Source organism: Calidris pugnax, unplaced genomic scaffold (genome assembly GCF_001431845.1).
Source record: "Calidris pugnax isolate Ruff unplaced genomic scaffold, ASM143184v1 scaffold20, whole genome shotgun sequence".
NCBI lineage: Eukaryota > Metazoa > Chordata > Aves > Charadriiformes > Scolopacidae > Calidris > Calidris pugnax.
This window is the reverse complement of record NW_015094510.1, coordinates 9,315,515-9,459,693: the sequence shown is the minus strand read 5'-3', so window position 1 is coordinate 9,459,693 and position 144,179 is coordinate 9,315,515. Positions and strand designations below refer to the sequence as shown.

At 37.2% G+C, this 144,179-nt stretch overlaps 1 protein-coding gene and 1 long non-coding RNA gene across 5 annotated transcripts in view; both read left to right on the top strand.

Moving 5' to 3' along the window:
* PCDH17 (protocadherin 17) overlaps window positions 1–308 on the top strand; it is a 117,651-nt gene extending 117,343 nt beyond the window's left edge. The window contains exon 5 of the mRNA XM_014966103.1: window positions 200–308. Coding sequence (XP_014821589.1) covers window positions 200–264 — 65 coding nt within the window. The 3' untranslated portion in view covers window positions 265–308. The remainder of the gene's footprint in view (window positions 1–199) is intronic.
* A 28,381-nt stretch (window positions 309–28,689) lies between these two features.
* LOC106902319 lies at window positions 28,690–133,500 on the top strand. 4 transcript variants are annotated; one of them, XR_001414481.1, is made up of 8 exons: window positions 28,690–28,826; window positions 39,514–39,573; window positions 77,539–77,647; window positions 90,868–90,942; window positions 113,437–113,515; window positions 114,770–114,837; window positions 116,687–116,873; window positions 133,449–133,500. It is a non-coding gene; the product is annotated as an uncharacterized LOC106902319 (long non-coding RNA). The 4 variants fall into 4 exon arrangements; XR_001414482.1 differs by lacking the exon at window positions 28,690–28,826 and adding an exon at window positions 34,185–34,298 and having other exon boundaries at window positions 114,774–114,837; XR_001414480.1 differs by lacking the exon at window positions 28,690–28,826 and adding an exon at window positions 34,185–34,298.
* The last annotated feature ends 10,679 nt before the right edge of the window (window positions 133,501–144,179 follow it).

The following is a 144,179-nucleotide window of genomic DNA, read 5'->3' as shown; positions in this document are numbered from 1 at the left end:
TTTGAGGGAATGTATTCTCCATCCCTACCTCATGGAAGTCTTTGATCTGTCTGCTAAAAGTGCTCATTAGTGATGATGGACATGGTTTCAGAAGAAACCTGACCATCATTGCTTTCCTTTGATGATGTAAGGATTATAGATGACTATTTTTGTGTTAAAAAGTTCATTTCTGTGAAACATTTATCTTTCTCTTTAACAGCTGCGAGCCTTCGAAGAGGTAAACTATATTCCTGGACACCCACAAGCCTCTGGAAAGAACTCTGAAACTGCAAATTCTGTGGGAGCTGCAAGTTCCAGCACAGCTGCATTACTGAGTCTCAGAAGAAAGTCTTAAAAAGATTATTGCAACCCTGATAGTATATATGGCGATCTGGAAAGAGACCTAATGCCCAAACTCTTCAGGATTATAAAAGTGATGGGAAATTGGTCCTCTGAGTTTGTCTAGTTGTTATGAATTGTTACGTTATGCTTTCTCAAGACAGCAAGCAGCTGTTGTGAGAGAGATAGTTCAGAGCAAAGTTCAGCCTGTGGAGATACCTGATGTAGAATATTGCACTCAGATTTTAGAAGTCAGGCTTTGTAAGTGCCACTCTAAAAGAACATAGGAAAATGTCATCCACAGTGTCCAGAGAAGGGTAACAAAGCTGGGGAGGGATCTAGAGAACAAGTCCAGTTGTTTCACCTGGAGAAAAGGAAGCTGAGGGGAGGCCTTATCACTCTCTACAACTACCTGAAAGGAGGATGTAGCAAGGTGAGGGTCAGTCTCTCCTCCCAAGTGACAAATGATAGGAAAAGAGGAAATGGCCTCAAGTTCTGCCAGAGGCAGTTTAGATTGGATATTCCGAAAAATTTCTTCACCAAAAGGCTTATCAAACATTGAAACAGGACGCCCAATGAAGTGGTTGAATCACCATCCCTGGAGGCATTTAAAAGATGGGTAGATGTGGTGGTTAGGAACATGTTTTAGTGGTGCTTTTGGCAGTGTTAGGTTAATGGTTGGGCTAGTTGATCTTAAAGGTCCCTTCCAGCCTATACGATTCTATGGTTCTATGATTCTATGACTAATTGTAAACTCATGGGTATCCACAAAAGCTGATTTAGAAAATTAAGACAATCAGTAAAAAAACCCAAAACACCTCCCCCCCCCACCAAAACAAAGAAAAAAAGGAGGACAAATACACTAAGGTCATAAACAATATAGAGTAAATGAATAGGGAACTTTTATTCACTATTTTTCATAACAAGATCTAAAGAGCACCTCAGGATATGAACAGGCAGCAGCTTTATAATGACCAAAAAAGAAGTACCTTTTTCAGACAGTGGGTAATTAAAAAGTGAATTTTATTTTCATAGGAAGTTGATAAATCTCAGAAATTCACAAAAAAATTTAAAAAGTTCAGAAAGCAAAGGTCCTTTTGTACTTATTAAAGACAGCGGCCTGGATGAAACTTCCAGTTCAGGAAGCCCCAAGCAGTTTATGCCTGGAACAGGAAAGCAAGACCAGAAAAAGAGCATCCTTGCCCTACTTGTCATCTTCCCCTAATCTTTCATTGTAGCCTCCAGGATGTTGGTCTAAATGAGTCCCCTGTTGTTTCCTGCTATGGACACTCTAATGTTTTTAGGAGAACTGTAGGATTTTCTGTAGGAAAAAAACCCCAACTGTAGGACTGAATTTGGCACTGAACTAGAACTTGAGCTAGATTTATTTTGAACCTTTGAATTTTTTTAAAGAAATATAATCCAATAAACCGCATACTATCACAGTGTCCATGGAAATTGAATGAATGAAAACTACTTTGACTTTTGCAATGTTTTGTGTGAGGTACTGGTTTCATTCAAATAAATAAATAAATAAATACGTTTTTATGATCTATGCATCTGTCTATACAAAACTCAAACCTGTTCTGTCTGAAGTAAATACAATGAATGTTTGTGTCTTATTTTTTTTTTAATTTAGCGTAATGAACTAAATTGGACTTCAGGTAATTTCTCTTAGCCTAATGCAAACAGTTTGAAAATACATCAGTAACTACACACTGCAAGGGAGTGATCCCTGGTCTCCAGGACCAAGTACAGTGCCTTGTGTTCAAACTCTTCAGAGCTAGTCCCTTCTACATAAGATTTATGCATGCCTTATCCTTACAGCATAGCATTTGGCTCAGTGTCTTGTCTGAACTCCATGGCAAGTTATATTGGTTCACTTTTGCACATATATTTTTATTTTATTTTTAAGTTGAAAGTGTCTGAACTAACGTATTTCAGCTTTCTAGGCTGGCATTCCTATTGTCTGAATATGAAGATATGCCTCTGGTGGTCAGGATCATTTTGAGATTTTGGGATTTTGGGGATTTTGGAGGACTGGGACAGAAATGTAGACTATTTTGGAATCATCTACACTGCATTTTGGGAGTGGTCTTTTCCCAAACCACTTTTGAGGTTTTGGCCAAGGTAAATTAATTCACCCACTCAAAAAAGGCTGAAAATGAATGAGAGATCCTTGCAGGAATGAGAAAGAAAGTACTCAGTCTTTGACTATAAATTAAAATATCTCTTGGTTTGGTTTGGTTTGGTTAGGATTGGTGTTTGGTTTTTGTTGTTTGTTGTTTTTTTTTTTTTTTTTTTTTTTTTTGCGTAGCTGCAACATTTATAATGTCTTGTTGCTATTTTTCCCAGCTAATTTCAGTCAAAAGGTGAATGTAGTCAGCATAGCAAAGCTAAGGCATCTAGTTGAATCCTGCCAGTCTGGTGATGACTAGAATGATACCTAAAGAGATTCGTTGCCCACCCTGCACAGCAATGAGCACTCAAAGATGCAGCTTTCAACAGAAGCAACTTAACCTTAAAATCTGCAATTAAGAGTGTGGTTTCCATGGAGACAGCTGTGAAAGATGCAATGGAGTTGTAAAATAAACAAGTTGTAGAGTGTAAGACACATAAACTAGCCTGAAAATAAAAGAAAAAGCCAGGAGCAAACAAGGTACGAATTGTTTTCTGTACTGTAACTCCTCACATGACCTTAATGTTTTACTATAAATGTAAGCAATTCTGAAAAAAACAACCATGGAGAATCGTATTTACAAGAGCTGTTACATTTCATCAAGAGATAAGCTTATGAAGCTAGAAAAGATAAAAAATATTAATGCATTATGTGATGGATATTAGCAATGGCTGGGATTCTTGCTTACTGTACAATAATAGAAAGAAGAAATCTGTTTCGCTTTTTAGAATACAATTCAGGTTGTTAACAGATAGTGGTTCATCTGCATACAGAATATGTTGTAGCAAAAAAAAGTATCTGAAAGATAATCATTAAGAATTGAAAAATTAAACGATACAAAGTTATAAAATGCTAGTAATAAAGTTACTTTAATTCAGTTTTATATGCAGATTTCTAAATATAAGTGGAAAGAAAATTTTCCTGAATATTCTGAAGGATATTCAATTTATATATTTATAAAACGTTCATTTCAGGAGAATTGAATCACTAAACACTCAAAGCTGAGGCACAAGCTGTATCTGTTGTCTGCAGCAACTGGAACTCATCCTGTGACACTGTCTTCATTGACATAATTTACTGTGTCACTCAGTCCTCCCTAGTTGGGGTGGATGCTCATTTACTGTTCTCATTATTCAAAACATGTGATGTACACACTTTTCAGGCCCTGCTCTGGACACTGACTTACTAGTTTTATCAGGGACTGTTTCTTCTCTAGTGTCTCAAACACTAAACAACCAATGTCTTCACCCCTGCCAAGCTGTGTTAATGGGATACTATTTTACAGGTGAAGACCAGCAGAACAAGAATGTTCTAGTCAAATGCCCAATTTGAGACAGCTAGTATCGGATTATTCAAAGTACTTGGCATTAAACTTGTTTTATGCGTTCAGAGCACAGCTTCCAGCACTACTGCAAATCAGACACACAGATCTTGAATGAGATATGTATTAGAGAGGCAAGAGATGCTGCAGTCTAGGATGACTGAGTTTTCTCAGGATAATTTTAGGGGTTTATTCAGTGGCTGTAATGTAAGATGCAGAAGTAGGTTAATGTCACAATCTATGTCTCTTACTCAAAATGTTGCTTTAATGAGGAGTTAAATCTTTCCATTCATTGAGTACCACAGGGTCCACCTTCAACAGAAGTTCAAAAGCAACTTTTTCTTAAACTAGGTATTGTTCTAATTCTTCTCCCCTGTTTGAGATAGGGACCAAAACTTTGTGTCTTGCACAAGCAACAGCACACAATTAAGAAGGCGGCAGTAAATATCAGTTCCTTTTTAAGTGAAAATATCTGTATTTTGTACAGATACCATTACTATGCATGTTTGTTAGGTATTCTCAGGACATGTATGGAAGACCTATCTGTTCTTACTCTTCAAATCAAGTAGGTTTAGGTGACAGCTACCTAGATGCTCAGGTCAGCCAAGACAGTGGCAGTTCTAGGTGTTCTCCATAACAGGACTTCACATGAATAAGAGTATTTTGTAGAAGAAATGAGGGCTTTCAGGGTCCTTTTGCCAGTTTAAATTTAGACATCTAGAGATACCCTTTCCAGCTGAACAAAGAACTGCAGCAGCAGGTTGCTTCCTGAGGAGATACCAGCCAGGTCTGACCTCAAAGCAGATCAGTGCTCTCACTCATGCAATGCAGTCTGAAAGTGCCTGAACACAGTGGCCAGAGCTGGTGAGACTGGTAGCAAGGTCCATCAACAGCTCCTAACATGGCAAGCAATGGGTCAGGTCCAAAATATATTCAGGGGATCCTATCAGGGTCAGCAAGACACAGGGAGAGGGACAGAGGCATGCTACAGAGGACGTCCAAGGGATTGATCTACGAGGCAAGCTACCCACAGCATAGGGAAGAGATCTATCCAGGAGGGAGGGCTGGAGACAGGTACTCCTGGTAGCCCAGGTAGTGTCTGAAGGCCCAAAGCTGAGGTGGAATTTGGCTCCTGGGCATGTGGGCAGAGTGCCAGTGGAACAGTGAAGAAAGGCTAACCCAGGCCATTAAAACCTGTTAGTGCGTCTATGACACAAATTAAATATTTAAGATAATTCTGTGCCTGTTTTGGATCTTGTCGTCCCTTTAGCAAACATACTTTTTTTAGCTATGCTTTATGTGAGGTTTTTTTTTCTGAGTTCTGGTTATTATTGTCTTTCTTCTAAACTCATTCTGGAATAATCTTTCTGCAGGGTAGTAATTTGTACAGAACTGACTACGTTAAACCATACTACTGAAGGCTTCATAGCTTTTACCACATTATTAATTATTTCTTACGCTGTTCTTCCAAACACCTTGGTAACCTTTAGATCAAGTATTTCATTGACTTATTCACAGACGTACCCAGGTGCCAGGAGTTCCTGAATTGCAGCTGGGAGCCAAACAGATCTCAAACCACAGAATGTGCTGCAGCATATTCTTCTTATTTCCACCAGTATAGCCTTTGTCTTACCACCCCTTTCCATGATGTTATCTGAGACCTCTAGGATTGCATCCACTCTTAAACAACTTCACTACTGGTTTAAGTAGTTTTGAATCAATTATCATCTGTGAATCACAAAACTGTAAAAGTAGATACCAGGTAGTTTTTCTTTCCTAACGTTCTTCATAGTACCTTTTGGTCTTGATTGACAACTTTGTGTCATCTTTCCACCTCACTGCAAAATCCTCTCTTCCAGATAATTAATAAAATGTATTAAAAAGCATGGAGTTTAATATGAAACCTTGGATAACCTCTCTAGTAACATGCTAGCATTTTAAAAAATCTTCCCATTTTCTTTCTTAGCCAATTCTGCCAGTTTTCTCTTCTTTAGTTTATCTCTAATATTAAAAATAATTTGTGCTACACCTACCACCTATAATTTTCCAAGTTTTTCTTTTTTTCTGGTTAAAATATCTTTCACCTGGTTTAACAAAAACAGCTACAAGAGTCTAGATGCTGATATTGATCTAATCAATGAAAAGGTGCTAAGCAGCCTCATATTACTGATGCCTCGTGTTGGAGAAAATTGTATGAAGAGAGGTAGTCTAAGTGTAAGTGACATATAATAAATACTGTCTGTGCCAATGAATCTTGAATTTCTTCCTGATCAGTGTCAACAGTAAGAATGTCTGTACCAATATTTCAGATAGACTAGATTCCATTAGTTAAGGACTTTGAGGTGGATTATGACAGAATAGTGTTAGAAAGCTAACAGACTTGAAAGAATTTGAGCCCATGTCTTACTTGTTGGGGAAAGGAGAGGTCGTTATGCAGAGACTGGAGCTCTGACAGTACCTTTTGGGTACTGTCAGACAGTACCTTTTGGGACAAAACCAATCCTGATGGGATATGTCACATGTGCTCTGTAGAAAGCTTCTGAATTGAACCTTTTGTGGAACATAATAGGAAGGACATCTAACATCTGAATCCCAGCTCTAAGGCCTGATGATTTTTTCAGCCATGTTAAAACTGGTCTGTTTTAATGCAGACAACCTAAAGCTTAGGAGTCTTGTTTTCTGTTGGTATCTGTATGTCTTCAACTTATAAACAGGATATCTAAGGTGGGCAGGTACCTAATTTAGGTGTCTGGAAGTAGGTAGGATGAACCTGTCCCTAGATAAACAGGAAAGTTCTGCATCTAACAGTGGAGAATCTACAGATGTTGGATCACCCCTGAAATCAGATGTGAGCTGAACTCTGATTGCAGTCATAGTATCTAAAGTTTAATCTACATCTTGCTTTAAGCACTTAGGTTCTATTGTGGATTTGGCCAGTGGGGAAAATAGGAGAAAATGTAAACTGAAGTGAATTGGTGTAACTACCAAATAATGGAGATAATCCCAGTTCTTCTAGCAACTGAAAGCTCAATCTGTTGTTTGTGGATTTATTATTCTATTCCCTTCACAAGCAGCAGTGCACTAAAAACATCCTCAGATAGGCAAATATAGTTTTCATGTTATAGTAACAAGTTTTGACCTTGATGCTGTGACAGAGGTTTACAGAGGCTCTCACTGTTCTTCCATTTCTTTTCCCTTCGGTTTCTTCAATTATCCTGCAAGGTCTCCCTCCAATATTACTTTGTAAACTACCTCCCTTTCTGACATGGAAATTATAAATTTCAAGACATAACTGAATACATTTCTCACAGGTCTTAAAAGGCATTTTTGGGCAAGATTCTAAAGCCTTGGAATCCTTCCTCCTTGTCTGTGGTATGTCCCTTTTGATGTGACCTATGAGGAACTCCCAGACTGCTTGGTGCCTTGAAGACCATAAATTAGTTTTCTTTGATTATATCATTCTTCATTAACAAAGGTTCAGAAGTTCACTGGCACGTCAATTCTTTTGATATTTTGCAAAAGATCCTAAGGAGCTTATTAAAAAGCACAAGTAGAGGTAAATAATTATGAAATTGTGAAGGTAAACAACTATATTAAGAAGTTATAGAATTCAATAAATGTTATTATATGTCTAAATTCAAACCTGCAGTCTATATTTGTTAAAAGTTTTGACTGACTGCAGTGTGTGTCACTATTTGTTTTTCTTATCCCTGACAGCATGCATAGCCTTAAACACTTTTATATTATTTCTTGATGTCCTTAGGTTAATGCACACTTCTTTTTTAAACGTAAGAGCTACCTACTCAGCCTGGGCTCATGATGGCTATGTATAAGACTCTTCTGACTTGTATAGTAGCACACTCAAAACTTTTTAGCATTTTGTCACTGTAATAGCTAAAGGTAAAAATTCTGTAGGTAAAAATATATATCTAACATATCAGAAGTGCATGACACAACTGATCTGCCTGTGTATAATAGAATATTGAATGCCCTGTTGCTGGTTCTTGCTTTCGTAATTGTGTTATAAATATTTTGGCACTGAGATCGGTTTGTCTTCTACTTTGTAGAACAATTTCACATTCACTGGATCTGTAGCAGAGCACTCATTCCCCATCTTTCCACCTCACAAATAAAACCAGTCTAAATCCTGACAATTTTTTTTAAGCTATAAGACCTAGCAGCAGAAAAAATAGGATGTTGCTTAGTAATGTCATAATTTACATGTCTCATTGCAGCACAGGTTACTTAATTCAGAAGACAGAGAAAAAGATAATATATAGTTGTGTCCAATGAAGAACTATTTGCTGTGAAAGGTACATGTTCAAACCTAACCTCTTAGTTATGTTATCTTCTCAATGTAATGTTAGAGTGGAGAGACATGTCCTTTTACCTGTCTTAGTTCAGTATGATGATTTACCCTGACAGCTGTTTTACTGATATAATAACACTGCAGAATTAATTATTCATTTAATTTATTTTATTTTAGTCATGGAACTGGGTGAAAATCTATGACAGTTGTTTGGTCGAAGTCTAAACACTACCAAAAATATCTGCTCTGAATTAAGGACAGATTACAGCAAACAATCTGGTTGTATGTTTCCTTTTAGCTAAATCTAGATTTCAAAGCAAGCAAAGACATCATCCCAGCTCATAGTTCTTTTAAAGATGGTTCTGTGTTATGAGGGGATTTGAGATTCTGGTTTTGAAATATGAAGTTGGGAAAAAAAAAAAAAAGTCAAATGCTTGAAAGCTGTAGACTGTAAAGACAGAAGCTCATATCTAATTTAGGAGGTTTGGCAAGTGTTGTATTCATTGATTTTATGGTTATTTTCTGTCCCTTTTTTTTTAAAGTTAAAATGTCACATGGAGTGCTGTAAGCACAACACAAGTTCTTTCCATTCTCTGGTGTGGATATATTCTGCTTTTGGGCGTCCTTTCACTGTCAATACTTACATCTGTTGCTTAAAATGCTATTCCTGGTACAATTGTTTTTTAAATGCAAACCCATATGTGTGATCTCAAGAGAAACTGGTGAGTTTTACCAAATGGGCATCCCTAAATTGCATGCCATCTGCAGCTAGTGATGAGAGGACTAAACCCAGTCAGCTGTGATCTTCTACCACTGCATCTATCATTTTGATTGGCTCTAGGGAAATCAACAGCTTTTGGCTTGAACTTTTCCCACCCCAACAGGTTATTATGGACTGGTTAAGATGTACTGGCCAAAGAATGATCTCTTTTATCTGCAGCTAGGCCTTAAACTGTTTTCTTGTGGAAATCAGTCACAAAACTGCAAAATTCAGCAAAGCAAAAGCGGACATATATTCTAGCACTGATTCAGATTTTATTAGGTATAAGTGTGCAGCCTTATTAGCTCAGAAAGATTGTGAAATAAGTAAAATATGGAAGAAAAATTTAAGAAACATTATTAGTGCCTCTGGAATTGTAAATTAATATTACTAGAAAAAAAACAACAAACTTTTCAGAACAGCATGTTCACATTATAAGGGGATAAATGACAAAGTGGGGATTACTGTATTATAGCATGTGAGACTTTAGAATCATGTTAGAAAGAGAGAAAAAAAACTCCACAAAACACCAGGAAAATAATACATAGATGCTACCTCACTGAGAGAAAAGCCCTCTAAAAACCCATTTATACCACTGATTTTTCACTATTAAATGTGCCCCCCCCTTCACTCCTACCTTATGGCATATTGCTTTAAAGTAATAAAAGATATTGTGAGCTAATTAAAACCGCGGTTTAAAAATTTAACTGGTAATATACTGAGATACATCTTGCTCTCATTAACAAAAGGATTGGCAAATGTAAGTGCTTAAACCTCATGAGCCTAACTGAACACTTCATGATTTGTTTTTATTTATTTATAAAGTCAGAAAACAAGATCTGAGGGCCAGCTCTGAAAAAAAAACCCAAAATTGCAAAACCACCACCACCACCTCAGAGACAATCATATATTTGTTCATCATCTACAGAGCTCCAAATGCTAAGTATAGCATGAATTCATTTTCACCCATAAACTTGCTGTAGCATTTAAATGGTTAGGTTCATAGAATGAAAGGCCTAACATCCAGCATTCTGGGGAGCACAGTGAATGAAGTACACCCTGGGAGACACTGAAAGAAGGCAATGTCAGAGATCCCACCTCTCTTTTGATCTGAGAGATGTGTGGGTCACTGAGACTCAAGATTCAGATCCTATTTTGAAAAACAGTTGTAGGTATCTGTGTGCAGAAGAGCAACCTGGGCTAGGCATCCCTAGAACAGACAGACACCTCCTCAGAGCCATGCAAGTGATCAGGTGGTGCGGTAAATCCTCTTGTTTATTTGTTAGCTATGTTCATATGGCACCATATTAGACAAGCAAGATGCTGGAGAGATGACACTCCACATGACTGCAGTCACTTCTGTAGGGTTTGGATACCTCTGCGAAACAGGCATCAAAAATTTAAGGTGTCCAAATTCCCAGTGTCTAGATTAATCCTTTGGTCTTTCAGCTACATTTGTTTTTAAGTTCTGTCCTCTTTGCTAGAACTGTAACATGCACATTTGGCATGCTCTGAAAGTGTCTGTAAGATCAAATCCCCCAGGGAATTTAAGCAAAGGAATGGCTGGTGTCTCTAAATAGCTTTATGTAATGGCTAGGTGCCGAGTTGCTGAAACTTGTTAGAGTTTAGGTGCATAAAGCACATGTGCTACAATTCAGCTGCAGTTACCTAGGGAGATATATTTTAAGGCCACAAAACAAAGGATCATTGGAATTTGGGAATTGCTAAGATATACTTAAGGATAATGATTTGGGGATTTTGCTTTCTAAGTTGCATGTGTATTCCAAGCTAGATGCCTAAATTATCTTTTTGGTCTATTCATTAGCTTCTCATTGCTTTAGTTTTTCATGTGTGAAATGTAAAATATATCTTTCTTTCATAACAGAGTGCTGTGAAAGAAAATACTTTAAAGATTGTAAACCCTCATTTCTTACCCTCAATGTGGCCAGCAGTTCGAGGGAGTTGATTCTGCCACCTGGAATACAGCATCCAGCTTTGGAACCCCCAGCGTAAGAAGGACATAGACCTGTTAGAGCCAGTCTGGAGAAAGGCCACAAAAATGATTAGAGGGCTGGAGCATCTCTCACATGAAAACAGGATGAGACAGTTGGGGTTATTCAGTCTGGAGAAGAGAAGGCACCAGGGAGGCCTTATAGCAGCCTTCCAGTATCTAAAGGGAACCTAGAGGAAAGATGGAGAGGGACCCTTTATCAGGGACTGCATTGCTAGTATGAGGGGTAATGGTTTTAAACTGAAAGAAGGAAGATTTAGATTAGATATTAGGATGAAATTCTTTACTGTGAGGGTGGTGAGACACTGGAACAAGTTCCCCAGGGAAGCTGTGAATGCCCCATGCCGGGATGTGTTCAAGACCAGGCTGGATGGGGCTTTGAGTAATCTGGTTTAGTGGGAGGTGTCCCTGCCCATGGCAGGGGCGTTGGAATTAGTTGATTTTTAAGGTCCCTTCAAACCCAAACCATTTTGTGATTCTATGATCTCCTACAGGACCCTAATTGGTATGATCTCTGATAAATACAAGTTTGAGATAAGATAATGTTTAAGATTTTAAGATATATTATGAAAGAAGAGGAAAAAAAAAATGCAAGATGGAACTAACAAGATAAACGAACTGGGAGATAAGGCTTCATGAGAATATTTTCTGCTGGCTTTTTACAGTCCTTCTGTTCAGTGATTTTCTTAAAAGCTTCTGCACAAAGACTCAAAGGTAGTTCAGAACTAATAATCTCTACATTCCACTTGATATCTCAGGAAATTAGATGCCTAAATAACTTTGAAAATATTTTTTTTTCTCCCACAAGTGGCTAAAGATTCAAAATTGAGAGGTTCTGAACTTGCTTTTGTAAAATTCTTTGCATGATGTTTTCCTGCTGAAGCCAACACATACTGTGAGTTGTCTCACCCTACCTGATTGCTCAGTGGTGGAGCATCAGTCCCAATATCATTATAAGCATTACTGTTTTAATAAATGTGTAATTTAGGGGGAAAAAGAAAAATCAATTACAACCAAAATGATAAAAAAAACAAATAAGGAGATAAAATTGGTTATTATGTGAGGCTAACTTGCTGTATAAACTCCTTGATTTATTGTAACAATTAAAGATGGAACAAAGCCCCAAAATTAATATTGTGAGGCAAGAGAAAGCAGAGTCGCTAGCAGAGAGAAGCACTCTTGTTTGTAATAGTTTATGCACAGTTTGCTGTCTCCAGTGTACTTTACTAAAAATATATGAACTGATGGCAGACTCAGACTACAAAACCTGTCAAGCATTTGCTGTAAGTGCTTAAACATGTCTGTGCAAGCAACACAAAACAGGAAAAGGCCTTTGGATTTTGAAAAATCTGCTTCAAAATAAGGTATATTATTTTATTCCTCCATTTGAAAGAGCCACAGGACTGTCACAGTGACTTTTCCAAATTATGTACTTTCTCTCCAAAGTATTGCTCACTTAGATGTCTGAAGAAAGGTGAGACCTTTCTATTGATTTTTTTTTCAAGTGTTTTTTTGCTGGTGTACATTCCTTAAGACTAATGTTATGACCCTCTCACAGCTTTGCACCATTTCCTTTATTTATTACATTTACCAGAAACATTTCCTCTTTGATGTCCAGTACCCACGATTCTGAATAGCTGCAAGAGCTGGAAAAAGATCAACACTCTAGTGTTACCAACTAAAGCTTGCAATAGGCAACATGAAATCATTCTCTAAGTCAATGCTAAGAAATGTTTATTAGTACCTATTTTTATATAAAGAGAGATGAATGGTAGAAATGTCAAGTGATTTTCAGACAGGTTCATATTGTCAAAGGACAAAAATATGCCCCTGGGCAAGCACTTTTGTTATTGACTTTGATGAAGACAGAATTTCACTCAGAATATTTTTGCTTCATAAGGAGAGGTGGAGGGGAAAGAATTAGGTCCCAATTATATTTTATTTGAACTCTCTGCAGTTGTAAAACTTCCCTACACATGCAAAGGATGAAGTCTGGTTCCTATCTAAACAGGAAATTACATCCAATCTATTAGAGAAGATGAGTAGGATGGCAAATTTTAGCTAAATGAAAATTTCCTTCTTATGAAAAAACCTTTTTGTGTCCCCAGAGTTCATGCAGAGAAGTCAGGAGCTGTTAGGGTTTCACATCATAGTCCTATAACCCCATGCTATATGAAAACTCAGCTATACTTGAGACGGATGATGGATGAATTGACGCTGCAAGCACTTGAACAATGATCTTGAAGGAATCTGAGTTTTTTAAACTCTCATTTATTGCATCATTTTTCTGCCTTACAAGCCTGACTATACTTAGGATAAGTATTTACCTTTCAGCTTCTATTTGAAGGCAATTCAACAAACTTACTTTTTTGTAGGTAAACGCTAGCAACTAGAGGAAAATGGTGCTTTCAAGATTGTATGGAGATGCACTTCTTGGCCCTAGTACTCCTCCTATCAATATGAATATCCTGGTTATGAGCTTTTATAGTATTTTACTGTGACAGCATAAAGTGAAATCTTTCCTTTGTCTGTATTTTTTAAAAAAAGTACTGAGGAAGAACAATAGTTTTTTCTCTAGATCCATTCCCTATCTCTTCTAGTTGTGTATCTGAAAGAGAAAAAGCATAAAATATGGAAAATAAAACAGGAAGTTTCACAAAAATAAAAACTACAGTTGTGTTTTCTTAAAATTTTGAAACAACAGAGAATAGTAGTGTATGATTTTATGAAAAGTATCACTGCAACTTTTTTGTTTGTCTCTGAAGTTTTTCTCTTTCCTTTGGTGGCACATCAGGTAAAATCTAATTTGCATAGTTTATTGTGTGTGTACATAAAAAATACATACACAACCTGTAGTTGTTTCCATACTTGTGATGCACTGCATCCGGGCTGCTCCTCTGAGACAAGGAAAACTTGCCTTGTCTCCCTAACCTACTGTCAAAGAGGGCATCATTATGCAGATTCTGTAGTACACTGATCTTTGTTTGGGGCACAAACAGAAGGGTTGCAGTGTGACCTATGGACCGTGGAAATCCTTTTCCACTCACTTCCATACAGAAGGTGGACAATGGAGAGCCTTTTATAGAGTGGCTGAAGTGAAGAGCCAGCAGGGTGAATACATAACACAGAGAATATAAGAAAGAAAACTGCAGGGGGAAAAATAAAAGAGACACTGGCTGCCAACTCCCACTGCTTTGTTTTCACTCTCTCAACTTTGTCCACTATAATCTGGATTTTGCCTTTATTCTTGTCATCGAATATGCCCTTTGGAGTGACCCAATCACAGTGACCCTTTTGGAGTTTGCAAGCACAGCAGATGCCAGCTTGTGCTGCATAACAGAAGGGTGCATTCTCATTGTTGTCTTCCAAAGAGACTGCTTTTGCTGATTCAAATAAAATAAGAACCAAGCATAGTCTTCACCTATACATTCATCCAAATGAAATAATATTGTCATTGTTTATTTAAGCGTAATTTTCCACAATGTAACTTCATCTTTGATTTTTCAGTCTATCTGTACTCATAAAGTGAGTTCAGGTAGTTCTGTAGACATTGCAGGTAAATTAATTGAGAATTTTTCAGGAACAGTGCTAGATGGAGAAGACCAAACTCATCCCAGAGAATGTTCTAAAATTTAGTACCATAGATGATAATGAGCAGCATCCAGACATATTGCCAGACACAAAATGGCTGGGATAGATGTGGTCACTGTTCTCCTTGAAACAGTTCTGATCTGTAATGAGAAATAACTTCCCTGGGAAAATCTTTTCTTACATGTTAGTATCACTTCTAAGTATGAGATTTGTGATCTTTTTCCCAGAACAGATAGAATATGGCAAGGCACCATACCAGCAAGATCTAAGAATGAAAGAATAGCTTTTAGCTGCATTAACTTTTGGTCTTGAAGTACTTTATAGCTTCAAAATATTTGCAGTAGGAATCACTTTACCCACCTTCAGTTATCTACAATGTGAGTATGTGCACGTGAGCTACTATCTGAAAATTTCTTCAATGACAAAAGAGAAATAGGCGCAGTCTTAAGGTGTGCTTTAACTGCCCAGTTTTACCTATCTGCTTTGGGCTGAGCAGTTCAAGCCCTAAAAGTGCCTGCCTTTTTTCACTGACTATAAGAATAGACTATTTCAGACTCAGCAGCAAGCTAAAATGCTATTTACTGATTGAGGAGACATAAAACAGTCAGATTAACTCTCTCTTCCTTCAAGTTTGAACAAAGGGTTTACTGAGAAATAAGAAACTAGCCCAGGTGAATAAATCTACCCTTGGTCATATGACTTACTAGCTTGTAATGTGCGATTCCTCCTAAAAACAAAGACAAAAAAACATTAAATATTTTGAATGTTTTTTTGTACTCTGAGTAGGTAAATTCCCTTCCACAGTGGTTTCACAGAGTTTATGCTGTGGGATTGCCATGCTGATTCAGCTGTGATTGCACTTTCCACACTCAGTGGAGCAGAATGAAACAGGTTTTGTCCTTATTTAGTCCAAATTGTATTTGTTCATATAGTCTAGTCATGTTGTCCTTGTTTTCAAAAAGGTTTCAGCTCCATCTGGAAATGTTTCTCCCATCCCTTTTTGCAACTCTTTTTAGAAACCTCAAGGGATACTTTCAGGTCTTGGAGTTCTGTTAAGCTTCAGATGTTCTAATTCCTTGATCACCTGTTCTGGCTGAATTTTACCTCCTTCGATATTTTTTCTTGCTCTCCTGGGAAATTTATGTCTGTTTCTGACATCTGTCCCAAAACCTTCTGTGTGAACACAGAGGCAAAGAATTCATTTGATTGTGCTTTAGTTATGTCTCTCTCTTCAGTCAGTAAATTACCTAGGCCAGCTCTTAGAATTTCCACTGTCTCTTCCAGTGACCTCTTGTTCAATGTGTTCTTGAAAAAAAGAAAACTTTTTTATTTATCTTAACCTCTTCTACAATTTTCCTTTCATTTCACATCTTTACCATTCGTAGCAGATTGCTGTGCTTTCTACTGTGTTATGTCATCTCTTCAGTTATCCTTATTCTTTTAATACCTCACATCGTCCTCTTTGTGATCTTTGAATAACTTTTGTTCTACGTCCTTCAAGTTTTCCTTTTAGAGGCTGGCTTAATGGTTGGATAATTCTGAAAATGACAGAGCCCACAGTGTGAGTACTGTGTGCAGTTCTGGGCCCCACAGTTTAAGGAAGATGTGGAGGTCCTTGAATATGTCCAGAGAAGGGCAACAAAGCTGGTGAAAGGGCCAGAAGAAATGTCCTATGGGGATCAGCTAAGGACTTTGGGCTTGTCTAGTTTGGAGAAAAGGAGGCTAAGGGAGGGCAACAAAGCTGGTGAAAGGGCCAGAAGAAATGTCCTATGGGGATCAGCTAAGGACTTTGGGCTTGTCTAGTTTGGAGAAAAGGAGGCTAAGGGATGACCTCATTGTTCTCTACAGCTTCCTGAGGAGGAGAATTGGAGAGGGAGGTGCTGATCTCTTATCCCTGTGATCCAGTGATAGGACAGAAGGGAGTGGTTCAAAGCTGCACCAGGGGAGGGGGGTTCCGACTGGACATTAGGAAGCATTTCTTTACCAAGAGGATGGTCAAACACTGGAAGAGGCTTCCTAGGGAAGTGGTTGATGCTCCAAGCATCAGTGTTTAAAAGGCATTTGGACAATATATTTAATAACGTGCTTTAGCTTTTGGTCATTGAAAAGACCACCTTTGAGGGTGGCAGAGCACTGGAACAGACCGCCCAGAGAGGTGGTAGAGTCTCTGTCTCTGGAGACATTCAAAACCTGCCTGGACATGTTCTTGTGCAATCTACAACCTGCTCTAGATGGATCTGCTTTGGCAGGGGAGTTGGACTAGGTGATCTCCAAAGGTTCGTCTAACCCCATGTCATTCTGTGATTCTATGATTCTGTGATTCTGGTCAGCCCTGAATTGCTTGGCAGTTGGACTGCATGATCATTGTAGGTCTCTTCCAACTGAATCTATTCTATTCTATTCTATTCTATTCTATTCTATTCTATTCTATTCTATTCTGTATTGTTATTTTTGTATTGTCTTATTTCATTTCTTTGCACAGAACAAAATAGGAATCTCAAAACCTGCATGGTGGAAATAGCAAGATGTGCACATCTGATGTTTAAGCATATAGAAGGCTATTTCTAGCTTCACCACTGAATTGCTGTGATCTTGGAAAAAAAATCCTGTGGGCTAGACATAAGACAGACTGAGTGGCAAAATGGTGAAAGTGAGAGAGTAGGCTGGCAGACTTTGGTAAAATGGTAGTTTGTGGCAGTCATTGCCCCTCATTCTCTCAGTGATGGATGAGGTTCTGTAATGCTTAGCAGAGAAACATACATAACATCATTTATAAAACTAACTTTTCTGAAGAATGCTTCCCAGATGCTCTGGAATCATTCAGGGTGCGTCGCTATAATCGTGTTGACCACCGCCACCACTGTCCTCCAACTATAAAACTATAAGGAATTTTTCTAATAACTTAGATAACTATCTGGAAGTTGTGCTCATGAAAAAGTGAAAAATGGTTCTGAGTACAAAATAGCGGCTCTTCTATCACTTCGATTCATATGCAGCACAGTCAGAGATGCCCAAAAGCCTCTTAGAGCTTCATTCTGAGGAAGAGAGGAACTTGGAGCGCAACAGAACATACAGTTTAAACACCAAGCACAGTTCATACAAGAGAACTGGAGAATGAGGAATTACAGATATGACTCCTACCAAAACCTACAGCAGCATTTTTGAATGGAGACTTCTTGTTTCAAGTCAAAAGTTTTTGGATTGGAGTTTTTCTAGTTTTTAATTTTTCAGAGAGAATTCAACATTTTCCACAGGGAAATAAAAAAAATAACATAATCTTCCAACTAGTTTTGGTTGTAACAAATGTATGTTTTTGTAAAGTGCTTTTAGACCATCAGATAAAGGTCACTGGGGAAGTGGAAAATGTCATTAAGAGATTCACTGACTTGATTTTCCACAGGTTTAGGCTTCATTTGCTAGCTAAATACTACACTTCTTTGTCTACAGTGAAGTCTGCTACAAGATTCAAAATGAAATTAGATTGCATATTCTAGTTCTCTTTTGATATTAAGGTCATCCCAAACTACATCTATAAATTACCCAGCAACAGTCAGTTCTTAATGCAGCCCCTAAGGACACTCCAGTGCAGTGGCGTGAAGAGAGGATTTCTCTGGCTTAGCATTAGGCATAATCGTTCCAGGCCATGCTTTCCCCTGAGCAGTTTTACAATATCCCCAAAATTGAGGACAATTCACCTGATGCAATTCTTTCAAGATCCTGACTTGCCGCTTCAACTCTTGACGAACCCAGCCTCCTTTCTTGTCCTGTCTGTGACAGCTTTTAGGACATTTGTACCCCCTCAACCCTCTAAAACTCCTTTGAAACAGGCCCTTTCCATTGGTTCTTCTCTTTCCTGTGCTGGAGATAAACCCACCTGTGTGGGTAGGTTTATGTAGGAGAGTATGGGAGGTATAGTTCATTAGCACCTACTGAGTGAACAAGTTTAAAACATTTATTACTACAACATTTTTGAAGGTCCAGCAAGTATTGCAAATCCTTGTTAATGCTTTCTACAGCTACCTGAAAGGAGGTCGTAGCAAGGTGGGTGTAAGCCTCTTCTCCTAAGTAACAGGCAATAAGACAGGAGGAAATGGCCTCAAGTTGTGCCAGGGGAGGTTTAGATTGGATATTAGGAAAAATTTCTTCACTGAAAGGGTTATCAAGCATTGGAACAGGCTGCCCAGGGAAGTGATTGAGTTGCCATCCCTGGAGTTACTTAAAAGATGTGTAGATGTAGTGCTGAGGGACATGGATTAGTGGCAACTTGGCAGTGTTAGGTGAATGGTTGGACTTCATAATTTTAAAGGTCTCTTCCAACCAAATCAATTCTGTGATTCTAAATACAGATGAAGGGGAGTTACACTTAGGGGTAGCAGCTAAGTGAGACCTTGCCCAGGAAATTAACTAAACCCAGCCTGGAGCATGTTCTGGCACTGACAGTAAAAACATGAGGTTATTTTGGTCTTGAAGCTGACCTGAGAAGCTCTGAATAGTATAGTAAATGGATCTAGGAAGGTTGGATTTAGAAGTCAGGCACGTAAATACTTCTTAAGAGCTTTTCTGAGAAACTCACTGCTGATAATATATGAAGTAGAGTAGAAATCTAAATTCCAAGCTAGTTCTGTAAATGGTGAGGTATTCCACAAACAACTGATATATTCTTACGAGTAGTCCTTGATGCTGCAAGTCACATGTTCTTGTTTAATGCTCTGAAGAAAAATACACTAGGAGTTTCACAGTGAAAACAGTTCTCATTAGGAAATGTCAATTTGTGAATCTCCTCCAGTGCAGACTGGATTTTATGGTGAAATGGAGATTCACTGTAAAATACCCAATACTCAGTGTATCTGGGTATTTATCTGAAATTCGAGTTAAAGCCATTTTTTTCTGCAATTTTTTCCACAGCCCAGTGAACACTTTAGCCAGATTTTTATTAGCTATTTTGGGGTCACTGTCCTCTGTTCATTTATACTAGCTTGTTCCTTTCTGTATGGATAATTAAATAATCATTGGAATGGAACTACAGTTTTGGCAACACAGAGCTTTGTGAAAATTGACTGACAAATTCCACCCAGCTCTAATAAATAGTCCCAGTGTATTAAATTGGCCAGCTCTCACAGTTCAAGTGCAAATATGCACCAAGCTGGGACTTCTTTTGTGTTGGCCCCGGTGAATATTAGAGTAGATGGAAATCAATTTCTTATGTGCTATCATCTTTGTTTCAGCCCTGGGACTTTCCTGATTACTTGATTTATTTTATAGTACAAAAAGTCTTCTTATTCCTATACTGTTTTTTTTAATTCAGAGTCTGACATAATTCTTCATTGGGATAATCAATAGCAAGTTTTTTACACCAGTTTTCTCCCTTCATTATCTTCAAAATACTTCATTGTAGGCAGATCACATTTAACCTAGCTTCATCTCTCTTAAGGCCCTCTGTGTCTTTTTCTTTTTAGCTACAATTGGGGAAGATGCCAAGCACTCTTAACTACTGTGTTCACGTGGAAATTACTTCACTGGCACTTGTCTGGGATCACAGAAGAGACACAACCTAATTGATCCATAAAGGTGAAAATAAGAGCTCTGTAATGCAAAATATATTTTTATGGTAAAAGGAATTGGAAATGCAAAACACATTAAAATTGGAAGGAGGAAAAATACTTTTTTGCAAATCTAAGACTGATACTGAAAGTCTAGAGAATTAGTAAAATCAGAACAATAGGTGGCAGCCACTTTCCCACTGTCCCTTAGATAAAGTCCTCAACTTACCCCAGGTGATTTGAAGAGTTGCAATGTCTGGAGCTTAATAATGGAAAGAGGTTAAATGTATACTACTCTAAATAATTAAAACAAAACTTGTCTTACAAAGTCCAGAGGAACTTTCATAATCCTTATTCCTCTGGCCTTGTGATTGCATTAAAATAACTGTGCCTATTGCAATCAAGAGGCAGAATTTACTTACAAAAGTGAAATTTATTAATCTTGCTCTTGAGTTACTCATGACAGTTAGAGCACAGATCATGCAGTGGCTCTCTGAGACCCATACCCCTCAACTAACACAAGCCAGAATTACACAGGACAGGGACTACAATTGTGCTTAAAACCCATTAAAGCTTGTGATGAGGAAAGGAATCTTTTTAATGAGGAATTGGTGGTATGTTAGCACTGCACAAGAGACAAAATGGATGGCATTACTGAAAACATTGAGTGGGAAAAAATGCGTGTCAGGTTCTTACTTTTAGTTCACCATTTTAAGTATTTTTGACAGTCTAGTGCTGAGCATCAATTTGCAATAATGATGAAAATTTCCCCAAACCAATTTTTCTTCTATTTTTCCTGTTTTTTTTTTTCCCCATTAGCTTATGGATAGCTGTATTATGTGTTGGTGACAAAGTGCAGGCAGCAGTGGGGCTGCAGGGGCAGCCTCTGTGAGGAGAGGCCAGAGCTGCCTTGTGCCAAACACAATCAGTTCCCGTTAGCTCCAGTGAACCCACCGCCCAGTACCGCTGAGCCCCTCAACCAAGGTGGTGGAACCTCAGGGAAAACTTATTTCAGAAAGGGCAAAATGTTGCACAGTGATATGAAGAGTAAGGAAAAAGGTGTGAGAAAAAGCCTTGCAGTTACCAAGATCAGATGAGAAGGAGGAGGAGGTGCCCTGAGTGCTGGAGCAGAAATTCCCCTGAAGTCCATGAAGAAGATCATGGTGGAGCAGATTGTCCCCCTGCAGCCCATGAAGAGGACCACAATGAACTAGATATACACATTGCAGCCTGTAGAAGATCCCACACCAGAGCAGGCTGATATTCATGTAAGGATCTACAGCCTGTGGAAAGTCCATGCAGGAGCAGGGAAAAAGTACGAAGAGCAGCAGAGAGGAGTTATTAACGGACTGAGCCCATTTCTCATCCCCCTCTGCTGCTCCTGGAAGAAGAAGGTAGAGGAGTCAGGAAGGAAGGAGCAATGTTGAGCCTGGGAAAATCGGGAGGAAGAAGGGGAGAGGGGGAAGAGAGGTTTTTAAATTTTTGTCCTTTTTGCTCACCATCTAACTCTATTTTAGATTGGCAATACATTAAATTATTTTCCCCAAATCGAGTCTGTTTTGCCTGTGATGGTAATTGATGAGTAATCTTCCCGTCTTCTTCTCAACCCGCGAGCTCCCCCCATCCCGTTGAAGAAGGGAAGTGAGAGAGCAGCTGGGTGGGCATCTGGCAGCCAGCCAAGATCAACCCACCACAACAACATGTAATACAATTTGCAGTAATGTACTTTGTTCTTTTTGTACCTTCATCACTAAGTATTTCTCACAGGAAAATTTGAAATATTCACGTGGCAATGTGACCCTGGAATCTTCAATGCCACTGGAGCAGGGATCTATATCTTGGGGTGTCACCTAACATAATAATATTTTGGGAATTTAAATAAGTTTAAAAGAGATCTGTTTCCTTCCAATTACTCATTTTTATATCTATGCTAATCTCTTCTTTTTTGACCAAAGTTATTAAATTGACTCCAATTATATTTCAGTTCCACAAAAAGTGGTACTGATATCATGACTGAAAGAACGGTAAATGATGAGAAGGCAAGAACAAGCTGCTGGAATTGGGGATATCTTAAGCCCACCTTTACCACAACAGCAAATATATGTAGAACAGGATCTGGATCTCTGTGGCGGTCTCAAGCTCCCTCATATAATTATTGTGGGTTGACTCTCCGTAACAGCATTCTGTGTCATTTAAATTGCAAATGACTGTGAAATCTGTCTTCAACCCTTCAACCTAGAAGATCATCCTGGGTATGAAATACATGTATTACTAGTTGAAAAGCAGCAGCATCCTTCTTTATAAATTCCTACACAAGTAGAATATATAAAGTGTCAAGAGGTTCTTTAAACTAGTGGAGAAATTCTTAACAAGAACCAAAGCCTGAAGGTAACACTAGACAAATTAAGGGGAAAAAATGAAAATTTAAACATTTCAACAATTCTGCCAGGTGTTGCTCAATAGTAAATGGCCTGTTTCCAGGAGACTATAGTAGAAAAACTTCAGTAACCCAAATCCTCCCCAAGAACAGTAGGAAAATAGAGTAGCTTTATTTTTAATTTTTTCTTAAGAAGGAAACTTTCTTTATCCACAAGAAATGACAACATGTATTCTAAAAGCCAAACTTTCCTGAGAAGAAAAGGCATATAGTAAAATAAAGCAAATTTGGAAAAGATGAATAGAAGTTGACAGTAGGCAAAGATATCACCTGTGGTCTGTCTCAGCAACAATACATCTGTTGAGAATGAGGTACTCATCTGCTGATCCTTCCTGCTGGTGAGATCTCTGTTCAGTATCCACGTCACGAGGACACCGTTCAACTCTTGGGTGGGCTCATCTATTCTGTCTACAGAGCGCCTTCCAGAGGCTTGGCTCACTCTCCTAGAGAAGGACATGTCTGTGGACGTATGAAGATTGCTGATGTTCCATGTTGATGTAGGGCTCCATCTAGGCTCCTGGTTTTTGCTGTTTTCTCTCAAGTTTTCATTGTCATAACTGCCTCCATGCTGCATTCACTCTTTCTCAGATAACCAACCCATATTTTTCAAGGCTATTTCTTGTAACTGCTGCCCTGTAAATTATAGTGCTCCCTTTCCTGAAGGAAGTATTTTCCTGAAAGTATTTTTCTGAAAAATGTTTCTGAAAGACACCTGGGAGAGGAATCATGATATATGGGACCAGAACTGTCCTTCTCACTAGGGCCTTACCACCTGAATGGAGACATTTTTTCTTTCCTTTACCTTTCCTCATCTCAATGCCGTAGATTGCTGTAGTGACATGAGTCACAGTACTCTGGGAAGGAACACCACTCCAACATTTCATGATGTTTCGAACAAAACGTTCCAAACTACAAAACATCATACAACACTTCTGTAAATGACACCTAGCACAACTTCCCTTACTTGAAAAAAGGGAACACCTTTGTCTGCCTAGAGTTCTCAGAGAGCTCTGAGTTGCTCTCATTCCTGTAGATAGTTCTCCCAGGGCTTGTTAAGTGACAGCTTTTGAAGACACTCCCATGAGAATAAACTCCAAAGGTGTGACATCCAGCTCTTTTTAGTCCTAGATCAAAACCCCATTCCTTTATGGAGAAGACAGAGTAGACAAATGTAATTTATTGATATCTGTACAAGAATAAGTATATTAAATTCTGTCTGTTGCATAGGGATGAGAGGCTAATTATTTTTCTGGACAAAATTCTCCAAATTTATGAAAAAAATCTGCAAATTATACTTGCCACGCTTTCTCTTCTCTTTCCATAGGAAATTTTACAGGTTTCTGATATTACACAAAATTCCTTTAGAATGAAACTATAGATATGCTGGTTTCTCTCTTATATATCTGTGCATCAGGAGGTGTACATATAATGGGTTTTAAGTATGTAAGCCTTTCTAGATACAACAGCACATACTTGATGGACAAGTCTATAGATTCACACCTCTGTTGTATGTAACAGCAGTCCATGGAGCAATTTTCACAGCTGTCTCATAGGTGTTTACTTATATGCTCTAACCGTATCCTTGTCCTTGCCAACTGAATTTACTATTGGTTATAGAGGCATGAAAAACACATCAACCAGACCTCAAGGCAAGATGGCAAGAAGGAAACTATGAAAATTTTGTGACTACCATCCACAGGACTACCCAAAGGAAAAGCAAAAGAGTCTCTCAGAAAGCCTTTTAATGTAGAAGTGAAGTTAAATATAATGCTCTAGATATCCTTAATAATGATGTTGGTCACAACAGCAAACACACTAAATTAGATTCTTCTCTTATTTAACCAGTTGAAAATTCTTTGACTGAAGTGGCACAGATGTAACTGAGGAAAAATTTTTGTTGAATAACTGCTGAAGAATGCATGCTGCCATAAAATATAGTCATGTATAAATAATTCCTAGAACATGGTAACATACTGTGTTACAAATGAGTGGGAAATGACCTGGTGTACAGTGATTATGGAAAAACACTTGTCTTTGAATGAAAGTGATAACAATTTATTGTCCCCTGGGTACTCACATACAATTAAATTAGACAGAAAAGAGCAGCATTTTAAATTGAAATATAATATTTGAATAGAAGTTTCTTATGAACACATCTGTTGTCATAAATGCAGCCTTTCTAACTGTTCGATACAAGGATTCTGCAAATATTGATCTATGCCTAATAGCTGCTGTAATATATTTTTATTTTGTTTCTTTAATTGTCCATAAGATATATTTTATACTCTCTTCACTATTTTTTTAATCTTTGTGTTCACAGGAGGCGTGCTTCCTAAGGCCTGAACTCACAGGGACAGGTCCTGAGGCTAGAGTTTGCAGAGCCAGCACAAAGAAGGTGTAGGATGAAAATGCATCAGGCCTGTTCTATATGCACCACACAGCTGAGAAATTCTTCATCATTCTCATTGCAGTTGTTTCGATGCTCTATTTTTGCTTAGTAATGCCCTGCATTACTTGCATGCTTGCATGACATCTTTTCTGCTTGGTTTAAATTTCTTTTACCATGATCAACCTCTGACAAATCCATAGTGAAATCACTGGGGAGTTTTCCTCAGTACTGCTTTATGAAGTCCTTTGTGTTCTCCTCATTTTAATTGTCTCTGAGTTTAAATTATAGCCCCTTCCTTAGGATGGAAGGACATATCATGTGTCCCTCTGCTTTCATACTTCTGTTTTCATACACTGCACAACCTATAGCTCCAGGGCTTGATCCCATGAGCTCATTCATGCCTTGGGCAGAACCAGTTTCATTCTAACCAGCGTCTAGTTTAGTGAGCGAATCTGACAAGGCTCCCTACAGTACCAGTGAAGAGGGGTTATTTCCTCCAGAGCAACTGAGATAGACTACTGGTCTGATTTTTCTCAGGAGAAGCTCGTTTTCAACTGCAAGAGAATCCTTACTGTATTTTTCTTGAGTTGCTTTGTTATATACTTAGAGTTACCATAGTACTTACCCATAGTCTAAATATACTGAATCCCCAAAGATGTAAAATCACTGAGAGAGTAATGAAAATGCAGGTTTGATAGCTTCGTTTCCCTAATAACATGCTAAAATATCTTTAAATAAACACTCAGAGAAAATGTGCTCTAAAGCATATTTATCCAGAAGGCTGTATGGTCAGAAGGTCTCCTTTAAGCCTTTCCCATTTATTCAGGTGGTTTATTTCTTAGAAGCAGTGGGATAACACAGAAGAATTAATAGGAGGGGGGGAAAATGTGGTATTTTTATTCCACTGCTACAACCAAAGAGAAAAAAATAAAAGATGTTGAGAAAGTGACTGGGCAAACAGAGATTATATGGTGAAGATTCAGGATATAGGGAGCAAGGAAATAGAGCAGATGGGAGCAAGAGATTAAACAATGAACAGAATCAGAGAGTATGACTAACTTGTTTCATAACAACAAAACACTTATTATAGCTCAATTGCATATTAGTTTGGTTAACATGCCTTATCCTTGTTGGCGATTTCTGCATTTATCCTAAAGTTGTTATTGACCACAGCTAAGGAAAATATCACTTTCTGAAAATACAGTCCACATGTTGGGAAAACTTAACCCAAAATTTAAAATTTAAGACCCTTGCTATTGATAAAAAAATGGGCTCAGAAACTACACTACAGTGAGTGAAACAGAAATAGCTGTAAGTAAAAAAAAGCACAGATGGCTGTGCTGGAGATGGGGATGTCTGCAAGATTCCCCTCACAGGGTTTTCTCTGGATCAGTCTGTCACAAGGATGGGCAAGTTGTATTTTTTCTCTACCACGCTTTTCTCAGCATCTCCACCCTTTCCCAGGAATAAATGACCAAGCTTTTGATCAATAGATCTACAGGTTTAGCATGTCTGTCATCAATCACACACCTTTTGTACTCAGTTGGTTCATTGTGAATGTCCTTATCTCAATGGCAAGGAATTTGTTGGAGTTAGACAGTTAGGATGCGCCTTTGCTATAATCTTTTTTTGGAGTGGTAAGAAGGAACATTATCAGTACAAGTATGTACATGCAAAACTGCTGTGAGTTTAGGTTTAAGCCCAAATACAAGGAATGAAACATAAGAATTTCCAAATTGTTTAAAAGGCAATTTAAGATTGAAGAAAAAAGAAACAGTTTTTACAATGCTTGAGTTCTTATTAGAAATACAGATTCTCTGTATCCCTGTGATTCTTGTTATGCCAGAAAAAGAAACAGTCAGAATCACTTGGGGGTAACTGGGGAGTCTACCTTTGAGTGTGGGTGTCCCCTTTGACATCACAATTCAGCTCCTATGTCTCTTTCTACCCCATGACACTGAGAAAGAGCTCACACCAGGGCCATGGATTGCCAGGTAATAGATAGGACCAGAGAGAATAGCAGTCCTTTGGGACCCTTACATATGATTTGCTCAAAAGTCTGCCATCACAAACAAAGGTAAAGCTAATCAACTGTATTTGACCCTGGAACGGTCTAGTAGAGGACAAAGATAACCTGATTCCACATGTTGATTTTTTGCATTGTTTTTTATTTATTTCTGTGTAGACCTATTATTTTTCTCTTTGTCACAATTAATTATTCTTTGCTTTTCTATTGATTACTAGTGTGGCTAGATGAATGGACTTTCTTTTATTGAAAGTCAGATTACTAGTATGTTTAAATCTTCAATATGAAAATAGAGCTGATGGGATAAAATCTCTTCCCAGGAACTTTTAAACTGTTGAATACAAATAAAACTCTAGGCAAAGTATCTTTAAATGAGCAGTGGTGGCTTTTGTATCTTTAAGAAAAGCATTTTCAGTTCAATATCTTGCTTTATAGCTTTTTGGGAAGCTCTCCTGACAATTTTCCTATTTAAGGTAAGTACACACAGAGAAATTTGCTACAGGACACATTTCTGTGCTGTTATAAAGTGAATCCCTATTTGTAAAATAAGTATCTGTAAGTTCTAGCAGTGATCTTCTAAGTCATTGTGACTCTGAGTGCAGCATTCACTCTTCTAGACTGTTTCTTAACCTGCAAAAACCTAAGGTACAGAGAGATGTAAAAGTTAAACATAGATAAGTGCAAAAAGATAAGTGCGAAAGATAAGCATAGACCCAAATCCACAAAACTGATTTCTACTTGTCTAAGCATTTTTAACCAGGTGAGAGAAACCCCAGTTAATGACCATGAAGGGTCAGAATTAAAGCTTCTGCAGAAACTTCTGTTCTCAGTTTCCTTTGGGTTTAAGTTTTCCTCATCTGGTTGCAGTGAGGCTGGAAAGAACAGCAGGATATAAGGCTATTTTTGTCCCTATCAACGTGCACGGTGGTGATGTGCATATATGGAACAGAGAAGATTTGGGGTAATTTGAGGGGCAGAACTGAGAATAATAGCTTCAGACATTTCTAAAATCTGGAATCATTTATTGTTTTGTAAATGCTTGAACATTTAACTCAAAAAAATTTTCAAGCCTCTCTGCACACATAAAAGAATTGTCTCCTGCTCTGGTACATTTGACTCAACATGTATTCTCAATTTTGCTGCAGTTGTTATATAAACAACTTCCATTTTGTTTTGATCTCTCTATGGCTTTGCATAACACACTTACTTTAGCTTATGTTTTTATGGTTAGCTATTACAAAATGAACTAAGAAAAGTACATCACACTAAAATCTAAAGAAAGAAACCATTGTTTCTGTGAGGATGCGGCATTCACATTTCTGACCAATTGAAATATAGGTGTCTCAAGCTATTATTCACTCCTATTTTTATTACATTTTCAGTTTTGTCTTTCATTATGATAGCATTATACCATAGTGGCCATGGGAATATAATGGTGCAGTAGAGCCAAGCCAAAATGGAAAAAAAGCAGCTTGGTTATATCTGAATTATTTCAGTGGCTCAAGACTGGTTCAGTGTTAAAACACTTTTGAATGAAGTACTTCATCATGCCAAGGATTTTCATTTTTCAGGTAAAATATTTCTATTTTTTAATAATAAAAATTAAATTCCTCAGCCCGGATTTAATCTAACACATTTGTGGTGTTCTATCTGAGCTGAGGCCAGGCTAGTCACTGCAGGTACAGCCCTATTCTGCTTTGGGGACCCAATTTGGCATTGCTGTCTGCTTCAGCTCTGCACTATGTGGACTTTTGGACCCTCCAGAAGCTGTTTGGAATTAACTGCATTGCACTCAGTTGTTTGCTATAGCCAAGCTGTGGTGTTGTGTGCTAGATTTTGATACAAAAGTATTACATAGCTTTACTTCTAATGCAGATGGTGAATCTTAGAAATATACTGTCCTGCCTATTGCATTATGCTGTCAGCTCTTGGACGTCATTGTCTGGTAAGCATCAAGTTAAAATCTCTCTGAATTTTTAGTCTTTCAAATCCCTTTGGGAGGGTTTTTTATGTGCAGCATGTGCATGATTTGTTTTTTTCATTATTTTTTTCTTGTGTGTTCTTTGAGGTTGTCTGTGTCAAACCAGTAAAAACCTATCACTTCTTTTTATCCCTCTCGGTCCTCAGAAAAGGGCACAGCTCTCCATAGAGCTCCTATATAAAGGTGTCTAAAAGTGAGTTGATAAAAAAGAACAGGAGGCACAATCCCTGCTATCAGACATCAGACATAACTTTTTTTTTAAGGTGATAGTAGCAATGGTCAGTTTAAGCAGGAAGTTTTACTTTGTTCTTTCTGTTCAGTTTCCATTTTTTTGTTTATCTTTTTAACTATAATTTGTACATGTCCACATTAGAAAATCTATAGCATTTGATAATTAATGTCTAATACAGCCATCATCACAAAATCAGATGCATTGCATGGAAGAATTGATAGCAATATTATGGCAATCCAGTTTCTACTGGAAATATTATCACAATCCAGAAATATTATCACAAACCAGTTTCAACATATTTTTTCTTATGATACAATGAGTTCTTTTTAGGTTAATTTCTTCATGTGTATTATGGAAGAAATGCACTTAGACTTCTGTACTATATTCAGAAATAAAAAATAAAAAAAAAAAAAAAAGCAGCTTTATTACAAAGACATAAAAGGGGAAAAAGAATTGTACCAGGTATTAATCTCATTTCCAGTAACTAATTCTAAAAACCACTATGACTGATCTTTTACTTTTTTAATACAAAAGCAGTTTATTGCAACAAAAAAATCCATTTGTGAACAGTAAAAAAATGGAAAAACTAACTTCTGTTTCTGATTTCTGGTTTATTTTTTACATTAGGGCAAATTAATTAATCCATAACAATTATTCCTAGCTATTGAGCAGAAATTCAGAATTTTTCTTTCACAACTGTTTAAATAAATACACAGATGTACAGCTTTGTCTAGTTAGGAGTCTGAGATCAGTTTATGAGCTCACAGCTAATTTTAACTATGAAATGCTTAGGTATTTAATTAAAACTAGTCATCTACTACACACTCACCACATCTACTACAACTCACCACAGTCCATGAAGAGAGATAGGTGCTTTTCTAATCTCTTAGATGTCTCTCATATTGGGAAATGTTCTCTGCAGAAGCTGTGAGAAAAGGTTATGCATACACAGACATATACATGTATGTATTTAAACAGAGAAAGAGAGGGAGAGAGAGATATTTTTATACATACACTCATTCACATGCACTCACAGAGTAGACTACAAAGTGACATATACATCCTAACATTCTTTCCAACCTGACAGTGCCACCTTAAATGCCATGAATACTGGGAGACTTGCTGCTGTAGTGTATAAAGGGAAGTCTACTTTGATATTTCACATTGGTGTGATGCCTAGAATTGTGTGGACCAGACTCTCCCTCTGGGTGTCCTTGTTCTGCTATTTCTTTACCCTCAGCTGTCTTTCTTCCTCTTGTACATCTACCTGTCCCCTTCCTCCAGGTGACTTTTTCTTTTATCTTGAACTTTCTAAAGCACAAACAAGACAAACTGTGCTGTTACTCAGTTTGATATTGCTTGCTATATCATACACTCCTTTTCCACTGTTGAATCAAAAACACAATGTAAAACCTTTTGGGGGATGGAACTACAGGACTGAAGTTAGGAGAAGCTGAGCTGACAATGTATTACCCATTTGCAGGGCTAATGAACATGTCTAAAGGGGTTTCCTCCCCCATGAAAATCCATCTTTCATCCAACTCGAGCTGGGCAGGACAGCACCTATTCCCAGGATGCATAACTTACAGAGTGCTGTACAGCTCTACCAATGTAGATGGGAACTGTATCAGCCTGATGTTATCAGCTCCCATGGTTAATCAACCTCATCATACTATGAAATCTTCCAGAAATAAAAACACTACTGTATTTTAAAAAAAATAATGTAAGACTTGGCAAGGTTGCCAAAAACAGTGCGATGAGTATGAATGAGTGCTTGCATATGTGCTGCACTGACACAAGTGAAAATGTTATTTATTAGTCTGTAACAGCCTCAGAATGTCTTTGTGGTTAATACTGTAGTCTGTGGTAAGTAGATATACAAATATGCTTCAAGTGTCATTCACACGTTAAATTCAGTATTAGAAGCTTGACTAAAATAGTATACACTCTTAAAATAATTGTTAAACAGAGGTTTCTCAATTGAGAATGGAACACAACTGGAATACTGCATCCAGTTCTGGGCCCCCCAGTTCAAGGGGGACAGGGAACTATTGGAGAGAGTCCAGCATAGGGCAACTAAGATGATTAAGGGATTGGAGCATCTCCCTTACGAGGAAAGGCTCAAGGAGCTGGGACTCTTTAGCCTGGACAAGCGAAGACTGAGGGGAGACCTTATTTATGTTTATAAGCATCTAAAGGGTGAGTTGAAGGATGTTGGAGCCGGACTCTTTTCAGTGGTTTCCAGCGATAGGACAAGGGGCAACGGGCTCAAGCTGGAACATAGGAAGTTCCACTCAAATATGAGAAACAACTTCTTTACAGTGAGGGTGATGGAGCACTGGAACAGGCTGCCCAGGGAGGTCATGGACTCCCCTTCTCTGGAGATCTTCAAGACCCACCTGGATGCAGTCCTGAGTAATGTGCATTAGGCGTTCCTGCTTTAGCAGGGGAGTTGGACCAGATGAATTCTAGATGTCCCTTCCAACTCCAACCATTCCGTGATTCTGAGAATGGGTAGTATTTTGCATTGTCACACTGAAAACATACTGAACATACTTTTCCTTCCATGCAAATATACTATTAGGGTCAGAATTTTTTATGCCGGGAATTATATTCATAAGCTTTCATGTAGAGATTATAATAAATTTGTTAGTATAATGATATGATCTTAGTTCCACGTTGCCCTCTGCAATGTCTCTGCTCAAATTCCTCTCTCTTCTGTCTTATGATGCTTCTGAGATAACTATAAACTGTTGCATCTTTATCACAGTGAGTGTTTATGTCCTTGAAAACTTACCTTCTCATATAGCTTTAAGGGCAGACAAAGATTCCACCAGTTTATGTGAAATTAAAATGTTTTATGTCTAAGAAAGGTAATACTGTACTAGCTGATGAAATGCTATTTTTAGAACAAGTTTCCATGTAAGGCTGAAAATATTTGTGTCTCTGACCATAGCACTTGCTAGTATCCAAAAAAACCCCAACATCCCAATGACTTAGAAAAAAGAGGTTTCTCGAGTTTGCATCATTTCAGTAAAAGCACAGGCATACTTTTGCCTTGTTAAAAAAGATGCTCATATAACAATCAAAGCAAAAAGAAAATGCCCTTTGAATTCAGAATATGAACACTATCATTCAAAACACACTGAAACTAAACTTGTTAACCCCTGGGAAAAGTGGATGAATGGACAGAGACTACTTGGCATAGCTGTTGAATACGTGAGGCATGAAAACATGACATGGTATTAATTAGAGGGACAACACCAACTAGACAAAAACACAACAATGGTCTTGAATTGCTGATTTATTATCTTGTGTCTATTATTTTTAATTAGCATTACAGAATGTTCAGGATTTCTGGTTGTTTTGTTTCTCTTAATTATGTAAAAAAGAATGCAAGATATGCTTAAAAGCATTTGCTTTGCAGAATAGAAGACTGCTTGTGTTCTAGCTTTGACATTCATGCCCCGAGGAATACATTAGTGCTGGATTCAGGCACTATTTGTTGACACGGGTTGTAAACTACTATATTATTGTTGCAGACTATTTGATGTGTAACGCATTTTTCTTGGAGGTGGTGAGCCACATATCATGCAATATTCATATTTTCACATACAGGAAACCCATGTAAACTGGTTGAGGAATACCAAACACAGAAACACATAAGCCAGAACTTTTTTTAAGCTTATTTATATATATATATATATAAAATTCCTGTATATAGCAGAAAGTATCAGTGTCATTTGAATAATCATATGTAGCTAGTTATATGTATATAATAGTGATTATAATGTTAATAATTGTTAGCAGTACCAATAGCTTTCATAAAGCATGACCTTACCCCTGGTATTTCCTCATAAAGGAAATATAAAAGAAATTAAAAAAACCCAAACAAACAATGTAAAACTATTATAAAAACCACCCTTATAAAGCACCCTAAATGAATGGAGGAGATACATTAATAAAAGAAATGGGGTAGAATAAAAGCAGGAAGCATTTAGGCAAACAGAGGCTGTTATAAAAATATTTATTAGGAAAAGAGCAGAAAAGATGGGGTAAGTAAACGGAGATGAATGGCAGAGGGGAATGTGTCAATCACAAAAAGTATCCAATTGCCTTCTCAGCTGAAGTACTCCAATGAAGAAACAATTAGTAACTGCACAAAGATACTCATCAAGAGAAGGTTCAAAGTAGAGCATTCAGCAAGTATGAATCAGCAAAAAAATGTGTAAGATGCATCTTTGTTTTACAAGAGCAGGCAGAATTCTGACTAATTGTTTAGAAAAAAAAAAGTCATGCTGAATAATATTGAATGGTTGAAATAGTTGTATTTTGATAACTTTGCTTTCACTTACACACAGATAAAGCCATTAAATTCAGCTGGAATTTGTATGACAGGTCATGCCAGAAATGCCCAGTAACCTCATCATGATTTTCACCAGGAAGAGATGAAAGCCACACTATTCTCTTCTTGTAAAGTTAAAAGTTCTTGTTCAAACACTTTAGATGATTGGTATTCCCTTAATCTTAAATGCATTGCATAATCAAATATTTATTTTAATTTATTAAGTGAGGAACATTCTCTTTGCTATGTGCTGTTGCATTCAGAGATAGCAGAAGGCCTTCTAGAGAAAACTTACACAATTATCTGTCTTTCAAATACAACCTGACTTAGAACTTTTATTATAAACAATAGACTTCCATGTGATTTCACATGAGGATTTGATTGAAATCTGTACTAAGACTTTGAAAGTCCCCAGAAAGAAGCCAGATACAGATTTTGTATTTTAAGTTTTAATTTTCTTTGGTGTAGTAGAGAATGTCTGGCAATCTACATTGAGCAGAAGAGCTGGAATACAAAGACTTCTGCAAATCAAGAATAAGATATATAGGCAGGCTTGCTCTGGGAGCTTGTACAGTTCTCTTTTACATTATGTTTGTCTTCAACTTGTGCTGCTCTTTCTATGGAATTTTAAAGCAGGACTTTATCTGACATTCCATCCAAAGTCCAATGTCTGTCCTTGGAAGAGTGAGCTAACTGATCCCGGAAAGCAGCAGACCCCTGGGTTATTACAGCTTCTGAGTCACAGTTGTTGATCTAGAGGATCAGTTTCTAATGTTTCCTTCTCACTGCAAACAGAGAGTCAACCAGGTTTCACAGAATATTGTGTAGCAGCACAATACACCAGCATCCTTCTCTGAAGGTGAGAAATCAGTAACTGTGAATGGTTTCCTTGTTCCAATTCTATCTTTTTCTCTCCTTGCTTAACTGTACTGACCTACAGAAATTGTTAACTTAGCTTTCAACCATTTGTTGGATGACCTACAAAAATATTTTGAAAAATGGAAATTAGGTTATAAACTCTGGCTCTTATCACAGTGTGTCATGCTGGTAATTTATTACAGGATGGAACAAGCAGTATGCTGGAATTTCTCTTTGGAAATAGCTTCAGGGTTTTCAGTCCTGTGTCCAAACTGTACTTTTATCATATTGGCTCTCTGGAGAATTTTTCATTTATAATTGAGAAAACTTTCCTTTCCCTCTAACAACAACAATAACAACAATAATAATAATGCAAAATGTAATTTAATGGAAGGAAAGATGTGAGATTTATGGCTCAAAGTATTGAAATAGGACTCAGACTATAGGTCTGTATTGATTTGCTGCACTAATATGTCTGTGGCATTGAGCAAAGTAATTGTTATTTTTGTGCCTCAGTTTGCTCATTTGTAAAACAGGAATTCTAAAACTATTTACTTCATGGGAACTTTTTGGAATGTTTTATTATGAGTTTTAATGGCCCTTGGGTGCATTGGGTGGTAGATGTTGTGTAAATTGCAACACACTATTGTTCCCATTTGTCTTCTTTGTCATGGGAGTTTCTACAGAAAGAAAGTCTTTCTGTAGAAGTCTTGCAAATGTGAATTATCCTTAACAGTAACCAGACCCTTGCGTTGGACAGAGTCAGAGGAAATATTCTGTAACAGTTGTTTCCAAGAGCTATATTTTATGTCAGTGGATAGTTTTAGATCTACAAACCTGGAATAAACCCAAAAGTTTTCTTCGTAACAGAATAAGAATGGTGAATACTGTATTCTATTTCTGCAGGTGTGAGAAACCGGCTGTAATAATTTTGTATTCAGTGGTGTAGCCATATACTCATAGAAATGGAAGAATGTAATTTATGATATTCAGCTCAAGAAAAAGTATCATCTAGATATGTCATTGAGGCAATTTTTACAAAATGGTTTTATGTTAAATATTCTGAAGCCCAAAGCCATTAAAACTGCAACCTTAATTATCTTGTCCAGCACTGATGTAGATCTCTTCTGAGATCATTAAATAATGTTTATAATGCACTATTGAATATTATAAACAGTTTTCTTTTTCAAGGGATTGATCATTTTCCCTCCTTTTTCATGAATGAATCATCTTGCAGATCCTAGGTAGTTGTTCATCAGGAGACTCAGACTCAGTAAATGGGCATATGGGTGCAGTCAGTTGCCGCTATAACATTAGAAAAATCTAGCAATCCTAACAAATCATTCTCATGTGTTGCAGGTGCTGCCTATTAGAAGAAAATATGTACTTGGATATTCTTTAATTAAAGTTTTGATTTTTTTAATTATTATTCTGAAAAGAACTGAATTAGAAATTCTACACCTGAGTGTTCTGTGAAGTCAGAAAATATTAATGGCCAGTATGTCAATGCTACCAATATTTGTACATGCACATGTGTGATACACGGGTGTCGTGTGCTCTTGTAAGTCAAACTTCACCGTTTACAAGGCTCAAAGCTTCCACTTCATGACAGAACATCCTCTTTAAGTAATCCTTTTCTTCTCTTTCTGCTTAATCTTCTTTCTTTCCCCTCTTGAGTCTGTTTTGCTCTGCGCATTATGTGCTATTTCAATAGACTGAGATGACCCCAGTGAGAATAAGCTTAAATTGGATAAACACTTCAATACACAGCAACATACTCAATTTTGTGTCCACCTTCTGAAGATGAAATTGATATTGTTAGACCACCTTGATCATGAATAATGCAGGCACTTAAAATTTCAATGCCAAAAATAGGCAAGGAGAACACCTTCCTGGAAAATATGTAAATGCTTTGTATTACAAATTTAGTATTACATATAATACCTTTTTAGAAAAGGGCATTATATTGCTGGAAATTCACATTGAAAAGAAGCTAGGAGTAAATGGCTTATAAAAATTCCTGGTTAGCATGAAAATAATTTTTACATTAGGGGCTCATTAACATCTAAGTCTTGGTACATATATGTAGTTTCCGTATTGGTTTCTAATTCATAGAATCATAGTATATCTCAAGTTAAAAGGAACCCATAAGGATCATTGACTCCAACTCCCTGCTCCTCACAGTACTGCCTAAAACTTAATCATATGGCTAAGAGCGTCATCCAAACACTCCTTGAACACTGACAGGCTTGATGCCATGACCAGTTCCCTAGGGACCCTGTTGCAGTGACTCACCACCCTCTCAGTGAAGAACCTTTTCCTAATGTTCAGTCTGAACTTCCCCTGGTACAGCTCCATTCCATTTCCTCGTGTCCTGTTGCTGGTCACCAGAGAGAGGAGATCAGCATCTCCCCCTCTGCTGCCTCCCTTGAGGAAGTTGTAGACTGGGATGAGGTCACCCCTCAACCTTTTCTTCTCCAAGCTGAACAAAACAAGTGGCCTCAGTTGTTCCTCATAAGGAGATCTTGGCCTCGAGGCCTTTCACCACCTTGGTTTCCCTCCTCTGGACACACTGTAATAAGTTTATATCCTCCTAAGATTGAGATGCCTAAAACTGCACATGGAACTCGAGTTCCATGGGGCACACCAGTGCGGTGTAGAATGGGACAACCAACTCCCTTGACTGGCTTGCTATGCTGTGCTTGATGCAGCCCAGGATACTGTTGGCCCTTCTGGGTGCCAGGGCATGCTGTTGACTGATGGTCAACTTGCCTTCAACTCATCCCCCCCAGGTCTCTTTCTGTGGGGTTGCTCTCTGCCTCTTGTCTGCCAGTTTGTACATATAACCAGGATTACCCTGTCCCAGCTGCATAATACAGCACTTGCTTTTGTTAAATTTCATACAGCTGGTGATTGCCCAGCTGTCTAGTCTATTTAGATTTCTCTGTAAGGCCTCTCTGGCCTTGAGGGAGTCCACAGCTCCTCCTAATTTTGTATCAGGAGCAAACTTAATGTACATTTGATTCCTGCACCCGGATCATTTATAAAAGCATTAAAGAGCATTCGCCCTAAAATTGAGTCTGGGGGACTGATGACTGGCCACCAACCTGATGTAATCCCATTTACTGCAACTTTTTGAGCCCTACTGGATTTCCTTGGTCAACTAGGTGGGTGACCTTGCTATAAAATGAAATTAAGTTGGTTAAGTAGGACTTTTCACTTGTGAACCCATACTGGCTATGGCCAATGACTGCATTGGCTCTTAGATGTTTTTCAGTAACTCCCAGAAAAACTTTCTCCATGTTTTTACCAGGCAGTTGATACTGTCCCCTGTATTTTCACCAGGCTGGGGAATTAGAGAGGGTGAAGGGTTGCAGGTTGGTTGCATATGGTCAGCTTTTTAGAAAGCAACACTATAGTTATATGGATAATAGCATGAAAACTAGAGTTGTCCCATGCCAGTTGCCTCAGTGCTGAAGAACAAACTCAGAGACGTTTATCAGTGCAGATAAAGCACACCTGTGTTAGGACATATCTGAACTGGTGATAGCAGTGCTCTGTGCAGGCAATGGTGTTTCAGGTGTTGAAAGCAGTTTAGCTGAAACAGTGTGGAGCCACATAACTTTTAGCATGGATTTATCAGACTAAAGGGCTTTAATCTGTCTCCTTCCCTTCCCATTAAAACCATCCAGTGCAGAGTAAATACTTCCAATTTTGTGATGTTTCAGTGGTCTCACAACAACACTCTTTTCCCCACAGCTGGGCTGGATTGAACCTGCAGTGGAACCTACCATTTAAAAACACTGATACACTTGTAGTGTGGATGAGATTCATCTGGCTTGATGAATACGTCTCCATCCAGAGCAATCACCTTCAACTTCATTTGTAGTCACTAGAAGGAAATAGAAACTCTTGGATGCAATTCATTTCACAGTAAAGTAATTGTCTAAAATAAGTCAGGAGACTAGTGCTCAGTAAATTCCCTTTTTTTCCCAATTGATACATATAAAAGACTCAAGCGTGACTAGTTCAGAAGTAGATGTACAATGGAGCTATCTAAACTTTGGTTAGATGGCTTTCACATTTTTTTTCTGTTGGCTTATTCATAAGTCTTTATTTTTAAATGTAACTCATATTACCTAAGTTTCAAGGCAGATCTGCACTGGTGTAATAAATATAATTATTATTATAATTATTTGCACTCTCCACTAAAGTTAGAATGCTGCAGAGAGGAGGTGACCAGCTGTCTGTGCTTCTGAAAACAGGAAGAATTCACTCACTTCCATCGTAAAGGATCTTCCTGAGTGTTATGAAACTATAGCGGTAACTGAAATCTATTCTAGGCTGTTTCTCTGCACCAGGAGACCATTATCATGATAATTTAACACCTGTATCACTGATTTTTGGTAGTGCAACCTGTAATCAGAGTCTGAAGTGATCCCTGAAGCTGTTATAATTTAGATTACGGTTTAATATACAACAGTACTGGTTCTGAGCATTTGGATCACAGAATGTGGAACACCTCACTAAACAATGATTGCAATAAGTAGAATTTATCATAAAGGAGGGTAATATCATAATTCTATAGTCTTGAAATGTAGCCAGGCTTGACTGAGCTCATTTCTTGAGCAGGATAGCCCATTTTTGGCAGTGTGATAGCATACAGGATGCTTTCATGAAACATCTTTCTGGTAGTTTTGTTTAGAACAGGCCCAGTAGGCACTGCTAATTTACCTTCAGGCCATGGTTTTGAATGGCAGTCAGTATAACTCAGGAGACGGAGTAGTCCCACGAAAAGAAAGTTTTATCAATGAGACATCTCAGATATTACACATGGGGAAAAATAACACAGCCAAGCAGAGCTGTCAACACTCTGCTCTGTACCTTCCACCTCTACTATCTCACCAATACTGACAAAGTCTGGAGGACAGTAGGCACAGCATAGATGCTCATAAAGCTTTCTGTCACAAGAGATAAGGAATGAGAAAGTACCTATTCTCCCTGCTTATTCCTTTGGAGCTGGTTAGGAAAGGGACATTAAGTCATATCTCCTAAAATGATTGTTTCTGTGCTGACAACGTTACCAGCAATGTAGATTTTGTTTCTTCTATAATGTGATCTTGCTCTTGTTTTAGGAAAAACAATGCTTGGAGATTTTCATTCTTTTTTTAGCTGTCTCCTCCTTAGTGAAACTGCTGCCTATGCTAATTTTGCAGGTCCATAAAGCCCTGGGACCGCCTAGAAGAACTGGCAGCTGAACTATGAGTTATGTTCAGGTAAAAAAAAACTCTTGGTTGTTGCACTTATTCATTGTGATAGGTTCCAGGTCAACCATCACATAACATCTCTGCTACAGGATAATAAAAGAGGAAAGGTAAACAGCTCATTTGTTTTTTTGTTTTTTTGTTTTTTTTTTTCTGGACAGACTGAATGTTTGAAATGGAAACACTGTGAAATTTGGTTTCTTTTGACCTCCTGCTTGACTTCTGAACAGCTTAAGAAAAGATAAGGAGTATAGCCACATTTATGTTTCCCTGGGTGAACACTCAGATCCCCTGGGTGAAGGTTTCAAGCATCATTGTCATTGTTCAAAGGTGGTTCTGCCACACTGCAGATCCATCTGACACATGAATCCTGATGAGACCAGTGATATTCAGATGCCTAAGTAATCAAAAGTTTCTGGACCTTACTGACTTGTCCTAGCCCTCTTCCACTGCTCAGTGAAGTCAGAAGAAATTTGTCACTGAAATTTAATAATAGTTCAGATAGATAGATACATTCTCAAGGAGGAAGTTCTAAAGTTTCCTGGCTGGACAAAAGCCCAAGGCTTAGTATCGAAAGTTATGGCTAATGCATTTTACTGTCACCAGAATACTTAAAATCTCTTTCCACAACAATCTTGTTCATCTACACCTGTAAGTGAGCTGTCTTATTGACTAGCTTTCTAGTGATAACACTCACTGCACGCTCAAGTTTGTGCTAAAGCTGTGGGGAATCAACTAGTCACATCATGACATTACCAAGTCATTCTGAGCTGAAGTTCATGCTGAAGTTCATACTGCATTTCTTAAAAAAAAAGAAAAGCAGAATTTTTTTGTCAGTAAGCCTAGCAAGCTTCTCTGGACTGTGTCAGTCCAACTGTGGTCTAAACACTCAATGTTTTTCATTATATTAGAAGCCTGGCAATAGAAGTTCTTCCTTATCAAATTATCTCGACAGTTTAGGCACCTCCAAATTTAGGTGGTAGCTGTTAAGAGATTTGTAAATTATGAATAGTCTGAACTAAGGTCCTTAAAGTTCTACAGTTTGTGGATCTGGCAGCTTATGTGCCTGAGTCCGATTTTTTTGCGTTTAACACTTGTTGTGTCATTTCAGATGAGAACAATCAGAAGCAATGATGGCTTCATAAAGATTTTGCTATTTGTGCATTATAAAATATTAGTGTCCTGCCCAATTAGGAAAAGCATTCCTTTTGTAATTTCTATAGATAAGTTGCTTGAATCTGTCTCTGATGAATGCAGGAAAGAGCTGGCTTTTATATCACATTACCAGCAAAGTAGTAGCAAATAATCCAGTTTTATTTTATTGTTCAGACTTTTCCAAATCAATCCCAAAATAAATATTTTGGTGTTTGAAATGACTTCAGCAAAGCTTGACATGGTAATAATGACTCACACTTGTGTTAGTTATTCCCTAACCAGGCCCTTAGCCATATTATTTGCATTTTGTCTTTGCTCACAACTATCCTTCTTATGTTCTTGTCTACACTTGCTGTTGCAAAGAAAGGAGGCTATCTGTATTCCCAACATTCCGGGACAGAATAAAGGAGTAGACACTTCTGCACAAAGCTCCTTTGAGCTATTTAATATACTTTCTGACAAAAGGAAAGATGACATTGAACACTCAACAAAGAACAAAAATTATTTCTTAAAACATGAAATACAAATGATAATTCAATCATTCGGAAAAATTCTATTCATTTCAGTAAAAATTCCATCCTGCATTCTTCATTATAGTTTGTGAACTGACCACTGTTGTAGTGGGGTGCAACATTTATGTTCCATTTTGGTTTTGGTTTTGGTTTGTTTACAGGCAAAAAAATCTGCTTTAAATTGTAGATGAAAAGTTCCCTTCTTCCTTCGATTTTATTATTATTAATTAGAAAAAGTTCCTTGGCTCAGGAACAAATTGGAAATTTTCAGTGGGAACAAAACAGAATAAAACTGTTATTCCTACTCTACCAAAAACTTGTACCCTCCCTTTATTTTTATATTTTTTAATAATCCATTACTTCCTATTAATGAAGATAGCACCATATTGAAAGAAAGTAAGTTAAAACAATGAGTAACAACTAACAAAACCCTGGAGTGTCTGGCTTTTTATAACCTTCAAGTACTAATTCTTCTAAATGTAGCCACACTCGGTGCTATTTGTAACTTCAGGTTTTTGTCAACTGGAAGTTTGAATATGGACTATTTGGATTTACGAGAACTATAAAGAGACCAGGCAGATCACACAATGGCATATTCCAACAGGTAAGCTTAGATGTGGCCTTAACTTTTTCAGTTAGGTGTCATTTGAACAAGAGTTGTTAGACACAAAGCTGAAATACTTTACCAACATTTTTGTGTTGACCACATAGAGGTTCAAAGCAAGCCTTTGGAGAATCTGTTATCCATTACCTACCACATCACCTAACAGAATTAATAGGAAGCATTATTGGCATCTGTATTTAGAAAAAATAAAAAAGAGAAAGAAAAAAAAATCGGCTCTCAACATAAGTGCAACCTCAATGGTCACAAACTACACAGATTATCTTGCACATACATAGACTGAATTATGTGAAAGGTTCCTCTCCTGACAAATACTACTACATGAATAGGTGACTCGTGACCTTCATCTGCATTAATTTGAATCTATCCTTTCATAAAAACAGGAGAAAAGGAAAATTGGAGATTGAGGAACCCTATTGTGTGTTGTTGTACTTCAACATCTTATTGAGTGGAAATCTAATTGGGGAGACATATGACATAGTCTCAAAATGCTTTCATCCACATAAATTCTTGTTTGGGGGGGAGATTGTCACTAAAAATAAACCAGATACCACTTGTTGCAGAGTGGATGGAATAGAAGATTGCCTCTGCTAGCATTTCTTTTTTATTAGTTAGAAACAGAGACAGAATTCTCTGTAACGGACTTTTCCCTGCAACATTTAGATGCACATTAATATATCCTTATACTGAATTGCAGGAAAGATCACAAGTAAAAGTGATCACTTATGAGTCCTCACTCATAGGACAGGTGTGTCCTCTGTGTACTGGTGATTGTGGCACTCATGTGCCATTACATCTTCCTGCTGCAAAATTTCTAGGAAATGCTTCTGATCTTCCAGTCCAAAACAGTTCTACCTTGAGTTCATTTTGCAGACACAGCACTTGGCGTTTGACTATTATATACCAGCTAAAACATTCTTCTGATGAATTTCCTTAGCTTTGCAATAGTTGTGCAACCCACTCACCTAGCATAACATTTGTTTAACTAATGTATACAGTGACTCAGCAGTAAATATAGTAAGTTTAGAGTGGCTGACCAGGTCATGAGAATTTTCTTTATCAAGAGGGTTTAGAGTCAAAATTGCAAGTGAGATGGAGCTGAGACTATGGGACTAGAAGAAGGGAAAGTGTGACTCTGTGCAGGTAGCAAAACAGATGAAATGCTGAAGGGGAAGGCATCCGTAAGCTTCATCATCCCCTTTGTTTTGGGATTTCAGACCCTGTCTATCTTGGGAAATAGTTCCCTCCTCCCACTTTTCCATGCAAACTGATATTCAGGGAATTTGTTGCATTCTCCTTGTTTCATATGTCTCCAGGGTATCACACGTGTTTTCTGAGACGCTCAGTCCTCCTTACATAAATTGGAATACTTATGTCTCAGAAAGCAGGACTTGTAAGATGAGGGAGGTTGCCATTTCAGTCTACATTACAGATTCTCCCAGCTCAACTATGGAGACAGACATGGGTGAACAGTTTTCCTATGTTCTGTCTTCAGTATTGGGATGCTTCCAATCAGACTTCATTGCCTGCTTGGAAGGTCTTGATTTGGTGTTCTTCACAATGATTTGGGCCCATTCAGTGATCCATATCTGGCTTAATTTAAAGATTCTAGTTTTTTAAATATATAAATCCAGGCTGACTTTTCTTTGCATCGCTATTGAAATGATATAAAGTAAAATACATTGATTTAATTTGACAAACAGAAACTAATGTTCTAAGATTTTGAGATACAGAGTATCAGGAAAAGAAAAAAATGGTTATGCATGCATAAGTTCTGAAAACTTGCTAACTGGAGCATTTGTCATGTTCAGGGGAGAATCAAGAAACATTTTCTTCTTCTGTTGTTTGGGGTTTTATTTTCTGCCTGAATGTAGGCTCTGAGATAAATACATGCCTTGCTTGGTCCAGTGTTAACAGAAACCTTCACACCCCCTTCACCTTCTTCCCCATCCTACATGAACTAGAGCATTTCCTGTAGAAACCCTGTGTGTGGAATTCAGGCTAGATTAAGAGAGGTATGCTTAAGTGTAGAAATAGATGTTTAAACTAGCTGTCCAAGCTATCATTGTGGTGGATGAAGTCCTAGAATGGGACTTGCTTGTCCAAACATAGACACTTTGTTCTTCTGAGATGCACTAGGATTATTTGAGATATCCTGAATGGGGTAGTAGAGATGACCCATGAATTTAGGAAGACACATTCTTTGGTGCTCAGTTGGCAGTAGACACTGACGTTTCTGAATCTCATGCTTTTGACTGTTTATGTGACTCATTCTCTTGACTTCGTTAATTCTATTGAGCAAGAGAAAGTGTCTTAATCTTGAAAGGAATGTCACCTTCAAACTCTTGATTTAGTAGCCCAGACTACATAAAAGATATTAAGGACATATTGGACACTTATGACCTTCTGGAGAAACACTTGGAAGACATATATATATATGTATATATAGGCATATATATATATACACACCTTACATATTCATAAGTGGCATATGTCAGGATGATTAACTGGATATATTTTTTTGAAGTCAAGAGTTAAAGTTCCATGTAGTATCTTTTCACCTACCAGAACATTCCAAAATTATTTTGAAAAAATAGTGCTAAAAAATGGGGAAAAAAATAGCATAGATTTAGTTCTGCTTCCTTTAAATTATGTTCCAACATGCTACACGCAAGTTTATGTACACTCTGTTTTTGTACTGAACAAGGGTTACTAGTGCTTGTGAAGAATACACATCTGGCTAACAAAGTTAATGAAAAGATATATCTGATAAGGTTTGCAATCTCAGACTTGTTTTACAATCAGTTCATTCAGTTTCACGTGAATGCTGGCACCCATCACTAAGCCTACAGCCACATTTGTTTCAAAATTGTTACTCTTGTCCATACCAGCTCCCACCACCTAAACACACAACAACCTCCAACCAAAAAACCATCACCCACCCACACAGCACCCCACCACAAACCAGTAATCTTGGGCACTAGAGCATGCCCTGAAGAACCATGTCTACACGTTTCTTAAATACCTCCAGGGATGGTGACTCCACCACCTCCCTGGGCAGCCCATTCCAATGCTGGATAACCCTTTCAGTAAAGAAATGTTTCCTAATATCCAACCTGAACTTCCCCTGGCGCAACTTGAAGCCGTTACCCCTTGTCCTATCATCTGTAACTTGGGAGAAGAGACCGACCCCCGTCTCTCTACAGCCTCCTTTCAGGTACTTGTACAGAGCTATAAGGTCTCCCCTCAGTCTCCTCTTCCCCAGACTGAACAACCCCAGTTCCCTCAGCCTCTCCTCGTAAGACTTGTGCTCCAGACCCCTCACCAGCTTCGTTGCCCTTAAATCTAAGGGAGATCTACAATCTCCTTCCCTATTCTTTAGTAACTGAACTGCATATCATTCCAAGGACAAAGATTTCAAATGGAAATACAGAGGAAACACAAAAGATGTTTTTCCTGCTCTGGGACTCCATTACAGCTCTTCCAAAACACTCTAGTGAATCCAGAGTGTTTTAACTGCTTTTAACTGCTGACTGCAGTTAAGCTATTTACAGACAGTTTACTGCTCCAGGGGACAATCATCATAGAATCATAGAATGATTAGAGTTGAAAGGGACCTTAAAGATCATCTAGTTCCAACCCCCCTACCAGGGGCAGGGACACCTCCCACTAGACCAGGTTGCCCAAAACTCTATCCAGTCTGGCCTTGAACACCTCCAGGGATGGGGCATCCATGACCTCTCTGGGCAACCTGATCCAGTGCCTCACCATCCTCACTGTAAAGAATTTCTTTCTAGGATCTAATCTAAAACTCCCCTCGTCCAGTTTAAAACCATTACCCTTTGTCCTATCACTACACTTCATGACAAAGCGCCCCTCTCTGGCTCTCCCGTAGGCTCCCTTCAGATATTGAAAGGCCGCTATAAGGTCTCCCCGGAGCCTTCTCTTCTCCAGGCTGAACAACCCCAGCTCTCTCAGCCTGTCCTCATAGGAGAGGTGCTCCATCCCTCTGATCATCTTCATGGCCCTCCGTTGGCCCTGTTCCAGCCGGTCCATGTCCTTCTTGTGTTGAGGACCCTACTATTCTGTGATTAATATTTTAATTACCTTATGCAACAAAAATTACAAATTTATTTTGTCATTGTCTTTTTCAATGTGATGGCTAGGCTTTTGGTTTTTCTTTTCTTTTTCTTGTGCAGAATGAGTTGGCATTTCTGAAGTTGATGGCATTTTAGTTCTTGCAGCAGTGAGTCTCACAGCTGAAGCATAGTAATTGAGACAGTTAATTCTGTTGCACTCTTAAACCACGTCTTTTGGTTAACATAGGAAGCTAGCATTCCATTTTCCATAGGAATGCATCTGTCACAACAGTCCAAGTTGAAAGAACTAGTGTAATATTTGAAACAGTGATCCAAGAACAACTGAATGTGAGACAACATTTACTTACTGACCTGAAAATACTGTGATTTTAAACTTCATTACTGTAAAATTTTACTTAGAAGTCTTATACAAATTTCATTTGTTTTAAATATAAGGGCCAGGGCACAGATACCAAATGGCAGCATCATGGTACTGCAAACTTGGGAGTTACTCCATAACAAGTTACATTTTTAAAATAAGTGTTCTCTCCATGCTTGTAGTTAATACTGAAACAGAAAGCATAAAGTAAGTATTTTAAATAATCTCCCTATTGAAAATCAATAATTTGTTCACTTATTATGAGCACAGTATGTGACATAAAAATAGAATAAAATTTGCATTACATTTTTTTCAAGGACTCTTTAAGGAGTTCACAAACAGTGCAGAACCATTTTCTCCCCTACATCTTTTGTGAAAAACATGAAAGCTGTAAGTCTTTCAAAACCACGTCTGTACACCAACTGCATACATTTTGTATTTATTTTTACTGTGACAGTGTAAGAAACAGCGGTGTGGTGGGCAATAAGCGCAGTGTGTGGAAATAAGCAAGTAGAAGCTCTGTAACTGGGGAGATTAAACTGTAATTGCTACTTTTATCTTTTTCATTCTTTAATATAATATTTTGATCCTATTTAATGTTCTACAAAAGGGGTTATATAGGATTATTGACTTTGAAAAGTCCGTTTAGGGCCTATAATTAAGAAGATGAAGGGGAGGCCACCACTGAAAAAATGAATTTCTTTTTGTTTTAGATTTTGTATTGTATTTTCAAATGCTGGATGCTATTTTGACTAACACTATAAATTACATACAGCTTGATTTTGCTCAGAAGGAATGAATTAAAAAGTTTGGATTCTTTTGGTTTAGAAGTTTTGTAATCAAAACATATATTAATGAAAAAAACCCCAAATTATTTCTTTTATCCAATGACAGAAGTAGCTTCAATTCGTTTCGGGGAAAGTGTATTTTATAAAAGGACCTTTCAATACTTAAAACCTTTCAATACTTAAAGGGGGCTAAGAAAGATGGGGACAGACTTTTTAGTAGGGCCTGTAGTGATAGCACAACAAGTAGTGGTTTTAAACAGAAAGAGGGTAGATTCAGACTAGATATAAGGAAGAAATTTTTTACAATGGGGTTGATGAAACACTAGAACAGGTTGCCCACAGAGGTGGTAGATGCCCCATCCCTGGAAACATTCAAGGTGAGGTTGGACAGAGCTCTGAGCAACCTGATCTAGTTGAAAATGTCCCTGCTCATTGAGGGCAGTTGAACTAGATGACCTTTAAAGGTCCCTTCTAACCCAATCTATGCTATGATTCCATGACCATACACAGAAAGGTTCCTCCACTGCTTCTTTTCTACACTCCACTGTTAAAATGGGGCTGAACTTCTTCTACAAGCCTGGTTACAGGGAGCTATCAACTTCTGATTGGAAAACTATATCACTGGATTAACAAGGCACTGTCTTCTGGTTAATAAACAGAGGCTTTCAGCAATAGTTTCCATACAAGGGCCTTTTGTTGTATCAAAGAAAAATGTGACGTGTCAATTTGGGGAACAAATTTATTCCCAGATTAACGTTATTAACAAGAAAGGAGCAGTCAATTTTGCAAAATATTTTGTACACACTTCCCTGCTTCATAGCCATTTCCTGTTTTCTGATGTATAATTTATAATTTTAAAAAGTTAGTGAATTGTTCTTTTTGAAAATAAATTTTCACCCTGATTATCCATTGTCTTAGATTTTGGATGATCATGCACAGACTGCTCACAGTTTATAACCTACCAAACTATGAAAGTATTTTCCACCCACTTTGCAGATATGTAAATTACCTTAGACAGCAGAAGGCAAAGTAAAACTAGATCTCACTCTGAAATATCCTTTCCTTTGGAAAGAAAAAAAAAAAAAAAGAAATATATGAAGGCCATGCAAAAAAACCCAAGCAAAACCAACCACCCTAAACATAAATGAACCCCCCCAAAAAGGCAAAAAATAACTCTACCTCAATGTTTCATTTGAAGCCTTATATAAGTAGAAAGAAAATGCCAATTAGTGTTTACTGATTTTTTTCCATTCTCTGAAAGAAAACATTGACTTTGACAAAATCACAACATGACAAGACTTTATGTGCTGGTACTGTATACTCGTGGAACTTTAGGCTGTCAGAGAAGTTATTAATTTTCCTAAATTCATTCTAACTGAATAATAGTCTATATTAACAGAAACCCATGCAATTCAGCCTCTACAGCAGTCTTCTGTACGACTTGTTATAGGGAATAACATCTGTAACAGCTCTTGCTCTGGCTATGAGGAAGAACTATATAACCATTTTATGTTTGTTGACTTTTGCCTACAGCAGTATAGATTTCAGAAAGCTTCAGAGATGACTAGAGATTTAGGAACCCTGAGTAAAAACTAAAAAAAATAGGAACTCCACGTAAGACATTTATGGAGACACTGAACATTGAGACTTCAACAGTTCTTTTAAAACCCAGATTGTATTGAAGGAGTTTGTGTTGACAACCTGTGGTGAGTTTACACTTTGCTAATTAGCAATACAAAAACTGTGAGCATCTCCCCACGAAGGGAGGGAACAGGAGATGCATAGCAGCATCTTGAATCAGCTCAGTGTTTTACTAGTCAATCTGTCCAGAACGAATGAACATCAAATACAATCCCCAGACACGTGGATTGTATTGCGGATAGAATAAGAAGCCTTAACTCTGTAGTTCCTGGCTTTTGTTGGATTATTTTTACACAGCTTTTGTATTTAGGGAGGATTATGGCACATATGGTCAATAAGATCACACAGTCTTTTTAGACCCCTATAATACTTCAAGGTGCAATGAAATGAGTTAAATATGGAGAGAAAAGCCAGTCTGAGCCTTATGGCTTTTGGAGTTTTACATGAAAACTTGTTGCAAATTTTAACAAGGTTCTTTCCATAATTTTTAACATTAACAGGGAAAAAAAATGTAGAAGAGAACAAAGAAGACCGCAAAGTGAAAGGATCTGGTCTGATTATAGTGACAATTACTCTCCATTTCATCCATGGTGATCATAGGAGACCCTTTAAAGCTTTATGATTTTGGTTGAAGTGCATGGGACACTGCTACTTAATTTCCATGCTATCTTAATGTCACTGTTATGATTCCAACATCAAAAGCATAATCACACGTTCTACAGTTGTCATAGTGTATTGTGCCAATAAATACTACTAAGGAAATTCTTCATGCACAGCTCATTGACATAATAGACTATAATGTTTTTTTTAGTGCTGCTATGGTCTACTGTATCAATGCCTACTGAGGGAGACTTTAAAGCACTCATCCAAGCACAGAGGGTAACTATACATAATAAAAATCTTTATGAAGTTTTTGGAAATAAGCAATTATTCTGCACCGCACTGTTCATTTTATTTATAAGTGCCAAAATCATTAGCATACACAAGGGACAGATGTGTTATTCAAATTTTCCCTTAAAGATTGAACTAACTTCATTTTCACAGGCTTCAAGAACCTTCAAGAAAGTATTTTTTTGTGTGTTGTCTTTAATTTATCCTAATGTCAAAGTGCAAAAAAACCTACAAAGGTAAAACTTAACTCTCTCTCATTTAATGATCACATGCTTCTTTATAATTTTGTAAGAAAAGGTCATAATTGCTTCATCTTCCTGTCTGAAAGCTATGCCTCCAATCTGAAACTCTTGTTTAATTTTTTTTCTTTATGAAATGGACAGAAAAAAGTACCTCCAGAGAACAATTTGGAAGAACATTCATAGGCTAGGCACCTACAATGAGTGGGCTGAATGACTTGCTGAAGAATTTAGCCTACATTTCTAGTATATACATACCACACAAAATATATCTTAGCCTTTAGACGAAATACAGACTATATTTTCAGAATTTCAACTAAACCAGATGAAAAGCGATTAGTTTAGGACAACAGAAAGAACCTTGCACACTAAATAGGGTGCAGTGCTGAGTAACTATGGCTTTCTGATTAGAGTGCCAAAAGTGATTCAATAGGAAGTTCAAGAAATCATGCAGCTGTCACTAATATATTGACTTTGAGACAAGCCTGTGAGAAAAGTTTAACCAGTCTCCAAAGATGCACTACAGTATTCTGTAGATCCTCAGAAAATTCATTTTTCCTCTTTTTTATAGAATGTGGTGGTGGGTTGACTTTGGCTGGTTGCCAGGTGGCCACCAAGCCACTTTTTTCACTCCCTCTCCATCAACAGGATAGGGGAAGCAAGTACAATGGAAAGCTCATGAGTTGAGATGAGGACAGGAAGATCACTCAAAAATTACTGTCATGGGCAAAACAGACTCAGTTGGGGGAAATTACTTTAATTTATTACTAATTAAACATAGTAGGATAATAAGAAATAAGAAAAAATCTAAAAGCACTTTCCCCTCCCACCTCTCCCTCCTTTCCAGGTTCAGCTTCACTCCCAACTCTTAGAATCATAGAATCATAGAACGGTTACCTCAAAGATCATCGAGTTCCAACCCCCCTGCCATGGGCAGGGACACCTCCCACTAGACCAGGTTGCTCAAAGCCCCATCCAGCCTGGCCTTGAACACCTCCAGGGATGGGGCATCCACAACTTCCCTGGGCAACCTGTTCCAGTGTCTCACCACCCTCATAGTAAAAAATTTCTTCCTGAGAAGAAATCTCTTCTCAGAGAAGCAACTCTTCTACTTGATCCCCATGAGCAGCGCAGGTGGATGGTGAACGGGGACTGTGGTCAGTCCATAACGTTTTGTCTCCTCCACTCCTTCTTCCTCACACTCTTCCCCGGCTCCAGGGTTGGATGCTCCTGCAGGATACGATCTTTCATGAACTTGTCTAACATGGTTCCTTCACACAGGCTGCAGTTCTTTCAGAACTGCTCCAGCATAGGTCCTTTCCATTCTGGTGCTGTACTTCAGGAATGGACTGCTCTGGTGTGGATTCCCCACAGGCCACAGTTCCTGCTAGGAGCCTGTTCCAGTGTGGGTTCTCCATAGGCTGCAGCTTCTTTCTAGACACATCTACCTGCTCTGGTGTGGGATCCTCCACGGGCTGCAGTATGGATATCTGCTCCGATGTGGTCCCAATGTGGGCTGCAGAGGGACAACCTGCTTCACCATGGGCTTCTCCAGGGGCTGCAGGGGAATCTCTGCTCTGGCACCTGGAGCACCTCCTCACTCTCCTTCATCACTGACTTTGGTGTCTGCAGAGTTGTTTCTCTCTCATTGTCTCACTCCTTTCCTAACTGCTGTTGCACAGCATTTTTTTCCCTTTCTTAAATATGTTATCACAGAGGTGCTACCAACATTGCTAGCTGGCTCCACTTTGGCTAGCTTCAGGTTCATCTTGGAGCAAGGTGAAACTGGCTCTGCCCAACATGAAGGAAGCTTCTGAGGCATACAGAAACCATGCCAGCATCACTCTTCACCCCCCACCCCCTGCTACCAAAACCTTGCTGTGTAAATCCAATACAAATATAAAACAGCTTTTAAAAGAATCATGCATCTTTTCCTTTTTTCTTTTTCTTTTTCCTTTTCCTTTTTCCCTTGTCCTTTCCCTTTTCTCTTTTGCCTTTTTTCCCCATCTCCTTCTTCTTCTCCTTTTTGCTCCTTTCTTCCTTCTCTTTTTATCTTTTTCCTTTCCTGTTTTTAACCCTAAGCAACTGGCATACAGTCAATAGTGACATGACATTGCTTAATTATGACAAGACTAAAAAATCAGTTATGGGTTTGGTTTTTTTGGTTGACTGTGCAATTTACTCAGGCTGCTTCTGCATTTCGCTAGGGCTCTGGCCTGCATGATACAAACTAAAAGTTTGGAACTTGACACTTAGTAGCGACAAACGTTGGTGTGATGGATCTTTGGAACTGTCCTCACTAGTGAAATCTGAGTCCTAAACCATTCACCAAAGGTAAATGAAAAAGGGTGCAAACTTTGCCAAAGTAATAGTACAAGTTAAAGCAAGTATTGATATAAAATATTTACTTCATTTGTAATGGACTTAGAAATTTCTCTCCTAGGCCTAATGTCTTACATGTCCAAACCTGAAAAAGGACTGGTAAGAAAAAATTGGACAATTTCTTAACTATTGTGTTACAAACAGAGGCCCCGATGAACACAAAATCATTCAACACACATTTGTATGGCCCATTTTGGAGCAAAGGTCAAGCATTAGATTGATTTATGATCATCATAAATTGATTGATTGATGAGCTTCATGGTTACACAGTCCTTCAGAACAGTACTCAAGTTATCTGGCACTCTTAATTAATTTGAAGTAGTCTATCAGAAATGAATAGCATAAAAGAAAATGAAAAATAAGACTAGAAAATATTGAGGCTGTAACATAAGTAACAACAATCTCCCCTGTTTTTAAAACTCATGAAGACGTGTTTTTCATCTTCTTTACTGAAAACATGGTCTGGTCATGGAGTGCTTTGTCACAGTCTCCAATGACAACATCTCGGATTTTAGCCCTGTTTTTTTCATGGCAAATCAGTGCATCATACTATATCTTATTCTTTGAAGAATATTGTGATGATGTGAACCTCTTTTCTATACTGATTTGTGTTTCTAAATAAAGCTTTAAGTGTGGGATTCTTTCCATCTTTGTTTAGGTATGAACCTAATCTTTGGTTCCAGTTACTGTCAGAGGGGACACGTAGCCATTTTTAGGGCAAGATTCAGCTGATATGTTTTAAAATATATTTTAAAATAATACTGAAACTATTTATTTGTTTCTATTTATTTTAAAACGAGACTGTTAAATTATTACATTGGAATTGGATTGGTCAGGTGATTCCTTACTGCATGAATTTCCCTGAGTTTTGCTCATATGGAGAGCAAGTATACAAATTATGCATGTGGACACCTGAACCTAACCCTCTTAAGCACTTGCTGAGTGAAGCTGTACCATGAACAGCATTTTTGGATGAGATGTGAACTTATATTGGGCCTCTTTCACTTCTTGTTCCTTGGTTTCTGTGAAAGGGAGCTGACATATGTGGACTTTGTGCACAGCAATGCAGATGACTCCTCACTATAGACACAACTAAGGAGAATGCCACATGAAGAATTCAGACTCTGATGTACTTCTCAGTTACCTTAGCATGTGGCAGTATTTATACCAGATTTTCATTTGCTACAGAAAATTTCATGTGAGAGAGGAGGATTATTTAAATTAGGTCCATCTTTCCCAACAGGAAAGGTTTTTCTACCAATGACTTTCTTTTAGCACTGTAGCTTCTGTCTCCTAATGAAGTCATCTTTAATGAAACAGGGATTTCCACTGATGCAGTATTCAGTCCTGTTAGAAACCAAAGTAAAGCTATACGGGTGCAGATCAGGTTTTAAACAAAGTAAATATACTGTACATTGGTGCAAACATGCCTGTAGAAAAAATCCATAATGCAGACAAGCCTTTGGACAGTATTCTTTTCTTGACCATTTGCCCTATAAAGATAGCGCTCTAAACAAGCCCTGTGGCTCAATAACCATACTCTCAGGGAGTAGTGATAGTTGAGTACTTGAGTCAATATTCCAGCTTCTGTGCCAGGTTAGATATATGGATTGTCTTCATACACAATGTATTATTTTAGATCCAGTAAAATGTACAGCAATCAGCGTATACATGAACAGCATACAAAAGATCCAGACTACTTCAAAGTCTGCGAAAAAAGTTCTAGCTAGTCAAACTAAAGTTTAAAATAGAAATGTAGTTTGGGCAATGCTTTTTGCTGTCAAATGAATTTGAATGAAAATAACAACCATTTGTAAATATGTAATATAAATATGTAATATATAATAAATCATATTGTTATATGTGATAAGTCATGAGTTATTTGTAGTATATTGCATGTAATAATATTATATTATTTTATTAACAGATTTTACTATAATTTGTATCATATCTATTATATTTCAATTACTGCATAATGTGTATTAGATAAAATTTCTTTGGAGATGTCAGCTGACAGCATAGGTAGTGTTTTTGTTACGGAGGTGTACAAAACACTAGTCACTATTTCTAAGTTATGAAATGAACATATTGAAGATTAAAAACAGCTGCCCAAGTGTTAAGTCTCCCTGTTTCCCAGAACAGTACTCTTTCCCATAAAACAAAAGAAATCTTCAGTAAATTCAATCAAACTATGAAACAAAAACACTGACCAAAGGTCTAACCATGTAACTGCTGTATACTGCACACTGACGTAAAACAGAGGTGGATCAGAGTTTATCAGCCAAACTCTGAAGAGTGAAATTCAAAGCATCATCTGGAAACTCCTATAACTGAGAATCAGGATTCATTCACTGAGGCCAATCTCTATGCTGATATGTTTACGTATTACAGCTCCCAAATATTTAAAAGTTTGTTGTTGTGGTTTGCCTTGGACTGGCACTGAGACAAACGACAGATGCTCCCCCCACCTCTCTCTCCGAGAGGAGGAGGGAAAGAGGGAAAGAGACTTATGAGTTTAGCTCAGAGGCTGGTCTGGCCATGTTGGGAATGTTGACAGTCTAGAGTACTAAGAGTAACACAAATGATCCAAAGAACTTCCTACTTTTTTTCTTGTTCTACCTGAAAATTGTTTCGGTCACTTTCCAATCTTGTTGCATAGCTCTGTTATGATTCTAACTTGCTTGAGGCTTTAGACATGTTCAGGAATAAGCTGATCTGCCCATTGCAGGTGACGTGGAGAGAGTGCAGAGGTTTACGCACCAGTGTTATTTGAACATGTCAGTTCTTTGCGCTGAGGATGTTGAAATTTTCAGCTTTCACATGTAGCCTGAGGAGGAGCAGCTGCAACATCTTGGTGTCTTAAAATGATAAGAAGCATTATGAACCTTATCTCCTATCTGAAAATCCAAGGCTGTCAAGAGTACTAGTAAGACCTCTGTAGCCAGTGAGCTAGAGGTGACCATACACTTCACAGAGATACATGTATGCCAGCACAGCTTTAGGCAAGGAGTTTCTTATCTTGGCAAGTATTTTCTCAATGAATCACATCTAGTTTTCACTGAGATTGTGCTCTGATTCATATATTGTGAGTGTACTGAAACTCTGGAATCTAAATATAATGAAAAAGTAGACATAGGCTCTGAATGACCTCAAGAAGGCTGATGGCGTATGTAATGCCCAACCATCTATTATTTCCCTTAAAGTTGCACACAGATACTCACCGGGAGAGGCAGTTGTGATTTACTTGACAGCGCTTTCTGTTCTTTTTCCCAGCAATATTCATCAGTCTAGATAAGATTTCATTAAGATGGTTTTTCACATGAAAATAAATGGTGAAACTTGAGAGAAGTCCAGCCCAGAATAATCATTATTTAGAACTGAAAGCGAACTGGAAGGTTAGATTCTGGTCTTTCTTTCAAAATCAAGTAAAATATACAATGATTATGAATCTCTTAGATGATGAGTATATACTTTAGTCTCTGAACTGCAGAAGTATGCCGAAGAGAATGTATGAGCTGGATTTTATGGTCCTAAAGTTTGAACTTTTTCCTGAGAAATGAAAGACACACTGAAGACACACTTACCTTTATGTGGTTCAACTTGGCTGTTCTGCTTCTCACTGCAGTGTAAACAGAAAGCTACTGGCAAGTCTGTCTTGGATACATTGGTCTCTCTACCTCAGAAGAGAGGTCTCTTTGGTACACTGTTTAAAATTCTTGATTTTGTTCCAGCACTGAATTAATATTAAACTTGAAGAGCTTAAACTTTTCCAAAAATTATTTTCTTTTTTTTTAAAAATCTGTTCATATCCTTAAATGTGAAGCATTATGAGCCTAAAATATCCCACACCCTACGTGTGAGCTGTCATTAGTAGAATCACTGGTTATGAAACACAGTTCCCTGAGATCCATCTGGAGGTAAGTAATAGGGATCTGGGAAATAGGCCACCTCTGATAATAGTTCCCATTTCTTTGTCAGGACTTATCACACAGGGAAATATGATATGACGGAACAGAATCTTTCCTGGTTGCAAACCTAATATTTTCTTATCATGCTCAAAGTGGACTCTGAAACAAGAACTAACAAACAAAGAGATGAACAAGTTTGAGAACCTCACCAGCATCTAAGAGAGAAATGTGTCAATAAGCTATGATGTGTGCTCCTATTATTAACTTAGGACCCTGATTTTAGTTTCTATTCCTTCTTCCAGGGAAAGACTGATGAGAAATATTCACAGGAAGTTCTCGTCACAATAGTGTTTTTTAATATCTAAAAATCTCTGGATAAATGGTCTGGGAATCTTAACTTCTGAGAAAGAGCTGCCTGCTAGTTCTGTTTATTTTATTTACATTTACATGAAATTGCTGTCTTATACAAATCTAAATATAATTTCAAAGCAATAGGTTCCAAAGCACTAAGACTGTGTCCTATTTAGTTACATGCATGCATGAACATGCACCAACACAGTTCTACAGAAACACACTTCTTTCTGCTGCATAAACCCTTGCATAGTGATATGATTTTTTTTTACATGCTTAAAAATAAATTATGCAGTGATAGGGACATCACAGTTATACAGAAATATAGATGCCCCCTCCTTGCTTCCTCTTGCTCGCTCTTAGTTTCACATGACTAAAGTGATTGGCATTGATATTGTTAATGGCAATCTCTGAAAGCAAAGATGGGATTAATCAAAGTTAGAATCTTTCAAATGCGCGGTCTTACAAAGGGGTCACCAATAGTCTGTTCTATAAGATTTGATAATACCAAACCTTTACTTCTAGCAAATTGTCAACAGACACTGTAAAGACAATATGTGATCCATTTAAAGTTTATAGACAGATTGATATAAATGAAATCTATGGCATCCATCTTTAACTGAGTTTGACTCCTGCACTGCTAAATTTATAAGACTTAATAGGCTAAGCTCTGCTAGGAGGATTGATTGATTGATAAGATTAGAATTGTCTGTGGCTTTTGGATTTATCAGGGTAACCAGTATAAAAAGTGAGGACACAAAGCTCTTTATAGAAGTTTTTAAGTAATAAGACAGTTGAAAACACAGGGATCACATTTATTTCTACCAAGGACATATTATGTAACCATTGATATTTCCTAAAAACAATATAAATACTGTAGACTCTAATTCTAGCCCAGATGCTTCATTCAGCATCTTCTCATAGCTCTCACTGCCACTAATTTTAACGTGTTTCCATAGTTATTAATTCTTAATATTTTATTAATTTTTATTGCCTCTATAAACATCTAGTCAATCAAACAGATAACACAGAAAACAGTCACTATTATAAAAGAACAATTCATGACAATAAAAATGTCAATAGGAAAACCACAGATGAATGAAATGGTAAAATAGCACTTTCAGTGAAAGGATGACTCAATTAGAAAACAATGTTCACTCAGTAGCTTGAGGATGGAATAGAATAGAATAGAATAGAATAGAATAGAATAGAATAGAATAGAATAGAATAGAATTAGAAATTACCAGATTATATATATTATTAAAACCAATAATGTTTTAACTGTCGCAAAACCTCTTGTGAGATGAAAAAGCGTCATAGTCCATGTTTTAGAGATGGAGAAAATGATGCACAGTAATTTTATATGCATCCATCTTGATCTACCAAAACTGTGGTTTGGTTTCAGAGTTGATGAACACCTACAGCTCTAAGTGAAGTTAATCATGAAACAGAGAGTAGTATCTGGAAGCACTAAGAACACATTTTTTTCAATCAAGATTGAAAGGGTGATTTTTATTTTTATTTTAAAATGTTTAAACTATTCTTCATCCATTTCTACATTTCCAAGATTAGATCTTGGCTTTTGTAGTGAAAGATGTTTTTTGTCATATTATGTTTCGTATTTTATAGTTTCCACTATACTGCCTGGAAGGAACATTCAGCCTGAAAGTCTTTATTTAGTCTTTTGTCAGTCTCTCACTAACAACTTGCTTTTTATGTCTTCCTTTCTATTATGATTAATAGTTTACATTTGTATTTGGAATGCTTCAAGCTACAGTCATGGCACTCCCTTTCACAATTTCCTTCTATGTCTTCTGACACTACATGAATATTTGTGTTTGATCATTTTTTCTTATGGGTATGCAGTGAAGATAGTATATAGGTGTAGTTTTTCAGTATATTTTATAGTAAATGTTTCGCTTCTTTCAGGGGCACAGAAGCCTCTGCCTGCATAGTACAATGTGCTGGACCCAATGATTGGAAATACGCAGGAAAAATAAAATTAAAAAACTGAGATTCTCCTTTTCATAGGCTTTTTTTAGAACTAGATCTATCACATGAATATTATGACTGATCTAATCTAATTGGCCCACCAATCACTAGGCTACTCTTTAACACCAAAAACAAATACATTTTTTTAGCAATACATAATCTTTCAGAGCTAAGACTTCTTAATGTAAAACAAGGGTTCTGAGGAACTGACGAACTGGAATGAAGATAAAATCCTCCTCTGTAACAAGATGCTACATCAGCACAACTGACATATGGCTCCTGTTTCAGAGTTTTTTGGTGTAGCTTGCTGACACTAAAATGTGACCAAATGTTAGTAGTTAAAATATATAAACTATTTCTTCTCTTCATGAAGAACTTTTTAAAAATGTACAAAACTAAAAAAAAAATAAATAAATTTGTAAAGTGACGATAACCTTTGGAAAAGGATTTAAAAATATAAACAGTAGCTTAGAAAAGTCCATTGTACCAAATACCATACAGAACAATATCAGTGACTGTAATTTTATGGTGTCTGTGAAACATAATACACCTTGAGAACATTCTTAATGGGATGGGTGACACCTCTTCTGGACTTCCAAATAGAAATCTCAGTGTAGTACAAAATTTTTTTTGCCCTGAATGCTGATGTCTTTATTTCTAAGAACATACCTGTGACCAGGCCTTTTAAAGCATTTAGAGACTAAATTCAACTTCAATTCCTTTTCCTAGTCAAAAGAGATAGAGAAGTCTTTTGAAGAGATATATGAAGAGCAATACAGAGGGCCTTAGAAAGAGGCTGATTGAGGATTTACTGGGAACCAAGAAATAGATTTGAGTTAGACCAATGCTAGGTGCAAGTTAAATAATATCATATGGTCCTTTCCTAAGTTAATGAGGAACTTATACAGAGTTTTTCCCTTATGAGATTTCAGAATTTCTAGTAAATAACGTGAAAAAATAAATCTTCCTCCCTGGATAAGGAGCTCTGAAGGTTTATCATTACAATTGGAAAAAGCAGCTGGATAAAGAAAGTGGAGCACATGTAAACTCTGTGTAAAGTATCCTCTTAGGGGCCTAATGTATTTCACCTAACCAACTTGCACCTGCTCTGTTGTTGTCTACTTATAGACACATGAATAATTCATCCTGTTATAATGACTATTTATAAATTTTCTGTAGAGTTAATTTCAAGACAAATTGTATTGTAAAGTGTTTTAGTAGTGGTAAATGAGTCTTGTCTTGCTCTGTGCTGACTAGTAACATATGTCAGTATGTGGAAACTTGGATGAAGCTTTTTAATCTTGCCTTCATCTGCTGTAAATTGTTGTGGTGGGTTAGCCTTGGCCAGCAACCGCACCCAACTGCTCACTCACTCCCCCTCCTCAACAGAACAGGAGGAAATAATAGGAATGACAAAGGTTACAGGTCAAGACAGAAAGGGAGATGACTCACTAATTACTGTCAGGGACAGAACAGACTCACCTTGGGCAGAATGAGTTTAATTTATTGCCAGTTAAAAATAGAGGTGCATGGTGAGAAACAAAGGCAAAAATTAAAACAATACTCCCTACTCTCACTTTTCCAGGCACAATTTCACTCCTTCATTCCTAAGTCTTCTCTCCCCCAAGCCTCCTCAACTTGAGACTCCATGAGCAGGGCAACGGGATGGGGAATGGCTGTTGGCCTCAGACTGTAAAAGTTCTTTTATGCTGCTCCTTCCTGCTTACACCTTTCCTCGGCTCCAGACTGGGCACTCCACAGGCTGCAGCTTCATTTAAGTAATATCTGCCTGCTCTGATGTGGGGTCCTCCATGGGCTGCAGTGTCAATATCTGCTCCCCTGTGGTCCTCCATGGCCTGCATGGGGACAACCTGCATCAGCATGGGCTGCAGGGGAATCTCTGCTCCAGCACTTGGAGCACCTCCTCTTCCTCTTCCTTCTCTCACCTTGTCATCTTCAGGGCTGTTTTCCCAGTTTCTTCCTCTCTCCTCACTGCCTGCGTAGCATTTTGCCCTTTCTTAAGTATATTTTCCAGAGGTGCCACCATCTTGGCTGAGGCACTCAGCTGTGTCCTGCAGTGGGTCATCTGGAGTTGACTAGAACCAGCCTCTCTTCACAGAGGCCAGGCCTGCAGTCCCTCCCCCAGCCAAAATGTTGTCATTTACTCCCAACACAGTTATACACAGAAACTGCTCAGATAATTTACTTTTAATAATCTAATGAACTCAAAGTTGTCGGGATTTTTTTATTCTTTTCATGAGTTAGCAACAAGAAATAGATTGAGGTTTTCCCTCATTTGTGGTTTGCCAGTGCCCAATATCAAGTTTGTGGTAGGACAATGCTCTAATGTCACAACTTTCTTTCCTTGAGCTAGGACTTGTGTTGTTATTTATAAAAGTTTTATGTTTTTAAGTCATAAGATACAGTTTCTCATGAGTGATTGGAAGACTTAAGTTTTTACAACACTAATATTCTTTTCTTTCTCTGAAGTTATGTTAGAAAAGCTAAGAATAATGAATATATACTACATATATTAAAATCTGTCTTTGGTTGTTTATAGCTTTTACAAATTTGTATAATTGAAAAAACACAGAATTCTTTCAGTGTGCTTACCTATCCAAAAGCTTGCTATTCTTCTAGCAGTTGTATCAGTTGGACCAACAAAAATCTTACCTTCCTCTTATAAGTCCACCTGTTTTCTAGTTTTAGACCACTGTCATGGTATATGTTACATACTAATTCACTCTGCTTTATTTCTTTGACCTATTTTTGTATGGGATACAGGATGCAGAAAACCTTTTCTGGACTGCTTTCTCAGCACAGCACTGAACTGTGTGTGGTGAATGGACTATCTCTAGCACTGTCCTGTACTGCCCAGTGCAAGCATAACTTACTGATCAGCATCCAATTCTGACACAGATCTGCTTTCTGAGCTTGTTAAAGCATTCTCAATATCCATTATATGGTAATTTTCACTTAACAATAGAAAACAGATGTTTTGAATAGATAATGAAATTACAATTCTGAAGTAAATAAGTGCAACATTTTTCAGCTTCATTGAAGCAAGGTACTGTGAATGGATTTATCTCACCTTATGTGTATATCTAAGTTAGAATATTCTTTATTTGCTGCCAATATTGTCTTAAAATTTTCCTTACCCTTGCAGACCCATATTTTTTCTTCCCCAATTTGTTGCACTCTTTACCCCCTTAGTTTACAGAAAAATAAAAGCAACTGGATTGAAACTCTCTAAGTCAACAAATTGCCAACAACGTACCTCAGAAGTCACAGATACAGTGTCTGACTTCCAGCTTATTGTTTTAGTTCTACTTTATAGTCAAGAGAAAGTCATAGACATCCCTTAAAGGTGATTTATCTCATCTTGAGGTGTCTATTTTTCTTTAGTGGCATTAAGGGATCCAGCTTTGACTCAACACATAACTTTTAGACAACCGAAACTGGATGAGATGAATCACATGCTGCATAAACATAGCTTTAAATATTGAAAATGAATCTGATATTTGCTACAGAAACAGTTAGTACACCACTTACTCATTCTTAATTCTTTTTGAAATTGATTTGTAAGATCTATTGTAAGTATTGTAAGTTAAAATTTTCAGGTGTTGGAAAACCCTATTTACATGAGTCATTAATTATTGTAATTTCCTAAGCCTTCTTTGACTCTCATTGTTCTTAGTTTCTCTTTGAATGTGAAGGGTTTTTTCTTCTGTTACCTGATACTAATACACAGGCTTTGCGTGGATCAGAGGTTATCTGCTCTCTAACTTTTCTTTACTAGTCTTGTCCTACATGCTGGACCCTCCAGTTCAGCTGGTTTATGGTGCTTTATTTCTTATAAGGACAGCATCCTGTAAAGAAAGGAGATAGTTCTCTCTCTACTCAGAAATTTGCATGTGAACACTAGCTACAAGGCAAGTAAATGCACATTCACCATGAGCACAGTTCATGGAGTGATGAGGACACAAAGAGCCTCAGAGGGAATGATTGTTTCACAACAAGGAGCTCATGCATTTCAAATTGCTCAGCACCTGGGCTTGAAATGAGTCCATACTCCTGTTGCTTAATACTGTTGCACAGTGGTTTTGGCAACAAGACTGACAGCTTGAAGGGTTATTCTCAAAATCATACAGCATGTTAAATTCTGGTAATGTATTTTTTTCCCTTTCCTGGCAACATTACAAGAAAAAATTGGCTGGATCTTTATAGATGTACATCTGGCTGAATGGCAAAGCCTGGCTATCAATTTTAGCACTATTAATTTATTATTTTGTGGGGTTTGCACCTTACTTGGCTGACAAAAGTTTGGATCCCATTTTTGCCTTAAGAAAATAACTTCTTTCCCACCTGAGAGATAATGCATGTGCTCATGATTTTCAAACATTGTCTTGATTCACTTTTGACTGCTTTGGTGGCATTGAGACTTGAAAATCTGTACAAATATGAAAGCTGATAGCTACCTGCAAAGCCAGATGCTCTCTGCATGAATGTCCATAGAAGGTGAGACTGAGTGTCTGTTTAGCCCAGTACCTCTTCATTGTAAATGATTTGTCAGGGATATATAGGGAAAGAATAAGAAACTAGGCAAACGCAGTATTGTTCTGGCCTCATATTCTGTCCTGTCTAACTTGAGGCCTTCCTTCACCATTTGATACTGCACAAAAACGGGGAAAAGTTTTAGGGTGGTAGAGTGAGTAAGATGGGTGTGATGTTAACCAAGAGAGAGTTCCAGCAGAAAGACTGTCCATGAATTCTTGCTTGGAACTGCCATACTACTACACTTGCCATGTTCTTACGCTTCTGTGTAGGCAGCCACCATTGATACCTTTCAGAAACAGGTTGCTGGACAAATTGGACAGTCTGGCTGGTAAGGAACTTTTTAAAAATATACAAAAAATAATAGAAACACAGAACCATAGAACATTGGGGGCTGGAAGATACTTCAGGAGATCTCTAGTTCAACATCAAACCAGTTCAGCTATGAGGTTAGACCAGGTTGCTTAAGTCTTTATCCAATTGGGCGTTAACCTCCAAGAATGGAGACTGCAGAGCCTCTCCGGGAAACTGTCCCACTGCTTGACTGTCCTCATAGTAAAAATGTTTCTTTTTATAACCAGCATGTTGTACTTAATTTATGTGTTTTACTCAATGTATGTCTGTTCCTTGTCCTCCCACCCTGCACCACTGTGAAGGACATGGCTCCACATTCTTGATGAAGAAGCTGAACTCTAGTACATTGATGTTTTCCTTGTCTTTGGCAGGGGTTGGGGGAGATAGTAGGGGCAAACTGGCCATTGACTGTGGCAACAAAAGGCACAGACTCCGCCAAGTGATGAAGTGAAGACGTTTAATGTTTTATTTTTACAGCATATATAGTTTTTCTCCTTTGATCACGTGCTGTGCTCTCTACACAGATAGCTTGTGGGGGCCTGTCCACACGCCGTTATGAGCAATACAATTAGCTACATATAAGTGTTCATGCCCCAGGCCAATTAGTCGTTATTATTTGTTTTGTTATTGTTATGTGTTTTGCTATCTTACTATTTGATGTTACCATATAAGGACACTGTTTACAGTTCTCAAGGCTTCCGTCCCATCACTGCAAGAACACCTGCCAAGCTCTCGCTCAGCAGTGCGTGTCCACAATTCCTCACTCCCCACAATTGACCACACTACAGGAGTTCTGATGAGGACCAAGTAGATGAGAATAATCACTTCTCTTGATCTACAGGCCACTGTCCTGTTCATAGAGCATAAGTTCCCATTGACCATCTTGCTGCCAGAGCATATTGCTGGCTCTCATTGAGCTTGTGGTCCACTGACAGCCCCATGTTCTTTTCAGCAGGGCTACTGTCTGGCCAACCTGAAAGGAATTCTTCCTACGACTTTGTATTTGTCCTTGATGATTTTCATAAGGTCGGCCCATTCCTTCAAGCCTAGGCTTGCTCTACAGCAGCCCTGCCCTTGAGCATATTGACTGGTCCCTCACAACTTGATGACACCTGCAAACTCCGTGAGAACACACTTTCTCCTTAAGGCCACTGATAAAGGTGTTAAACGTGACAGATTGGAGGAGAGACCCATGCAGTACTCTGCTTGTTACCATCCTCCAGGTAGAGTATAAAAAATTAACCACAATGAGAAAAGACCGCATACATAGGCCAAAGATGCCAATTCTACAGGCTTGCCATTCCTTTTGGTGATCAAACATTTGGACAAAATTCGAAAGGAAAAATAAGGTGAGACAATGTTTGCGCCACGGCACTATATACCAAATTAGGGCACCATTCACAACTTCTGTATTATCTTTATTCTTTCCTGTACATAGACAAACCTATCATATTTATTTCACTTAGGGGATTTATAGAACATCTTTTTTTTTTTCTTTTTTTTTGGTGTTCAATAAAACAGAAAACTTGAATGAAAGATTAACAAAATATTGTTTATTTGAAGATCATTTACTTCCAAGAATCTGGAATGTCTAATATACAACAAGCTGTGTTTTATTTGGCTGAACATAAAACTGTGAGTAGCCCTCTTGTGCTGGTTTTTCAGTACATCACATAATTTTTTAAAATTTGGACTACTACTTCAATGAAAGAAATACTAAAAGTTGTATATTTGTGAAAGACACAAGATATATGCTTAAAAATCACAAAAATAGAAGATACTGTTTAACTATTTATTGTTGTTACTATTTATTATTTATTTATTATAAACTGCATGCAGGTCAGAAAAGTGCCTCAGCATTTTTTCAGTATTTTGTATTAAATTATTAATGTATTTTCTTTCAAGAAGCTACATATTTCAAAAATACCATACTTTGTGGAATTACAATTTTTTTTTTTAACAGGCAGAAATCTGAAAGTATTTCAATACTCTTATCTCAAGTTGTGATTAGAACAGAAACAAAATAATGTTATTGAGATATAAGTCTTTGATATCTCTCTTTGTTGTTGTTTAGAATAGGAGAGTCCTGTTTTTCTCAGTGCCTGTGTTAGTTGAACAGTACTTTTGCCAGATTCTTGACAGCTATCTGGGCTTTGGTCTTTCAGTTTTGAGGTCAGAGCATTAACACATTTGCATTATAAAAAGAAAGAAAACTTGTTGGGAATCCCAATATATATTTCATCTGGTTTAAAGCCTTAATCCTGGATTCCGAGTGCTGTGTGGTTTTAAGAGTATTAGTACAGATTTATATAAAATGGCTTGATACTGCATGTGTAAGCACTTTCCACTGACATCAGAAAGTTAAATAAAAAAAATAAACCTAGATCAGGGTTAATAGGGTCTAACTGCTGGAGCCCTGGGAAGACCAGATGGCTGTGTGAAAAAAATTATATTGCTTTCTTGCTATTGTTCTGGAAGATAGCTTTTCAATCAAGAATCTTTTATCTCTATTTTTCATAAAAAGAATACAAAAAGAATCGTTTTAAAAGTTTTGGTTTGTTGGGTTTTTTTTCAAACTTTCCAAAGCAGTCGATTCACCCTGAACACCAGCCACTTTTTTACTTTTGTCCTTAGAGCCTACTTCTGCTACATGCCTGTTTCAGGGCAGATGGGAATAGTTGGCACAGCAACTGGCCAAAACTCAGATACTCTATTTTGTGTAATAAAACCTACATAATGATATTTCTATATTTGGTTTTGAACCAAATCATGCAGAAACAAAATTTGTTAAATTTCCCATGAACAGAAATTCTGAAGAAGAAAAAGAGGCATTTTCCCCTATTGCGCTCTGTTCCCATCAAGTAAAATAAATGCAGTGGAACCTGCAGCTGCAAAGCAAAAATCACATTCTTGAGGGAATCAAGAGGCTGGGGAACAAGTTGGCTCAGGAATCAGGACATCTTAGAATCTTTGGCCAAAGGACAATCTGCCCAGTGGGGCTTTCTGTGGTCACATGCCATTGATCTCCAGCAGCTGCTAAAGTGGAATTAACATTCTTGTCAGGTTGACTGTGGATGCTTAGCCATGTGAAATTGTCATGACTGTTAATTTCAAAATTTCCATGCCAAGAAGCCTGGAAAACTCAAGAGCCCAGACTTGGTATAAGGCTCTCACAGCTACTAAGATCTTCCTGAAGAGCCAAAAGCTGAACGCTATTTAGAGGTGGAGCTCAGCAATTGGGATCAAAGAGTCTGAAAACCTTGCCACAACAACCTGCCCTGAAACCGTGGATAATGAGATTTCATTTGCCGGGGAAAAACACATTATATCTAAAATATTATACTCTTCAGAGCATTGGATTCTCGGTCACTAACAGAAGATAAGAATTCTGTCAGGTTTTTCTTATAGTCCTGTCTTTGATTTGGTAGAATCTCCTTGAATTAAAGATCTTTAAAAGGAAATATTTTAGGTACAATGAAGAAGTGTTTCCCGATAAAGCTTCATCTTACTGAAAAATTAAAAATTATAACAAAAAGGCAATTTTCTGCATCTATATATTGCACGGCATCCACTGTCCCTCAGTTTTCATATTTCACCTCACTTCATAAAGTATTTGATGCTCCCAACTCTGAGGTATCCTCAAAACAAGCAACCTAGATGGCAGGGTACCTAAGGTAAGTCTTAGGAAAATACTGAGAACAAGCTGACCGTTGGCATTCAGGACGTTGGGATTATGACCCATTCCAAGAAAATAAGAGCTCATTGCTCAGTACTGTTGAAAAACAAAACAAAACAAAAATCTTCCAACTCTTAGGAAATATTAACACTTAAATAAGGAATTAAACTAAGATCATGATTATGCCACTATTTTTATCTGTTGTCAACATCATAAATACTCTGTAGTTTGTCTTTCCATCCCAGGAGAGTTATAGAAGACTGTAAAAAGTTCAGAAAGCAACAAAGATGATCAAAGGTTTGGAGTGGATTTTAACAAAAGTTTTGGCCAAAAAAGCCCAAAGCTCTTTAGTTTACAAAATAAAAGACAGGGAAGGGAGGTGTGATTTTTACAGAAAAAAAATAGGAAAATTTTTTACACTGAAAGGGTAATTAAGTATTGGAATGGGCTGCCCAGGAAAGTGGTTGAGGCACCATCCCTGGAGGTATTCAAAAGACAGGTTGACATAGTGCTTAGTGACATGGTTTAGTGGTGAGTTTTTTTACCAGAGTTAGGTTGATGGTTGGACTAGATGATCTTAAAGGTCCCTTCCAACATGGACAATTTTATGATTCTATGATTCTAGTAAAGATGTATAAAATCCTAGATGTCATGGAAATGCTAAAAAGATGTTAAAGGCCCATTTTTTTCCCCTGAGATAAACAGAAATAGTTAAAAAGTCAAGCTAGATGAAGCTGGAGCCAAAGAGAAGTCACATAATGGATATTTAAGTCAGAACTTGCTTCCAGAGGATGCTGAGAATGCTCAAAGTTTCTGTGGGGTAATTAATGAGACTGAGTTTTGAAAGCAAAATCTACAGAAGGTTTTGTGAGGGTGCAGAGCAGGCTGACTGCTAGGGTGCTGGGAGCCATGGGGACTCTTCACAGAGTCTGTCAGGGACAGAGCATGGCAGCCTGGGACTGTCCCACAGCCCCAGCCAGGAGCAGGGCAGCTGCGGGGACACCAGGGCAGCCTCAGCCCTGGGCATCAGGCACCTCCCTGGGGACAGGGTCAGGCAAGGCTGGGACAGGATGTGGGACCACAGGTGGGCCTGGCTTGCAAGGGGCCCGTGGTCGGGCAGGGCAGAGCCTTTGGCAGCTGGAGAGCTCTGCTGCAGTGTTGCTGGGGCAGGGGCTGATGGCTCTGGGAGGCTGAAATGGAATCCTGGGCTGTGGGTATACCGCTGGTGGAGACTGGGCAGAGACAGTGAAGCCTTTGAGTGCTCCCAGGATTCTGATAGGTTATCAAACACTTTCAGAAAAGTGCCAAGATCTGTAAAAATCCAGACACTGGAACCATTCCAGGAGTCTTCCTCAGCATTCGGTTTTGGCCAGTGTCATGATGGCTGACTCATTTGTGGTCAGGACCTTTGTTCTGAACCAATGCAACCATATTTTATTATTTTACACAAATTACACAGGAGTAGATAGATCTTTAAATTAAGATCTAAATTGGAATTCAGAATAGGAAAATGTCTTTGGTAGTTTTGGGTTCATACATGTTTAACAGGAATCTCTTTTAGCTTGTGTTGAGTTACACTTAGCTCCTGTTGAGACACCTCTATCATATTCGGTCAGAGCACATTCACAATCTATGGATTAATGAATATTTATTTATTCCATGGTATTTCTACAGTGTGGATTAAACTAACTCCTTTCTTTCCATCCTTTTTATTTCTACCCCTTCCCATACATCAGAGTTTCTATGACCGTAGTTACAATTAGCGTCTGGAAGACAGAAAGGATCAGTTCTGTAGCCATTTTATGGTGTGGACTCCTGAAACGGACACTCTAGATCTCCATTCTGGAGTACTGCCCACATCCAATACTCAACAGTTGTTGCATATCCATTGGGCAGTCATTTTGCACATTTGCTTAAGATGTAGAAAGGTATGTAGGTAACACTTATATACCTTTCAAACCTGAAAGATGGATCAGGCAAGAGCATGTCCCTGAAGACATAACAAAGTATTAAATACAGGCCTCCTGTATGCCTTAATTTGTAAAAGCAGTAAAAACCCATACCATTGTGTTTTCTGAAGAAATGTTAGCAAGGCCAAAATCCTTCCAGAGAAGAGATTAAGAGGGTATTTGGGGTTATTTTTACCACTATTCTTCATTTAAGAAATACATTTTCAAAAGCTGTTCTTTCTTTATTCTGTGTACCACCTTGGAGTTAAAAAAAAAAAAAAAAAAAAAAAGAAAACAAAGGGAAAAAAGGAAGAAAAAAGAAAAAAAGGAAAAAAAAAGAAATTTGTGCTCATGAAATCAATTTATTTTTACTGTTGAAAAAGACAATGGTATCTTGAACACACATTGAGGATCTAAAAAAGATTTATTTATTTTTAGGAACAGGCCCCAAAATTTTATATGAACTACCTACACAGACCCAATGTGACATGATAATCCAAGCAATCACGAAACAAGATTTATCTTAAGTGAAATCCTCTAATGTGCTGACCTAAACATTCATAATGCAAGAATATTTATTCATTTTTGGTCTACTCTCTGCTTAGCTTAGAAGCAAGCTAGAATTTTATAGATCTGTGATCATGCAGTGAGAACACCTGCAGAAGATTTCACCAGGTCTTGTCTTTAGCACAAAGCCTTGTTACTGGAAAGACAATGTACTTTTCAGATCTGAACTTTAATAACTTTGAAACTTCATAGTTTCCTTAGCAACAAACTGTTAAAATCACTATTGAGTTGTATATGTTACAGTTCCTGATGCATGACCTTTATGACTTCTTTATTTTTTTTATTTGTGGACTACATGATGTATAAAGCCTTTACTTACAGTAACCCATTTTCCCATGTGTGTACTTTTTAAAAACATACATTTAAGTAATATTGTCATTAAAAGCTCTCAGATAATTTGCCTCAGGAGTCCAGCTTTTTTTTTTTTTTTTTTTAAATGAATGGTGAACAAGATCAACATATAGATCATAAACAATGGTGTTATTCAGTTTGAAGAAATATGGGATTTTAATTGCATTGTAGAGAAGAAATGTAGTATTTCCTGTCATCTGTTCAAAATATTTCATTCTATTGTTCTTCTAAAAGGTCAAATCTAGAATGTCACATCTGCAAGGACACCCATGACCCTTCTTGGCATAAAAGGTCTTGCAAGATGGAAGCAGGAAGACTGAAGAATACTTCCCTGAGTATCCAAAATAGATTATTAAAAACTTATCCCAACAGCTGAATTCCCTAAGGCATCAATGTTATGTGCACATATACACAGAAGGTTTAGTATTTAAAAATATCAGGAAGCATTTCCAAATCAGCCCCCAATGACTCTTATAGCTTCTTTCCTTTGTTTGTTGCTGGTTTGTTGGATTTTATGGTTTGGAGTTGGGTAGGATTTGCCTTTAATTATTAATATTTTCACTTTTTAGAATTCCTCAGAAATAAAGAAAGATGATTTATCTGAACAGTAATAGCCCTGGGAACTTTCTCTGATGAAAGAAACTATATCTATTTTATGCATATTTCATCTTTACAACCCCCTTGTTTGTGAATACTAATACTAATGACATTCCTCAGCTCTGGAGCTTAATGGGAAAAAAAGTAGCAGGGGGATTTCTTTAGGGAATTCCGATATTTAGCTACTTCCTTTTTCTTGAATAAGTTTCAAAACAAATGCACAACAAAATGAGCAAACTTTTCCTAAATGAAAAAAGAAATAGTTAATATGGGAGACTGGAAGAAACATAGCCTTTTCTTTTATGTTCATTAATCTCTGAGAGTTGTACTTCAAGTTCCTCAACCTCACCTTTTCTCTGTAAATCTTGCTGTTGGTCAGACTGCATCTTTTCTCATGTATCATGGCCATTCAATTCTCTGCAATGCAATTAAACCCCATCTTTCTTCAAACTGATTACATCTTGCAACATCTGTGAGGGAAGAAAGGAAGGTATAAACATTCTCTTTTCCTTTACACAGATGGGAGGAACAGACCAACAGAATGCAAAATACTCAAGTAGTTGCTAAATGCTAAGCCTTATTCAAATAAAAATATGCTTTTATGTTTTGCTGCTTTGAGCTCTAAAGGATTGGATTGAGATCACTGATCAAGACACTGTTAAGAGGCAGAAAAAAACCAAGTCTTTGGACTTCGAAGGCCAAAGTGGATCACTACATGCATTTGAAAAGATGCATGACAGCAGTGAGATAAGCTGCAATTAAAGGGGGCAGAATATTTCTGGGGAAGAGCTGAGGAGTTTCAGGAAAAAGATTTTCACAAGCATTTAGGCTGTAAATTTAGAAGGCCAGATTGATGTTTCAAGCAACATTAAAGACGGGTTATGAAAAAACACATCAAAATAAAATTGAAGCACTTGGCCCCATGAAAGTTACAGAAATTATATTCTATAGATGTTTATAATTTTTCTTACACTTAATTGCCTGCACTTTTTCACTGATACACATATTTTTTTTTGGATTGATGAGAGACATTGAACTCTTCTACATGCCTTTATACCTTGGTAATTAAACCCTTGGTGCCTTTGTGAGATCCATGCTCCTGATGTCATTGGAATATGTAAGAAACAATTGCTGCTGTCTACAAAAATTGTAAGTGCACACATTTCAGTAGCATTCTTTCTTGTTAAAGAAGAGAGAATTACTGTAGTGATACACCTCCATCTGTGTAACACAGCTGAGGTTATATGATTTGATGTAAGGTTTTGTCTGTAATGTTTCTGCTTTTGTCTGTACTTCAGCCAGAAGCAGCTGGAGCAATAACTTTGTCATGCTAGATCATTACAAAAGCAAAGTCTCCTCTGGTTTAGCTGTCTTAAATTTTGGGGTACAAATAAAAATTTTCCTCTAAATTATGTTTTTTGCTCTCAGCACTATCCTGCTGCAGTTCAAAAAATATATATCAGATTTTAATTTGAGATTACATGTTTTCAGAAATTCTTCATACATTGCTCTGTGTCCAGAATGAGGCTAAAAAACTCTGCTTTTTACATATGGTTGTTCATTGCTCCAACAAAATAAAACATGTAGATCTGATTTAAATAACAATATAGTTTTCATTCAACTCTGGATATAACAAAGAGAAGAGATCCATTATCTGTATCTCTGTCACAGGAGAATTGTCTCCTGCAGAGTGCATGTCTTGCTTGAATGTTTCTTAAGCTTTCAAGATATTTTTCTATGTAAGTAGTGGTTGTGTTTGCCATAGGGATGTAGGGTACATGAGAAATGAGATGGTAAGTGTGTAAATTAAAGTTGCTTACACTCATAGAGAAAACAAGAACTTTCTTGAAAGCAATGGGGGTCAAATTTTTTGTAATAATGATCATTATTAAAAGGAGAAACTGCTAAGTTCCTTTCCATTCAGGACTGCAAGACCCACTTTTCTTCTTGTTTACTTTGATAAATCAGACCCCTGACAAATGCTTTGATGCTAAATATTTTTTGCATGAAACAGTCTTTATTCTTAATATCTTTTGCTAATATAAAACAGTTGAGATCAGTGAACAATCAGAATCATACACTAGTCAGCTCAAGAATCCCCACTAAGCAGAACACTAATTATGTTACAAAACTTATTTTTTAAATTGATTTTTCATAGTGCCCCACAATATTTTGATTGAAGATGTACCATTACTTGGAATTTAGAGGTCCACAGCATGCTATTTGAAATCTGTCTTTCCAGATAATCTTGAATTTAATTTTTAATGGATACATTTGCACTGTCAAATAATTTAGTTCACCTCATAACTGCAATATCTAGTCTTCTGATTGTACTGCACAGACATTATTTTAACTTCCTTTTAAAGAGAGCAAAACAGCTTCTGAAATGCTACCTGAAAGTGGTTCTAGGTATAGCTTCTTTGATAGATAGCTTCCAAAAGGCTGAAGGGTTCAGACAACACTAGGCTTGTTACCATGTGCTCTATGCAATTCTCCAATACTTTCTGAAAGTGCTCTTGATCCAGAAGTTCCTGAACATACCGTGATGCAAGGGCATGCAGCAAATTTCAGCCTATAAGAATACGGCTCTGACAGGCTGTAATAAAGCCTTCACTTCATTAGTTACATTTTCAACAGAAAAAAAAACCAAAACAAAAAGTCAAAAAACCCCCAACAAATAAACAAAAAACAACAAAAAACCCCCCCTATAATTATGTCTTTTGTTCAAAGAATCACCATGTGGGACTAAAAGCAAAGTCAGTGTCAAGCTATGCTTACTGTGGATGCTTACCATAGAGTAACCTTGAAGAACTTGGATGTGAACCACCCTACAAAACTTGATCTGGAGACCAAAGGTAACTGCACAGGATAAATATATTAAGCATGCAATATGTGCAGCCAGTGCATATGTATCAATGGAGTAGTAGGGAGAGTTCCCTTAGGACTAAATCTCAGTCTGTTCCTGTGTGTATGGTAACCATGTAAAAATATTTATTAACAAGTTTTGCAGATGACAGGCTTTGGTGGGTTAATAAATGAGCAAAAGGGTAGGTTATTTCTGTGCAATTGGCATAATCTAGGTGAATGACCAGAGTGGGAGCCATTCACCAAGACTGACTACAGTCTAGTGTGGTTAATATCCCCCTTTGAGATTAATTAGTCTCCTACTCTGAACTGTTCTCTGGAGGCTACTATCATACTATGTTCCTCTACTGACTACAAGGGACTCTTGGGAAATTAACCTTTATAGACAAAAATTAGCCTTTGGAAATGCATTCCCCTTTCCTGGTCTGACAAATATCTACATATCTAGGATGTGAATAATGCATATGCTTGTAAAGCTTCTTGCAAAATACGGCTTGGGAAAAAAAATAATAAAAAGGACTCTGTTGACTACTGTTGCACATAAAATATGCCTAAGTGAGAAGCGCAGCTACTCTTCAGTATAAGGCCTCTAAAAAGGGAAACCAACAGGGTGAATAAGAGCCAAGGAAAACTGTATCACAAGAAAATGCGGGTTATTGATGGTCCCTTACTACCTGTCCTTGAAAGAAGTCTGTTTGTGAGGTCCTAGAGCTGCACATAATTAGTGTTGCTTCAGTTTTTTGCCCCTATGATATAAATAATGCATGTCATCTAATACTACTCAGTCATAACCTGTATAAAAGCTTTTTCACTATAATATCCCTTTGTCAGAGACCCTGTCTCTAATATAACAGACAAGCATTGTTTTTCCAGGAAAAAACAAGAGCCATCGCCCTTTGGATCTGTGGCTAATCGATGCAGTGTTCCCAGATTATTCCACAGAACAAAGAACAAGTTTTTTCTTCTTTTGCATAGAACATCTTACAGTCATTTTAGAATTTACTTTTTTCCTAAGAGATCTAAGACCATTAAACTGAAAGCAATGCAGAATCCAACATAGTTCCCACCAAAGACTGATTCTTTGCATTTGGAGCATGGAAGAGTCTTTTATCACTGATTTAAAAACCTTTGACAACAGGGAATTAAGGAGCAAGAAGGACTAAACACTACATAGGGCAATGTCAATGTCAAAATGTTAGGAGGTGAAGTCCTTTTTATTCACTGATATATTTGGGTAACTTGAAGCTTTCCTAAACCAAACAGGTAGGTCCTGAACCAAAATAAAAGAAATCAAAAATTTCAAAATTAGTGTGGTCATTTAGCACATAGAGTTGCAGAACATATTGTTTGCAAATGACTTCACTCATTCCTCAAAGGTATATGATATATCTTTGGAAAAAATGTCTGTCTAGAGTTTTTTAGATACGAACATCACTAGTTTATCCGCCTCACAAAAGCAGGGGTTTCCTAAGACAAAAAAGGATAGGAAAATGTACATGCAAACACACACAAATTCCTTATTATTTTATTGCTAATAAAAAGAATTATGCAAATATCCTTATTTTCCTTTAAGATAAAAAATTGCTTAAGAAAAAATTTCCAAGCAAAATTTCCAAGACATTTCTGAAAAGTTCATAGAAAGAACAGATTTCATTTGCTGAGTCTAAGTAACGATGTAGTTTAATATTATTTAAACATAAAGCCCAAAATAAAAGAAAAGCATGTCTGCAGATGGATAACAATAGTTATAATTCCAGAGACTGTCTGCTAGAGTAATAAGTATGTTTGGTTTTATGATCATCTTGCCTAGATTCTGAATTGCCTCAATAGAAGTTCTTTGATGCACAGTAAACCTTAAAGGTATAGAAGAATATAGCTGCCTAAGTTTAGGCTTTAACTTTTAAAAATGTTGTTCCTAGATACTTGAGTAAAACTTTCTGATATGACATAATGAAGTAAATTTTAATCAAAAGTTTCAAATCTTATTGTCTAATGCTTGTCAGACTTTCTAATAATTGTCTTTTCCCTCCATATAATTTTTTTTTCCCCCCATTGAATCAGGGTACATAATTTAGAGGTTCTATGTGGGAGTTAGAGATTTGATACCTGTGTTAATTGGTCTAATTATGCAGCCCTTGATTTCACTAGCATATAAGAATGCAGAGCAAGAAGACAGCATCAGAAGAGCTTACAGGAAATGCTTTATATGGAAGCCTCATGGTTTTATCCTATATATTCATTATTCGTGAAAATCAGGTATCCTTACAGGCGTCTAATTTAAGGCTTCTCTTTTTAAAGATTAAATTGTTACATCTTAGTGGCCTTCCTCCAGTGTGCCTAATAAGAAGTAAATGTGCAGCCTATGTAGGGCTGCTTTGCTAATGTTAGATACAAGATGGGCAGTTACTTTACTGTCTGAAAACAAAAGTAACTGCAAATTCAGACTAATTTTTGTGATTGTTCCTTGTTACATGGAGACTCATTCCTGTCCATCTTAACGTCCAGTCCTGTAAACAGTTAAAATATTCTCTTTAATAAGAACTGAGAGCATTCATCACTTTACAGGTTCCTATAAGGATATCCTATAAGGATATTCCTGTCTGGTATTTTTTTTCTCCTAGCTTCTGTGTCAGTCAAATGAAGCAAAATGGAATTTTGAAAAGGAAAAATAAAATCTATGGAACAGAAAACAAAATGGCTATCCACTGTAATCTTCAGTTTATAAAACAGGTTCGTGTAACTTGCAATCAGTGTAGTGCCATGGCTTAATGTACCATTAAAAAAATAATTCACATCCAACACAAATCACCTCTGTACAACTCTGCATTCGATTTCATAAAGCAAGCCAGAGACACAGCATGAGGTTAAACATATCTAAATATTAGTAAATTACACACATAATTAAACACAGATTTGACTTCAATTACCCTTATTTTTTAAGACATACAATGCTCAAGAGAAAGTAATATTTGGGAATAGGGAAAATAGGAAAAAAAAACAACAATGAACCACCCCACAATCAAAGGAGCAGGTTTTCTGGTTTCAAGACCTTCCCCTTCAGAAACAACCATCTTGGAAATGTTGAACTAGGCTGTACCATTCAGTCTTTTTGTGACATTGTCTATTTAAAGAGACTCATGTTTATAAAATAATGTAACTGAAACATATCAGGAACAGCCTCCAATAAATCACAGTGCTTGCTCTCTATAGCCTTCCTGTACTTCAAATGGTTATAGTGTCTTCTCAATTTACTAATACGTGTTAAGAGGATTCCGGAAATGCCAAGGAAAAAGGAATATCTTTCTGTCTTTTATGAGCTTATTGACTTGCCTTAAGAAAGTTTCATTTTGTGCAAAAACAGAAAAGAACTGCATTGAGGATGTAAAGTGTTTTGCAGAATATTGAGACACTATTAACCAAGCTTCCCGTTACTCTCTAGGCATGTAGTCATAGTAAATTTCCACTTTGTGATGTGCTCTACTGTCAATGTTTTTACGCTGGTATACATGGATATTTTAATATCCTATATTGGTCAATACAGAGTGAAAGAGATTAATTTTTTTCAGGTCTCGATTTCAAGACGACTCCTATTCAGTTCTCTACACCAATGTCATATGCATTTTCTTCCCTTTCTACTTTTCTGTATACATTTTCTGTATATAGCCTTATGTTTATTTGTGTTTTGGCTGTCTTTTAAACGTTAGGAAGCCATGATATCCCCTTAAGAAGAGCTTTCAAGCCTGATTATGACAGCATAATTAAAACTAAAGACTTCATCACGGATGCAATGGGTTTGATTTTAATGGGACTACTTACAGAGTAGTACCACTTCCTAAGTTGAGTGGCATGTTACATCATATATTGTTAGACTGAAATCGATGAAGTTATGCAGGAAGTAAAGGAGTAATTCTAAATCAAGATAATTACGTTTTTACTCTTATGAAGAGAACATGGCATCTTACAAGGCCAGTATTGTTAGTCAAAGTCCTGACAAAGGGAAGCATGAAAAGGCTCAAAAGGATGCTCTGAAGTGCAGTATTGTAATATCCACATGTGTTAACTGATTTTTTAAATTCCTGATTTAGTTTTTCTGCTGTAGAAAAATTTATCTGCACCATTTGGCAGGATGAAGATGATGCTTGGACTGTAACTTCCAGAATTTGTCATTGAAGCAAACAGTTTCAGAAGATGCATAAGGAGAACACACAGAACAATGGTGCGAGCTTTCCAGTCAGTAAGTACTTCACTCTTTCTGCCAAAAGTCTTAACCTTCCAGAGGATGCTTCCTCTTCCAAAAATATTGCAGACACAGCAGAAAACAGCTGGGATTTTCTGTAAATATAAAACTCAGACAATTAACTCATGTACAACACACACGTCATCATATTCATTTGCCATTTGCATGGTGGCTTGTCCTTTCTACATTTTATTATTCATTTATGATAGCTATTATATGCCTTTCAGAGTCTATCTGGCTCTCCTGAGGAATATTTATGACTATTATAGAGCTCTTATGAGAAGACCCAACGATGGTTATTGCGGAAACTCTGTGAAATGCTACATTAGTGCAGAGATATGCTGGTAGTAAAATACCTGAACTTGTTTCAAAGTATCCCTTGTTGGAAATTAAAAGACAGGCTTCTTCTGGTGAGGTTCTGTATCTCCTCTAACCCCGTCACCTCAGAGAACTGAATAGTTCTGATTGGGAGTTTAGTATTCAGTGGTTGCAGCTGGAGCCTGAAAGCAAAAGACTCTGGAAAAGCTTCCAATGGAAAGAAACAAGAAAAAAAAAATTTTGAAGATATTCACTGCAGCAGTAACATGACAGGAATAAAAATGGAAAGAATATAGGTGAAAATAGAAGGCCTAAAGGTGCACCTTCTGACACTCAGGGACACCTTTATTATCCTTTACCACTCTACCTCCTCCTGCTTTAAAGAAGGAAGGGTGGTGTCTTGAATTGAATCTGAATACTGAAGTACTGAACCACCTTTTGGGTGGGAGGGAGAGAATCTGGATGGAAGATAAATTGGGGGAGGAGGGAGAAGGGCATAGATTTCACTACCTTTTTTTCATCAGTGTCTAATTTCATCCCTGTTTCAATAAATAACCACGAAGCAAACTGCTGAATCATTTTTATTTAATCCATGGACATGAAAGACTTTTCTATGTTTCTAACCTATGTTGGCCTTTCCACATAAAGAACAAGTGGACATTTCAATTTAGAACTAGGAGATTTTCTGCCATATAAGTAGTTTTTATAGGAGCAAATATGCTATGCTGCCAGGGAAGTAACTTGGGGGAATATCTTGGAATTATTAAGTATGAGGAAGAGGAGGCTGAGGGGAGACCTCATCACTCTCTACACCTACTTGAAAGGACACTGTAGAGAGGTTGGTGCTGGTCTCTTCTCACAGGTAATTAACGACAGAACAAGTGGGAATGGCTTCAAGCTCCAACAGAGTAAGTTTAGACTGAACATTAGGAAGGAATTTTTCACAGAAAGAGTGGTCGGGCATTGGAATAGGCTGCCCAGGGAGGTGGTTGAGTCACCATCCCTGGATGTGTTTAAGGGACGTTTAGATGGGGTACTGAGGGATATGGTGTAGGGGAGGACTCTGTAGAGTAGGGTAGATGGTTGGACTCGATGATCCCAAGGGTCTCTTCCAACCTGAATGATTCTATGATTCTATGAAAGTAAAAGAAGATAATTTATCCAGCCAGAAAAAAATAAAGAAAAAAAAATCATCAAAATGAGAAAATTAAAAGAAATGTGAAAACAAAGGCTTGATAATACATGGATAAAATAAAAATATAAACGTTTCCAGTTTGGGTGCAAATAGTAACTGCATCTTATATAGAACATCAGTTCCTGTGATAGGTTCATGTCCTCTCAATGCAAGAAGTAGATTCCATTATTCAGGTGCATGATCACAGCTGCTTAACACATTTGTTCCAGTGAAATCTATGCTATATGTTACACAGTATCCTTATTATCTTCTCAGAATACAATCAGTTCTGAAAGTTTTTACTCAGTGCCTGAATTTTTTTTAATTTATTTATGTTGGCTGAGCTTTAAGCAGTTTAGGGAAGAAGGTTGCTCATTGTCTTGGAATGCAGTGTAATGCCATCTCGGACCATGTCAGCATTTATCTTGTGTAGGAATTCCTTTGGCTATTTGAGGGAAGCAAATGAGAGGTATTTGCAAAGACAGGAATCTATAACAGGAAAGCTAGTCTCCACAGGTATCTTCTTTAATCAAAGGAGAGGAGCAGGTTCCACAAAGGAGATGTTTCATAAGAAGAGGCTCTTAATTATCACTGAAGGTGTCCTCATCCACTGAGGATGCCTAAGAAGATTCTCCTTCATAAGTAAAAGTCAGATTTTTTTACTAACTCTTCAAAGGCTTATCACACTTCATTACAAGAAGTCCCTCTTAAAATATTTCTTGGCATGGAGTGTGTTTTAGTGTTTAGGGCACTACATTTCCATTTCTTTCTTCTTAGTGGCATATTTTCCTCTATCTCCTACTCCCAGTACAGGTCATTGCTCTTATTCAAAGTATGAGTAAAAAATATTCTTTTAATATCAAGGTGAGCATCACATCACAGGAAGAAAATATTATCCCCACTTTCCTGTACCCCTGGCTGTAAGCTGCCTGGAACAGGGATTGTTTTTCGCATCTGATTCTTAGGCAAAAGTGAGCAGATTGCCCATATTTAACCAACATTAAAGAAAAAACCAAACCAAACCAAAAAAAAATCCAAACTAAAACACGTAATGGCTTAGTAACTAAATTAATTGAAGTCAATATTGTCAGTTTACTCTAGCAGAGGATATGGCCCTGAGTATTTGTTAAGTGTGAGATTAAGTGTAAATAAATCATATTGCACTGTTGGAGTGTATAGTAATTGGGTTATTTTGTTTTCTGAATTCCCTGTCTTTTGCTCTTCTGGTTTACTTTAATTAACAAACAGCATGAAGCTTTTCAAACCTGTCCTTGATGTTCATTGAGGAAGAAGGAGAGTAAATGCCAAACTTTAACCTACAATTCATCAAAAATAGTGAGATACCTTATAGGAGGTAGCAGAAAATATATTAATTCACGTTTAAATTAAGTGTTTCAAATAATGATTTAATTGAGAATTAATAAGCCTGTTATTGCAGGTTAATTAAATGCCACTTGATGATTAAAAACATATTATTTATTCAGATTAACAACTATTAGGCAGTACTGTAGCCCCACACCCTGCTGTGACTTATTACTTTAAAAGACTCTGTCAATGTATTTCTCATTTTCAGGCTCGGGTTTTTTTTTTTACTGTGTTGCCATTTATAACACCTTGAAAACACTATGAAAGAATGACACAAAATTCTTAGACTGTTTTCCTCTAACATAGACCATTTGTTTATTTTTGGTACAAGTGTTTCTAAACATTCAGCTATAGTAATTGTAAGGAAAACACCACTGAAATATTGCAAGTGTTATACACATATATGTATATATGTATATATAAAACAAAGAGGAAATTTGCAAAGGTTGTATAGAAAATGACAGAAATTAAATAAATCAAATATTGAATTTGTAGGCTTCCTTTGGCTTACCTCATGAGCCATACCTAGTTAATTTTCAGTTGAGCTATATAACCACATACGCTACCTGTGTTTGTGTAATGTGTGATGTAATGTGTGAATACTGCCTTGTGGTGGTCAGGAGAGGCTGCTGGAAAAGTAAGGAGCAGTGACTTTTGTTTGTCATCTATAGTGCAACCTTTCTTTCTTTATCCACATATTCTGTTATGAAAGCCTTTTAAACGGTGCATTAATGCTTATGTTGTGCTGTGTTGATAGGTTATTTAGAATTCCTTGTAGATGAAAGATTAGCATAATAGAGCAAACTTTTCACCCATATTAATGCACAGTATGAGCACCATTTTTTCCTGTTGGAAATCCAAAACAACATTAAATCTAAGCAACAGTACAAATCAGTTTTGCATGCACGGCAGGACAGCAGGGTTCACCTGCCTTCAATTTGGACAAGAAACTGCAGCCTGGCAGGTAGCCTGTTACAATTACTTAGTTTTGGAAAGATTGCACAACTTCCATGAGCTGAGGAAAGTGGCAGAGTCACGTATGTGTATATTGGTTCCTTGCCACTTTTGCTGAAGCGATTCTCATCTTGCTCAATAAACTACCATTGCACAAAAAGATTTTATACTGCAGAACCCAGGCAGCGAGTTTCCTCCTGCCTTTTCACAACACTTCTTAGTGTTGTTACAACACCTTTTAACCTGCAGTAAAGGGTTTGCTTCTGTTTTTCCATAGAAAACACTTGTGAGAGATTCCAGTAACAGTACATGCATCTTTATTTAAATGATTTCGGGATCCCAGTTTGATGTTAGGAATTTAGAAATTAAAGAAGTAATACTCTGTACTACCTTTAGAAAGGTAAAGTATATTGTATGTACTTGTTTTCTAGAGTTAGCTTCATGAAGATCTAGAATTTCTGTCCAGCAGCCCATACCTGAGCTTGAGAAACACTGGGCAATGTCTCCCTTATAGTCAGCTTTATTAGCATACGATTTGTTTATTCCATTTTCATACTGATCACAGCTGCTTAGCCCAGCTTAAATTTAAAAATTTAGTAAACACAGAAACCAATCAAAAGAAGAATTTACTGTTATTTATAACAAAGTTCTTCACCCAAAGTGAAGCAGACAATATCGTTCTATCAGGTTGTTTACTATTGTGTAGAGTCTCATGTCAAAAGCATAAAACACAGTTTCTTATCACCACTGTGAACAGCATTGCCATTCCTATTCTCTAAAATACGTGACTAAGTATGTAAACCCGTATCATCAAAGACAGCAGAAACAGTGTCACATTGGCTGAGGCCAGGAGGAAATGGGCACAAACTTGAACATAAGAAGTTCCATCTAAACATGAGGAGGAACTTCTTCAATTTGAGGGTGGCAGAGCACTGGAACAGGCTGCCCAGAGAGGCGATGGAATATCCGTCTCTGGAGACATTCAAAACCAGCCTGGGCATGTTCCCATACAACCTGCTCTAGGTGGACCTGCTTTGGCAGGGGGGTTGGACTAGATGATCTCCAGAGGTCCCTTCCAACCCCATATCATTCTGTGATTCTGTAACTGGAAAACATTTTAAAACAGTATACACTGCTTTTATGACTTCTGAGAGAGCAATAAAACAAAGAATCAAGTCCCCTTCAAATCTTCTCTAAAGTCAAGGATGGCTTGATGAATAGCATTTTGCTGGCACTAGTAGGTTTATAAACCATCATCTTAACAGTACAGTTGTTGAGTTTGTTGTTATTTTACAGAAACAAAATCTTTCTAATCTATCTCAGGTATTAAGGAAAAGACAAACTTAAAAAGGAAAGGGTCTTGAGAAAAGAAGCTTATGTTCCCTCAAATTCACTCACTGACTCTTAAGCTTGAAGAAGCGACAGTTAATAGGTTTGTTTTCACAGCAGTTGTGTAAGTGCTTTCTCCAGGTGTCAGAAGACGCCTTCTCCAGTCCTTCCTAAGCATAGCAGGCAATAGAGAAAGTGTGAGCTACCATGCTGAACAAGACAGAGGACATTTTCTTGATTAAAAAGTCAGCAAGAATAGAGGGAAATGATGTATCACTCACTTTGCTTTCCCTTCGGAGTGCTCTAGCAGACAGTTTCAGTAACTTCTCAGGTCCCTGGAATACTGGAGTACAATGAAAGATTGCGAGAGGATGCAAATGGAATGTGTCAATAGATGTCAGGGTTTTCATATTGTTTGGGTTAAACAGCTGAAGATATTTTAATATAAGGGTATTTAAACACTTAAGGTATGTCCATTTCTAGACATAAAAGACCAGACACTCTTATAGTGCCATTTGGTGTAGCTCTATGTTGTTGTGGATCTGACTCTCATGTTCTTCTTCAGCTTTCTAAGACTGACTGAAAACAGTAAATTGCAATCAGGTTTCCAGCAGGTTGGTATACCTCAGAGCATCCTCTGCAAACCTCAGCTTGTTCTAAAACTACCGCAACAGACATCAAAATGAAGGAGCAATTAGTACACAGATCACTTGTAAAATGCATTGTCTCAGTTTTATTAAAAATTCAGTGGATAAGGATGGGGATGGTGGTGGAAATAGAGGACAGAAGTACTCAAATAATTGAAAATAGATTATCATATTTTTTTTCTGTACTACTTTGAATCCATGTCATTAATGACTAAAATCAATGCTGTTTGAAAGCTGTGAGTTGGCGTAAAGATAAAAATAACTTTCAACCTTAAAGAAGCACATATTAAAATATACTATAACATCCATAAATTTTATTATTTTTTATTTCAAATAAAATGATTGAATTTTACATTTATTATTTACTTTATTTATGTTACCTTACCATTTTACATTTCTCTTAGGACAAAGGATAATTACCAATCAGTCACTTAGAATTTAATCATTTTTATTTCCTTGTTTTCAAAACACTTAAAAGAGATTCCAACATATTCATTTAAGCAAAATACTGACATTCAGAGGAAAAAAATCATGTGTGTTTAGAATTTTTTTCAAAACATGGATGTACTGCTGACAGCTAAAAAACAAAGGAGCACTTTTACAGACTTTGTTATTTCAAAAGTGCCCCATAACACAGTATTCATAGGGTCTTTTTGCTCTCCTTTCTTTGGTTTTTGTTTGGTTGGTTAGTTGGCTGATTTAGTTTGTGGTTTTTTAACTGTTTTCCTACAGCTTTGACTCAAATTTTCTTAAATTGTGCTACAATACAGCAAAATCAACCTGTTTTATTTATTTTCAAGAATTCTGTTTCTCTTTCTTAAGTTGATACTGTTCTAAAAAGTACTCAGATGAGAACAAAGAGGGGAAAAATGAGAAAGAATTCCATGAGATACAAAACTAAAGAATACTGGTACTTGATAGATATGTAATGCTTGGCTATTTAAGAAACCAAGATAAAGAGGAAATGATGAACTCTCAGCCCTCAAAGTAAATGCACTTCTTTATTATTATTATTATTATTATATTCAACAATAAGAGAGAACTACAGTAAAAATATTTTTTAATTGGAAAAATAAATTAAAAATTCAATATGCAACAGAAACACTTTTTCTTTTTCAAATGCTTCCATCCAAATATGCTATATACAATAATATTTTATTGAAAAAATATTTATTGGAAGACACATTCTTCAGGGAGAATGTCACCATTCAAGACATCTTTGTCAGCTTTAGTGGAACTATTTTTATTAATATTGTTTGACATTTTGTGTAATCAATGTTTCTGTTTTTTTATTTCTGAACAATTTGAATATTGTTATTTGCAACTGATTGATTAATTAAGGAGACTTAGATTCTCCACTAAGAACACTAGAACTGTATATAATACTAAATCCCTATCCATTGTTTTTCAGTCTAAAGATTTAAAATTGTTCCTGTCCTCGCACGATCATTAAGGTAGATTGATAAAGTGTCCAATAGACCTATCTATTTAGAGTATAGCTCACAGGGAGGTTACATGGTCAAACAAAAATGTCCGAAAGAGGTGACAATTAAAAACAATTGTTCAAAATGTTACTCTATTCCTACAAAAAGATCTGCTACCAGCAAAATACTTTGACGCAGAGCAACAGATAGTTTGCATATGTAGGCAAGAATACATTTTTTGTGCGAAGCAAATCCTGTGACCTGACTGACATCTTCCAGCACAAATCCCTCCTCTCATTTTCCTACTGACACAGTTTTATTCTTGAGCTTAATTGAATCTCATGTCTGCAGCCTTGGCTGCTCTTCTGATCCTTCAGACCTTTTTCTCCTGGCTCTAATTTTTCCTCTGCATACATTTTCTCAGAACTGTCTGCACTTTCTCCTTCCCCGTGGCTCACCCTTTTCTCTGTAGTTCTGCTTCTTCTCCACCAGAAGAGAAGTTCCTTAGCAGCTGTCCTTGAGTGCAGCAACACACTGTGGTGACCCCCTCTCACCATAGCAGCACTTAACCATACTGATCTTCCTTGCAGTAACATTTCAATCCACAGAAGAGCAGTTACAAAACCACCAAATTATTATTGTATTTTTCAGTGAGCTCTCCTTTCATGAAGGAAAAAATTCACTCTACAGTAAGTGTTATGCTTCAGTACTTTCGAGATGAAACATTTTCATCTTTTAAAGCATTCTTCTTTAAAGATTTCCTTTGATTTCACTTCAGGCTTACAAACAGAAAATAAATTAAAATTTTAAATTTTTGTTCTTTCTTTAATTCTTTTGTTTTAAGCCGACACTAATGCTCAAATCATTACTTTTTAGCATATTTCTGAATAGTAACCACTAATAGTTATGGTATAAAAGCAAAAGTTTACTTGTTTTTTTGTAATGGTGGACAGAAACCTGAACACTCCTATGATGGACTTATGAAGGGAAGAAGGCAGGAAAAAAGGGGTCATTAAGTCTTTTAGCAGTCTGTTTGCCATTCCTTTTCCGCAGCTGAGAAAAGCATAACTTGCCAGTACAGCTCCTGAATACTTCTGTTAACCTCAGCTATCAGACTGAAGTTTACAGAAGGGATCTGAGCTGCTGTAGTATAAACATCAATAGCTCTAGTGCTATGGCAGGGTTTGGAAAATTAATTTAAAAAGAACCCTCCCACCCAGAAGGTTATATGATACAAGAGGGTCCTTACATGGGTAGAGGGATAAGGGATAGAACATAAGCCACCCTCTGTTGGATATCCATTGAGATCTTCATGTCAAAACTAAGGCTACATTTTGCATATTGTTTTGTTTCAAGGTCTTATTTATGGCTTTTCCCATATGTGTGTGTGGCTGAGTTTGTTGTTCAGATTCACAGGTGTGTTTATCATCACAAAATCCATTTCTTTAGCCTTGACAATTATAGTCTTTCCTGCTTATACTTGGAAGTATCTCAGAGATCATTTTTGTGTCCTGTTCCTTTATCCACGAAACTAAACCCTTTCTGCTGTGGTTTTCCTGTATATCCTTTATATCCGTTTCGCGTTAGTGTTCCTTGTCTTAGCCTTTGGTTTTGAGCTTTCAGGGAAACAATCCATCTATTCGGACTGCATAGTACCAAGAAGCAGAAACTTCTCAGAAGGGCTCCCAATTTGTGAATTGTAGCAAAACAACAACTTCAAATTCTCCTTGAAGAAACAGATTACAAAATATTTTAATGCCTCCATATTAATACAGACACTGATGGCATATCATAACACTAATAATAGTATTGGGTGTTTACAGCTCATATCATTGACAGACGGAGGCAATATTCCTGAGCAACATAAAAGTTCAAATAGTTCTTTATGCATGCCTGCTAAATACTGTTAACGAAAAACAAGTTGCAAAAAGGCCTTGTTACCCTTCAGCTATAGCAGCCTGCACAAACTGGAAGACATTCTCCTATTTGTGAGATGTCTACCTACTTTTCCTCTCCCTTTCAATATTTATTTCATCTTTTTTTGCTCTTTTAGACCATCTTCTAGCTAAGGAAACTACTAGAGTATTTGTGTCTTTTAGTTTTACCCCACGCAGGTCTGACCTGTTTTACCTTGTTACGGTGATGGAGGGTTTCCACATGGCTGAACTTCAGCTTCCAAGAGTTCTGGATTAGAAACAATGTGGAATCCTCCTACTCATACTCTTTATACACATAGGTGTAAATCAGAGTGTTAGATTGCAATCAGTGCAGCCATTTGACAGTTCTAGTCAGTTTATTTTTTATTTAGTGTTTAAAATTAAAATTATCTATTCTATATCTCTATGATGAAAGGTGTCATCTGGCAAAATAGTCACAGGCTTGTAGACAGATGAATCCTTAGTTTGCATCTTCCCTTTCGACATTCCCTGTCTCAGAAAAATATTCTTAAGCTAAGGAGGACGTATTCATTTTGTGGTGGTATTTTTTTCTTTTTTTTTCCTTTTTTTTTTTTTTCCCAAGTAGCTGTAATTACTGAATATTGGCCAATATACTCACTTAATCTTTTCAACGTGTTAACTGTTGCTTTATCTATCCTCACAGATAGAAGCTGATTTTGCACTACTTGAATTTTGTAAATTGATGCTGCCAGGAACTGCTTTGCAAGTGCTATTGAACTTTCACTGGATGAGATAACTTAGATCTTTGTTAATTCCATAGAATAATTAAGATTCCCTGTAAGTGGAAATGTTGGACAGGTATATGATGCTTAGAAGTACAAAAGCTGTTCAAGAATCATTATCATATCAATGCAGTACATTGATATAATTGTAAAATAGAAATATGCCAGGTAACAGAGCAGTTATAAAACAGTTTGAGCTGCTTCAGCAAGATGCATGCTGACCTCAGACTATAGAAAATAATCTCCTGTTACTTACATGACATTTTCTTTCAGAGCACATGTTTCACTCTGTGACCCACTTTTCCTGCTTTATTAATTCAAAAAATACAATATAGTATGTGAAACAGAGCCAGTTTTGATGAATGTCACAGGCCTCTTGCTTAGGTTACCAGGGAAATTTTCACTTTGGTGAGCACGTGTTCTGAAAACATTTTATGTTTCCACTTTATAATTGCATCCATTTGCTTTGTTTCTAACTGCTAAATACACTCCACTGAAATCCAGCCTTATTTTATCTATCCTTGCCTAGCCTTTAACCACCTGAAACTTGTCTGTCCCATGCAGTCATACAACCTGACTATCTGGACACGCAGGTGCATAGATTTATTAGGATTCTCCTTCTTCCCTGGGCAGTCATTTCAACACTGCCCATAGATGCTCACAAGTGGGAATGGGTGCCTGTCTCCTGTCTACCAATCTACTGAGAATCAAGGTACCTAATGTCTTCCTCGGTCTCTAGAGCTGTCTGAAAAGTCATTGTATGGTCATGTCTGATGCTAGCTTTCTTTGAAACAGTAGATGGTTGTCGATGCTATTTGGTCTTTGTATAGTACTTCAGTTGTTTATGATAGCGGAGACAGAATTGGACTTCCAGACATGCTTTCTGTTGGATCTGGATGATCAATTTATACTTAAACTTATAAATCAGAGTAGATGAATACTGGTAATCTTCCCCCTTACCTCTTCTTTCTTTCAATTTCCACCAATAAAAAGGGTTTAATATTATTCTGTTTTCTTTATCTCTTCACAGTTTACACATTTTTGTGACATTACATTTTTTAATTACAGGACATAAAATTTTAAGTAGAGCTATAATGCAAATATTAAATGATGACAATGGCATACTACTATTCATTTTTTAGTTTTCAGATTCAAAGGAAACTCCTATAAGCATACTACTACTTATGGAACTTGTATGAGAGCAAAAGATATATTACTGTGAAAATATAGATATATATATAAGTTTTTTCCCCAGAAGTAGGACATGTAGTAACTTGATTTTTATGGTATGCTTAGTTGTCATAGGCTGCTTTGAAAACAGGTTAGATACACTCTATATGCTCTGGCTTTAGCCTATGTAATCTTAGCACAGGCTAATGTATATGATGCAGTACATACTGTAAATCAGTGCAAAACACTGTGGAGAAGATAAATCTCTGTTATAGAAGTTCTTACTGTATTCATATGATTACAAAATTTGCATTCAAAAGAGAATATTCTCATTAAAACAGAAAGGTAAAATATGGTACTGGTAAGCAATGATTTTGTGTGTATGTTTAAATGTGTGAATAGGGGAGACTAAGAAAAACAGGCAGATATAAGGTAAGGTCAAAGTACTCAAAATTATTGTGAGATTTTAAATACTTTAAAATGAAATAGCATTCACATCTGGGATTCAGTCCTGAAATTTTGTTTCAATGAAGTTAAAATCTCCCAGTGTGCTCTTGCGGCCAGGAAGGCCAATGGAATCCTGGGCTGCATAGGGAAGAGCATGGCTAGCAGGTCAAGGGAAGTCATTCTCCCCCTCTACCCTGCACTGGTGAGGCCACAACTGGAATACTGCATCCAGTTCTGAGGTCCCCAGTTCAAGAGGGACAAGGAGCTACTGGAAAGAGTCCAGCGAAGGGCAACGAAGATGATTCAACGACTGGAGCATCTCCCTTATGAGGAGAGGCTGAGAGAGCTGGGACTCTTTAGTCTGGAGAAGAGAAGGCTGAGGGGAGACCTTATCAATGTCTATAAGTACCTAAAGGGTGGTTTGAAGGAGGATGGAGCCAGACTCTTTTCAGTGGTTGCCAGTGAGAGGACGAGGAGTAACGGGCATAAGCTGGAACATAGGAGGTTCCACTCAAATATGAGAACAAACTACTTCACAGTGAGGGTGACAGAGCCCTGGAACAGGCTACCCAGTGAAGTTGTGGAGTCCCCTTCTTTGGAGATTTTCAAGACCCACCTGGATGCAGTCCTGAGTAACATGCTCTAACATGCTCTAGACAATGCTGCTTCAGCAAGGGAGTTGGACTAGATGATCTCTATGGTCCCTTCCAACTCTAAAAATTCAGTGAAATTCAGTGAAATATTTGAAATTTTAACTTTTCAGTAGCCAGAGAATTGGCAAACAATTAATGTAGTTCTTTAGTTAGTAGGGAATTAAATTCCAAAACATAACCACACAACATATTGGATATGTAATTCCAAGCATGAGAAATGAGAAATGGAATAAAGCCATATGAATTGCAAGTAAAAAGTAAAATGCATCTCTAATATCCATAGGAAGGAGTTTTATCTAGACAGCAATGTGCTGACAAGCAGATTCTTAAAGCAAGTGTCATGAAAACTTTCTTTGATTATTTCAGCTACAATTCTGGAATGCAAAGGGTCAAAGGATCCAAGAGATTTCATAATTTTTCATACATCAGCGAGAAAACCTTAGGGCTGACGCAAGCTGATGAACCATGATTTAATGTAATATGGTCACTCCATTTTGCACTGATTACAGTCCAAGCAGCTGCATCCTGCCCTATCAGTTATACTTCTCAGAATGCTGCACTATTTCTAGTGACAAGAGACATACTATCAAATGGCTGAAAATATATGCATTAGGATAGGCAAAAAGCAAGGACAAACTAGAAATATTAAAAAGAAATAAAAGGAAGAAACCCCCTTGTCTAGCCGCTTACATTTACTACCAGAGAAAATGTTTTCAAAGACTTATAGAAGCTGGATCTTCATTGAATACAACATTGTAGCTGTAAGAGCAGTTTTTAAAATTTACTATGCTTTATTTTTTTTATATATAAGACCTATAATATCAATAATGAATAGTACAGCATACTTTCAGAAGTGTATAGATGTGGTTTAACTCTGCTGCCAGTAGTCCAATGCTGAACTATTATATTTTTTAAACCTTCTAAATACATTTAAACAAAGTATTCACTGTTCATGCAGCAAAATTCTGCTGTCCATCTTGTCAGAAGATGTTATTTTACTACTTTGTAAAAGCTGGCATTTTGTGATATTTTGTCCAATACATTATCTCTTCAAAGGAATTGGAAAGCAAAACAGGGATTAATTCTCAGCAACAAAAACGTAAAGAAGTGGAGTGGAACCCTGAGGAGCAGGTAAGTTAGAATGCTTCTAAGTGATTTAAGCTGGGTCTTATGATTGTCTCCATGCAAATCTCCCCAACTGGTATCTTTTTGACTTAGATTGATAACAATACACATAACCCTTGAGTTATGGGTTCCACGCAGAGCAGATAAGGTGATACCTTCTATTGAAATAAAAAGTAGACTGTAAGAACAGCAAATAATAGGGACTCTTTGGACCCAAGAGTCTCTTTCTCTTAGGGAAACACAGAACAATAAACAGAGACTTAGGATATATAATATGGATATATATTATACATATATAATATGGATACATAGGATATATAATACTCAATGGCTCGAAGTCCAGATGGAGAGCAGTGACAAGCGGTGTCCCTCAAGGGTCTGTGCTGGGACTGATACTGTTTAACATTTTTATCAATGGTATAGACAGGGGGATTAAAGGCACCATCAGCAAGTTTGCAGACAACACCAAGCTGTGTGGTGTTGTCAATACACCAGAGCGATGGGATGTCATCCAGAAGGACCTGGACAGGCTGGAGAGGTGGGCCCAGGTGAACCTCAGGAGGTTCAACAAGAACAAGTGCAAGGTTCTGCACCTGGGCCGGAACAATCCTCACCATCAGTACAGGGGTGAGGTATTAGAAAGCAGCCCTGAGGAAAGGGACTTGTGGGTGCTGGTGGACGAGAAGCTGGACGTGAGCAAGCAGTGTGCACTTGCAGCCCAGAAGGCCAATCACATCCTGGGCTGCATCAATAGAAGTTTTGCCAGCAGGTCCAGAGAGGTGATTCTTCTGCTTTACTCTGCTCTGGTGAGACCTCATCTGGAGTAGTGTGTGCAGATCTGGAGCCCTCAGTATAGGAGGGATATGGACCTGATGGAGCGGGTCCAGAGGAGGGCCACTAAAATGATCAGGGGGTTGGAGCACCTCTGCTATGAGGACAGGCTGAGGGAGCTGGGGTTGTTCAGCCTGGAGAAGAGGAGGCTTCGGGGAGACTTAATAGCAGCCTTCCAGTACCTGAAGGGGGCCTACAGAAAGGCTGAGGAGAGCCTGTTTACAAAGGCCTGTAGTGATAGGATGAGGGTCAATGGCTTTAAACTGGAGGGGAGCAGATTTAGATTGGAGATGAGGAGAAAGTTCTTTACTGTGAGGGTGGTGGAGGACTGGAACAGGTTGTCCAGGGAGGTGGTTGAGGCCCCATCCCTGGAGATATTCAAGGTGAGGCTCGATGAGGCCCTGTGCAACCTGGTCTAGTTGGGGGTGTCCCTGCTCACTGTGGGGTGGTTGGACTAGATCACCTTTGGAGGTCCCTTCCAGCCTAGACAATTCTATGATTCTATGATTCTATGATTCTATGATTCTATGATAATAAATGAAGGAGTGATTTTGTTTTCCTGATTTAAAAAAAAAAAAATCTTCTGTTGTGTTCACTTATATTATTCCTTCAAACACAAATTTAAAATCAGTAGATTTTCTAGCCTGTTCTTACTTTTTACAAGATGGTAATGGTGCTGGATAAAGACAATCATTTAAGAAAAAAAATCAGCAAATTACCAGGTCCCTTGAGAAAACTCAACAATATTTCTTTTCTTTGCCTTTAGAACAGAATGCTCTGGTCAATTCTCAGATAAATCTTGGCTAGATTTTAAATCTGTTGCTGTTCTGAAAACATCTCTTGAAAACTGTCAAGTGCATGTATTTCAAATTCAAATAAGAAAAATAATTTTCTCTATCACTTGACTGTTCTCTGCTTGCAGAAGTTGTCAATAAAGAAGGTATACCATAAATCACTTTTTATTTTGTATTATATCCTCCGATATTTTGTGGTTAAGTCCAGGCTGTACAATCAGAGGGAATGAACATTGTTTTCAAAGGCATTCATTAAATTTGACAACTTCTTTTCTATTATTATGTATCAACTGCTCACTGGTCAAGTCAACTTGTTTCCATATGGTACCATTTGCAGTGGTTTTGAGTTTTATTGAAGAAAAGCCTTTCCCTCCAATATGAATTATGAAGTTCAACTAATGTACATTAGAGAAATAAGATCAAATTAGCTATTTTAATTTATACCGGCTGGGCCACATAAGGTTCACTTCCTTTTCAATTGTGTCAGTCTAACATGGCTGTCACTCTACACAGGTGAGGTATTATGACAGCTTTAAACTCATCAGGTACAGTATCATGTAGAGGATTTACGTCATTTGTTCTACTTCTTCATTTACTACTTTAATAACTTTGGTATGCTTAGTTTATTATTTTAACATAGATAATCTTCTGTTAAGAATCAGGAAACATTTATTATAAAATGCTATCTTCTGAAGACAGGACAATTTTATGGTCTTGACTGTGTGTGAATACAGATACACAATTTTTGTCCAGTAGACTGTATCATAATAATACATTGTACATGTCTTCTTTAAGCTAGTATAGGAACTAGTACTTTCTCATTTCTCAAGAAATGTATATATAGATTCTTTTGTCCATTCTTTCCTACAGCTTCAGTGCAAGATAATGTCCTGTTACTGTCTTCCTTTCCATTGTAAATTAACACTGCATAAAATTATTTGTTTACATACTAATAATAGATTATCACACAGAAGTAACATGATCAAAACTGAGAATGAGAAGACTCAAGTTTCATTTGATAATTTTTTAAAAAGGTAAAAATTTACAAAAAATAATTTATACTAATAAATCTTCTGACATGCTTGCTATTGGAAGACAATGTTGTTCTGCACTGTCACAGCATGGCATATACTTTAAATAAGTCAAAAGACTTAAATACTGAGACCAGGGCAAACCATCTTATAGCATCTATCCATTGATAACATCAGGATCAGATCCAGCTTCAATATGGTCAGCATAACTGCTCAACTATAAGGTTACTGCCATGTCATATTTCTACATGCTGCCTAAGGACATGTTGACGGGTTGGCTACAGCCCCAGAATCTTACCTTTACCTCAGCAAAACTGTCCTGAAGTGTCACTGAGAGTTGTACATCAATATGTCCTGCTCTCCCTAATGACCAGTCTTCTGGCTAGATCTTTACAGCGATTTTATTAAGCAATCATTGTGTGTTTTGTAAGCAGTTTTGAACTTCCCCTGGGTGAAATTGTTTTTTTTTCCTTTGTTAATTCCATAGAAATTTTTTATATTATTGCAATCCTTGAGCAGGTGCTGTGGATGAAGTTAGCAAATAAAGTTATTGAGTCATTAGTCAGCTAAATGCAGCATAACAATACAAGTAAATGTAGAAATATACTGTGTAACTAACCAAGCATAAAATAATTTGGTTTGCATCTAGGAAACTATCCACCTGACAAAGTATTCTGGCTGTACCTGCAGTGGACTGTTGATGACTTATTCACATTGTGAACAGGTTTCCCTGAGCCCACTAGGAAAAGCTGTAATGCTCATTGCTATTCCATCCCAGAATAGATAATGGCTGAAAAATAGTCAATAGTTATTAAAGTGCTACGCTTCAGGCTACTACAATGAAAACCGTGTGAAAACAAATGAACACATAGCTATTCATTCAAAAGCTTAAACAAAATAGTTGAATACTCCTATACTCTTACATGTCATTCTGCTCTCTCCCCCCTAATTCTGACATCTTGGAGACATAAACACTGTAGAAGAGGAGTTGATAAAGAAAAGCTGGATGAGATACGAAATACATCCCGACACATTTCAGAAAAAAAAAGAAAAAACTAAAAAGTGAGATGACAAAGAGAAATTAGTATTCTAAATCATGAGTTAAGACCAAGTTTTTGTGCCAAGAAAAATGGGTTTAAACTAGCAACCTGATCGAGATTTTGATAGATATTTCAGAAATAAAAATATACTAAAATATACTAAATGAGTATGCCTGTACCATAAACTCTGCCTTTGCTTTACCTTTTTTTTTTTTTCTTCCTCTATCTGTCAGAGGGGAAAAAAGTTAATTCTTTGGTCATGAAAATATCCAAATTGGTAGAGTCAAAATTTAGAACCAGAAACATGTAACCACATTTTGCGCAAAACCATGCTTAAGATGTGTATGTGATCCCACTGCTACCATGTCTTCAAGCCAGTAGCCAGTCTTCATTTCTTTTTATTCATCAGCAGCTGAGCTGGGATAAACAACAAAAGATTTCAAACTGTAGAAGTTGTGGAAACTGCTTTACAATGCTGACATCCAACATGTTCCCCCAACCCACAAATCATTGTTGAAACTTCTTGAAAAAGCAAATGAGCCTAGACTTGACTTCATTTGACTGCTGGATACTTTATGCATATAGCTATCAAACGATAACTGTTTCCACCATACAAAAAGTAAAACTACTTTTATTAAACAGGGCCAATGAAGTTATAGCAATGAGATGACATGACTTAACAATAAAATTAGCTGAACATTTTTAGAGAAAAAAAAATAGTCTTTAGCAGAAATTGTTGATTCATCAAAACCAAAATCTTAAACAACTGGATAACACTGAGTAAAAACCTCTCTGCTTTCCTCACGGGTAGTCTTCTCAACTTTCAGGTGAAAATGATTCTCTAGTGCTGTAAGGCAATTTCACAATGTGGACTTTAGGCAGATGCTTAAATCTTTTGCTATTGTGAAAAACACAGAATGAGTCATTTCCATGTAGCAGAGGGTAAAAATCTTTATAAAATTCCCCCTACACTCCAACATAGTTTGGGATAAAAATAGTAAAAGAGAAAAAAGTCATACAGATTTCATTTTGACATTTCCAAAACGGATTACTTCAAATCAATAGTGTTAAAAATCTCAACATTTTCAACTTTTCAGTCTCATGCTTTTTAACTTTTTGTTTCAAAATATCATTACTTTATTTTAAAATTGCTCCAGATAAAGAGGAAAATAGGTAAAGGTCTAAAAAAACACAAACTAAAATGTTTTGTCGCAGATCAAACAAAATGTTTCCATTTGACAAATGTGACTTTAGTGATCTTTACTGCCTCTGTGAAAACTTGAAAAAATTCTCTTTTTCAACCCAAGTCAAGTATTTTCATTTTCTTACAGTTTTCATAATTGAAAAAAAAAATTAAAATATAATTCCAGTACTTTCTTAGTACTTTGGGTATACATTGCAAGATTTGAAGGGTTTAGGAGTGGAGCTGCAGGGGCAGCCCCTGTGAAGAGAGGTCAGGGTTACCCCATCCCAGACACAGCCGTTTTGACCCAGAATCCTTCTGTTCCTATTTTCTTCCCATGCCCTGTTGAGAATGGGGAGTAAGTGAGCAGCCTGGTGGCCGTTTATCTGGTAGCTAAGGATATCTCATCACGTTCAGGCCTATTTAAAGGATTCATCACTCTTCAAGGAAGAAAAAACAATAAAATATTTTTGAAATATTACTCAAGGAACGGAAAGCTGTCCTGTAAAATATGTGTTCACACTATGTATTGTTTCTCAGGACCAGGCTGTGTACAATGCCGTGCTTTCAGTCAATGCAATTTGCACAAAGAACTAAGTGTCCTTCTTTTTCCCTCAGTACATGAATCTGGCAGCCACCTTACCAGGTATTCTTCCCTCTTTTTTCTCTATAGAGAAAGTCTTAAAAACATGGGAGGATAATGACAATGAAGAGGATTCAGTGCTCAACTGGTATACTATGAACATCCCTGGCTCTGAGCACGAGAGTCAGAAAGGCAATAAAGAGCTACATATTCTCTGCTTTTCTTTCACATTCCTTTGATTAGAAAATATGCCAGAAATTTCCATAATTATTTGATACATAAATAAATAGCTTATGCCCTCTACTGCAAAAATCCAAGGTCTACCTTTTGAGCCAGCTCACGTCTCTTCTTTGTGGGCCAGGTTCAGTGTTTGCACACGGTAACATAGCATAAATTATGCAGGGATAATGATTCAAGAACTCAGGAAGGACTTTAAAAAACTTACTGTCTGCAAGGCACACCTGTGCTTCTTTACTTATTAATATGCATTTCTTTGTTTCTACATTTATATTTAGAACACTGGAAAAGGCAGGTTGAGAGAGGATAGTTTTTGAAGATGCTACCAATAAAAGTTACAAAAATAAGTGGGGAAAGGTTTTAAAATAAGCATAAACCAAAACCTTCAAACAAGGCAATGCAAACCCAGAATTGAAAGTGGAAGTCATTACAGTTATACAGACTTTGGACTGTGCTAAACAGCTACGACTGCATCTTCCAAGGGAAGATGTGTTTGCAAGAGGGAATGATGAGATTTCTGTATCTGAAATACTTTAAGCCTGACATGCATTTTTATGCATGTGGCAAAGGAATAGTGATTGTCGTAATCTGTAAGGAGAGATTCCTGCTCCTATACTTGAGTGGTTAGCAATAACTTGGCAAATAGTTTGTAGATGTTACTGGTATGGGAGGTTAAAGTTGTCTTGCCTTAAAGCTTAGCAGCTTTTGTTAGTTTTTGATAAAAGTTAAGTCTGCTCACAGTGAGGAATTATGGAAATAAGGGGCAGGAAATGTTTAAAAAAGGGAACACATTTCCTTTTGTACATAAAAGCATTCATCCTTCCCAAAGAACTGCAGAGTGTTGCAAGTGCAAGGTAAAATGTGTTGAACACAAGAGCCTGACTCTGCACTAATGAAACTGCCAGGCTGCTGAATTACTCCTGCCTAAGAATACTCTTTTGGGCACTGTAAAAATTATAAATGATAACCACAGCAGAAGTGATACATATAAGGGGAACATTGAGCTATGCACCTCATTTGACATGCTGAGGATGCCTTGATAAACTCCCTGCTCACAGCTCTGCTTAGCTACTGCGCACATAAGGAAGCAGTAACCCGGGGAATCTGAGTGCACAGGGTGCTCAGAAGACTACCCAGGTCTTCACCCTCTCATCATAGAATCATAGAATGGTTAGGGTTGGAAGGGATCTTAGAGATCATTGAGTTCCAACCCCCCTGCCACGGGCAGGGACACCTCCCACCAGACCACGTTGCTCAAAGCCCCTTTCATCCTGGCCTTGAACACTTCCAGGGATGGGGCATCCATTACTTCCCTGGGCAACCTGTTCCAGTCACCATACATCACACTGAAATGGCATAGACCAATACATCATGCCTTGTGAAATTAAAGTAATTACAGGAAAGAGTATAGCAGTATTTTGTATTTAGATCTCCTTTATTCCAATACAGTTCAATGGCAGACAGACAAGTATACTTTACTCTGGCTATGACTCTCAAATTTGGTTCACTAAAAACCCTGATTTCCCAATTTTTCTTCACCTTATTTAATTTTAAACTTTCCATTAAAAAATACATATAAGGCAGAAAAGCACTAACAGATTCACATCAGAAATAAGATGATGTAGGCTAAAAATCTTAAATGACAATTGAAGAACTGTAGACTATGCATTCAAAACCTATTTCCTAATACTAAAAATCCCTAAATTTACATTTTAAAGCTGCTTAAGAACCTTAAATGTCTACTCAAAACTACCTAGATCTAGGGAGCACTGAACAGATAAGGCCTTGGTTTATATCTCAGCTCTGTCAGTATGTAACAACGAAATAGCTTACTTTCTTTAATGTCCATTTGAGACAGTTTCATCTGACTTCTTGAATCATGCCTATTGGGTGGAACCTCATAGAAACTACTGGTGGAAGATGTTGTGCTCCCTTTTGCCCCCTCCAATTTTTAGACAGGAATGTACTGGTTAGAGCATGAACCTATGTCCCTGAAAGACCATATCTAAGTTTTCACACTGCTGTAGGGAGCTGAACCTATATCACTAGAAACACCTGTTAACCAATAGGCTATTTGGTATTCAAACCAGGTCTTCTCAAGTTCATCTGTTTAAAAATGTTTTGCTTATATCAAACTTTCGCAGTATTTATGGAACATGGATTGGAATTTCATTCTCTCTCACTCTGGCTTACTAATTACCAACAGCCTATGACTAAATTCAGCATTTCATACTGAAGAGGCAGTTCTGCTTGTTCAGCATGTCTTAACACATCAAGCCTATGGTCTTTATTAAGCATCCAAATATCTAGAAATCTAATCATAAATCACCTAAGGTGGAATTTATGTGACCAAACATAGGCAGCTAAGCTATCTTTACTGTCAGAGAGAAATAAACACTTTTAGTGGAAGAAGCCTGCCTTTAGGTGGTCATCTATACTTGGTCAAAGGAATTTCACCGTAAAAGAACCTCTCTCTCCCTCGAATTGTAAAGAACATCTGGAGTGATCAGCTCAGCTGTAGGGGACTGGTCTGCAGGTGTCTAAAGTTTGATGAGGTAAATTCCCCCACTTTCAATATACATATTTTTTTCTGGATTTAATATTAACACCTATATGGAAAGTTTTTTCCTTAATTATTTGAACAGCTAGAAAAATTGGTCAAATAATTGTTTTCTGGAGTAGATTTTCCTTCAACAAGTGGATACAAGCTTCTTCATTATTTTTTTCTTACACAAGAAGGGAGAACAGCTGTTACTCTTTTCCTTATCAAGATTAATATATTAGTGTCTGAAATGTAAGATTTTCCACTGTATTAGGTTTATGTGCCCCTATTTTAGTACTGGAGCTGTATGTAGGGGTGGTGGCAGGGGTGGTCTATGTGAAGAGTGGCTAGGAGCTGCCCGATGTCAGATACAACCTGTTCCTGAAGGCTCCAATACACCCATTACAGGGCACAGCTGAGTCCCTCAGTCAAGATGGTGGCACCTTAGGGAAAACATATTTAAGAAAGGGCAATATGCTGCACAGTAGTGTGAGGCATAAGGAAAAACTGTGCGAAACATCCCTGCAAACACCAAGGTGAAAGGACAAGGTGCTTCAGGCACCAGAGCAGAGATTTCTCTGCAGCCCGTGGAGAACACCATGGTGGAGCAGGTTGTCCCCCTACAGCCTGTGGAGGACCACAATGGAGCAGACATGCATGCTGCAGCCCATGGAGTACCACAGCCAGGGCAGGAGGACATGCTCCAGTCTGGAGCAGGTTTTCTAGCAGGAGCTGCAGTTCATGGAGAACTCACAGATCAGTCTGTTCCTGATGGGCTGCACGCCATGGAGAGGACCTATGCTGGAGTAAGTTCTTGAAGACCTGCATTGTGTGGGAAGGACTCATGCTGGAACAGTTCATGAAGGACTGTATCCCATGGGAGGGACCCTGTGCTGGAGAAGGGGGAGAGCATGACAAGGAAGGAAAGGCAGAGGCACTGCTCAGGGTAGGGAGGAAGGACCTGAGAATAAAATAAAAGTTCTATATAAAAAAAAGAATGAAGAAGTGAGGTTGAGCCTGGAAAAAAGGCGTAAATGGTTTTAGTCTGTTCTTGCTCCTAACCTTTGTACTCTATTTTTAATTGCAAATAAGTTAAATTAATTTTCACAAAGTTGTGTCTGGTTTGCCTGTGATGGTAGTTATTGAGTGGTCTCCCTATCTCCACCCACAAGTGTTTTCATCTTATTTTGTCCCTGTCCTGATGAAGAGGGGGAATAAGAGAGTAGCTGGATGGCTGTCTGGCAGTCAGCTAAGGTCAACTCACCACATCCTCAAAAAATGCAAGGAGAGGGAATATCTTCCTGTATTGTCCCAAACAACATAATGAAATGTTTTTGTTTGATAGATGGAGCTGGGAGAGATGCATGGATATATCTACATTGAGAACCCCTTGGAATATCTTTACTGTTAGGACAGAGTTGTCTTTGCTGTTGTAGGTTGCCAGATGTTTAGAAGGGAGGCAGGTCAACCATGATCTACTGTTTAAGAGCAGCGTAGACTTAGCTAGAGAGATATAAGCCCTAATCATCAAAGTATTTAGGGCAGAGATGTGCCTCTTTTTTTTTCAGCGGAACATTAATAGCTTTCCACTAACTGCAATACCATGACAATACCTTATAGGCATGATTGGATTCTGTGGCTGTAAGCAATCCTCCAAATGTGCATTGACAGCACTGATGAATATTTATAAGGAATGATAATAAAAATAATAGTAAGGTAGACACTAGAATCTGATATAATGTTTTTCTTCTGACCGTGTGTTCATTGCTGGTTTTCCCCCTTCATTTTGATTTCTGAATTTTAAAAAATTAAAAAATAATTTGTAAGTGAATGTGGTTTCCCTTCTTTACCTTTCTTCTTTGCTTGCTTGAAAGGTGAGCTAACAGGAAAATCCTACTTAAACGTGTTTACTTCTTCACAGAACTGAACTCCCAAAGAATTGATAAATTAGCTATTTAAATACAATTTATAAGACTGCACACTTAAGTATAAAGCTTAATGACTTAACACAATTGGGAAAGAGGCCTGGCTCAGTGTCAAAATACTTACAGCCAGATCTTCAGCTGGTGGAATCAACAGTGCTGTGTTCAGTTCAGTGGAGCAATGCCAATTTTCACCAGCTGAAGCTCTAGTTCTTTATATTTACCTATAGATTTACTTTAATATGGTTCCTTTGTCACGCTCACTGGCATGCGCACACATGCCTAATGTTGGCACTGCTGCGTAAAGGATGTGTTGAGACATTCAATGAGATGTTGAAATGAACCACCTGCAGCCCATTTCTAGTTAGCAATGCAGGTGGAAGTGCAGAATCCTACAAGGAAGGCTGCGCAGCTTTTCCATCCTGCAGCTAAACAGGTTCTGTGTACCTGTTAGAAACCTAATACGTAATTTTCTGTGTAACTACTGTTGAGCTATTGCTCACACACTCACTGCACAGTCAGTGCTTCCGATAATTCAAAATTGCAAACTGCTCTGGGGGTACTTGGAGCAGATGAAGGGTGCAATATAAAAGCAAATTCTCTTCTATTCGGTTTGTGAAACTATGAGTTATACTTGACAGTGTGGTAGAAAATATTTTTGTATGTCTTCAGACTAACTCCTGTGAGCAGTTTTTGTACTGTTTCAAAGTAATTTAGCTCTGGGGAGGGAACAGAAGCAATGATCATCCGTCCAGGATAAGAATTAATAGGACCAGTATTGATCAGCCATAGCTCTTTACACAGAGCTCTGGCCAGAGTCAAATGTAGCATTTCTTCACATCTCCCTTTGATTTTTCTCTAGAGAATTTCATCTAAAGATGTGTCAGTTGCAGGATGCTAGTTATCTAATTCTATCCATCACTAACAGAAAAAAGAGGGGGAAAAAAAACAACACCCAAACAACAAAAAACAGCTAGATAACTAAAATTACTCTGGGCAAAAAGAAAACATCTGTTTACATATGAAAGTCAAAAGGGGAAGGTCTGTTACTCTCCACTCATAAATAAACTCATACTCTTTCCTGGGCACCTTTGCTGAGAATGAAAAAATTGAAGCATAAAGTACAAATTCCAAACTGGTCCATTTACCATTATTGTCACACGAAATGTTTCATAATCACACCAATGTTACTGAACAAACATTTACTTATTTATTGTTATTATATGAATAAGCGGGAAGTAGTTGTTACAAGGTACTCCTGATGTCCTGGAAATGATCTTGCATGTGCAGCATTGGAATTAATAGCCACTTAAAAGTGTATTCCCATTTCCCAGAAGTCAAATTGAGTTTTGATGATGGTTTCACTGGAGGCAGGACCAGCTCCTGAATAAACCATAAGGGAACAGAAGAAAATAAGCAGGATATATGGGGTTACAATGTCACTCTGTCTAGCCCAATATTTTGTTTTAAATGGTGAGAAATAAAAGATGCTTGTAGAAGGCAAAAAAACAGGGTCTTTTTATAGTTATATTTTTCAAAAATCCTCTCACAGTATCTAGCAACTAGAAAGGCAGGAACTCCTTACTTGAGCCAGAATTAATTTCATGGACATATTTTAAAGTGGAAACACAAACTAGATTGTGCAGAGGTCTGGATCTGTTATTCATCTCTGATTTCAACTGAAGGTTCAGGCAACTGAAAAAGATGTTTTGACCTCATTTCAAATTTGCTTGATGTCTCCTAGAAGAAGTTCTGCTCTTCAGAATGGTTTAACCTGGAGTTATGAGTAGACCAGACAGGGACAGAAAAGCTGTTGCCTTGCCTGGGTAAGAAGCCATTGGTACAGTCTGTTTAGAGGAAAATTTTATAGCAGGTTTCTGTTTGGTTAGCACTATACTCAATTGCATGGAAATATATGGGAAAACAGGCTCAACTCAGCCCAAGCTGAATAGTTTAATTATAAAATACAGGTGGAAAGATTAAAAAATATCTTGCTCACCCTTTAACTGTGCTAGGGCTCAAGGAGGCAAGACTGGTTCTCAAGAAAAATTTTAAGGGGTTGTCACACCAGGTTGAAGGGGCTAACACCACAGCTGTGGCTCAGCACAGTATGATGTGCTGCAAAATGGGCCAACAGTGCCTGACCCCCCCCGTCTAGGCGTATATTGCCAATGGCAATCCTGCCTGCTGCAGAGCTTGGGGAATCACACTGCTGTTAGACATGTAAGCTTTTTAGCCATAATCCACTAGCAGTTGAACAAAAACCAGGTAATCCTGCTTCAGCAGGGGAGTTAGACTAGATGATCTCTATGGTCCCTTCCAATTCTAAAATTCAGTGAAATTCAGTGAAAATTCAGTGAAAAAAATCCCCATGTGTAGCCTTGAGGATCTGACTTTGGACATGCATTGTGAACAACAGTGTCAGTCAGCAGAGAGATATCAATAAACATAAGTTCGTGAATAACTTCACATATGTAACTGGTTACAGTAAGTGATGGCAATAACTCTATAAAGCTAAATCCAAGAAACACTAGTTATTACCACAAGGTCAGTTAACAGGAGCTTACCAAGTAACTAAAAAAAAGATCAAAATTCTCTTTTTTAATATTGAAAAAACAAAGCAAAAAACCAAAATTACGCTATTGGCATAATGGGGAGTCTCGGTACAGAAAGCAGATATTTTATAGGAAACATTAGTATGTTAATCATTGCTATAATATATATGTTAAAAAGCAAGTAAATTCTATTTACCTACTTTTATCCAGGATTGTACTACTTGGATGACATTAATAAGTTTGAATTAGATACAGAGACAGTGTGGTCCAAAATCTCAAAACATGTTAATACTTCTTAATTCCATTGGATTTCAGGTGTTCAGCTGAGATCAGGGTCCGGTCTCTCTGGACTTCCTCTAAATTAAAGCATAGACAATCCTAGAAAATATTTCCTCATGGGAATATAAGTAGCATTAAGATATAGGAGGTTTCCTGCCTTCTTACAGACATTAATTTATGTTGATCAGAGTAGGTTAGAGCTGAGTGTTGGCCTTACACGTGGAAGCAGTGCCTTCCACCTATATAGCAGTTAGAGTTATGTTATTGGAAGAGTTAGACATATCCTTTAAAGGATCTGAGTACTGGGTGTTGTTTAAAACTCTATGTGAACTGCAGTTCTCACGCATCAGCAGATGCCCAAACATGCAGGAAAAACTGCATGCTGCTGGAGACGGTGCAGGGTGGGGGTGGTATGGGAATTGCTCTTTTAGTAATTTACTGGTTATCAAAATCAAACAATTCTAGGCAGAAAGAATAGTTTTCCCCCACTGCTTTCTTCTGAGAAAGTGATTGTAATATCTTTATTTCCATTATGATTTGTTTCTGATTGAGAATTTTCTTTGCTGAATTCCAAATACACCCAGTGAAATACACCCAAGCCTACTAATAACAGTCACCAAGGATACACAGAGATTTAATGCAGTGTTTGCAGAGCTGGGAGTAATGGCTGTCAGACTGAGCTAGTGGAGTTACAGTACTTCATTAGCACATTTGGAAGAGCTGTGATTTTAGAGCAGAAGGTATCTAAACTGTAAACACCCTCCAAATCTTTCCACCACCCCGCTCTTATTAAAGAGACAAAGGTAAAATAGAGAACATTTGCAATCAAATTAATATTGATTATGTGTAAAAGAAAAACATTCATCTTCAAATCCCTTTGAAAGAGTGTAACTGTATATACAGGGAATCTGATTGTTTCTGTATTTTACTGGTGCTTAGCACTTATGGTAGAATTAAGAAAGATCAGTGGCATTCTTTGCGTGGTAGTAGTAAGAAAAAGGAATAAAGGGAGAGCACTGCAATTTTGTAGAAGTACTGTGGTTTTCTTTCACTGAGATTTGCACATTCTTTTCCCCCTTGCTTGCAAAATCAGTTTCTGGGACATTTGTCTGCTTGCACTGTATTAGTCATTTGGTGAAACCTGTGTGGCTATGGACACAGGCTACAGCAATTTGTTGGAATGAACTAATGCAGCACTGTGTAACTCAGATGCTCTTTATAATAGAACAGGTATTTACCACCCGAACTTTTACAGTAACTAAGTAGAAAAGCCGATAGTGGGTTGTTTTACATAGCTTTTCATTTTGATTTATTGTATTTTGCTTTTCGAAGGAGACAGAAAAGTACAGAAGCAAATTAAAAATACCAGTCTTGGTAATCGCAAGGATGGGGTTGCCTCTTTTTATCTCCTAGCTAACAGCACAGAAAGAGTTTTGGGTTTTGTGTCCAGTGCAGCAGTAGCAGGGACTCACGATTGGAGTGATTTAAGCTGCCTCACCCTGCCCGTGAGCTCTCATTCTGGGTTACGGGCAGAAATGATCCTAACACCAGGGGCGGCTGAGGAATCAGAGCTCAGCAGGAGAAAACTGGATGATAAGACAGAAAAAGAAAAATAGAAGGGACTTTCAGGTTTCCTGCATAAGGAAGATTTATGGGAAACAGCTTTCCTGCCCTCTTCACAGGTCCCAATCTAAGTGTCCCCAGCCACATATAAGGATACAATGGACAGTGTATTTTCTGCAGGGGAGCAGAGAAGACAGGAATAATAGATTGTTTGTTTATAAAAGTTGGTGTTATATCCTTTCACTTACTTTCACTAATTATCATTGGGCAAAACTCAAAAGATCTGGTTAGATACTTCCACCCCTACTCCGACCATCCCCACAGCACTCTCTCATTTGTTCTCAAGTCCTGAACTCTTCTTTTCTGCCTTTTGGTGTTTGATCTCCCCAAAAGACACTAGAACTAGGGACTTTATCACTCCTGCATTTACTTTGATGGTGATACAGCTCCTAAAACACAGAGTAAGTGGGACTGAGCTCAGAGGAGGAACTTGTGTTTGTTTGATTTCAGTATAACTTATATACAGATATTCTCACCGTCCTGTTGTTCTTCCTGTCACTGGTGGCTGGCACCACTGTACTTTATTTGCTGTACAGTAAAACTGGGAATCATGCAGATTAAAAACTACTGCATTCAAGTCTTGATATCCCACTCATTTCCTGTCATTCTGCTGATATAACTGATCCAGAAGGCACTTTTCATTAAGAGCTACAGTAAGAAAATCTCTTAACACTGGATTTGACTTTTCATGCTAAACACTGGATTGGGTAACCTCCATTACATGCCACCCAGCAGGGAAAATACACTGTGGTTGTGTCTTAGCAGATGTCTGGTGACAAATATCACTCATCTCTGTGGCAATCATCTCGTGTCAGCCTTCTTGAGAACACAGAAGAGATTAGGATTTAGAACAAAACACTTTTTCAATCTACTTTGTAGACAGACTTCCACATTGGTCCTTCTAGACATTCCTTTATTCAGCTGTCTGTTGCTTTTAAGTCATTTTAAAAAGTAATGATAAGGATTTGTCTCTCCCCTCCCCTTCTTATGGTGACTTAAAGCAAAGCTTGAAAAGCCTTGATTTGAAAAAACAGATCAGGTTTTAAAATGCATAGATAGAACAGACATTTTAATTGTCATCTTGAAGAAGTTATTTGTACAAAGAATATAAAGATTGTCAGAGAAACCTCTACCAATGGTTTCTTGGGGACTTTTCAATCTAGGTCCCCAGTTCTGCTGAAGATAATTGAAAAGAGATTTCAGGACTTTACTCCTATCTTTTCATTAGATGCTACTAAATTTGGCATCCCTAGCTTGAGGGCCTTTCTCCATTATTTATAGATCTGGTAGACTTGCAGAGACTGGATGAATGGACTTCCATAAGCATAACTCTTTCATTCCCACCATCTCTTTTTCAAGCTACATTATAAAACTTTATATTTCAAAAAGGACACTTAAATATAAAGTGCCCGAATCTCAGCAGGTAAAAATGAAAATAATTCTGTATTGTGTTCATAGGCATTATCAATGCCATGAATCTTGTGTTTATTCTGTGTATGGTAAGCACAAAGAAAAAGCACAGAATTACAAAACCTAAATAGTCATGTTGTACAGTTTAGCATTAACCAATGTGAAAAACAGCTTATGGTATGAAGGTGTGGAAAATGAGGTTAATCTTATTTTCAAAGATTTTTGGCTTCATTCTTAACCAGTGCAAATTGTGATGGTTCTTTTGAATTTTTTCAACAATGTTATATTTTGACCTCATCAGCTACCACTTCTGAGATACTGGTAAGGCAAAATAAAATTGCTTGGTTTCAAATATTCTTCTTATTGTATAGGGGACATTTGACTACATGGTCCCTGTCTCATTTAACAAAGTAATGCTTAAAACTCTTTACAATGCATTAAATAATTAAAGTATTATTAGGAAGCTTTAGTAATATAGTCTATTTTTTATCAAAGCAAAAAACGAAAGCAATACTGATAGTGCTCATTGTAACATCATAAATTTTTTTTATTATTTTTTTTTCCCCAGTAATCCTCTTTATGAGCTTAAAGAAAAAAAGATAATATCAAGGTCTTTGGTGGCTCTAGGACATTGATTGCCAAACCTAACCATTCTTCCAAATATCAGTAAACTAGGAGAAGCAGACCGCTGTGAGCTATTTTTCAGCCAAAAGGATTAGATTTGTCTCTTAGACGGGTCTGACATCTAATATAGATTTCCAATGGGTTGAGTTTCGCCAGTCATAGTTGTGACTTTGTGAGAAGACTTGCAGCTTTCTGAGGGTGGAGTATGTCCCCTGCTGGGGAACTGAAGCATGCACCTAAAGCCCTAGCACAGCAAATCATCTGTATTTCCTGTTTTTAAGAAACCCTCAATTGAGCCGTAGAGAGACACCCATGTGGTCAAATCTTCAGGGCTAATTTCTGTTACAGCTACACAGTGCAGTGGCTTCTGGATTCAAATAATGAGGCAGCTATGATTATTCAGGGCTTGGAAATAAGTAGGAAAAAAAATGAGGAAAAAAAAAGGAAAAACAACGTTACATCCTCAGCTCAGTTACGTGGTTTTAGCCTTTGTTCCAGGGACACACTATGAAGACATATTGTCTCAGAGACTCGCACTGCTGCTTGTATGCAGAAGCACAGAAAAAGGACTGTAAAACAATTAAGGGAAAGTAACAAGCTGCACTTGTTAATGAAATTCAATTTTGATTTATTTTCATAAAAGTACCAGCGTTATTTATGTAAATAATACAAACTGCATCTGCTATTTAGCTTTGTGTGAGATTTTCCATATCACTGAGGTTTAGGGAATATCACTTAGGGAGAAAAGCAATTTTAAGGTTATCATGTGAGTGACAAAGACATTAATCTGACAAGATATGCTCAAGAGACTCAAGATGCAATTGTAGAATTCTTTTTGGCTCTCTCACCCATAATTTCATGGAGCTCAGTGTAATTAACACACTTCATGGGATTTAAGTAACATTTGTTACTTCTCCATCAGAATGCAAATTTGAGTATGATATGGATCTGTACAGGAGACAGCAACAACTGTTCCCTAGGTAATAACTTGTGCACTGTTTCCCACTGCAAAAAATAAGGGGGGAGAAAAAAGTGACAGAGAAAACATTGCTTAGGTTTTATTAGGAAGTTAACATATGTTTTACAGCTGCTGCAAATGCAGAAACCAGACATGTCATAAAATTAACAAAAATTAAATGGTTTATTGTCAGCTTGAAAATTTTAGGTCTCATTTTCTTAAAAGCCATATGAAATAATGAAATCTGAAGACTCGTGTGTGCCTGCATGTGTATAAACGGGTGTGCCATCAGCTAAGACAAAAATCATTAGGTCAGAAGCATCTGTAATTCCTAACCAGGAAGAAGGCATTATAACAAAAGAGAGTCAGTAATTATAGACGTACAAGTGCATGCATGTGTTCATGTATTACAGAAATACATTTGTGCATTTAAAAGAGAGGTGGTAGATGCACCATCCCTAGAAACATTCAAGGTCAGGTTGGACATGGCTCAAAGCAACCTGATCTAGTTGAATATTTCCCTGATCATTGCAGGGGGTTTGGACTAGATGACTTTTAATGTTCCCTTCCAACCCAAACTATTTTATGATTCTAAATCAAGAATCTTATTTCTTCTGTAATAGGTCAATATACAATAAAATAACAGATTTACTTCCCTGTCCTCCATTCCACATCAGAAGACGAAAGACTAACCAAATCTATACCATGTAAGGAGAGATCAAGTGGTCTCAGTTACCTATGTTTTTCATCATGACATTGAAAAAATAAAAATAAATTTCATGCCACATGCAGCCTATTAGAAAAGAAAGAGCAAAATATGCAAATAATTAATTAACCACCACTACATTTCTCTAGAAATAACCCTCTGAGACAGGAAAGATCTAGATTTTAGACTTCTTTTACTTAATCATATTTGAGTACAAAGTGAATAAATGCACAAATGCATAATGCATACAGAACATATAAGTTGAATAAATGAAGTGGGGCGTACAGTACACATTAGTTTATTAATGCTTCAGATTTTCCTTGATGTTCTTCGGGCACATTATTAGATGCCTTAAGGACAATCAGATTTATCCTCATCTGCTCTTATTTTTTTTTCCCCTACAGATGAAATAAATAAATAAACCTGTACAATGAAGTTTTCCTTAATGCATTTGGCATTGGCAGAGCACTAATCTGAGAAAACTCTTAAACTGTCAACATCACAGAATGGAAGATTCAACTAATTTCTCCCATAAGTCTCTTATTTTTATTCAACTAGAACTGAAATGTTTTTGGTTTTTTTAGGATGAATTTAAGGTATTACTACTCCTTTATGTTTGTAGTTCAAAACAAATTATAAGAAAAACAGAATTGCCAAACTGGCTAAAACTGCATGTGAAATCAAATCAAAGTCCTATTATCACACAAGGTAAAAAAAAAAAAAAAAAAAAAAAAAAAAAGTTGTAGATCCCAGAGTGCCATTGGTGCTTCTGATTTCTAAGCTCTACCATATCTTTATGTTTACAGAACACTTGATATACCTCCTAGAAAGAATGAGAAATGAACTTTAAATGTTTTAAGAAAGATTTCTTGTTCATAGGCATATGGAGGCACTCAGATGAGCAGTGAAGCATCACCACTGACATGAGCCCAGAAATAAACAGGAGAGGCAGACTAAAAGAGACTCAAGATACGAGTTTATCCCAATGGGAGACATATGACACATATGTGCTGTAAATAAAAATACTCTGTACTCAGTTCAGCCTGATTTTCATGCAATCAGACTAAGAGAGAGCACTTTCTGGTGCCTTTTTACTGATGCTCTATTTGTGCCTGGGAAGATTTTTCCTCACAACCTTTTCCTGGGCCCTGTGATTTTCCACCTCTAACCTCCTCCCCACCCTGCCCTGAATCTTACCTAAAAGTGAAATTACAGTAATTTATTTATCACACGTGTAGTTCAGCTTGTTGGCTGCAGCTAGATTCATGCAGCATGTTCCTAGTGCAATACTAAATGCCTCATCTCAGTAGATTTTCAGGCTGCGGGTTGTATTGTGCATGTATTTTGTGCATTAGTGGTCTGCTATATCATGTGAAATCACCTATTGCTAGGCTCTCAGCGTAGATAATTCTGAGATGTGTAATTTAATTGTGAGACACTTATAAGGTGGTGTCTAAGATTTAAAGCCTAGCCATATCTTTATAACCTTCTGCAACCCTCTCCTGAAGCTCTAAGCAGCTCAATTTTCATTTGCACATTTATATGGCTTTCTGACACCTGCTGCCCAATAACTGATGCCATAAGCAATTCATTCTTAATCTATGTAACTAAAACAGTGATTTCAACATCCTTAGTTTAATGCGCTGTTTTGGCAAAGCAACACTGTTCTATCTTTTTTGCACAGCCTAAGAAATGGCAAGAATTGTGTTCATATGAAACAAATGTTGTGCAGCTTGATATTCTGGTATTTGAGGGAACAACATCTTCATGAAATACACAATTTAAGTGCTTTTAAATGGATGATGTATTTTAAAAGAGATGCTGATTTAAATTATTTTCTTTATAGAAGATTGGCTCTAAGAAACTCAGTTTATCACTGCTTTTCTCAAATAGAATACATATTTTTTTAAGTTCTTATTCTGCACCTACTGTATTTTGGTAGACAACCTGTTTTTTTCTTCCTAAAATGAATGCACATTAAGTTTCTGTATCTGCTTGTCCTAGAATTAAAATGGCACAACTGCTGCTTAAGAAAGTTATACATAAGAAGTTTTAACAAAATGAAACTCAGATCCCCCAGAAATGTTAAACGTTTTTCTTGTTTATACTAGAAAAACTTAAGGCAAAGTACATAGCCTTACTCTGTGCTTCAAAGCTAAAATCAGTGGTTGTTGTACAAATGGAGAACCAAATTTCAGTATCAGCAGCCCTTAGTCCTGGGTCAATAGTCATTCTCTAAGCCCTAACACCATTTCCTAGATTCACAAATATGCTGCCAGGCATGAACTTGCTGATTTCAACTCTTTTAGTTGTGTTCACGAACAGAAGTGATGTCTAAGCTATTCAGGACTCAAATTACACAGAACTTTAAAGGTCAGCATTACCACCTTCAACTATGGCCAGAAATTAATAGGAAGTTCATGGGACTGAAACAGTTTCTTTTGTCTGGCCCTGCAAGATAACTTGTTGATAAATTTTGTATCTACTAAGGCTAGTCTTCATGCCAGTCCTAAAAATCCATTAGTGGGAATTCTTCATGTTGTGAAATCTGAATAGTGGGATTTTTAATGCATTCAAGTCTGTTAGAAATCCAAGTATTTTGAATATGATAGGTGTTTTACTATCCCTTGAAATACTTTGGAAGAGTCTTCCTGGTGTTTTCCTGGCTGTGATCTTTTAAATTCTATAAAAAGTGGTCAGTTTCACTGGTATAAATGAAAATACGACATTCTAGTAAGTATAAATCAGTTGGAGATGACATGCGTAAATGACAAAGTAAATCCCTTGTATGAAAAGACATGGATTTTCCCATCCAGAAAAAACGGGCATCCCATTAACAGAAGCTACAGGTATTGCGGCAACAAAATATGAATAACTCAGAACCTATTCACCATTTCAACGTTTGGAATTGGGCACAAGTGATTCATAGCAAGGTTTGTGTACTGTTCGGGTCCCTGGAATGTTCTTATCTTGCATATGCCCCTTGAAGGGTTGAAATATTCCCCTTAAGTATACCTCCTGAAAGGATAAAACTCTTCTCCCAACACATGAAACTAACTGAGCCAACTGAGCCCCATGCCAGAACTTCTGGTTCTTTTTTCTCCAGAGAATGAAAGCTGCTTTAGACTTCTAGTCTGTGGAGATTAGTATGAAGAGTTGTAACTTATAAACTCACTGGAAGTCTTTCACTGTTCATGAAATTCTCTCAGAAGCAAAAAATAAGCTGCTAAAAATAAATATTAACATCCTATTATCAGGTCATTTCCCTGAGCCCACCTTGTATCATGCTTCTGGGGACATTCTTCTCTAGCAGTCTGAGATTACTTTATCATTTTTTGTCAGACAAGAATGTTTTGGAAATGAGCTGGATCACAAAGAGTTCAGATTTTCCTCAATATTTGTAATTCCATAAAGTAAAAAAAAAAAAAGGATTTCTCATCTCATACAAATGCATGATAAACTTCGTCCAATAGGATGTATTTATTTCTGCCTAGTTGGCATTATTAATTGTGTTAAGCTTGCATTTACCTTCTAATTGTGCTTACGTTGCCTACAGCAACTAAAGTTTTAAAATAGGTTTCATCAGGCAAGAAAACTAAAATAAGTAATTGTTTCTAAAATTTTTCTGTTTAATTCTGGTTAAAACTTGATTTTTTCCTAGCTCAGTGGCCTAAGAAGTAGTAGTAGTAATTGGCTTATTGCTATGTAGTATTTGTAAGCATCAACACTAAACCTGCTTATGCACAGTTATTCTATGCCTACAGGGCAGAAACATGGTTTATCTGAGTTGTGTGTGGTTTCATAATTATTATTGAATCATTCCTTAGGTTCTTCATATACTTGTTTAAGTCATGGTGGGAAGCATACAAGAACTGATTAGATATATGTTTATATTTATATTTATGCTTATAATTTGTTTCTATTTATATTATTTACATGTACATTAATATTGAAATCTGTATTAATATTTATACCTGTACATCTTCTTACTGTCTGAAGTCCAAATCAAAAGCTTTGCTGTAGAAAAGTAAATGCCTCAAATAAAGAACTTCGGTCAAGTCATGTTGGGCTTAAACCAAGGTAACACACTGACTTCTTCAATACAATACTGATTTACGCTTCCTGAACAGCTGACTCCACATGTTGAAAAAATGACCATTTTTTAACATTTTGGTGTCACAGAAGCAGAATATTGGAGAACAGTGGCTCTTCTGTATTCAATCAGAGGTCCAAATCCAGTGACAGAAGATGGCTACTTAAGGTAATAATAAAATGTTTAAAATTATGTAAAAATAGAGCAAACATAGTGTGGTGTACTCCTCTGGATACTTTTCCAGCTTTATGTGTCTAATGGCTTGTATCTAGAGCTTGTATCTCAGTGTTTAACATCCCCTCATAAGCTTCCGTTTATTTGTCTAATCAGTTTTTGAACTCACTTAAAATTTTGACATCCAAGCTATCCTGTGATGATGAGTTCTGATATTTAGTCATATGCTAAATAAAAAAAAAATAAATTATTATTTTAAACCTATTTCCTTACAATTTCATCTAATAGCTTTGATAATTATTTTGTTATGTATGAGAGTTTAATGTTTTGTTTTTCTTCCCCAATAATTCTTAGGAGTTTGTGCTTGTTTAGGATATTTTTGGTTTGATTGTCAGTCAACACTGACCTAACATTTCCATAGGTGTATCCAGAATAGCTGCAATTACCTTTTCTGGATTAACAACGCCTAGTTTAGAACCTTTGACTGTTTATAGGAAGTGAGCATTTCTGTTTGTCTTCTTTCCATGTGCATAGTTTTGTATGTGTTGCCTCTGCCTCTTTAACACCCAGTTCATACTTTTAGGAGCTTTTGCAACCTTTCAGAAAGAGTGGGACTCTCATTGCTAAAACTGATTATTTATTCCTGCTACTATTTTCTGTCCTTTATATATTTATTAATCTCCTGTCCTGTAGGTATTTATAAATCTAAAGGTAGAGATTCCTTTTCATAATCCATCACAGTTTTGCTTATTTAAGGGTCTTTTATAGAGGATCTTGTCAGATGTTTTCTGAAAATCCAGGCACAGTGTATCAACCAGATACAGATCACCCTTGCTTGTATGTTCATTTATTCTTTCTAAGAGATTAAAAAACCAAAGAATTTTCTCTACAAAATTTATTTTTATCCCTCCCCATTTTATTGTATTTAACTATGTGTCTATGAATATTATTCTACCAATCTGCCTCTAAGGAATTAGACATACAACTTCCTAGTTTTCTTCATCTTCCTCACATCTCCCCTACCAAATTTCTCTAAGGATCCTTTTAAAAAAAGGGCATAAAAATTGCTAACCTCTCTTCTCATACAGAAGCTGACATATACAATAGTGTAAGATCTATGATCAAATGACAAGGTCATATTTGAGTTATTTAAAAACCCTTGGGTGTATATCATCTTGTCTTGGCAATTTGTTGCTATTCATTTATCTATTTGGTCTAAAATAACTTCTATTGACACTTTAATTTAAGATAGTTCCTACAGTTCATCCTTCGCAAAGAAAACAGCCACTGTGGGGACCTTTGTAAACTCTTCGGTGGTGAGTATCAATGTGAAGAACTCATTTAATTTTTCTACTATGGTCTTATCTTCTTTGAGTTCTCCTATTACACCTCCATCATCTATCAGCTCTGCAGACTCTGATAGGTTAGAAAAAATGTTTATTACAAGTTTTCATGCCTTTCACAAGCTTGTCATCTAAACCTTTTTTTTGGGTCTTAGCTTAGATCCTACATTACTTTTCAGAGTTCATGATATTCAGATCTTCCTTACATGGCTATAAATTCCACTTTCTAAGAGTAAGATTTTGATATGAAGAGTTTCTTCATTCTTCTGTTTATTTATGCCATCATTTTGTTAATCACCATAAACTTTACAGAATTTCCATTACACATTCAACAACTTAATCCTTTAAGATTCTCCTTTAAATTACTTGGGAGTTTTTTTAGTCTTTCTCATTTTTCTAGAGTTCCCCTCATTTATATGTATACATGTGTGTATGTGGGTAATATTTTTTTTCATTCCTATAGAGAAGAGGAATTTAAATGTACTATAGTCAAGATTTCAGAATGGCTCTTCAGTAGTAAAAATTTCAGTAAGTTCTTATGCTCTGTTCAGAATTATATAAAAAATAGCTGCTCCAAGGGCAATCATTATAGCATCTAAAATTAGTTTTTAGAACATGTCCCAGAATTACTTTTTACTAATCTTCATGGGCATAATTGAGTTGTTCATTATTACTGAGTTTTCTGCCATTGTAATCTCTCTCATCTCCCTTAACATGTCCCAGTCAATATACCTATCCTATTCAGGTGATTAATAACGCAACCTTCCTACAATATTCTCTGTATTTAGACAAGAAATATTCAAATCAGAAGGAATGTTTCTTGTTGATACAGTTAAATTTTTTACCTGTTTTGACTTTATCTACACCTATACCATTAAACAGCCTTGGGCCTCAAATCAGGATTTGCAGAGAGGACTGTGACCACATAGCTTAACGTTAGTCCTCTTTAGAGAAAAATACATGTGTTTACAAGGATTACAACTTGGTCAAGATTTCTTCTGGTCCACGTGTTCTGGTCTTAAGATGCAATTTTTATTTTTGTGCATGATTTTTCAGTTCAAAGTACCTGAGAAAGACAGATAGCTACACTACAATACATCAAAATAGGGATTGGAAGACAACATAGTGTGGGTGGACGCATCAGAGTATGCCTGGAGAACAAATGTATTCTCATACATTTGGATTTACTCTAAATCCAGATGCTACAATTCTTTTAATTTCAAAAAACAGCTGGGTAGTTGACAATCTACATGAAGAGCACATCAACTCATCAGTGAACTTCAGAACTAGGAGATTGTATGTAGCAGATATATCTCTGTACCTCAAGGTATAGTAACACCCACTTGCTAGCACAATCTGACCTATCGCTCCTATTGAATTTTTAACCTGATATTGCAGCTTTTCATATAGTATCTTCACTTCTGTCAGGCTTTTGACATGCTTATTAATTCTGAATTTGAGAGAAGAACATATATATTTGATTAGGACATGACTGGTCATTTTTAAGGTGTCCTGACTAAATACAAGTTCACTTAATTGGGGTTCTTCATTATTTTTGGCAATATCTTATGTATAAATAGCCTCCTCTCAAATACTTCACCCCCAATCACCATATTTTACTATAAAAAATGAAAATAATTTAATTCACTATTGATTAAATGTTTGAGAACTAACTCCAAACTTACCAACTTTTTCCACATAGACCTACCAGAAGCCGTCATACAATTTGTGGCAAATGACCACAGCTTGAACCTTATGTTTTCAGGTGTATTTGCAGCAGTTCTAAATACACTCTTATTTGTTATTTGTCTTTTCTTTCCAGCATAGTTTGCCATACTAGTATTAGAATATATATTTCCAGTATAAAGATGACCTTTGCTACGTGTCTAAGAATAGGATTGTTCCAATGGGAAACTTCAGCTGCTCATTAACAATCAGAGTTTCTCCCAGAGACATGAATAGCTACTTCACTGACATGTAGAAGCAGCTAAAAGACTTTCAGATAGCAGGTAAGTGTTGATTCTGACCTAGAAATCCTTAAATGATTCTATGCCTTGTTACCTGAGAAATGAACTTTCTCCTGTTGTGTTTTCACCATTAGAAAGAGCTTAAGAGTTCTGCTTCACACATGCTAAGTTCACAGGATGATAAGGCATTAGAGCCCAGTCTTCAGACCTACGTACTGAAGCATACTTTCTAAGTACTTCACTAACATCTAGATTTGCATCCTGGGTATTTAAGGAATACGCAGAAAATTATTTTCCAGCTTTTCTTGAGGCATATGGGATTCGCTGGGAGAGATGTAGGAAGGCTATATGTAAAGATCATTGTTCAATTTTGTTTCAAAAGTTCCTCTTCTCTTCTGTAATCTTTTTCCTTACTTATTTTTTTTTCCTTTTTGGTGTAGTCTCTAAGATGTGGGAAGCATACAACGACAAACATTCAGACAGAATTTGAAAAAGTATGTGAATCTAGTTTCTCACAGGAAATTTGGCTTAAAAGAAATCTGAATTTAGTTATTATGTGGCATTGGATAGAAGGAAATGAGATAAATTGGTCTTGCTTTAAAGCTGAAAAAGTTTCTTTTCTCATGTTAGGCAGCCAGCACTGTCAAAGTAATTTTTGTTTGGGAGAAACACTTTTGCTATACAGCATCTGATGAGAGTGGGTATTGTAGCAAGGATGTGGTAGCAGGTAACACATACTTGCACACATTTCCTTTGGCTGTATGAATGTTTTATATCTGTATGCTTTGTTTTATATCTGTAACCAATAATGAGTATGCACAAGAAACGAGCCTTTAATGGCATAAAACCACACGCACACAGAAAAAGCAGCCATCCTTATATTAGCTCACTGGAGAAAAGATAAGATTTTCACTTAAATTAATACAACTAATTCTGCAGAAAAGCCCAGAACTACTTCACTCACATCTGACTTCTGCACATCTCCTCATTTACTGACTTCATAACAAAGACAGTTCACTTCTAAGACTGTGAAAATGTTTCCACATGAGTTATCATTAGAAGATTACACTGTCATCTTCCTCTTACTAAAACTGTATGATTGAGAACAGAGAGGAACTTTCCTGCACTCTTTATATAGCTGGTAAAAGATGGTTCTGAAGACATATTGCTGCAGAGCTAAATAATTTAAAATAAAATTAATGACTAAAGTGAATAAAGCTCGAAAAGTAAACTGTAAATGTAGACTTACTGAAAAACACGCTTTAAAAAGTGAAAAAATGTGTCACACAAAATTATATTAAGATGCGCCCTGCTAGCAGTCTACTTTAAAAAACAATATTCAAACAGACAAATTCTGTTTTTCTCCAAAACTAGAAGGTTTGGGAGGTTTTGCTTGTTTGTTTATAAATGAACTTTGGACTAATTCTTTAGTATTAGCAATTCTGGCTTATAGCTATGTAGAATTTTAAGTCTTGTATCTGACAGAAACTTTTTCTTGTTAATATATCTGTCTGTTGTCGTACTGCATCTCCTCAAATGGCCAGTACTTTAATAAAATTTGATGGAGAGGAGCATCAGAAGGAATCTAGTGCAGCTTACAGGTTTATTTCAAAAAGAGATTTTAGAACATGTTGGTGTAAATATTTATCTTCTGCAAGCTCCCAGGACAGCCTGTGGTTTTCTCATCCACTTGACAAAAGAACTCTCTGATTCACATGAAGGCTATCCCAGCCATGCTAGACAACATCAGTGAAAACAAAATAGCAGAAGCAGCTGTGATTAAACAGTCATTGCTAGTTTAACAGCACTTAGCACTAACTTATCAGAACTATATGTAGTTTTTAACTACATGAATAAATTTGTGCTTCTTTGCAGCATTTCAATTTTTCCATTATTTCCAGTCCCTTTTTCCTTATTTCTAATATACTATTTCTTTTATCCCTTTATTCTTTCCTTACTGCCTTCTATTCCTGCTTTGATCTTTTTCTCTTTTTTCGCCCTTTCTTCATTGGAAGGCCTGCTTCTCTGTCTTTCATAGAGCATTTAATCTTCTCTCATACTTCTTTCCTAGCTCAGAAACACAGACTCATAGAATGGTTTAGGTTGAAAGGGACCTTAAAAATCATTGAGTTCTAACTCTCCTGACATAGGCAGGGACACCTCCCACTAGACCAAGTTGCTCAAATCCCCATCCAGTCTGGTATTGAACACTTCTGGGGATGGGGCATCCACAGCTTCTCTGGGCAACCTGTTCCAGTGCCTCACCACCCTCACAGTAAACAATTTCTTCCTAGTATCTAATCTGAATCTCCCCTCTTTCAGTTTAAAACCATTACCCCTTGTCCAATATCATAATATTGTCACTTCATCACCTGCACAGAAGTACATATGTTCACGGTCTTGGCTCTCTCTTTCTTCCCTATCCACCAATTCTGGCTCTAAAAAAATATAGTTGAAAGGATTCTGTGAATATTAAAATGTCTACACTCTCCTCATCTGCTTTGCAAAACAGGGCAAAATTATGACTTGTTGCTCGGTCTTCCTCACAAAATGTTTGCAAAGATCTACACTGTCTGTAAGATGACAATGCAAGGTTTAAGCACCTGTCTTAGATGTCTTAGGTAGCTGAAGATGAGTGAGTGTTATCTGGCCTGCATGTGCCAACATTTGCCCTGTAGCAGAAATACCCAAAAATCACTTGTTAATTCAGAAATGATTGACTCTTAATATCAATGGGGCTCTAATTCTCCATCCCGTAAGAGAGGCATGATGTTATTACTTTCTTACCCTAGCATGTCTGTTCAGACATCTGCTGCTTAGGTGGCACAGCACACTACCTCCTATCAGTATTTGTTCAGGAAAGAAACCTTCTGAAATCCCTACTGCTCCTCAGAGGGCAATTACTGTCTGATATTTAAAACACCTGTGTATCTGTGCAGCCCTTTGAATGTGTATGGAACTGATAAAAACATACTGCGGTTGGCCTTTCACAAATTTAGTGTTTTTTGCAACCCTGCACTATATCCATAGGCTAAATCCTTTCCTATGACACCATTCCAGACCATGGAGATTGAGGTGCTGGTAGAGTTGCATGTATATAATTGAATACTAAAAATGTGATTGTAATTGGAGCAAATTTATGTATTTGAAGAGTTGGAGAACCAAAGAACTAACTTGTATGTATTTGATAAATTTATATAATTGAAGCAAGTGATACCTTTAATTGTAAATATAATAATTGAAGCTTTGTATGTTCTATTTTGTCTAAAATTTATTCTAATCTTTCCCTGTTGATTTAGCCCACTACTTTTTATTTTATCTTTATCAATTAATAAGAATAAATGTCCCCATCATGCTAGTATTTCTTTATATAGTTTTAGATAATAATTGGTTTTCCCTCTGATTTTTTCCTTTTTTCTTTCTCAGTGTAAGCCAAATGCAAAACTTTTTCTGCGGCTTGATCAGTATGAAGCAGTTAATTGTCTAATAACTTTCTTATAGTACATACAGTGTACTACTTTACAATATTCATTGGTCTGCAAAGTTTTCAGACAGTTTAGGGGTTTTTTCACTTTTTTCTATGATTTTTCTTACCTAAACCAATTTAAATTTGACATAACTAAAGATTAAAATTGACCAATCGTCAAGAAATCAATGATTTTTTGGAATCCATATCCATTCCTAGCAGCATTAATTATATACTATAAATTCATTAGTTCAGAAAAACAAGCACATCTGTACCTTGCATTCTGCCCCAGAGAAGACTCTCAGAAGCATAAGAATGAAAGGAATAGATTCCAGTCTGGTTACATTCCAAAATCTACTCCAGCATAAAGATTATGCCTTCCCAAAAAGCCCTTTAAGTTGCCAAATCAACCCATATTTTGTATGTGAAATATTTTTGAGTAGTATGGAAGAGTCTCATGTGGGGAAATGAACCATCCTAACTAAACCCACCCAGGGAAAATCAGTTTTCCTTCTTATGACATTGCTGACAATTCAGAGTGGATAAAGCCTTTGCAGCAATTTGTGCTGATTTCAGTTTTGTTTTAAAATCTTTGTGGCATTATAAGTATCCAATGAAATGTAACTTGTTCTTATTTTATATCTTCTACTTTTTTGATTAACATGCTTTCTACTTTGTTTTCCGAGCACACAGTGAAAATATTAAGTAGAATTGGACTTATGACCCAGAGCAGACCTCTGTAGGCCACACTTGATACTTCTTCCTAACCTGACATTGAACCATTAATAATTGCTCTGTGGGTTGGTTTTTTGTTGTTGTTATTGCTTTTTTTTCTTCTCTCCAGCATTGTATTTATTTAGCAGTGATTGCATTTAATCAAAATTTCTCTAGTTTTCTTATGAGAATGTCATGTGGAACTGTATCAAATTCTTTATTAAAATCAAGACGTAGTATGTCCACAGCATTTCCTTTATCCACTAAGCTTGTTATCCTATCAGTGAAAGAAATGAGGTTAGTTCAGCATGATTTGTTTTTGATGAGCCCATGTTGCCTAGTATTTACAAGTTATTTTCCTCCAGGTGCTTACAAATTATCTGCTTTATTAATTGTTGTAGCATTTTGTCAAGTATTGAGTTTATTCTTATCAGTCAGTGAGGTTTTATCAAATAGCATAAAGATAACTGCCCATCTTGAACATATTGTAAATAGGGATTTATAAAAAATGCTCTGCTGTTTAATTCTTTGTCTAGATTAAGAGGGTTTTCCTTACTTTCAAAGTTAAGGATGATTTTAGACTAAAAAGTATATTTTTTACCAATATGTAATAATATAATAAAATAACATCTGTCACATAAACGAACACTAAGTTAAATCTTACTATAATACCTTGACCCCACCACACACCATCCACAAGAGGACCTGTCTGTATGTCAACTGCTATTTCATTGCCCTACCCTTTTACTGAAGTTTTCTACGACACCTGAGCTATGACCCATAGAAATTGCTATCAGACATCAGAGTATTCATCAGGGAAATCACTGATGTTTAAGGCTTATAGTAGATACCAGCTTCAGTCTGAGATGAATTGTTCCCTAGAATGCTCTACATCGATTATGAAGGGACCCAGCCTGATCTAGTCAGATATGAACATTTACCTTTGTTCTCTTTCTGAATTTCTAGTCACTCTGCTCAAAAATTGAATGAACTTTCACATGGGGACATTTCTTCTGTGGAACTCAGACATGAGACAGAGAGCTAGCTTTGCAGCTGGGTTTTTCTCCTTCATTGATTCCAGAATATTGGGAACCCAGATGTGTAATGGATGCACCCCTTGTTGGTAGTCAGATGGAATGCTGTAGTTTCTATCAGTAATCAAAAATCCATTATTAAAGGGAACTGGGATTATTTCCTTAATTCCACTGTTATCAACTGCTTGATGAGAATGCTAGGTTCTGATTTAAGTAACATTTAATTAGCACTGTTGCAGAGAGGTAAAACATTTCTGAAGCAAATTAAATTGCATCTGTTCAAGTTACCAGTGATTTTGTCTTTTTCTAGATTTTCTTAGTATAATTAGTCAAAGCTGGTTTTAACTGTCAGAATTAGAAGAAATGCTTCTGTAGTATTTGTAAAATAAAGTGAGTGACTTTTTCACTCCTCCCACTAGTTATTGGCAAGATTTGACAAACAAAACCTTACTCTTTCTTTATGCTAGAACTGCATAATACTTAATTGTTAAAACCAGAGATCTTCAATCTGTTGACCTACAAAGGCTTTAAAAAAATTATGAAAAAAGAAGTATTGTACTGTGCCCATTAGAAAACCAAGGCATTGATTTAGTGTAGTATAAAGAGCTTCAGCATTTTGGAAGCAAGACCTGACAGGGTGGAGAAAAATCGAGGGCTTGAGGATGAAATATCCACAGAAAACTATATCTATTTCCACTTTTTCAGGCAAAAAAGGGCACACTTTTTTTTTTTTTATTTTATTTCTTCTTCCCCTGCCCCAAAACAAGCAGACAAGAGTAATGGTAAGAAACACCTCTTTTAGATTTTAAGCAACTAACCTCAGCTAATATGACCAGCTGTCACCAGGTTGTCATATTCCTCATACAGTGAAAAAAATATTCTTCATGTAGTGAAGCCCTTGTGTCATGGTTTGGGCTGGATTGGCCACTGAGATGAACACATGGGATAGAAAAACCTCAAACCAGGACACCTTGCTAAGAAATTTTAGTCATTATTTTTATGATGAAGTACATAGAAATATTTGGAAAAGTGTCTAACAATATTTCATTGAACAAGTGCGAAGCAAATTTGTATACCTAAAAACTTAAACATCTCTTCCTGTAAAACCCAAACCAGCGCACTAATATTCACCTTCCAAATACCTAATCCTGTTTCCAAAACAAGAGCCATTATACCTTCTCAAGTAACTGGTTTAGAGATGGGTTACAGTTTGGGGTTTTTTGGGGGTTTTGTTTTGGGTTGATTTTTTTTTCATTATCATACAATTTAATAAAAGGCTTTACAGACAGAGTGTTTTTCCAATTTATTTCTTGGAAGAGTTTAAAGCATTCTTTGGTAATGGTTTCAAAAATTTTCCTGAAGCTCACCAGAAAATGTTGATTTGAACTCTTTAAAGTTTAGTAAAATTAAGGAATATGGGTTTAAAAGGAAAATGTGGTCAAAAGGTTTTGCTTCAAACAATACAGAGAAAAAAGTTGGCTTTTATCCAAGGAAAATTCCTGAAATGGTACTTGGAATATACGTCCTTAATTCCAGGATTGTAATGCTTATAGCCTATAGGTGACATCTTTTCAGCAATAAGGTTTCCTAGGTTCCTTTATCTTGAATATCCCCTGAAATGTAACTGCAACGGAAATGCATACAGACTTGGAGCCTGTCTCAAGACTATATTCAAATACTCAAATGAGACTCTTCTGACAAAATGACCTTTCACAGGTCTGATCATAAAGTCAAGATGAGGCACCTCAGGTCACACTTAGCCCAGAGGATTCAACAGTAATCTGCAAATCAAAAAAAACCACAAAAACCACACAAGTTTTCTGTGTTTTCTCAGGCAAATCAAAATGCATGGTAACCTTTCATCTCCAAGTTCTAGCTTACAGTGACAACAGTATATCACTCTGTGCCCTATGCAGTCCTATTCAGTCCTCGATTTCAATTCTTTTGCTATAATTTTAAAATGTAATTTTTGTAAAAAGTTCTGGAATCTTTGAATCTACTGTATATATATTTGCCTATAGACACACATACAGTATTTAAGCATTTGCAGTACTCCTCTGGATTTCTATTTAATATCCAGAGAGACAAAAGGATGTAGGATGTAAGACACAGGAACTAACTAGCAAAATTCTGAAAGGACAATTGACATTCTTACGAAGCCACAAAACAAGTATCCCTATTCCTCTTTTAAATAATAAAAATACAGTATTATGAATTTAAATTGAGTTGTTGCAAACTGCTGTGGTTACTATACCCCATTCATCTTATTTAAACTTTAAAAAAAATCCTATAGATTTTTTTTCAGAACTGAAGGAAGTATTTTTGCCATTACTATAAAAGAGATTTAAGCAGAACTTATTTTCTTGTGTTGGCATACATTTTCATCTTGCTCTAATGTTTGCAGCTCACCCAGGATGTGTTCATGAACTTCTCTAACTCTGGGGAAACTATGCCCATATTTATTTGGATTTTTTTCCTTTGTAATTTTTTTTTGTGTATGAGGACCATTTAGGATTGTCTCCTTCAGTATGAAAAGCTAGTAAAATACAAGTGGTGAAAAGTGCGGTTTGAATGAAAACCTAGAATGAATATTTTACCTTGGAATTTTTCATCAGGAGAGGTGAAAGTAAGCTCTTCCCAGGGCTGTCTTTTCCCTTGTTTTACTTTCTCCCTTTTGATTTGCTCCTGAGGGCAAAAGAGAGGGAGGAAAAGGTCATGGCCGCTCTGTGTACATTCCCAATCAATCTGTTTCTGACATGCATCAAAGACCAGACACGAATTCAGACACAAAGGTGTCATAAAGTTACCTTCGCTTTCCTTGGTTCTTTTACCAAGGCAAGAGCTGAGCTCAGCCTGCGGAATAGCTGTTATTTTTACTCTTGTATCCGGCTTTTGTTTGTTAGATTTCCTCTCCTTCCACTAGTAAGCATTGATATGGTCCTTTCCTTATAAAGATAAAAAGACTTTTAGTCTGTTTCTTAGGGGATCTGATTGTCTTTGCTTCTACACCACAGTTGGTAACTTCCATTGCCAGAAAGAGGACAAAAGATGCTACCAAGTGAAAATTAAGTTACTAGCAGAGTGTATCTATGACAGTTAGCATTGCAGCTCTCCAAAGATGAAATGATTGTTTAGCGAGACCGCTTCCTCAAAAAAGAAAGAAAAATAGCATAGCAAGAAATAAACTAAGGAAGAAGAAATAAAATATGAAAACCAGAAGAATATATTAATCTAATATGCAGGATCTAAGGATGACTTAAATTTTATCTAGACTCTGCAAGGTTTCACTCCCTATTACCTACTTCAGATCTACCATTAGATATGTGATCTTTCTTTCAGTCTGATGAGTAGTCTCATAACCTCAGCCAATTTATGACTTCTTATGTTGATAGATTTCTAGATACTTAAAGTCAGCAATGCATAAAATTTACCTATAGATGTTGATGCATCATAAATCCCTTAATGTATATAGTTCTCTGTAACCATTTTGAGGCTATAAAAAAGAAGAAATATTAACCTATCTCTTAGCAGAGAAAAAAATGCTAGGATGAAGAGTTGTTTACTGCTGGATACAAAACAATTAAAACACAATCAATTTTTGGCTCTAGAAACCTTACAATACTCTGGAATGGAGAGAAGGGTGCACACACTTTATTCAGACAAAAATTTAATTGGCTTCCATTGTGTAGTAAAGTGTTTAAACTTGAATTACTATTATGTCAGTCTCTAAAATGGGAAGATTAATCTGACAAAATACAGACGTATACAGTGAGATCACCTCATGAAGCCTTTACAATCAATACAGAGAACTGACAAGCTTTAAATCAACCAATAGAATCACAGAACAGTCCAAGTAGGAAGTAACCTCAAAAGATCATCTGGTGCAACCTTTGAGATGCAATTTCTTTTATCTTAAACCAGATGCCTAAAATAAATCAGTTGAATTACACCCTAAAAATGCCTCTTATTCTCCACTGCAGCACTGGATACCAGCACAACTGGTACCTACAAACTCCAAGACTCTAATACTTCCAAAAAAAGACTGTAACTGCAGAAGCTTATATTCCATTTATATTACCTTAAATTTCCATAATTAATGCATCTCCCAACTTATATGAAAAAGAGATTTGTTATTTTTCAATTTTTTTTATGTTCAGAAAAAACTTGTTTAAAGCAACAGTGAGTAGCTGTGTTGGAAGTTCTTCTGAAAACAGGAAGTCCCCATGGCAATTTTTGAAGCATTAAAACTTCATTATCCCTGTGAAAAGCCTATTTGAGCATTTTTTATTGCTATAATAAGTTTTCCCAACAGAAAATGAAGCTTTTAAGCCTTACTAAAATATTAATGGGGGCTTTCTATTCAGAGATATGGAGTCCAAACTTTAGATGGAAGAGTTTGATTCTCCATGGCCTTGAATGGTAAGCCTCACTTACAGTTCCAGTGGAGTACCTTTACACTTTTCAGATAGTGCAATTCTGTTTCATATATTCTTCAAGGCCACTTCTCACAGCCATTAAAAAAAAACAAACAACAACAACAACAACAAAAAGAGAAGTGTTTTCTGTGTAGCTGAGACCCAAGCTTTTTGCTGTAATCACTTATTGTGTAAGTCAGTATAAAATAGTACCAAGGACAAATGTACCATTTCATAGTGTCTTTGAATTTCTTTGAAAAACTACAGAAGATGCAGAGTAGAACACAATGAGGTCCTAAGCCAGTAAATTTGAATCTTGCTTTGCTTGCTTGCCTCTGCTCTGCTCTCAGCCCGCCCAAACCACAACAAGCAGAAATACTCTTTCCTTGCATAGGTGTAATCAAGAGGAAATTCACACCTTTTAATAGCAACTAGAAAAGTACCAGATCTGTGAAAGTATTGACTACTGCAGATGCACAGCCTTCTAATTATGCCAGATTAGCTAAAGAACTGTGCCAGGAAGATGAAAAAGATTATTTCATTAGTCATCCCATTCTCATTGCTGCCCTACGCTAGAATCGGTGTAGAAGGAAGTAATGATTTCAACTGTGTGTATGAGTGTTTTCTACTTGTCATCCATTATCTATGGTGGTCCTGGAGATGCTTCTAAGGGAACTAAGTCTGGGAAGACCAGTTCCACACTTTCTCTACAGTAAATAAAATATATTTCTAAAGCAATCCGTGCTATCCAGAAATCATAAGATCTTGAAAACTCCTAACATTTAGTCATGTTCAACGTGGTTATGACCAGTAGTGCCACTGTGTGCATGTCTGCAGTTTATCTCAGAATCGCAGAACTGTAGGGGTTGGAAGGGACCTTCAAAGCTCATCTAGTCCAACTCCCCTACCACTGCGGGATCACCTAGAGCAGGCTGGACAGGAACACATCCAGGTGGGTTTTGAATATTTCCAGAGACGGAGACTCTACATCCGTTCTGGTCAGCCTGTTCCAGTGCTCTGTTACCCTCAAAGTAAAAAAGTTTTTCCTCATATTTAGATGGAATTTCCTTGTCTAGCTTGTGTCCCTTGTCCTGTCACCAAGCACCACTGAGAAGAGTCTAACCCCATCCTCTTGACACCTGCCCTTTAGATATTCATAAGCATTGGTAAGATCCCCTCTCAGTCTTCTATTCTCCAGGATGAACAGACCCACATGTCTCAGTCTTTCCTCATAAGAGAGGTGTTCCTTTCCCTTTGGTCATCTTTATAAGCCTCTGCTGGACTCTCTCCAGTAGTTCCCTGTGCTTCTTGAACCATGGGGACCAGAATTGGACACAGTACTCCAGATGTGGCCTCGCCAGGGCAGTGTAGAGGGGGGGACCATTTCCCTGGACCTGTTGGCCACATTCATTTTAATGCCCTCCAGGAGACCATTTACCTTTTTGGCCGCAAGGGCACATTTCTGGCACATGATCAACTTGCTGTCCACCAGGACTCCCAGATCTCCCTCTACAGAGCTTCTTTCAAGAAAGTCAGTCCCCAACCTGTAACAGTGTGTAGGGTTATTCCTCCATAGGAACAGAACCCTACACTTGCCCTTGTTGAATTTCATTATGTTCCTCTCTGCCCAAGTCTCTAGCCTGTTCAGGCCTCAATGAATGGAAGCATAGCCTTCTGGTGTGTCAGCAACTCCTTGCAGTTTTTCATCTTCAGCAAACTTGCTGAGGGTACACTCTGTCCCCTTATCGAGACCATTGATGAAGATGTTGAACAAGACCAGACCCAGTACTGACCCCTGGGGAACACCACTAGTTACAGGCGTCCAACTAGATTCTGCACTGCTGACCACAACTCTCTGAGCTCTGCCATTCAGCCAGTTCTCAATCCACCTCACTGTCCTCTCATCTAACCCACACCACCCTAGCTTACCTATGAGGATGTTACAGAAGACTGTGCCAAAAGCCTTGCTGAAGTTAAGATAGACAACATCCACTGCTCTTCCCTCATCTCCCCAGCCAGTCATGCCATCATAGAAGGTTATCAGATTGGTCAAGCATGATTTCCCCTTGGCAAATCTGTGCTGACTGCTCCCAATGATATGGCATGCTTTCTCTTGAATTCGAGTGCTAATCAGTCACAATGCCTAATATTGGTGCACCGTCCAGCTCTTTTTTGACACTCCCATACTGTGTCTATTAATAAAGCAAAATTAAGTGTAGAGGGCATGCCAAGTAGCGCATATGATGTCCCTGGAAGATATGGCTCCACTTGCAGTGCCCCAAAGGGTCCTCATACTGCAACACTGATATTGCAAAGAGTACACTTAAGAACTCAGGTGTTCACAGTGATGGTGCATGGCACCAGCAACAAGCATGACTCAATGTACAACTGCAAAACTGGACTAACATGATGTTGGAAAAGACTTGAGCTTGCTGGGTGTAGATGTCCTTTTTTGTTCTGAATTATTTATGCAGCTAGTAGAAGTCAGAAGGTATAAGCTTAGTGTCTAGTTAAATCATTATTTGTCCAGTGCACCATCTAGGATTCAGAACACTGAGTTCTGAAAGAGACTAACATTGCCTTCAAAATTACATTTATCACATTGCACAACCATAATGACAGGTTAGCATCATTAGAAGGCAGAAGAAAACCAGCAAGAATGTAGCCTGCCTCTAGGTCAAGTAGCTCTTTTTTTTTTGAACACTTCCCATCTAAGTAATCTATCTTTCTGACCCAAAGATGTGAAGTTCCTTATGAAGACTGAGAAAAGCCAGTAGGGAGTAAGCAACTGATCAGTAAAATGACATAAAACCCATTTAAAAAAATGACTTCTGTGTTGCTTTTCATATTAGGAAACTATGCAAACTATTTTAGAGGCCATTTTTCTCTCACTGTAATAAACAGGAGAATTCACATTGACTTTGGAAAGCATAACTTTGTCTCAGCTCCTTGTTTTTTTAAGAATAAAAGAATTCATTTCTCTGCATATCTGTTGTTTTCCAGTGGGATAAGACTGTACTACAGGAAGTTTTGAAATTAGCTTCATGAGACTGGTGATGAATATCTGTATGTCTAACGGCTAACTATGAAAATGCATTTGATTCTTCACTTTACACCAAATGATAGAAATACGAAAAAATGTTGAAATAAACAGCATTGTGCCAACATAAAACTGACATCATAGTAGAGAATCATAAACTCTTGGTCTTTAATGGATAGCCATTTACTCTACTAAGGAACGGTAAATTGTAGCAATTAGGATTTATGAGCCTTTTCCACCTTGTTTCATACTGGTGCAAATGGCAAAAAAGAAAATGAAGGGCAAAGCAGAATAAGGACATGGTCTTGTGAGCAGCTCTTCTGTGTTCATTCACCTGGCCCCCTTAGTACCCTAATCTGGACTCTATTTTTTCACTTTCTCTCTTACTCTGGTAAGACAAAATTATTCCAGGTATGATCTCAAAAGGGTTGAGAAGACAAGAATAATCAATTATTACAACTTGTTTGCTGCACTAACCAGAGTGTAGTTAGACTTCATTACTATGAGAACACATTGCTGGTTGTTGTCCACAGGACATTTTTTAGTTTGTTGTTTATCGGATCCCGAGATTCCCATCTTTTGCTCCAAGTATACTTTCTAATTAATTCCACCTTGTTCAGTTGCCAGGTGTTGTTCTTTCACAAATGCAAGAATATGTATTTGCTTTTGCAGAACTTATGAGGCTTCTGTCAGCAGATTTCTACAGCCTGTCAAGATCCCTTTGAATGTTGTTCCAAGACATCTTTTTGCACTCCATATGCCTGGAATGGCTTCCAGAAGGATTTGATCCTTAAATAAATTAGGCTGGCCAGCCTGTAGCCCTCTAAATCCTCCTGGTGCCATTTTGAAGATGATGATGATGTGCATTTTTTCAAGCATCAAGACCTCTCCTCAATTACCCCAATTATGTCTGTCAACTTCCTCAGCATCCTTGAATATATCCCATCCATCCCCATGGAGTTGTGCATGTCCAGTTTGCTTAATAATCCATCACCTGGTATTATTCTTCTATTGAAGCCACTACTTCTCTTCCTTAAGCTCCCCAGCTGAGCACAGGAACCTGGGACACCTGAGAGAAAACCTTGCCAGCAAAAACTGAGGCAAAGAAAAGATCTTTTTCAAGTATACTTTTCCAATAACCCTCATTATTAAGTTGTCCATCCAGCAGAAGGCCCATAATATACCTAGTCTTCCTTTTCTGATGGCGTGTTTACATAAACCTTTGTTCTCCTTCACAGACCCTTTCCAGCCTCAACTGCAACTGAAATTTGTCTTTTCCTGCTGCCTGCATGGGCAGTGCTTCCATATTCCTCTGAGGTATCCTGTTCCAACTATCATCTTTCATAAGCTTCCTTTCTTTTGTCTGAATCTAAATAGCCTGGAATCCCTTGTTCAGCAAAGGTGGGCTTTGCTTGATTTCATATATATTGAGATGAAATATTCTTGTGTTCTGAGGAGGTTATCTATTCCAAAGACTCTTACAGTTCTGAAAATAAGAATTTGAACTTCTCGAAGAGCCATTCAAAAAGGACAACTTACAGAATTGGATACTATCCCTGCATATTATCACTACACTATCACACTGAGGGTTACAAGCTACTCTCATTTAAAAGCTAAAGTAGGAAAAAAGCCAAAACACAAGGTATTCATAAAACATGGGAGACAAAATTGAGTGCAACTTAGTTTGTGACCTAAATCAGGAGAGAATTCCTAGTCAGGATGTTTCAGGGATCTCTCTGGTTTGGAAGAATTCCATGTAGGAAAACCTAAAACCTATTTTATTCGTAACTCTTGAGCCATTTAAAGTATCAGTGAGCTGAATTCACATTTGTAATCCTGCTCTCCAAGTCCTTTCTCTAACAGACCCTTCTTTTTGTTGGACCTTATCTCCGAGTCTCTGTCTTACCTGCCACCACTGATTTCAACCTCACTGCCTCACATGCCAATTTGAGCAGAATACCTGTAGACCTCTTTTAGCAGAGTATGGAAATCCCTTTTTTTCTGCAGCACTGTAAGGTATTAGCTCAGTACAGGAACAATTGCTGTGATTATATTTTTTTTTGTGGTTAATTTTTTTTTTGATGTTACAACAGATTTCTAGCTCTAGATGAGTAACCAAATTACCTCATTGTGATGTCCTGCCCTTTCTGTGGTCTTTGCCACTTGCCTTGTTTATTATTCAGGAAGTCCCATTTCAAATCTCTGTGCAAACGCCTAAGTTCAGGGATCACTTCTATTAATTTTTATGGTGCTTTCCACAAAAAAACCCCAGAAGGATTATTTCAAAGGAAAAGCTGTGGCAGCACAAGTATATTGACAGATAATCTGTCAATAGAATCGCTGGGAGCCCTCAAATCCCTTATAGGATGGTTAAATGAATATTCACTACAGATTATTTTCTCACACTTCGCTTTGACATTTCCTCGCCTGATATGACCCAAGTGGGGTGACTCAGTATGACACTGTCTTATAGACAATTTGTCTTTTCATAAAAATACCCAAAGGAATAAAAATGGACTGGCTGGGTAAGTTTTTTGTGCTTGAGAAAAAAAGGCTTCTCCCACTCCCCAATTTCTAGGAGAGGCAGGAATTTTGAGATATGCCTTTGAAAATGTTTATCTACTACAGAACCACAGAATCACAGAATCACATGGGGTTGGAAGGGACCTCTGGAGATCATCCAGTCCACCCCCCCACCAGAGCAGGTCTCCCTAGAGCAGGTTGCACAGGTACTTGTCCAGGCGGGTTTTGAATGTCTCTGGAGAAGGGGACTCCACAACCTCCCTGGGCAGCCTATTCCAGTGCTCTGCCACCCTCAAAGTAAAGAAGCTCCTCCTCATGTTTAGACAGAACTTCTTATGTTCAAGTTTGTGCCCATGTCCTCTTGCCCTATCCCTGGGCACCACTGAAAAAGGACCGGCCCCGTCCTCCTGACACCCACCCTTTAAGTATTTATAAGCATTGATCAGATCTCCTCTCACCCTTCTCTTCTCCAGACTAAAAAGACACAAGGCCCTCAGCCTCTCCTTGTAAGGGAGATGCTCCAGCCCCCTAATCATTTTCGTAGCCCTCTCCAGCAGTTGCCTGTCCTTCTTGGACTGGGGAGCCCAAAAATGGACACGATACTCCAGATGGGACCTCACCAGGGCGGAGTAGAGGGGCAGGATAACCTCTCTTGACCTGCTGGTCACACTCTTTTTAATGCACCCCAGGATGCCATTGGTCTTCTTGGTCACAAGGGCACATTGCTGGCTCATGGTCATCCTATTGTCCACCAGGACTCCTAGGTCTTTCTCCTCAGAGGTGTTCTCTAGCAAGTCAGCCCCCAACCTGTGCTGATGCATGGGGTTATTTCTCCCCAGGTGCAGTACCCTACACTTGCCTTTATTGAATTTCATTAGGTTCCTCTCTGCCCAGCTCTCCAGCCTGTCCAGGTCTCGCTGATGGAGGGCAGCACAGCCCTCCATCGTGTCAACGACCCCTTCCAGTTTTGTATTGTCAGAAAACTTGTTGAGAGTACACTCCATCCCCTCATGCAGGTCATTGATGAATATATTGAAGAGGACTGGACCCAGTACCGACCCCTGGGGGACTCCACTTGTTACAGACCTTCAACTAGATTCTGTGCCCCTAATAACAACTCTCTGAGCTCTGTCTTTCAGCCAGTTTTCAATCTACCTCACTGTCCATTCCTCTAATCCACACTTCCTAAGCTATCTATGAGGATGCTGTGGGAGACTGGGTCAAAAGCCTTGCTGAAGTCAAGGTCGACAACATCCAGTGCCCTCCCCTCATCTGTCCAACCAGTGATGCCATCAGAGAAGGCTATTAGGTTAGTTAGATGTGACTTCCCCTTTGTGAATCCATGTTGACTACTTCTGATGGCTTTCTTTTCCTCCATATGCTTTGAGATGGCAACCAGAATGAGTTGTTCCATCATCTTTCCAGGGATGGAGGTGAGGCTGACCGGCCTGTAGTTTCCTGGGTCTTCCTTCTTGCCCTTTTTGAAGACTGGGATGACACTGGCTTTCCTCCAGTCCTCAGGCACCTCGCCTGTTCTCCAGGACCTCTATTTGAAGATGACGGAGAGCAGCTCAGCAATGACCTCTGCCAGCTCCCTCAGCACTCACAGGTGCATCCCATCAGGACCCATGGACTTGTGAGTACCCAGTTCATTTAACAGCTCCTTAACTTGGTCTTCCTGCACCAAGGGAAGGGCTTCCTTTGTCCAGACTTTCTCTGATTCTTCCAAATTCTGTGGCTCCCGAGGGCTGGTCTGAGCAAAAGATTTACCATTTTTCAGTTTTAAAAAAACAATTGTGTAAATGCAATTTCAAAGTAAGAGATCTGTGTAATAGTTACATGATGCTTGCATCCCACAGGGAGATGCTAAGAAAGAATGCCTTAATGTACTCTGTACCAGATAGATGTAACAAAAGTACTGCTATGTATTACCGATCACAGCAAGGCTAGTGTGGGTATTGTCATCATGATCATTACTGTGTTCTTCAGGATGTAACCACTTACAGGTGGTTACTTCTGTACAGGTAAATGACGGCCTAGTGTATTTGTTCAGAAAAGATAAAAAGAAATGTGCTTGGATACTAAGATCCAGCTCCCAAAATAACATTAGTAAGACAGCTGATTAGTGACTTTGCTCTTAGATGTAGTATGTAATTAAAAAAACCAACCCACACAAAGATTCTCCTTTGCCAATTAAGGCAGGAACTGCAACAGATGGACTACAATGTGTAGAAACTTCTACATAACCTCTTAGATATGCTAACAAAACCTGAAGACTTCAAAATGGGCTACAGGAGAAGCACTGATATAGTTTATGTGAAAGCCGAGGTTTCATTCTGGGCTCTTTCAGTACCCAACAGCAGAAAGAGGAATAGGGGTACCTTTTCCTCATAGCTAACAATTTAAAGAATGCATTGTAGGAACAAGGAACGCTGCAGTACAGCAATCACCACTTGCAGAGAATAAGAAAACAGGAAAATCATTGAAGAGGGAGAGAAATGAAGAACACAGCGATAGTGACCTCTTCATTAGAAAACCTTGACAAAAATACTAAGATTTAAAGAGCATTGCTTCTATTATATATTGTTCAGTGCATTAAAAATAAATGAAAAATCTGAACTACTCAAGACATTTCCTATATTTGACTGCTTATTATCAGCCTTGTCTTATTACATCTCATTTATGGTTTCTTTTTTTCATCTTAAAATAACTCAGTGGGAATATCTTGCACAAAATGTCCTTGCAGGTTTCCTCTTTTTTCTTTTTATTTTCATAGAGTTTTTTTTAATTTGATGTTTTAGTTTTTGTTTGTTCCTTAGGTTGATGACACATCAATAATTATTGCTATATTTACTTTTTAAACAAGAAATACATTGACCTGTCAATCTTTTAGGAAAATTTAAGCGATAACACAGGACAACGTAGCTCTATTCCAATGGTTTCTAAGACATAATCACTTATGATAAATGAGTGTGGTTGTATATCTTAATAATAGATCATCTTTTTTTCACAAAACAACAGAGAATCCAAAGTGTATGAAGAAAAAGTCCCATTTTTAAATCAGATTTCCATTTAAAGTAGGGCAACAATTCTAGATCATAATAGAGCTATTTTATAGTGCACCTTCTCCTGAAGACCAATTCCTTTGAGAGCTAGTAGCCACAGAGAACAAATTCTCAGACACTCACATGCTTTTTCCACTGAGTTAAATGTAAAAAATCACGTGCAATTTTGAGGGCCCTCTTGGCCCAAATAAAATAATTTTTACAATTTCCTTTTGATAATGTTTCAACATGGACCCAAAGTACAATATTTTTGAGGGCTATGGATAAAAATTATTCAAGTCTTTCACGTTACCTGTTGTTACTTTTGGGAAGTTTTCAGAGCTTATTGCTAAATCTGCTCATTGAAAGGAGAAATGCTGATGACCAGACAAAAGGTTAGGGAATTGACTTTAAGAGTGAAATTGCAATACCTATTTTTGTAGTATGGTGGAAACCAAAATCTTATACTTGTATGGTCTTGTAACTTATTTTCCCCTTTCTCCTCCTTTTTTCCACTTTACTAAAGTATTCAGAAAAGAATTATCATCAGAGGAGCCTCAAAGTTACATGATAATCTCCCGAGACCAAATTTCCCCTGAATATGATGGACAAGTATCGGTTTACAAGTGATAGAATCTACATAATCTGTTTTTTTACGTAAAACAAACCTTTCAGAATACTGAAATAAGTGAAGCTGTTATTTATAACAAGACAAGACATTTAACAAAGGAAAGACGACAATAGGATTTTAATTGGTCTGATTTAACAGAAAAAAAATCAGGTACCTTTTACTTCTCGTGATACTTAAGTTTCTATAATTTTCAAGTGTATGGATAATTTCTGCTTATCTTATTTCAGTTATCATCATCGATGTAGGAATTTCAACTTCAGACTTTTTTTTCCTTCCCTTTGTTCTGCTCATTGCTGTTGGTACACAGTATTCCTAATGAACCTCATCACTTTGCTCCATTTTTTCTGAAAGTAAGACAATTTTAAAGTATGACATGTTCCACTACAATACATGCTCTTGCCTTCTGCCATGACATTGTATGATTAGCTGATGGCTGAATTATTTCATGGTTTGACATGTTTCTGATCACCTCTCTGTGGCTTTACAATAGCTCAACTTGACTTCTGCAAATCATTCATTTTTTCTGTTAAGTTTGGCATGATATTTCTGTATGTTGACAGCTATAAATTTGATACAATAATATTTATTCTTTCTTACCTATTCTTACCTACATTTCCTTATATTGACCTCACAATGGTTTTATTGCACATCATTAATGCTTACTTACAGTCCTCCAATCTAATATTGTTGCTCGGCAGCATGGCTGGGGTTATAATGAAATTGGTTCCACAATTTAGTTACAGCCTAACTGACTATTTCTCTGAAAGCATAGCTGCAAGTATGGTTGTTGAAAGGCTGGAAGTGTTCTGTAGTGGCTTTGGATCTGCTGAAGTCATGCTGCAGATACCCTCTTCACTGGAAGTTTCTTAATCCCCAAATGTACCTCTGATTTTCAACTTAGTTTCTTTTATTGTTTATGAATGTTAGAAAAACACTGTCTTTTTTTTTTTTTTTCCTTGTCAACTTGCCTACTTTTAATAAGTTCAAGAAAATCTAACAGAAGATAACATATTTTCAAAGCTAAGATTGTTCCTATAAATATCTTAAAGATGGACTTCCCACTGAGGGACAGGCTACAACACTAATTTTATACAAAACTTGTTTGATCTATCCAGTTCACACATTTGCATCTCTGGACCAGAAAGCACATATTGACAATTAGAGACATGGGAAGAAGCTAGGGAAACTACGTTAGACACTGGTCCTGGAACATCTGAGGAAAGGAGGGTACTTTGAAACATGGGGAATACATTAAATTATTGTACTATTGACTACAGAGTTACATAGGAGGAAAATACAAAATTCCTATACTATTGATTACAAAGTTGCAGCAAAGGAAAGGAGACACTAAACAAAGTGTGATGAATATGCAGAAGAAACCTGAGTGGAATTCGGACAATTACACAGAGAATGTGAGGGGCACACAGGATCAAAAACTAGATTTCACCAGTTTAGTGCCTCCCTGAATATATTCCACTGGTCACCATGGCTGCCTTGGGTACTTGCAGTATTTGAACACAGCAGCTTTATTTCTCACTGTTCTAAAGAGAAAAAAGAATTTACTTATTTTTCCGTCCACAACTTTTTTCACAATTTAAACTTAATTCACAGTAAACTCTACATCAAGTTTTCTGCTTTCTTGTGTTTTCTATTTTTTTAGTCCTGAGTTTCCTGTTATCAATCTCTGTATTTGTCTGCATTGGTGTCCTTGTGTTGTTCTTTTACCTCTTTGGTTTAGATGCCCTTGCTATCCATATATTTTATTTAGTATTACATTCTTGTGAGAAACAGATATCTCCTGTCACAGTGGCATCAGATGTCCCACCATTAATTCTTTCTTCAGAACATACCTAAACTCTAGAATTTTAAATTGGAAAATTGAGTATTTAATTCTGGGTTGTTTCTTCATTTGAATTGAAAACAAACAAACAAACAAAAACCCATAAAGCAACACTTGAATTTCAGGGAGAGAAAAAGTCTTTAAATGCCTTTATTGGCTGCTTGAACGTTTCAGAGCTTTATTCTCACTCAATTCTTCTTTTCTCTATTCTCTTCCCATTAACATTCTATGAAGAGATTGGATTCTTGCATTCATTGCCTCCAGGCATAGGTAGAGTTTTCTTTTATGGAAAGTCAACATTGTTATTGGTACGGGTCCCTTCATCTAGTTTTTGCATCTTCTGGGTTGGGGAGGATCTCACCTGTTTAACTACTGTCACCATGTTTCATCTATGAACTGCTGCGCTACAAAATAAAAGCATACATGCTTGTAAAAATAAACTGTTTCCTTGTTGAGGGATGTTGTGTATTGTATTCTGCTATGACAACAGCCTAGCCAATTCCATGAACCATTGTAGAGTTCCCATGAGCTGGAGACTTGGATACTTGACAAGTGTCAATGTATAAAAAGTTCCATCCAAGAGTCCTTATGAAATATAATGACCTTAATAAATTGATACAGACTTTTCTCTGTCCATGCTTAAGTTCTGATTTTTGTACCCCTTTCCAAAAATTATTCTCTGTCTTGCTGAAAAATCAGTTTATAAATGCTTCTAGAGAGAATTTCGTATTTTTTATTCCCCCGCATGCCTCTGACCATCTCAGCTTGACTATTTTTAGTTTTGTTTCTCTTATAGGGGAAGAAATGACATTTTTTTCTTCCAGTGTCTTCCATTTTTTACACACTCTAAGCTTGAAATCAGAAGCTTTTAAGTTAATTGGACTGGAACACATACCTCCACTGTGGATGATCCTATCTCAGAATGTGTTCCAGTTCATATATGCTGAAGTATAAACAGAAAATACTTATCACTGCAGATGGGGAAGTTAAAGAAAAAATCACTCAGGAAAATGACTGTGTGCTCTTGAACTGAAATGATAATATTACTATTTAGTTCATACAACTCATTATGTATTTTATGTATTAATTTGAACTCTCTTTGCTCAGCTCTGATTTGTAATGCAGAAACTCCTTTGGAAAAAAACCCACCCAAAACCCCAAAACATTAAACAAAAAAAAAACCAAACCCAAACAAAATCCCACAAACCCAATTCTTAATTTTGAACAAGTGAAGGCTGTAAGAGTTGTGTTTGTGAAGACAAAGTGTGTATTTTCCCTTCAGTAAATAAGGTTTAGAGATATGAAATAATAATAAAAAAAAAAATTAAAGGAATATAGAAGATCACAAATTTCATTATTGAGAGATCTTCTTTTGTGTTTTATGCAGCAAACACTGAACAGTTTTCAAAATTACCTATTTTCAAACCTCCATTTTTCTGCTCCAAACTGATATAAGAATTCTACAAGGTAGGATATACTTTAAATTTCACCTGCAGTGTGAGAAGCTTCATCTTTTCTGTTCTGCAGTAGGAAAATAGGATAATTATCTTTCCTTACCTTGTAATTCTTTGCCATAATTAAGAACCACAACTATTAACCCATCTTTAGAGAGGTTAACTGTTCCTTAAAATGAAAGGGAAAAAAATTGAAATTAACATATGGGTATTAAGTATACAATGAGTAATACATATTTTTGTGTCCCTTTGCAGTTTCATGGTAAAAGGTTTCTAAGGATTAGTGGTGGATTAGCCATGCTGAAAGTTAGAACGTTTTTCAGCTGAAAAATACAAATAGCCATACAAAGAATGGATTATCCCTCTGGTCTAGACAGGAGAATCTGATTGATGATGGTTTTCCTTAGAAGCCTAAGCATGTTCTATGAGGAAAATAACATTGTGATGCAGTATATTAAAAAAAAAATATTAAAAAATCAATAGAAGTGTTTAACAATGAAGATGTTTTACACTTCATTCCAGAAATACCAAGGAAAGTATCAGTAATTCAGTGAAAATGAAGTCAAGAGTCAATTAACTATAGAAACCTGTTCTATTTTTTTATCTTTTTAAAACCACTAGTCTTTATTTTCTCACCTTATGAGATAAAATTGATAAAATCTGAGCATATTGTTCTCCATTGTGTAGTAGTAAGTAACCAAACAGAAGTGCTCATCCCCTGTTCTTCAGAAACTAAATTGAGTGGAGCCTGTTCCAGGATGTCACTGAAGTTACCAAGATTCCTACCGATTTCCACATGGAAAGGACAAAACCTTTTCTCGGTTCACAACAACTAGAAGCTCACTGTCATACTCCTACCCCAAGTTCAACTGTAGAGCTAACAAACAAAATTTCATCTCATGACCTGCCACATTCCTATCACTACTGAGTGCTGTACCAATGACTAGTTGTCTGACTCTTCACGTTGGAAGGGAAATGTTCTTTTAATTTCACATCTACATGTTTAAGCTTTACACATATAAAAGAGATTTCCCTGTAGCACTGTGAAAATCAGTGTTTTAACAGTCCTTCATTCCACTATATCTGACAGGCCAGGATAAAAGCTCTAGCAGTCAGAGGGGTAACATGAAGATTGGCCAAGGAGATCAGCACTGTCATAAGAATAAAAAAGTATCTGATTAGTGCATCACTCTAAGTAATAAAGTAAGCCTTTTTTAGGCTGCCTACAAGTGATACAGATTTGCTGTTCAAATGGGACTGAGGATTATAAAAAGTCTTTAGTCATAGAGCTGTGTTTTACTTTAAATATATCTCAGTGGTGACCGTGGTCAAAAACCCTGTGCAAAAGTAACTTTGGTAGTCATTGACCTTTGAAAAGCAGTTTATGCAAGCAACAGCTTCCAAAACTTAAAAAAATCTGCATTATTCCCACTTTTTCAGTAATGCCCTGGGGGACTGTAAAGAACCCCATTTTCACTAGTCTTTTACTAGAAACCTGTCTGATATAAGGAGAAAGAAAACATCTTAAATAGATCTGTAAAGAACACTTCCCCCCTAGATTTGCAATCATTTTTGTGACAACAGTGTTTATGTATTTGAGAAGCGGCCAGTGTATATAACAAGTAAAAAAAAAGAAATACTGATTTTATTCAATAAATAATGCAAGTGTCCATTGTCTTTCCTTTGAGTAGTGAGATTTAGGGAGATACCAGGTTAAAAAACCCAATCAGCATTGATGAGTGATTCCAGCTGTCTCTATTTTAGGAACTCAATCCACAGGCAGCAGCAGGTAAAATAGATGACTAGCTATCTAGTTTGGGTACATGGACAGGCTCTTGACATGGATTTAAGATGCAGCCAGATCACATTCTGCACTTCTGTTTCCAGGAAAAGGAAATCGGGTGACTGAAAGGCAGAAGGCAACTGCACAATTCTCTGAACCAGGGCTGCAGGATACACAATGTAGTAACTCTACAGTGTAGTTGGGCCATAACCCCTTGTATGCCATGGGAGTATTCACTTTGCTTTAAAAGACAGAGATTTTTAGTGCATCCAATTCATTATTTTACTTATGACATACCAAAAATGGGCTAAAGCCAACATCTTTCTTTTTTCAGAAAGAGAGAGAGAAGGTAACCCAAACTGCCAAAGTTAGCTATGGGAAGATCTAAAAAATAGGCTGCTTGATGAAGAGGAAAAAATTAGATCATCTTGTTTAGGTACCTACACGTAATAGAAAAATTAATATTTATAGTGAACTTAGGAAGTCTAATTTCAGCCATAGTTTAAATAAGAAAAAATCTTCCCTGCAAAATTCATCCTGAACTAAAAAAAAAATTCTTGAGCAAAAAAGATTTTCCCTAATAAACCTCAAACTTAGCAGTACATTCTGTTCCTTCAGACTGAAAACATTTCAATTATTATATTCATTACTTGTTATTCTATAATAATCTTTCCTTATGCAAAGATTTCTACTGTAAAAGTTTCCTTGACTTTCATACATGTACTCTAGACTTTGTTTATCATTTCACCCAGACACTGGTATTGTCTCAGAAATCAAGAGAAAGAAACAAAGCAAAATAATAAAAAAAAAAAAAAAAGAAATCAAACAAAATAAAGAGTAGAATTATAAAGATGCAAAGCCAGCAAACACACAAAATTGTAGCTTTCTATAAAGGCATGAAAAAGAAAGGCTGAAAGAATTATAATAAGGCTGAAAGTTAAAAAGAGCAAAGATGTGGGAGTGGAATCTTGAAATGAGACAAAAGAAGGAAAAAGAAAGGCCAAACAAGAAAAGTAAATTATCATAATGAAAACTAAAAGCCTCCCTTCATCTGTCTTAAAAATAGATACTAATGTTTTGCAGATTAACTTTGCTTTTGTAATTATGGACTTATGGAGAAATGAATGTTGGTGAACTAAACTACTCACTTAGGGAGTGTATCTAAATCCATGGCATAGCAGAAACAGCTGTTGCCCATTATGCTTTGCTTTTTGATGATAAGTGGTAAGAGAGGTTGGGAAAAGGTGACCATTCAGCACTTTTTATTATGAGGTAATGGCTCCAATGATGTTAGCAAAATAATTAAAAACGCCATCAGTTCTATTCTCTGTGAAGATGCTTAATGTTCTCTCCATCCCTCCCTGCTGTCCTAAAATGCATTCACATAGAGAGTAATGTTGGAGGGTAGGCTAAAAATGGAGTAAATCAGAATTAAAGAAGATTTTGTGCATTACATACAAAGTCTTAGTCCAAACTGGGTTATTCAGTGTTCCTACCACTACATATTTAAATTGAAACTATACTTTTGTTCTCATAAAAGGAACAGTAAACTTTCCTCTCTGTAATGTCTCTGACAGGAGAGCTTTTTCTGTATGTTATTAATGAAAGACACATAAATTTTCACATGAACTTCTTCAATTTCATTTGTCTTTTTAGTCATCCCATATACAAGGATAACCTAATAAGTCACCCTAATAACAAATATGCTAATATTTTTGTGGTGGATTACTTTTGGCTAGCAGCCTAACTCTCACAAGTCCCACACAGCTGCTCACCCATTCTCCTACCTCCCTGCCCCCACCCATGCAGGACCAGTAGAGAAAAAAAGAACAGGAATGAGAAAGCTCATGGTACTACATAAGGATAGGGAGATTATTTATCAATTACTGTCATGACCAAAAAAAAAAGACTTGGTCTGGGGAAAATTAATTTAATTAATTGCCAAGTAGAACAAATATTTTTGGGTAGTGGGAAACAAAAAGACATATACCAAAAAACACTGTTCCTCCCCCTTTCCCAGGGTCAACCTTAGTCCTTCGCTCCGGACTCCTTTACCTCTTCCTTCCCCAAGCAGTTCGAGGGGGATGGGAGGTGCAGTCAGTCCATACGGGTTCCTCTACACCAATCTTTCCTCCACACACTTTTCCTTTCTTCTGGCATGGGTTATTCAGGAAAATCTTCTCTGTTGTAGGGTCTCCACAGGCTGCAGGGAGCACCTGCATGCACTCTTCCTCCATGGAGCACCTCCTCCTCCTCCTCTTCCTTCTCTGGCCATGGTATCACCTCTGCTGTTTCTTACTCTTTCCTCCACCCCCACTTCTCTTGCTCTTCCTCTCCAATATTTCCTGACCTTTCTTAAACACGTTTTTGTCAAGGCATAACCATCTTGGATGAGGGATTCAGCTGTATCCTCTGGTGGGTCCTCTGGAGCTGGCTGGAACTGGCCTCTCCTCATAGATACCATCCCTACAGTCCCCTCGCTGTCAATACATTGAGACCTGCACCCAGTACAACCTTGTACTAAGCCCCCTGACATAGTTTGGGATAGTGGAAACCTTAAAAGGGAAAGTCTGTTTGCAAAGAGCTGATTTAAGGTTTTTAGTACCACAGCCATTGATCAAATGACTTGAAGAATGGCATGGAGCTCTATCCAGAATCAACAGATAGCATGGGTTCAACAAAGTGTCAGTTATTTGTGTTAAATTAACAGAACTAGTTCAAGAAAACCTTTTTCATTTTGGTTTGTCTTTTGGTTTTGGTTTTGTTTGGTTTTTTTCTCCTCATAATTAGCTGAGTTGCTTCATTCAACTTTACAATCTAGGTGATAATGGTTTTTTTCACATTTGGAGTCATGCTGGCTTTCAAGAAAAGCCTAGAAATGTCAAAACTTTGTTGTAGGGCTAGTTGTTTGGGTATGTCCCCACATTTGATATTTTGCACATTGCCCATAGAGATGCTGAACTCATGAGAGGAATGGGAGAATCAGATCTTTCCAAACCTACTGGGTGTTCTGGAAAACAAGCAAAGCATCTTGTAACAATAATTCCCTTTACATTCTTTTCTGCAGGTGGCTCTTTAACAAAAAGGCATTATGACCAGGAAGAAAATTTCCTGCTTCTTAATTTCACTTCAGAATAAGATAAATAAGCATCTTATGGGACTCACTAATACTTCAGAAAAGAATGTACTTTTTGCACCTAAAAGCAGACTGATATTTCATCAAAAATGCTTTAATTGGAACATACCATAAATTTCACAGCATAAGATAAAAGACAGAAAAATGTCCACCCCTGGGCCAGAAGGCTTCAGAAATCCTAAATGTATGAGATTTTAGAACTGAGTTTTCAGAGATTATAAAAAGGTTTTTTTTCTTTTATTCAAGATATTGGACTGGCAAATCACTT